Source organism: Drosophila nasuta, chromosome 4, assembly GCF_023558535.2.
Source record: "Drosophila nasuta strain 15112-1781.00 chromosome 4, ASM2355853v1, whole genome shotgun sequence".
Taxonomy (NCBI): Eukaryota; Metazoa; Arthropoda; class Insecta; order Diptera; family Drosophilidae; genus Drosophila; species Drosophila nasuta.
The window spans coordinates 1,893,328-2,037,506 of NC_083458.1; the positions used below are offsets into that span (position 1 = coordinate 1,893,328).

Here is a 144,179-nt window from a genome sequence, read left to right on the forward strand (position 1 = left end):
GCTTATTATATTTGCCTTATCTGGTCTTAAAACATTTTCTACTCCAAACAAATGTATTTTTTCCAGGATTTTAAAATTATCTGGTAGTCTGATGTAAAAAAGAAAATTAATTAATTAGAATGTAACCGCATTCATTATACGTCCTTAAATTTGACATCCTCCAACCAAACATCGCGAACTTTTTGTTTATAAATTTTAAGAATTTGTCTTAAACGACCGCACAAACCCAAAAATCTGTAAATTTCAATGTAGAGATGGTAGCATTGCGAGCGCAAAACGATGTTGAGAAAATACCAATACCCAAAAGCTACAAAAGGGTAAATAATATTTTAGTATTTAAAATACACAATTCGGTCACGCTGGGCGGTAAACGAGGTGAGTATGTATGTATCAATAGCCAGAAACAATGTCTCTATTGTAGAGCATTAAATTTTAAGGTCGACTGTTTATAGTCGACTTTAAATAAATAAATATAATAAAATTACAAATATTACAAATTATTTAAAATAGCAAATTATTTTTGTGAAATACTAGCTAATATAACAGGCTCCTGCAAAATTGAGTGGTTTCCAGTTTTAGGTCAATTAAAATCGCCAAATCTGGCTAGAAAATAGCTAAGTTGGCAACACAACCAACTTGGAATCGCAGCGCTCGGCTCGTCTGGGGTCGCAATAATACTGTTTTTAATGATACGTTTTGGTTATATGAAATGACGCATCTATGTATGTATCTATGTATGTATGGATAGTGCTGTTATATTATTTATTTATCTGTTGTCATATTTATGTTATTTAGTTTTCTTAGATTTAGAAAATTTTTTGGTGTCTCAAAAAATGTTACTAAATGTTTTGTCGTGTTTTCTTTTTATAAGTGAAGGTTTCGCTATCCGTTTTGAAAGCTTAAAATACCACTATCTATAAGTGGACCATGGTACTTGGAGATTGCAAAGCTTGGATTGCTAGAACAGCTGATCGCTTTAAGTCAAGCCCAAATGAACAAGCTATTGCCTTTTTGAGTAGGATTAAATGTCAAAAGATTTCCGAAAAGAGGGTTTTGATTTTGTTCTTGCAAGCGTGATGTTGGCAGGTTATATGTTACACCTGTAATGTCAAAGTGAAAAAATTAAATAGGACAAAATTAATAAATTAAGTGTGTTGATGCCAGATGATGGCAGGTGTGACCACTCAGACCAGCTGACAGTGTGGTCGCGATCGATTGTTAAACGCGCAGTCACACTGATCTAGTCAGACTAGAGTCAGACAGAGATTGCAGACCCAAATGATGGGGGACTTGCCCAAGGAAAGGGCGTCCTACTCGAGACCGTTTACGCACTCTGGAGTTGACTTCGCTGGCCCTTTCGAAGTCAAAAACTACACTGGCCGAGCCTGCCTCATCACCAAGGGATATTTCTGCGTCTTCGTGTGCTTCAGCACGAAGGCGATCCACTTAAAGGCGACATCGGATCTCACGACAGAGAAATTCCTGCCCACATTTTCGCGTTTCATAGCACATCGCGGATGCCCACAGAAAATGCACTCGGACAACGGGAAGACTTTCGTTGGAGCTGACAAGGTGATCCCCTCAAAGCATACTCACAAAGCCTATCCTGGCATTTCAACCCGCTGGGCGCCCCACATATGGGTGGATTTGGGAAGCCGGCGTAAAGAGTTTTAAGGCACTCTTTTACAAGGCGACCTCCACCACAAAATTTACGTTTGAAGAGTTATCCACTCTTCTGTCTAAGATCGAAGCCTGCCTGAATTCGAGGCCGACCTCTCCGATGTCCGAAGACCCTACGGACCTACTAGTCTTAACTTCTGGCCATTTCCTCATAGGTGGCCCGCTTATTTCGGTGTTGGAACCAGAAATTAACCAACCGACCACCTCCATCCTAAATCGATGGCAGCGGCTGCAGGCATTTCACCAACAATTTTGTTTCTATTGGAAGGATGAGTACCTGAAGGAGCTACATAAACGGACGAAATGGCAATCCCCCTACAAGGAACCTTCGGATCGGTGACATGGTCGTCGTAAGGGAAGACAACCTTCCCTTCAACGAATGACGCCTAGGACGGCTGCTGACGACCAACCGGAACCGGCTCGGTCTTTAACTCCAGCATGGCCTCGTTCCCGCTCGCCGTCCCCCCATCGACCGGCCTCACCTACGCCCGAGGGGCTTTTCCAACGTCGTTTACATCCTTGTTGCAGGATAAAACACCCGTTCACTGCGACCAGCCGTAGCAGCGCATCATTGGAAACGGCCTATCGGCAATCCGTCACCCGCGTTGGTACGGAGGGCGTCTGCTCGGCGATCATCCGCTCGCGGACATCCGACTTCCGTCGAGAGGTGCTGCTGCAGGTTGATTCCCAACTCTGACGCCGCAGCCCACCCTGCCCACTTTTAGTGCTTTTATCTTATTTTTATATGTTCTACTTTCATTGTGCACACTACAAGTGTTTTTTCAAGTGACAAATAAAATGTGATTCAAAGTTCAAATTTCCATCCAAAAGTACAAGTGTTTACTTATTTGAAGGCGCCCCCTGCATTCAAAGTGAAAAAATATCAGTGAACTGGTTTGTGTAGTTAACTGCATATAAAGTATCTTGCACCTTGCCCCGTCCACTTATAGATGTTTGTCCACTACAGGAGTCTAAACATTAATTATATGGAGTACCGTTTTCCATATGAGGATCCGGCACCAAGCTAAAAATTTTGCTACAATTTAATATAAAAAACCAAGTATAAAGCTTAATTAAATTAGTTATGTACTAAACAGAAAATGTGGAGGAATTTAAATTTGTTCAAACATGAATATTCCCTATATTATCTATTTATATAAAAGAAAGTCTATAAAGTTTCACCACTTATAAATCAAGAACAGCAGAACAGATTTGAGTGAAAATTAGTAGGGAGGTGGCTTAGAGCCAGGAGACTGCTATAGGATACTTTTTATCCCGTTCGACATCGCGAATTTTACTCCACGGACATGGCTGCACTTATAGTAATGAATAGCAGTAAGTAGGCTGTGAGCGTAGACTTGGGATACTTTTTTATCCCATTTGACAGCGCGAATTATACTCCACCGAAATGGCTGCACTTATTGTCATGAATAACAGTAAGTAGGCTGTGAGCGTAACGTATCATACATTTATGTACGATATTATGTATTTATACATTTATCTACAGTCAGCAATGCCGCGAGCAAGACGATCTCTTCTTTCCCGACTAAGCTGTAATGCAAGAAGAATACGAAATACTCTACTTCGTGCCACACGAGAAGCGAACAACAGAGATCAACAAATATATAATTTGCTACGCAGAACAAAATATTTATCAAGTGCTGATTTGAATCGAGCAGCGTTTCGATACGATTGCAGCAAGGATTACAGCTTGCATCCTAGCGTTTGTATTGGGCAAATTGACGTTGTGAGTATTGTGGTGCATTAAAGTTTTCCGGAGAAACGGCTGAATTATGCTGCCTTAATGGTAAAGTATTAAAGTATTCATTGTGGCGAAACACAATAATCTCGCCACTTTCTTGCAAACATTAAAAAATACAACTATGTATTTCGAAACATTATTTCTAACTACAAAAATAATGAATGGTTGAGTGACGAGCAATTTTAGCGGCTAAGAATAAAGATGTAGATGACCTGAATTACATAAATCAAAATAATATCATTGGAACAATGCATTCATTCAAATCTATTGACTGCGTCACAAATGAAGATGAAGCCACCAACTATCCAATTGAATTTTTAAACTCTTTGGATGTGCCTGGCTTACCACCGCACAATTTACGCCTAAAGGTTGGCTCCGTAGTAATCATGCTTCGAAACATAAACCAACCAAAACTGTGCAACGGTACGCGTTTGGTGGTTAGAAAATTGATGAACAATGTAATTTACGCTACGATAATGATAGGAAAATTCCAAGGTGAGGAAGTTCTTATTCTGAGGATCCCGATAATCCCAACCGATATGCCGTTTGAATTTAAAAGAATTAAATTTCCGATACGTCTTGCACTTGCCATGACCATCAACAAATCACAAGGCCAATCGTTAAAAGTTTGTGGTCTAGAACATTCATCTTTTTTCCCATGGTCAATTATACGTGGCATGTTGACGGGTCGGAAGACCATCTGCGTTGTTTGCTTTTGCGTCTAATAAATAAATAATAAATGTCGTCTATCACAAGGTACTTAGGTGAAGAGCAACCCATGTGCTAAAATATCGATACACCAAATATACAAGTTGGTATATCTTTAGTATTTTTGGTATATTTTGAGAATACCGAAATATTTTGTTTTTATTCAAAATGGTAGGGGTACAGTCGACACTCGACTGTAGCTTTCTCGTTGTTATTCATACTACTGTGGGCAAAAAAGTAAGGTGAATTTTTAATTTAAACATCGCGGGCTTTACAATTCGGCCTAAGTTTTTCTTAAGTTGGCAAGACTGTTGATGACATCTGAGCCAAATTTCATATGAATGTCATTATCAGAAATATATTTACGCTTGTGTTTTCCAAACGACCAAGAGTGCATTTTTCGATTTTGTTTGCTGAATGAAATTTTGGCTGCGGAAACGTTGAGGATGTTGCGGAAGACCTTTGGTGATTCTACCATGTCACAAAAAAAATGTTTTTAAGTGGTACAAAGACTTCAAAGAGGGTCAAGGACGTGTTGATGACTTGGAGCGCTCCGGACGACAATCGACGTCAACACATGACCAGCACGTCAATGAAGTAAAGGCAAAAATCGTCGGTTGACTATTAGAGACCTTACTGATATAATCGGAATATCAGAAAGATCTGTGAAAACCATTTTGAAAGACCATTTGGGCCTACGAAAAGTCAAATCTCGTTTGGTACCAAAAACGACCAATTTCTGTACATGTTTTTCTTGACCGTTTCGCCAAAAATTCGAGGCATATCGTTCCACAACCACCGTATTCGCCTGATTTGGCTGAAGAGACCACTTCGGGGAATGCGTTTCGAGTCGATTGAGGAGAAAAAAAGCTAAATCGAAGAAGGCACTGATGGCTATACCGAAAAGGGACTATTCGGCATATTTCGAGGAAGTGTGCATAAGTGTATTTTATCGGGAGGGGATTACTTTGAAGAGAATTATATTGATTTAGAAGAATAAATAAAGATTTTTCATTTTACAAACAAATTCACCTTACTTTTTGCCCACATTAGTATTAGGGTGCAAAAATAAAAATTGAAAAGAAGCGTCAACGAAATTTGATTTAAAAATATTTTAAAAGTTATCTTCCTTTGATATTGAGAAAATCATGCACTGCTACCGAACTTCAGAAAATGAATACACAGAATTCGCATACAACTCGAATGTTTTAGATTTTTTCATTAATACCCTCTCAATCCGCTAAATTTCGAATGGTTTCAGCCGTGTATTCCTTTCAATTCAATTCGAATACATTAATTTTAGCAAATGTTTTGAACGAACCTAAAGCGAATATTGTAGGAATATTATAGGAAAGATCTTACATTACTAATAGTTTTTAATAAGTTTTTTTGATCATTATGCTGATGACTGACAAGAAAACATATAAAATAAAATACTATCATTGAGGCTACCACATATTTAACAAGACAGTTAAATGAACTGTCAAATATGTTCAAATATGCTTCACTTACTAGTCCATAAGATTAAGACAAATTACATATGTATGTATATAGTGTATGCGTTTATTTATAACAGATTTATTGCCACATTCAATAGTATTCTGCATTTCAATTTATATTCATTATAATTAACTGCTTTTAAAATATCCAAATGTTGTGTTTCAGGGTATTTCTGGGTTATGGTCCATCAACATAATCGCGACTTCCCACATTAATACGACCTTCAGCGGCAGTTACAGAGAATCCGAGAATACGTGCATCCATTTTTGTCATCTTACTTTTCTTTATCTTCTTCTGTTTGTTCTATTTGTTGAAATAAAGCAATAATATAATTAAAATTAAAACGAGTTTAATTTATTCATTCAAAAAAGTTTTACCTTGTTATCGCTATTGTCATTGCTTGGAGTTATAGCCGGTGCCGGTTTACACATATCATCATTATGTGCATTTTGTGCACGCTGCAAGCTCTTATACTTGCTACGTCGCTCCAAAAACTGTTTCACAAAATCACTGGAATCCTTGCCTTCACCTGAATCAAATAAGAATATAATTTATATAATATATAATCTTTTGATTATATAATTTTAGTTGTAAATATAAAACTAAGAATATTTTTTAGCAAGTCTCTTCTTACATGCCATAATGCGCGCTATTGCTATGAAAAACAAAAAAAAAATTGTTATCTATTTTAGTATCGTATTATTATACATATATAGAATATACATATATTGACTTTATGGGTTCAGAGATGCCTCTTTCTGTTACATAAATTTCCTGTAGACACATGGGTAGTGGTATAGCATTGATGTTGATTTAACACAAATAATTGAAATTCCGTGAGTTAACTTTTGTATCTAGGTTTATCACAATCATACTTTAAGCAAGATTTTGCGAAAAGTTGCCATACTGTTCGCTGTCGCAAGTGCTGACTAACCAAGACTTCTGTCAAAAAGAATTTGGACATACAGTAGAATCCGGTTATAACGACTCGGCTTATAGCGTCCGTCCGGTTATTGCGACGAAAAGTCGATGGCTTGGTTGGTCCCCATACAAACTTATATAAAAGTGCCTCCGCGTAGTACGTCTCCGCTTTTAACGACTAACCGCTTATACCGACGAAATTTTTCAGAATTCAACCGGATATTGCGACGAAAAAAAAAATCAGCGAAATAATGCCAAAAAATTTAAGCATCAAATGACGCTGTTAGAAATGTATGTATTTAACAGTGATCGGCACTCTTGCTTGTGTTCGTAGGAGCGTCAGGAAGGTTCTTATATTCTCACTACTCTCTGTTAGTTTTAGCTGACGCCTTAGCTTATGCTAAGGATCATGCAGGTATACGATTTATTATGGAAAAACGATGATATTAAATGAAATTTATAAATTTTTTTGTCGTGTTTAAAAATTATTTTGTTTTATCTTAAAACCCGAACATGGCAACCATAAAAAAAAAAAACAAAAATTTGTTTTGCTCCTTTCGGGTAGTGCGTCTTCCGGGTATAACGACGTAAAATCGTCGGTCCCTTGAAAGTCGCTATAACCGGAATCTACTGTATTTCCATTTGCAAACATTCGAAATTAACCAAAACGTTTGATTTTTGCTGGAATTGCTGGAAAAGGTTTGTGATCATCATTATATTATTCAATTTATATAAAGATATAATTAGGGCGGCATCGCTAAAATTTTCGAACAGAATTTGTGGAGAAATCAATTCTGCTAGCGATTTACTGTGGCATCCCTGTATATAACCTTAATATGTCCTTGCATTTATTCCTCATTTTGTAATACCATTCAATATTTTTTTCCACTTATTTGCGATTTCAAAATATTAAAATCCTGAATATAAATGAATTAATCAAAAATTAACCAATTTTGTTTTTGCCACGGGGGTTTTTCCCCTCAAACATATTTTTCTGTCTCTCTCCATTGTCATTTTTTAAAGTAGTTGCAAGACCAGTAAAATAAATATATATATATTTCTTTTAAATTTGTAATTTTAATAATCCCCAGTAATCAAGCTAAATAAATTTCCAGTTTGGTGCTGAATGCGAAGTAATAATAAGCGCCAAGTGACAAAATAAAATGTGGTGTACATACCTAGATAAATACGAACATAATCCTTGACTTCATATGGTGCTTCAAGGTCTTGCAAAAATGTTACAAATGTAGGTACTGAAAGTTCAATTATGTTTATTTTATAAATCGCATATCACGAATCACAAGACAACTTACCATCCACTTTGGCGGACATATTGTCCAAACTCTTCATGCACCAAATAGTGAACTCGTTTTCGTAATCACTGATTATTGATTTGTTTAGAGATAAACCGCTATCACTGCTACTATTCTGTTGACTTTTGGAATTCAACTTTTTATCCTCATTTCCAGATGACGATGCTTTATTTGTTGGTTTATTTTGAATGATCTTAGTTTTTTCCATCTGATGTACTTGAGCCTTAACATTCTTTGATATTACATTATGAGGCTGCATGACTGGCAACGTTTGACTTTTGCGTAAATTACGAGGCGTGCTTGGTAAGACAGCCGAATTCTTTGACTGCGATTGGATATGCTGCGGCTTGTGAGTTGTTTGATGAGCAGTGCCGAGCGCAGAAGTGCCAGATGTACTCACACTTTTCGATGCAATTGAAGAAACTGTTATATCGTCCCACAAGGCAACGTTGCTAGTTGCCGATGAGCTTGTGTTAGTTATTACCGACCCACCGCTCCATGCTTTATTAGCACTGCCCCAGATATTAGACAAAGCTCCAGGCACACCTATGTTGTTTGTTGATAGGCCAGCCCCATGGTGATGTTGTTCGTGCTCTCGATGGCGTCGTTGCTGCTCAACTAATTCATTGGCGAGACGCTTGGCTTCCTCAGCTTGAATATCAACTAAGTTCATGACTTGTGCAGGTGCCGGTGAGGCTTGCCACTTAAGAAGTGCATCATTCGCTTCAGCTGCTGCAGCAGCGTTAGCTCGAATTTGCTTATCTAGCTGTTCTTGTTGACGCTGAAGATCAGCACGACGCTCACGCCTTTCTGCCTTTTGAATCTCGGCCAATCCTGGGGCAACCGTGTTTATACTTGATGATTGCAAAGACCAAGGAGCCATTGAACTAGTTTGTGGACGTGATGCTGAGTGATCTATTCTAGCGCCACTGCTCGATTTCTGACCTGAGCCAGTTGTATATGTGGCTGAAAGTTAAGTAATAGATACATTATTGTGAATTTTTCGATATTTTATCAGTAGAGAAGTGATTTCAAGTAAAAAAAACTGAAATATGTAATTTGCATGGGCCCAACTGTGAGATACTGCTAGCCATTTTGAATAAAATCAAAACAGTTCTTAATATATATCAAATTAATATACCTAAAAAATTAAAAATATATACGCTTGCTATTCGATTTGCGCAAGCGGAAGTGGACGTGTCAAAAATTCATAACAAATGTGATTGGCGTGCAAGTGCTGCTGAAAAATTGTTTGTTTTATATCTTATAGTCTCTGAGATCCAAGATCCAAGTATACATATGTATATACTTTATGGGGTCGGAGTTGCCTCATTCTGCCTGTAACATACATTTCATGTTACCATCTTCTACCATATGAGCACAGGATATATAAACACAAAAATATGGAAAATTATTTTAGAATTTCATGAATTGTAAAAAGAAACTGAACTCGTTTTTCCTCTATCAGCACTTAACACTTGTCTAAGAGGAGTTCAAAGACTTCTTAATTCCTTTGGAACATATATGTATGAATAAAATTATATAGAGATAGTATTATGGAAACACTATAACGATAAACAATATTTTCAGGTATGTTTCTGTTATTAATCAAGCATGTCAAATAAAATACGTCTTAAATTTCGCAATTTTTAAGTAGGTTGCGCTAATTAGTGTATATGACCAAACAAATATTAGGATGTCGCCAAGTGCTGCAGCTGCAACTTACATATGTATGTCATCAAAAGCAACAGCAAAGCAGAAAAAAAAAAAAAAACAAGTAAGAAAGCTACAGTCGAGTGTACTCGACTGTGAGATACCCGCTACCCAATTTGATTAAAAGCAATATATTTTGCAGTATTATTCTCAAAATATACCGAATATACTGTCAGTATACTAAAAAAAATACTAAGAATATACCAAATGGTATGTTTGGTATATCGATATAGTACACCATTCAAAATATACCTTAGACGGCACAATGTGCTAGATTGTCGGCCAAAGCAACTCAGACCCCTAGTAAGTAGGCGTTTTTGCCCATACAAAAGTATTTCTTTAATAACTTCCACAATGTTTATCTGATCAGGAATTATAACTACTATAGTAATTATTGTATATACCAAAATTCGTAGCTTTAGCTTTAAAATTACGCTTGTTATTTGATTTTTTTGATTTGCGGGGGCGGAAGTGGGCGTGGCAAAAATTTGAAACAAACTTGATCTGCGTGCAAACATAACAAATGCTGTCAAAAAAAATTATAGCTCTATCTCTTACAGTCTCTGAGATCTAGGTGTTCATACGGACGGACGGACAGACACACAGACGGACAGACGGACATGGCTAGATCGTCTCGGCTGTTGGCGCTGATCAAGAATATACATACTTTATAGGGTCGGAGATGCCTCCTTCTTCCTGTTACATACATTTCCTGTCGGCACAAAGTTATAATACCCTTCTACCCTATGGGTAGCGGGTATAAAAACTCCGACAGTTGATGATTTTTGATTTTGGACTTCTGATTTTTTAAGAAGCAAAAGCAATGGCTTTTTTTTATAATATCACTCGCAGTTGAGAAGTCAAAGACCAATATATTGAATATACTGCAAATTCGACTGCAATTTTTTAAACACAGAATTATATGATTACAGTTGGCATTTAACTAATGGTAGAAATACAAGAACAAGTAAGAAAGTTACAGTCAAGTGTGCTCGACTGTGAAATACCCGCTACCCATTTTAAATAAAATCAAAATATTACGGTATTATTTTCAAAATATATATATATATATATATATATATACCAAATGGTATCGATATTCAAAATATACCATAGACGGTACAAATTATCAGATTGTCAACCAAAGCAACTAAGACCCCTAGTAAGTAGGCGTTTTTGCCCATGCAAAAGTATTTCTTTAATAACTTCCACAATTTGTATCTTATCGCAACAAAATTTTCAGGAATCACAACTATTATTATTATAATTATATATACCAAATTCGCACAAAGTTATAATACCCTTCTACCCTCTGGGTAGCGGGTTTAAAAATGTTTCATTATCAAAGCTTCGATTGACTATAGCCGAAGTGTCAAAAGGCTGCCCAGTATATATTATATATTTCCTTGTTCCGATTCAACCCTCCAAAATTGTAAAGATGGCTCATATTTTTAACACCGAAGACTGATCACTAGATATAGCGACGGCTTTGACGACTACCAAGAGAAGCCTTTGGATAAGTCCAGTTAATTTGTGATTCCAAATATTTGCATACAACTGTAGTGCTGGTATTGTTGACTACATCTTAGAGCCTTTGTTCATCCAAAGGCTATCTGATCTAATGTTCAGATGTAACTTATTATCCGATATTAATATCGGTGTTATGAAAAAATCTCATATCGGTATCCAGATTTGTTCGTCTGTTTCTACTTATTCGTTTTCTATATTTTTCCTTTGTTTTACAAATAAGCATTTATTCTATTCACAAGGTATGTATTCGAAACGTCTATTTACTAAAAATTTGATATTTTCAAGATAAATTTCAAAAGAACGATCGAAGATTTAATTTTTATTTCATTTAATAGGAAACAATTTCGTTCTTACCTGGCACAATAGCTGCAGTAGCTTGAGAATTTCCAAGTAAAGCCTTGCGACGTTGAGCTTGTATTTGTTGCTGACGTTCCTTTTCTTCCTGTTGTTGTCGAATTTTCTCTTCTTCCGCTAGGATGGCACGTCGTTTGTCATCTTCTTGTTGTTGGCGCTTCCGCTCTTCCTTAAGACGTTTCTTTTCTTCGGTATGTTCCCTACGGCGATCATCTTCGTTTATCTTAACATCTGAAAGTTTTCCCTCTAGTTGTGATTTACTAACTGGCTGTTCCTGTTTACTGGAGGATTGTTTGAAATTTGATTCATTTAGCTGAAGTTGTCTTGTAGGTTCTTGATCCTTTCGATTTGGAATGTTTTCCTCTGATATGAGAGACACTGTCTTCTGTTGTGTTCGTTTTTCATTTTGATTGACAGTAACCTCAAGCTCTGCATCCAATTTTAACTGATGATTGACATGATGCGGTGGTGCTTCAAATTCTAAATTAACAGTAGTGTTTACACTGCAATCGGAAGCAGCATTTAGTTGTTGCTGTTGAAGCAATTGTTGATTTTGCTCCTCCTCTAAAGTGGCAACATCCCACAAAGTGACTTTTGTATTTTTATGCATAGCAGGCCATGGTTGATTCTGCTGTGGCCACATAGGCATGATGATGTTTTGTGATGCCAGCAATTGTGATTCATTGGACATGAAATCAACACCTGTATTAGGTTTCGCAACTGAAGAAAGTGTCTGCTGACTATTTGTAGTGCTTGCTGGACCACGTAATAGCATTCGCAAATTATATTCGTTCAACAAATCGATATCGGCACTGGGTAATTCATTTACTTTATTTGTGGACTCCTGTTGATCGGGTGTGACTTTTTGTTGTTCTTGAGTTTGTTGCTGATGCATTAATTGAGCATTCAATATAAAATCATTGGCATCCAGAAACGGACGTTGATCAACATTATTTGAGAAAATTATTTGTTGGTGCTGCTGTTGATCCTTCTTGGCTTGTTGGGCAATTGCATCATACAATTGATTGCCAGCTATAGGATTAAGAGCAGCCAGCGAATTACTTAAGCCACTGAAACTACTTAAGTACTCAGGTAGCACCAACATCTGTACCTTGCTCCGTACAATAGCTTCGCGTTGCCCAGCATCAAGGTTTTGGAAACATTCATTTTTCGATAGCTCCGAGAGGATTTGATATTCCTGATGTTGCAAATACTGATCCTGTAGCATTTGAAATCGCATAGTCAGCATGTGCGATGTATCCACACTATGTGCATTGGGACTTACATTGATGTTAAGACCCTTTATAGCAGCACTTAACGAGTTAGCAGCTGCTGTTACACTAGCCTTTAATTCGAGTTCATCACCACGGTGATGTTGCTGTTCGCCCAATGAAAATGATGGCAGATTTAAAGCCGTTGCCGGCTTTCGTGACGTCAATGCAATTTGTAGATTATCCAAGTCAATTGGAGTTGGCAGCAGATGGCTATGCGTAAAAGGCATGTTGCCTTGACATAGCTTGATGAGGTCACCCAAAGCCCTGAAACGGCTGTCTGCAAAACGACGTACGAAAAGATTTTCGTTGAAATAACCGGCGCGATACCATTCCGTCATCTCTATCGCACTAAAAGGACCCTGAACATTTGATTGGGGATCTCGGTAAAACCATAAATCATTTGGATTTACATTAATTAGATGTGGTGGTAGTACTGACGAAAGTTGATGCTGTTGAAGATGATGCTGCATCGCCAACTGTTCTACGAAAGGCAAAGGTTTATGTGATGACAAGCATTCATTAAGCATTGCTTTCGTTGCAGCTTCCGGGTGCAATTGATGCTGCAATTGTTGATGTCCTTCATCAACTGCAACATTTATCTGGTTTGGAATTTCGTATCTGGTATTAGTACTGATGGCACTGCTCGGCGTAGTCGATGGCTTTAATACGATTGAAGCAGCCTCACCACCATCATCATTGATAAGTTTCTCCACCTCGTTGGCCACTTCCTGAAAGCGTTCGGAAATATCGGCAAGATTGGAAGATACAGTTTTATGCGTTGATGTTGATTCCCGAGGTATTTCCCGTTTTGCTTCTTCTTTGTTAAAGTTGTTGGTTTTTTGTTGGATTGTAATATCACCAGTAAGAGATACTATCCTTATGCTTTCAGCTTGTACAATTGGATTTGACTCGCTGTCAGTAGCTTGGTTTTTTGACGTTAGAATTTGGCAGTTGTTTTTAGAATTGATTGCTTCATCATTCGCACCTCGCAAATTCTCAGATTCCCTTGGCAACGTTGATATGGTATCAGAATCGGTTTGTTTACTTGGAACTGTATTTTTTTTTATTTGTTCATAAAGTTCTGTACTCTCGCCGTGAAAAGCACCACTAGCATCGAAAGTTCCCCCTATTTCAGATGGGTTCTCCATTGCCCATTCCGGCAAGTTGTCATCGCCATCAACATTACTTTTTAGATTGTTCCCTGACCACTGGGACTGACAAGCCTTAGATGAGCCGACTTGACGATTTACAGCTACTACCATTGCACCAGAAACATTAGATGTAAATCCTGGTATCTTCGTATTGTTGCTTGCACGGTCAGTGCCAATAGTTCCGATTGTTGAAATAGATCGTTGAATATTAGAGGCTGTGCTCCCGACAAAACTAGACCCATCCATATTGCCACTTTGTATTGCGTCTTCTTCACGCCAACTGGTCGAACGTCCTGCAAAATTAAATAATAATAGTAAATAAACTGAAAAAACTTGCAAACAACTTTGTTCTGTAATTTTAGGTATTCAGGTGTCGCAGAAATTTCACTATTTGTAAAAGGCGTCAAGTTGAAAATTTGTTGTATTAATATATATAATATATTAATATTGCTTGTGGATTTGCGTTTAATTGGTTGACTTTTCAGGAACTTCCGTTTCCTGTCCCGTGCGAATCACTTGAGTCTTGCAATTATCTTTAAAATGTAAAATTACCCAAAATCAATCAGTGCTCCCATTAATACATTTTTTCTATGTGTACGACAGTACTGTGCTTGATTTTAGAAATGCCCATTCATTAGCTTCATTGTTGAGTCATAATGCTTTTTTTATTTGATTAAATATAAAAATGAGTGATTCATTATGTCTTCTTCTAGCACTCTTTCCCATTACCAAGGCAATTAAAAAAAATAAGTGTCTTAATGAAAATAATATGAAAAATGTTGTAAAAAGTTTATAACTTTGTAGAAACTATATCAGTGATGTCAAGTTCTCTGATACTCTAACCACCGGTCAAAATAATAATGTTATAGATTTGTAAAACATCTGAATCAAAAGTGAAAGTAGGGAGCCATGTTTATTTAACGCATACATTTTTAATGGATAAGCAATTTTGATCTGTTGAAATTAAAACATACTTGGTTTATCGAAATGGAATACAAAATATACCTGATTGTCAAGCAAAGCAATTAAGTAGCAGTCGGTTTTTGCGTATAAAATTATTTTTTGAATAACTTATAAGATGCGTTGCTGATCGCAAGAATCATCATTTTCTGTAAGCTCAAAGTTATAATACCCTTATAAAAAATTTCTTCAGATGTATCAAAGATGATTGATGTGAATTTTTATAAAGGGAAATTGTAAAATTGTAAATCTGATATATCTCGTTCAGAAATAAGCAAAATCAAGGACGAAAGAGATCAAGAAATTTGAACAACGGACACCCCGCTATGTCTTGCTAGGCCATTGCTGGCGTTCCAATATCTCAAACGGTCCCTGGTAGACTGAAAAATATACACCTTTCCGTATAACCCGGAAAGTTCCATAACTTTCATATTTGAATTTGAAGCCGACAGTTGCAAAAATTCATTTGGAATGAGCTGAGCCAGAGGACGTTTTAAAGATGAATATTTCGAGCAATGCAAAAAAACAAGAGTTTGGCAACGACTTCGGACGATATTTACAATGACTAAAAGCAAGGAATTTCAGACTTGATACTCGTACACAAAGACGACAGGCACTGAGCTGATTCCATAATTTTTTGGGATCTTTTAATCCTCAAAGCTGGTCAAGATCTGATTTACAGAGGACGAGGTAAAGCTCAAGAGTTGATATTTTAAACCCCGAATTGGCACGAATGTTTCCAAACGCTGAAGAATTGTGGAAACAAAGTATGCTTAGTGAAATACGAACAAAAACTTGATTCAAAGCTAACCAACTTTAACTTAAAATATATTTGATTAAATAATATTTGCGATGGCAGCTTCACATCCTTAGATTTTGGATACTTTGGCGCAAAGACCCCTAAAATCTTTTTTTAAAAGCCATCTTTCGATTGCAGGTGCTTTAGTATAAAGAAACTTAGTCATTTTTCAAGATAATTGACGAACTGAAACTATTGTGCATAGTCTAAGAATCTTGTTTTGTCCTTTCGTTTTTTGAACTTATTGGAAACGTTTTACATTTTGTTGCTCTTTGTCAAAAATATAGTAGGTGGTTTTTACATTCACAATGACAGCGAGAGCAATGACTTTCATTATAAAAGTGTAATTTAAAATTATTATAATTTGCTTAAACTTACCCCAACGTTGTTGGTTGGCACCACTACGCCATCCTACAACTTCCATGCCAACTAAGTTGCCAGAAGTTGGTGCATCTCCTGAGCCATCTTCATTCCGATTTCGTCGCCAATTTTCCATATTACGATTATGGCTTGAAAATTCTTTTCGTGGACTTGAAGAGGGTGTTCCGTTCCACTCTATGCCGGTCATGCCACTAGATGGATTACCAACAGCGGATGAATCTCCAATACCGTTTCGTTCACTCCAATTGCGATCCGCCTAGAGATTAACCAATGATTAAAATGCGAATCTCGGAATTTCAAAATTGTTCATACCTTTATTGCTGTAGTCGACAAGCTGCTATCATCGTATAGTGCGCTTGGTCTCTGATATATCGAATGATAGCTAGATTTACCACGCATTCGACCTCGATCGCCGATTGTGGCTCCCACCCTTATAGAAGATCCACGCGATGATATGCCGAAACCACTGGCTGAGCGCTGAAGCCAGGCAGGTCGAGTCTGTAGCATAGTTCCAATAGATGCACAATTTAAGATATGTATATTTAAGAGTAAGTACACTTACGCTGCTACCGGGCGAGTTTTGACTATTCATCATGTCCTCTTCGGAGCTGGGAGTGAGTGCCAACGGGTATTGCACTTTCTCAACGAATAGCTTCTTAAAAGATGGCAATATTTGCGGTAACAAACAATTTCGATCGAAAAGTGATAGCATTTCTTCACGACCATATCGATATTCAGGAAACAAATTACGAGACGCAGCAGTCGTATGACTTTGATTTCCTCCGCCACTGCCAGTACTATGTAATGATAGTCCTGATGTGCTGTTCATACCACCGACAACATTGTTGCCTCCAGAGTTGTTACCTACCACAGCAGACATACTGTTGCTGCTACCAACGACAACTGATGGTTCCGCTGACATATTGCGTAACCATTCCGGTCCAAATTTCATTGAATCTGTCATCTTGATCAACTCTTAAAATGTTTCCTTAATGTTTTCACGCTGAAAGCAACCAAGAACAATAAACAGTTTTGGTTATTAATCAAGTGTCAGCAAATAGCAGTCTCCATTGCGATTTTAAAATTGAGTTTACTAAGTCAAAATAGTTCATTTAAAAAATCACTACTTATATTCATTTAACAGGTGACGAGAATTTATATGTATGTACATTGAATATGAGCGTTTTGCAAAAATTGGAAAACCAAAAGTGAGCAAAAAGCAATTATACATAACCTATAAAAAGGCACCACGAAATGAAGTACACACAAGATTGGGCAGGTTACCCAAATACTATTAATTACATTTGATAAATACATGTGTTGTAAATTTATACATAGATGAACCGACACTAATTAAAAAAAAATCAGTTTATCGAAAAATGCATCTGTACGAAGTACATACGAATTTTTGTATCGAATACTGGACAAATATAGCACTTTACTGCTTTTTATGTCATTTTGAAGGTTTTCTAATTTACAAAATAGGTTGGCAGCTCATTCGAAAATATATGGTTAACACTACACGCTGCTGCACTCGCCTAAGCGTAGACTAGTAATTCAATTTTTGATTGTACAATAAAGTCGCAATTCGCATAACTTCAATTACCACACGGAGTTAGCAACACCAATTACCATAAACTTAGCAACAGAAAAATACTTATTATTGTTTTTTTTTTCTTTTTAAGGTAAATAGCCATTAGCAGCGTTGGCACTTACATATAAGGGACGTATGTATTCCAGTAACTCGAGTTTAACTTTGCGATAAATGTTACTTATGCGTTACTCTTGTGATGCACCAAAATGTTAGAAATTATCGATATATTTCATGATTACCTCAATAAACTTGCATGCATACATGTATTTTGGTATCTTCATTAAAAAAATAATAATAATTTAATGATTGGATTGGGAGAAAATACATGCTCGTATCATCATATATTTTATATGTTACATTTACCTCATGTTAAATCCTAAACCAAAAAAATCGGTTTATTTACAAGCACGAGAAATGTGAAAAATATCTGACACCATTTTTCGTACATTTTTTTCAGTTCCGCGATATTTTATCGAGGTCAAATCGAAATGAGATCATTGGAAAATATGATAACTGTAATGCGTACAAAGCTATGAAAAATACACTAGTAATTTTTATAAATCCTCCTGCTTACATTTATATATATATGTCATAGTTTGCTTAAACTCTAGACATCTGTTTTTCGTCAGTGCGGCCAAAATTAAAATACCAAAGACAATACAAAGTTAATTCATTCAATAATTTGGGTTAGGTTTTTGTAATCGATATCTAAAAATTTGCGGCAGTGATTCTGAAAAGGTGACCGTATTTTGCTAATATTTTGGAATATTTAGCGAAAAAGTGCAATATCGATAGAAATCAGCTGTTTATTTCACTTTTGACGCCTTAAGCATCTCTCAAACCAGAGTGAGTAAATCGCAGCGGCAGCGGCGCGAATATATAATTACATTGTGTCTTATTATTGTGTCTTTTCGCTTGTCGCCAAGAACGATTAAAGTAGATTGCGCAGAAATTTGCTCATGTTCTGTGCTGATGACGTCACATGTGATGCATGTGTTCAATTTTTGCCTTGTTTACATGTTAAATTACTATATTTTGGCTTTTGATAAAATATAATTATAATAATATAATATGAAAAGCAGTTTTTAACTTATAATCATTTACTTTTATTGCAAAAATATTCATTACAAATTATCACATGTGACGTTTATGCGTTAAGCTGTTTTGGGGAATGTTTTTTTTTCATGGCTGTCATTCACACGTGCAAATAAAAATTCCGCAAATAAATTCGCCGCGGTGTGTACACATTTTTGATTTTGGCGCGGAAAACATCACGCCGTTAATTCGCGTCGCTGCCGCTGCGATTTTTTCGCTCTTGTATGAGAGATGCTTTATACTCTAGTTTGACCAAGTGGTTAGGGGGGAAAAAATAAACAAATTTGCGGTATTATTAAAGTATGCCAAAATGTTAAAAATATACCAATAGGTATATACTTCATTCAAGATATACTATACGGTTCGAAATATTCCAGATTATCAGTCAAAGCAACTAAGACCCCTAGTAAAAAGGCGATTTTGCCAATACAAAAGTAGTTCTTTAATAACTTTGACAATTTTTATCTGATCGCACCCACAATTGTTATTATTGTATACACCGAAACTCGCACTCTAGCTTTAAAATAACGCTTGTTATTCGACTTTTTGATTTGCACTTGATCTGCGTGCAAACATAACAAATGCTGTCGAAAAAAAATTATAGTTCTATCTCTTATAGTCTCTGAGATCTAGGTGTTCATACGGACAGACGGACATGGCTAGATATACATATATACTTTATGGGGTTGGAGATGACTGTTACACACATTTCCTGCCGGCACAAAGTTGTAATACCCTTCTACCCTATGGGTAGCGGGTATAAAAATATAAAACAAAACAATATCACAGGCAGCAGCGACCAAATTAATATATTCTTCGACTTAGTCACACAAGATTCACACAACAACACTTCTATAACCTTAACAACATACTACCCTGCCCTAACTGCGATTCGATCTTACCATCCCACATATCCTAGCAGACTGCACCGCAATCTCTCATATCCAAAATCTATTCTTCCAAAACCTCCACCCAAATCCAACCTCCAAAACCCAAACCCAGAAAACAGAATACAAATTTCTTAAAAAAAACTAATACATATCAGCTTCTCTAATAATAATAATAAAATAAGCAACCAAATGTAAATATCTAAATACCAAGCTAAAGGCCTCTGCAGCCATAGCATTAACAATAGTGTTAATAGTATTAATTTTAATTATAGATAACCCATCTTTTTAAATAAATAAATAAATGTGTTATGTAATGTGTGTTATGTGTTATGTTTGAAAAAATTTCACAACTTTTTGTGCTTGACACACTAAACACATTTGACGCTATTATAGGTTATAATACATACTAAAATAACACTATTAAATACCAAAACAAATTAGAGAATTACCCTTTAACAATTTGGTCACTGCCACGATTCGCAATACACATATGTACATACATACATATTAACGTATGTAGATATCGGAGCAATGTCGTATAGTTTTGATACACGTGGAGTCTAGCTAATACTGAAGCGTCTATGATTTTTTACCGTTGCGGGAGATGCAAATAGAGCCGAAAATACCAGTACTTGTGCATTGCTTTTTGTGCTATTATTCTTCATATTTTATTTCACTCTTTTTCGATATCTCTTCAGATATACATACATATATAACTTTGGGCAGGAGGTTATATCCGTACCCAACTGAAGTTTCCGTAAGCAACGACATCATTAGACCATCCAAATCCACATAAAACAGCCATGCTGGGCTTCATAACAATGACAATAAAAATAAACGGTTGGTAATCAACTTTGGAAGGATAAATGAGCGATCGATACCCGATGCCAGACAAAGTTTTCCACAACCCTAGATTTAATGTCAGAGGTTTGCCGTCCACCTTTTGTATTGAAGAATGCGGCGTATTATTTAAAGCACCATTGATGACGTTTTGAAATAATATATGTATGTACATATATAATAAGATTTTAAAATGTATCGGTGCAAATCTGTCTTAAGGAGGACAACTAATTAGAAAGGATTTCGCGAACGCTAAAGCAACGCAAAACATACTATGCTACAAATGAAAAGAAGTTCTTAGCCATTGTCTGGGTTTTGTGTAAATTGCAAAATTATCTATGTATGTAATACATATATACTATGTATATAGATTCAAAGAAAAATAAAATTTTTACAGACCATAAACCGCTCACTTTTGCTGTTTCTGATTTAAAAGTTTTTTACAAACCAGGCAAATTAAATGTAGTAGCGGATGCTTTGTCCAGATATAATGTAAACAATTTTAAAAATAAAGTGCAGTCAGATGCTGCGATAATTCGCAGCGAATTATTTTTGTCGGTGTTTGAAAACCAGTTTGTTCTCCAAGAACCCAGAATCCCGTTAAATAGACACACCATTATTTTTAGTAGGAAGTCCGCCACCTAATAAATTTTACAAATAGATTACATATTCGATTTAATCAAATCGCTCATTAATACCAACTTAGTAAACGCGATTCACTGTGATCAGCCAACGTTAGCTATTTTGCAACATGTGTTGGTGTTAAATAACACAATCGCTCTCATAGAGCTGCTCAGTAAAACGATCATTATTTCCCGAATTTCACAAATTTAGCCAACGAAGTGGTAATTAAATGCCATGCATGCACAAATGCGAAACACGTTAGGCATGCAAAGAAACATTTGCTCGTATGTCTAAATGGACATTTTTTCAACAGAAAAAATTCCTTATTTGCGTTGATAAGTTCTCAAAATTTGCTATAGTATAACTCACGCAAAAATGGATGTGAAAGTCCCCATTATTAAACTTTTATATTTGTTTCCTCAAGCAAAAATTATTAATTGCGATAATGAAGTCTCTTCCAATTCGAAGACAATTACATATGTAGATCACTTCTAAAAAATGGATGTTGAACCACCACTTCACAAATGGACAAGTGGAACGCTTTCATGGAACTCTCGCGGTGTTTTTTAAAATAGTTTAGTTGTGTAAAAGAGAAAAGGCTTTATGAATGTATGTTGTATGTTGTTATATGTATGTTGTTTCCGCATAATGCATCTATGCGGCATGAAATAATCTTTATGTGAGTTCTATCCACATAGTCAATTGAATATAAAAAAGGAATATATTCTCGATATTTATAAAACACAAGTCAGCTGTTTCAGTAGTAAGAAATGAAACGTTTCGATAACAAAATTATGACCAACAAGTTGTGGATACCGGAGTAGCTAAAAACGAAAAGTACATTTTGTTCTCAAAACGAAAACGAAATTAGAATTTGATTTTAGAACTGGGTTAGAATAAGATCCAGCTTTTGTTATTTTTTTGCTTTTTGCACGTTGCCAGAATAGCAATATATTTGCAAATTTCACAAATTTTACAGTAACCGTTTTTGGAAACCTATAACCCTAAATTTGGCATGGAAATAGTAAAAACAAAATTATTAAGTAATCAAATAATTATTAATCAATAAAATAGATGAAATCGCAATCAATACCTATACTCTTGCGACTCGACATAATTAATTACTGCTATTTATCTTAACGAGAAAAACCTCAGACGCTTTCTTTTAATTATCCACTTTGATGCTTCTTTTTACTTTGGCGATATGAGTGCGAAATAAGTGGTTGTCAATTTTTTTGTGCTGGGAACTGCGGAACGAAATGTCGCCGCAAAAATTTTACAAGGCCGGCATCTTTGACCCTATAAAGTATATATATTCTTGATCAGTGTCAACAGCCGAGAAGATGCCATGTCCGTCTGTCCGTATGAAACACTCGATCTCAGAGACTATAAGAGATTGAGCTTAATAATTTTTTTGTTTCAAATATTTGTCACGCTCACGTCTGCCCCGCAAGTTAACAAAACTTGAATAAGAAGCGTAATTTTAAAGCTAGAGTCGAATTTTGGTGTAAATATTAACTAGATTCGAATATAAGATTTATAAGGTTTACTTTTTTATTCTTTAGTGAGAGCAACTGCTCTGGTTATGGGTTCGGTATAAACTAAAACTTGATAACCTTCAGATTCGCTTATATTACCCATGCTCATGCCAATGGCAACCTGCCGAATCGGGACTTCTAACTAGCTCTCTCTGAGCGGCCAGCAGCAACGGGATATGTGTCAGCAATACGTTCGGCAACGACGGAAGTTGCATCAGCTGCGGCGTCAGCCGCTTTAGATTGCCCGTGGCCTTAGTCAGCGAGAATTCGGTCCAAGGCCAGCGCAAGCATTTTAGGAGTCAATGCACTTAGGTGAACTCCTCCCTTGCTTAGCTGCGAGATGTCCTCGGATCGTTCAAGTTGTTCTGCTAGGGATGCGAGTCTGCTATCTTCTTTCCTCAACTTAGACCTCTTGCGCCAGATAGAGATCGTAATCAGTGCAGTTCTGAGCGCTAGTTCGTTGCTGGTGGAATAAGCACTTACCAGCAGACCACCACTACTTACAAACTGACACCTAGCAATGCGTTCTTTAATTTCCGTTTTTGTATGAAATGTCCGCAAATAGTGTCAATCGCCACCAGTAAGTACTGACATCGGACCCCATGGAAGGGTCAGCCATTATAAATTTAAAAAAAATGTACAATTATAATTACAATTTTTATTTAATTTTAATGTGTCTTTATTTTAATAAGTCGGATACTTTTAATTTTTTAAGGTAACTTGAGTTTTTAAAATATCGTTTTTTTTTTTTTAGCTGTAAGGCCTATCTCAACTGGTCCTCAGTTATTGAATCTGAAAATAAAAAAGATTCAAAAAGTTATAATAGATTGAAGTGAATAATGATTATTAAATACATATCTTTTAAAATACTCACCGATCATAACACCAAAGAAATTGTTTTCTTTTTTAGGGTCGCAATCCCCTGTCATTATTTCCATAACGTAGATTTTTTTTTGTCATAATTTCCACTTCCTCTTCTTTAGGCACATTGTCGTTTTCCACTGTAGAACTATACATTATGCTAACTGCTTGTCGTACTTTTATTATCTGTTTATTGAATATTTTACACATCCGCTTTGCAGTTCTCAACTCAAATGCTTGCAAAATTTCGTCAGCCAGCAAACACAGCTGCGTCTGAGCAAAAGAGTAGCACAAAATAAAACAAAGACGCGTAAACAAACAGCGATGTAAAACGTAATCGAAGTTTTGTCTTTAATCTTGTATATGCCCTTTCCACAAAATAACAAAAACAAAAGCGATTCTTGCCGTTATTTTGTACTTATGCTTTAATGCGTATACATTTATTAACTAGGTGGTTCGACGTTCGTTTACTATAGGGTCACTTTAGTAAGTACCCATGTAGTGATCGGCGAGGTAAGCACTTACCCATGGCCAATCGACACCTCCAGTTCTGCAGGGGGGTATCTCACAGTTGAGCACAATCGACTGTAGCTTTCTTACTTGTTTTATATGGAGTTGCGCGGAAAAAACTTCTAGTCATTGCGACATTCTAACAGTAATTATGTTATGTTTTTATTTAAACATTAAAGTTCTACTTATATAATGTTTACAAATGTTGCAATCCAAACTTTGCCATATTTCGCAACTTTACGAATTGATCAGTTTCGGTTTGATCTGCACAAAATTAAACAAAACATCTATTATAATGAAAAATTACATACTTTTATACCCGCTACCCCTAGGGTAGAAGGGTATTATAACAGGTAGAAGGAGGCATCTCCGACCCTATAAAGTATATATATTTTTGATCAGCATCAATAGCCGAGACGATCTAGCCATGTCCGTCTGTCTGCCTGTGTGTCTGTCCGTCTGTCCATATGAAACTCTAGATCTCAGAGACTATAGGACTATTGTTATGTTTGCACGCAGATCAAGTTTGTTTCAAATTTCGAATAACAAGCGTAACTTTAGAGCTAGAGCGAATTTTGGTATGTACAATAATATTTATAGTAATTGTGATTCCTGAAAATTCGGTTGCTATCAGATATAAATTATGAAAGTTATTAAGGAAATACTTTTGTAGTATGTGCAAAAACGTCTACTGAGTTGCTTTGGGCGACAATCGTCATCAAGATAGATAAGATAAGTATGGATTTAAATTATGTTTGTTCTATGCAGTATTTGTGTTTGACAATTTGGGATAGTAACATTTTTGCCCTTATGTTGGCCCTTAAAAGTTCTTGGCACCGCATCTGTGCCGTGGTTAGTGTGCCGTTGCTCGTACTTCTGTATAGTCTATTGTATACATATTCAAATTAAAATTTAAATTGATAACAAATTGGAAATTCAGCCTTGTTCGATTATGAATTAATATCCATTTTGAATTTATTGTATTATTTTCGCAATAAAAACATGTATTTATAGTTCTGAAAAGTTGGTGCTAATTATGCTCTAATCTCTTCCATTCTGCATAATCTCCATTTTGCAAAACGGTTCGGTAGACATTTGGTCTACAGGAAATGTTTGTAACAGGCATAAGAAGTATCTCTGACGCCATAAAGTATAACGTAAGACCAGGCATTTCAAAAACCATAGGCCTGTGCGTAGCCAGTGCAAATTCAGACGCGACGACGGCAGCAACGACAACGGCAACAGTGACAACTTAACTTATTCTAAATTGCTTAAGAATTCGAAGTGGATGCAGTAAATAAAGAGACGTATTTTATAATTTATATATATTCTTCATCAGCGTTAACAGCCGAGATGCTCCAATATGTCACTCATGAGTAGGAAGGTCATCTTCAATTCGGATCCACAGTTCGAAACATTGACGAACTCCACTTCATCGTCATCAATCGGTTTTATTTAAACCAAGGGAGAAATTCCTGCCAATCCTGCCAAGCTTAAAGATAAGATAACATATGGATTCTATCACAAATGAAGCATAACATGGGTGCATCTCCCTTCTAAAATTAATATTCACAGTTGCTTAAGTATTATTAAATATATTTAACAAATTGTTGGGACATAAATTATATTTATACAATTAGTTATTTACAAAATTAGAAATATGTGCAAATGATTTTAGTATCAGAAAAATAGTATACAAATGAATGAATGTTTTAAAGATTCAGGTTTACAAAATGTTTACATGTTTATTTTGTTAGAGAGATTTGCTTGTGTGAGTTTTTTGCCTTACAATCGATATTTGGATTGAGCCATTTATATAACCAAGAATGATAAATAATATCATTATGCACAGATTATATTTAGATGTATGTTTTTATTTATGTATTTCAAGTTCAATTAACTATTTGTATGTGAATGTTTAAAATATTGGTGATAATATGAATACCCTTTTATTTCATTAGGGTTTCGCTTTTGGATTGCATTGACATACGAATGCTTATGTGCCCATTGTGGGCTCTTGTCGAATTTCAGATTTAAGTTTAACAAATTCCTTGGCCACTTCATCATTATTGCGTTGTGATAGTATTCTTAATATTGTCCAACCAGTTTCATCCATTTCAATGCGTCTTTGTAAGGGCAACCAACAAGCCACTGATCCCTAAATAAAAAAGAATACATATTTATGAAATGCAAATTAATTTATGCTATAGTATAAAACCTTTTCAGAAATATCCTTTAAAGGTATCACAGCAACTCCCACTAGCCGATCTTCACGTGCAAAACAATAGTCCTTAACACAAATGTGAAGTTCGAAGAAATCAAGCTGCTCTTCATTGCCAATAGCACTAAATTAAAGTTACTCTATAAATTGTACATATCTGTAATATAAGATCACAATATACTTACAAGCTAAATGATTCGTTATACTTAGGAGACCAGTTATTTGACTTTGATTTGGTTGCAAATTTTCTCTTTTTATCTTGAAGGTGCGGTCCAATGAGATTTATTTCCACAAATGGTCTAAACATTCCGGACGGTATTTGCCACTTTAAGTCATTAGCAGCCACAACTAAAATAAATTTGAGAAAAATTTAAATAGAGATCAGTATTGTTATGTAATTTTTGTTTTCTAAAGCCACCAATATTAAATAGTAAATATAGGTAACATAAATAGGCGGTTACGTCCTCGTTTTCCTCTGAAATTTTGACTTATTTAATTTATGATTTATTTAAAATTGTATGCAGCTTGCTTATCTGTCTGTTCAGTCTAACATTATACCTTAACAAAAAAATCTATAAATCAATATGAATCTATCAAAACTAAATTAAACGCGACTGTACCTGGGCATACCGTTTCCTCATTCTTTTTGTTAGGACTATGCAAAAATAGCGGGTGTTTTGTGGTTTTTACTATGCGAAATGGTACAAACAAACTCTCGCAGTCGAAGTCGGACGTTTTTTTTTCTTCCCTCTTAAACTTTGTGATTTTTTTATACAATTTCATATCTATATATGTATATTACATTGTGTTTAACAACTAATTTGTGTTTAACTACTGATTGTTAAATCGCTGTGTTCTCCTGTATTAACTATATTGTTTTAATTTTTCCTAAAATATAACAACAAACTGTGTGGTCAAGCTTAGCTTTGCTTTGTTAGCAAAACAATTCTATTTTCGTTGCCGCTGCACTTTGTTTTTGTATTTTTAGTTACTTTCGCGCTCTTTATTTTCGTTTGCAATTGTTTGCGCTCAACGCTGTTACAATAGTTAACTCTCATTTGGTGTTGTAGTTAACTATCGTTCTACCTTGCGTCTCGCTCGACCTGTGCATACTCTCTGCGTTTTGTGCTCTTCGTAAGTACAGATCATATTAGTTTGCAATTAATTTACCTTTTTTGATTTATTTCTTTTTGAATTTTTTGATTGGTTTAATAATCTTTGTTTTAGCAATATGTTAGTCTGCTATAACAAGAAATGCCGGGTGCCGGTTGGTGCCAAAATGGGTTTTGTTTGTTGCTGGTTATGCGACAACGTTGCACATGAGAAATGTGCTGGCTTTAACGGCCGTATTGTTGACCTACAATAATTTCACCCAAGTCAGGATTGAGATGGACTTGTGAACACTGTAGGGACTCTGAACGCGATATTGCTGGGTTTATATGGCAGACGTGTACTGGTCTTAAAGATGTATTGGCGGGCTTAAGAAAACGCAGAATCCAAAGCGGAGAAGTTATCGGAGAGTTTTTTTAAATATGAATCTCTTTACCGAGTCTCCGAAGCGTAAAAAGGCCAATACGCGTCTGTCGATTGCCCTAATTGAGTTTTCTGTCCCTGTTGATGTCCCAAGTTTATCCGTACCACCTGCTGGCGAATTAATGTCATTTAGTTCTCCGTCCCCTCAACCCTCGGTAGCTCTGGAAGTTCCACACCATGACATTACGTCATTAAGCATGGAATCACCAGCTACTACTTCGATTTTGGTATCGGCTGAGATGGAGATGGTTAAGGAAATTCCACCACCACAATCCTCAGTCGATATCAGCAGTGGTGTAACGATTGAAGAATCGCCTCCAGCTCCTGCATTAACTGTCCGCAACACGTTAGTTGAGGTGCCACCGCTTAAGCAGATTTTCGTCTCTGATGGTGTTCGGGCTTATATTAAGTCCAAATTTCAAGCCAGTATTAAAGTGGACAAATTTAATTTCTCGTACGAACGGGAGATTTCATCTTTTAAAATAAATATACCCGCTGAACAATTTAGCATGATGTGCAGTAAACAGTTTTGGCCGGAACACCTATTAGTCAAAGAATTTGTTGCTAAAAAGAAAAATCGGTCTCCGATTTCTTTTCCTAATAGTAGCAACATCCTCTTTACTTCTTGGCTATCAGAATGTAAAAGGCATTTGCAGTAAACTTACTGACCTGCATTTAAATAGTTTATCTTTCCTTTTCAATGTCGTTGCCTTTACTGAAACATGGTTAAAGAATGACATTCTTGATACGGAAATCTTTTCTAGTAGATTTTCCTTATACAGACGTGATCGCAAGGTTCGTCGTGGTGGTGGGGTTTTAATTGCAGTAGATGCCCAATTTGCTTCAGAATTAATTGATCACACTTCTGATATTGAGCTAGTGGCTGTAAAATTATCCTTTGGTAGCTTTAACATTTTTATTTCTTACTCGTATATCCCTCCTGCTTCAGATGATGCTTTGTATTTAGCTCATTTCTAACATGCTTTCTGATCGTGGTCACTTTATAGCCCTTGGTGATTTCAATTTTGCTGGTATATCATGGCATTCCGCCAAGAATTTTAATGGACTTTGCCCCTCTATATCCCATGTTTTTATTGATAGTCTTTTCGGAGTATCATTGTCTCAGATTAATGGTATTTCAAATTGTTTACACAGGTCTCTAGACTTTATTTTTGTTTTAGACCCAGATTCGTGTTCTCTATCGTGAACATCTCTCATATCTTCGCCCGAAGATCCTTACCATCCCACTTTAGAAATTTCGTTGGAGCTCCCATATATTGCGTCAGAGTCTAATGTACGTTGTGGTGAGCGTTCTCGTTGTTTTCGGAAAACCGATTTTGAGAAACTTGCCCTGCTTATATCTCAAACTGACTGGTCGCAACTCTCTTTGTCTACGAACTTGGATATAGCGGTTGAATTTTTTTATTCTACTTTGAACTCGCTACTTCAGGTACTGCCGATCCTAGCTGAGGGCTCTGCTCCTTGTCTTTCGAGCACTTGTCTGTCTGAGGATAAGAAGCAGTCATCGGGTAGCAAATCTCTACTATGCGCCGATGTTACAGGTACTGCCGATCCTAGCTGAGGGCTCTGCTCCTTGTCTTTCGGGCACTTGTCTGTCTGAGGATAAGAAGCAGAATCCATAATACGAGGTGTCTAGCGGTCGGACTGAAAATGCTATGGGGGGCTCCCATGAATAAAATCAGCCTCGGAATGGAGCACATAAAAAATTCAACTAGGGCTGGGATGTCTGCCCAAACGTCGGTGGAACGCGTGACTGGGGGGGAGAGATCCTCTCTGCGTGTCGCCAGCGGTCACACCTCTGATACGGTGGGTGCAGGCCAAATCAGTTGCAACAATTCTATTATTCTTATTCTATTCTCCACACAGCACAGTCGTTTTATTTGTAAGTATTTCGAACATCTTCCAGAATTTTCTCGCAAATGAGACTCCCTCGGTCACTGGACTGTAACTGGAACTGTGAGTGAATAAGTGACGGGGTTTTTGTGGAAATTTTTGTAGTGAATGGTGAAAAAATAATAATACATATGGACATTTCTCCGAGTCGCGAACGTACGTTCGTACGAGATAAATTAAAAAATAAAATCGAAAACAAACGTTTCCTGAAACTTTTTTTTTACTCTTCGATAGGATTTGTTTAGCTCTTTGGTTAGTGTAAATATGGGGCTTATCGATTTTTAATTTTCATAATAAAACATGCGGTCGAACGTACGCAAAACAGAAGTCGACTTTGGCTTAATACAGTAAAATGTAAAACTCTGCGAATTGAGACGGAATATTTTAAGAAAACAACTTTACTTTTTAAATAGAATCATGTAGCTTTCTATTAAGTCTACTCCCAAGAAAATATCTCCATTTATTTATTTTTAATTTAATTAAGTTCCGGTCGCGAACGTACGATTTTTCCATGTTGCATTATTTATTAAATTTTTATTTTTACCACAACTTTTTTGATTAATAACTTCAAATTTCATAAAAAACAAACGGACTTAACTCAATTTAATGTGTCTAATAACATTTAAAGCAAAAAAATAATTTTTTATTAAATATGAAATATGTACTGGAATTTATTAATAGCAAGAAAAAAATGTAATAAGTAATAAGTAATAACTAACAAGTAATAAGTAACTGCAAACGACATAGTTATTTCAAAAACAAATACAAAAAAATTTTTTTTTTTTAAATCCATGCGACGCTAGTAAAAATCGACATAGGCTTATAGGTAAGGTCGCGAACGTACGCTACTTTGACAATCAATAAAAAAAGATTGGTTAGAGTAACCCCAACGATTTTTTATAATTAAAATATATATACCAAAATAACTTAACACATGAAGTTTCATTCACCTGCCTGCACTTAATGCGAAGCAATTACAATAAAATGATGTTTTCGGTCGCGAACGTACGATTTGAACATAGATAAGAAGCAAAATAAAAATAAACAGTTAATTGAAAATTTGTTCGCTCAATTTGCATTTTTTTATCTTATTATTCGATTGCTATTAAGAGATTTGGTAGAAAAAATACAAACATATTTTATGTTTTCCTTGTGAAATAATAAAACAAAAAAATGCATAAAAAAATAGCTAAAAGTGAAAAAATTACATTTTGTCAGTTTTCAGTCAAATTTTTTTATAAAAACAACTAAGGTATGCTATGGATCCATTGTATTATGAAAATATGGATATTTCTTTATGACATTATACAAAAAAAATACGATGAATGTGAAGATTTTTTTTTTCGGTCGTGGTTTACCATTTTCAAGAATTGCCCATATTCAAAAGACAGAAAACTGCATAAAAAACATAATGACGTGCAAGTGCAAAAGGAAGTGACAAAAAAAATATAACATGTGCAAATAAAACAAACAAAAATCAAATTCCAATTGCCACACAAGCGACCGTATATGTGTACATCAATCGCTGATAAGGCACCGGGATCTGTTGTGCGAGACAATTGTCAACAATTATACCAATAAGTTTCTGTGTGTGATGACCGTATATGTGTACATCAATCGCTGATAAGGCACCGAGATCATCAATACACAAAAAACTCATAAAAAGAAAACAACGAAAATGTGAAAGAAACAAAAATTCGCCATGTCAAACTACTGTGTGCGATGACCGTATATGTCTACATCAATCGCTGATAAGGCACAGGGATCATCAATACACAGTGGTTTACAAAAATAAATGGATGTTGTGTAATTAACGACTGTATATGTGTACAACAATCGCTGTTAAGGCATCGGGATCGTTTCCATTTATCAACTTACATTAACGCAAATTTACTATTAATTTGTGAAATACACAAAAACAAGAATATAAAAAATTATGATAAACGAATGAATAAACTCAAACTACACAAACAAAAAATTAGAAAAACAGTTAAGAAACAAGAAACCCTAACACCGACAAACTAATAATTGATAGCTCTTTAGCCATAAGTTGCTATTTAATAAATAATCAAAATGCAACGTTAACATTAAGAACACACTTTATATTACAACACATGTTTTTTTTTTTACATAATTGTAAAATTCAAAATATCGTCGGAGTTCGTGGCATACACCAACAACACGTCACCGAGCCATCCTTCTCCGATCCGGCCGGAGAGGAGGAGGGAGGAGTTAACATGCCCCTCTCTCCGGCCACATGGAAGAACGCAGATCCGGCAACTCCAAGCCTACTCCATGCAACTTTGTAATAAATTGTCACTGACAAAATAGTCAGTCTTATTCTGTTCTCCACACAGCACAGTCGTTTAATTTGTTAGTATTTCTAACATCTTCCAGGATTTTCTCGCAAATGAGACTTTCTCGGTCACTGGACTGTAACTCGCGCGGGTGCCGTTGTCTTAATCTACTCGGACCAAGAGAGCGCTGCGTCAATCTCTACGGTGGAGGAGGATCGTCGTCTTCTTCAGTCACCTCGGCCTATCGCCAGCATCAATAAGGCGACGACCCGCATTCACGCAAGGCTCAGTGGCATAGCTAACTTGTCTGTCAAGGATAAGGAGAGGCTTGCCTGGGCTAACACGTGGATGTGTGAAAACCGAATAAGCCCCCTCCCTAAAGGCAATAAGATGCAGGCCGGTTCTACCGGCCCTGCCAACAAGAAGGTGGAGTCCACGGCAAGCAAACGCCAACGGTCCGCTGAGAGTACCAAGCAAGGTACCCAGTGAGCAAGAGGCTGCGAGCACCTGGCTCCAGTCAAACGGACTCGAACAGACAAAGACAGAGAGCAACGGTTGCAGAAACTGCCGGGCGGCATCTCGCTGTTGCTCTCATAGACAGATGGGACCCTAACGGGAAAATGTCTGCAGAGCGGTGGCGGTTGACCCATAGCAAGCTGGTCGACGCACTGTTTGTCAGGATGGAAAATGCCCCAGACAATCCAATGCCTACCTTCGAAGGCACTGGCTGGATGAATGGTGTCAAGATCCTCTCATGCAAGAACGACCCAACCCGTCTATAGGAGGGGTCCAAGCTGGGCGTGGTGGACGGGAATAATATTCCGTCCATGCCGGAGGTCATGTTCCCTATAGCTGTGCAGGGCGAGCAGGTGCTTCAGCTGCTTAAAAAGCACAACCTGGCCATTCCGACGAGTGATTGGTCCGTGCTGAAGGTTGATGAACCTTTACCCATTGGTGGGCAACACGTGATCATACAGATCAATAAGGAGGCCGAGGATCTGCTGTATAGCGCAATGGGAAGATGGCGTGGGGCTTAGGGAGCGTGTACCTTCGCCTCATCCGAACGACAAGGACACTCACACGCTGAGGTCAGGGGAGGTAGAGTCAGATTTCAGGCTAGAGAGCATGACTGACGCCACTCTGCACTTCAACTTGGCGGAGGAGGTGGGGGAGGAACCGTCCATGCAGACGGCCCTGCGAGTGTGCAAACCTCTAATGAGTGTGCTGCAGCTTAACCTCCACAAATCTAAAACTGCTTCTCCTCCTCGCACTAGAGGAAGGGTCCGCCTACGCGGCTTTGGTCCAGGAACCGTGGATAGCGTCGGGCAACACGGTTGCAGGGCTGAAGTCACCCAACTACAACTTATACGTCTCGACATTGGTAAGTAGATTGAGAACTGCCATCCTTGTAAGGAAGGAGTTAAAAGCTCATCTACTACCTAATTTTAGCAATGACGATCTGACCGTGGTGGTGCTGGAGAGCTGTGTTGGATGTTTGCTGCTAGCATCCTGCTACATGGTCCGTGACGAACCTGCTCCACCAGAAGATCTGCGGTGATTGGTGGACATGGTCTGCTCCTCCAAAAAGCAACTTATAATCGGCACGGACGCCAACGCTCAATATAGCGTTTGGAGAAGTCTCGATATCAACGAAAGGGGTGAGTCATAACTTCATTTTATCCTTAACAATAAGCTAAGCCTAGCCTAGAAGTGAGGAATCTACTTATATAGGTCCCACCTCTCGTAACGTGCAGGAACTTACCATCGTGACTGAATGCACCCGTGTAGGGGAGTGGAACTGGGTGAAATTCTCCAGTCTCGTTACCAATTCCCTAGGTCCACCCAGTACAATCAACACGGCTCAGAACCTAGAAACATCAGTTAATGTCCTCTCAGAAGGGCTACTATCTGCGTTCCGCCGATCCTGTAAGCTCTCCAGACCGACGAGACGATCAAAGCCACCTTGCTGAAACCTAGATCTCTCATCGCTTCGTAGCGAGCTCACTAGTATGTTCCAACTTGCTAAAAAGACGGATAACTTCTATGTCTGCGACGAGTACAAATCTCTCCTGAACTCCTACAAGAAGATGATCCGCTCATCTAAAAAGTCCTCATGGAGATCCTTCTGCTCAGACCTAGACAACATAAAAGACACCTCCAGACTGAGGAAGCTGGTGTCCAAGCAGGCTTCCAGTCCCTGTTTGCTCAAGTCGGGCGATGGAGTGTGGACGGAGAGCAGTGCTGAAACTCTTGAAGCACTGCTCTTAGCTCATTTCCTGGGATGTATTGGAACATAGAACAATGACTGGCAGCTCTTTCCTAGTCTCCCAGTTATGAGACTCCCTGCCGGTCTAATCACTACAATCAAAATTATTTGGGGTATCGACTTCTTTGCAAAGGTAAGGTCGCCAGGTCTCGATGGACTTTTACCAGCGATGCTGCAAGCCAGCAAATTTCCGATTGTTCCATAGTTATCGGAAATTTACACGGTGTGCCTCGCGTGGTGTCATATCCTCATTTCTTGGGGGACCTCTAAAGTCATTTTCCTGCCTAAGGCCTGAAGGCCACCGGAGTCTTGTACATAGCGAAAAAAATGCTTAGTTGCACTTGGGGCCTCTCTCCTAATCTTATGCGGTGGATATACAGCTTTGTTGGTCGCCCTATCCTCACCTATAGTATTCTAGTGTGATGGCAGGCCACGGAAAAAAGGCCGTACCTATCCAACATGGAAAGGACACAGCGTCAAGCGCTACTGGCTATGGTCACAGCGCCATTGGTAGAGAGACTACTACAGACTTGGACTATACTATCCTCCTTACCAGTACTGACCACATAAACACAATATACTTGGAACCGGACTGCTGGCGAGAAGGGTTATGCATTCCCGAAGCACTCAACCTTTTCACCGACGCGTCGAAGATATATGAAGGGGTCGGTGCGGCCGTATACTGCCCAGACCCGGTCTCCAAACACACCTATAAACTCCCTGACCATTGCAGCATCTTCAAGGAAGATGCCATTGGAAAAGCTGCAGAAGTGGTTCGGGGTTCACATGACAATCACAATTCGATTAATATCTTTGTTGGCAATCAGGCTGCAATAAGATCAATGCACTCTGATGTGGTCAACTCCAACGTTGTCCTGGACAGCAGGAGAGCAATAGAGTCGCTGAACGCATCTGCGGTCGTGCGTATCTATTGGATCCAAAGCCACCAGGGCATCGATGGCAAGGAGATCGCAGGCACTCTCGCCAAAGAGGGGGTTGGGCTCGAAGTCGGTAACATGTGCAATGTTCCGATATCCCTGCGAACGCTAGGCCCTGAAATTGAAGTGCGCTCTAGACTTCAGAGGGGTGCTTCAATAAACAATAACGTAACCAAATTCGTCATGCAGCATTCAAGGAAACACTGCACGCTAATGCTAGGCATTTTAACTGGTCACTGTCTATCGGCTGTCCATGCTGTAAAGCTGGGTATCACGAACAGTGATCAGTGCAGGAAATGCACGAGTCCGGAGTTAAGGAAACACTTGAGTATCTTCTCTTTAGATGCCCAGCGTTATCCGGACTCCGGCTTAAATAGCTCAATTTGCCGTGCCACAACGATCTTCGTGACGTTTCACGGCTACCACCTAGGATGCTGCTGGTTTTTGTCATAAATGCATCCATACTGTGCGACTTCTGAGACGAAGATACGCTCCACCGGTACAGCTAGGGACCTCCACTGGTCTATGCTTTGTCCCGAACAGGGGCAGCCGGTCCTACCTATACCTATACCTTTAATTGATGAGTATGTAAATGGTTCATCCGGACCACAGTTCCCTATTTTTATTTTTATTTTTTGCAGCTTGGCGTTCTAACGTACTGCACCATCAAATGGCCCAACGACACCAAACAAAGACTTGTTCCGCGTGGACCCAAGACGCGGACCCGACTGAGGAGCGTACCACATAACCATAAATTTCCTTAACTTTAATGTTTGCTAAATCCCGTGTAAACCAAACAGGGTTCTGTAACTTGGTTTACGCGACGCAACTGTCAAAAAACCAAATTTATTTTTTTATAAAACACATTTATTGCGCTCTCTATATGCGTTCAGTACGTATTCGCTAGGAGCATGGACAGCTTAGTAAAGTTAGTTTTATTAAACTGACGCACGCGTTCTGACCTTAATGAAGGTGGACTTACCACTCTGCTTATAAAGGTTTGGAACGGAAGCCATATAAGACTGACTAACAAGAACAAAGATGAGATCAAGCATTCTACATAATTTATTTGGGATAACATTTATTTGGCATAATGATATCCCAATCAAGATATACATCATCAAGAAAATTGTGTTTATGACAGGAACTTAAAGCGCTGGAGTAAGAATATGACAGCCAAGTTGTTCCACTAATGTTAATGTCACCAATAACTTTCCCGATGAGACAACAAAGAAAGTGTAGCGAATTAATAAAGGGATCAAAAGAAGGAGAATTATAAGAACAGGGTATAACATAACAATACTAGCACTCACTAATAATTTATGGAAGCAAAATTGTCACTCACACAATCCAGAGAGAACACTATAATGTCTATAACTTAATTAGTGCGGTTTTTTCAAACTTTTAACGTCTGGGCTATAAGGCGGGGGGTAACACTTCCCACCCATTGATTTCAAATAGTTTTTAACCGGAATGGCAACATGGGGCCGCGCTTTGTCATGATGGAAAATAATTGCATCGTAACCTGTCGCATATTCCGGGCTTTTTCGGCTATTGCTCTTTTCAAATGGATTAGCTGTGTTCGGTAGCGTTCTCCGTTGATAGTTTCACCCGATTTGAGCAGCTCATAATACAGCACACCCTTCTAGTCCCAACAAATGGCTGCCCAGGACGTTCTGCTCCTTCCAAGTCAAAATCACCACTTTTAAATCCTGCGAACGACTTTTGGTACGTTCGTTCAGCTAGAGCATGTTCACCATAAAGTTCCGTAATGAAGCAGAACTCCCCGCAAAAACACTTTTCCAGGCCCAAACTTTCGACATATTTGAGTGTATCAAAAATAATGTTGTTTACGCTTCAAATGAATTACATATATTGAAACAGATGGACAATAACATTGGTTTTCCAGAGCATGTCTGGAATATTGAAACCATGATAGAATAGTCACACGGCGCCACCTCTTAGCAAACCACACGAATTGAGTTACAGACCCAATAAATATATTACGTAGAGAAAACGTGCCCAGTCCCTTACTACCGGTACTCTTTTTGTTTTCATAATTTCAAGTACACAGTACAACAATAAAAGATTTGCAACACTAGACTTCACAATTTTGATATTCAGCGGCGAATATCTATAGAACGAAGACGACTCCAAATGCTCAAGTCATAGATTTTTGCAATTTAGTGTCCAAGGACTACGTTGGTTCTGTTGATAGTTTGTTAGCCTGGCATTTTGTAAGTACGAGTTTATGTAAACACACAAATATATTCCGATACTGTGTGTTTACATGCGGCTTACATTTTTTTTAATCTTTTCTGCTTAATGAGGATTGTTATGGCTTGGGTGGAAATAATTCAGTTTTCAAAGAAACCAATATTGTGGCTGTTTGGCATATCTATGTATTCTTAGGTTAGTGGTATTATATGGCAAGTCCTTGTACGTGACAGTGTTAGAAATGTATACAACTTATTGGAATATGAAAAAAGACTGCTACCTATAAGGGTAGAAGGGTATTATAACCTTGTGGTGGTAGGAAATGCACATATGTAACAGGCAGAATGAGCCATCTCCGACCCCATAAAGTATGTATAAGTTAGCATGGAACTCAAAAAAACCGGATGCAATTCTTCAAATCAGTAGTCGCCGAGTGTTTGGGGCATGCACCAGGCACTAGGCGCTAAATCAGCGTTCCCACGCTAGTGCCGTTGACCAAAATTAATTAATTCCAACGATAATTTATCGATATCCAAACGGACTTCTAAATAATAAATATTATTAATTTAAACGCAAAATAGTCTAGTCTTCACTAATATTATTCTTCTCCGAAAATTGACAAAACTCGGAAAACAAACCGCGATTTTGAAGCTAAAGTTTTGGTACAGACCGCTGCAATAAAGTATTAGCTGCTTTGACTGATAATCGCATATATTTTGTCATCTATGGTATATTTCTAATATATAACTTCATATATACTAAATATGATATATTTCAACATATTTGCGAAATATTAATCAAAATATTTAAATAATAATGCACTGCTGTTTCAACATTCAATCAAAAATTATGAGTCTTCATATTCTAGTGGTAAGCTTCGTCTGTCTATCATCGGTATGAAAACCTACATACTATATATTTAGATCTAGCAATTTGATAGAGTTTTATGAAGATAAAGGTATGGTACATCTAATTAAAGTATAATTTAGCTTTTACACTTATTTCAGACTATTAGCTCTAATAACAGTACAGTTCGGTACTCGAGTGTTTGCAGCAATGAAGGTTTTTTACACTTAAATAATTATCAAGCTTCTCACAACGTTTGCTGTTTTTTCTGTTTTGCAGTGAATTAGCCAAACAAACAAATCGCTTTTGTAAAAAAAAATTTGTAGGTCTGAAAAAATTATCTATTATTTGTTTGTAGTTCTAAATTTCTTCAAGCTCTCAGGACTAGGGTTTGTTCATTAATTTTGCGTTTGAGTTGGCCTCTTGCTACGTAACCAAATCCAGCAGACAGGGACCATCTCTTATCAGGGTTTCTATATTGGTTAGCTTAGTTGAAATAGAAATATTAAAATTTGTAAATATACCTTTAACGTTCACTTTATGTTCGCCGGTGCCAGGATGAGAAAATAGGTCGATTTGTACAGAAATTTCACCAACACTTTCATCTGCATTTTCAGGATCAACTATATTTTTAATATAAAAAGTATACCTTAGCTGTGAAGATTGCAGTTGATACAGTTATTATTTTTAATTGTGCTTACCTTCATTCACCTGGCTTGAAATGAATGTTTTAATTAACGTATCTGTCATTTGAGTATACAAGCTAAGTGCATATCGTAAGCTTTGCAGCTCTGATGACTTTTCAAGAAACGTCTTTTTCAGTCCATTGCCCCCAGCATGGAAGTATTGTTTTATGGTGTCTAAAGCAACATCAAGAACAGCACATTGTTTTGGAGATAAATTCTTTTCAACTTCTTTTGAAATATCCATAACACCACTGAGGGCACTCTTTACGTCTGGTTTTCCAGCCATATGCGATTTAAATAGTCGGCCCATATCTTCAATTTTTGCATTTGATGCCAAATTTTTTGCATTGTCGGTCAAGTGCTTGAACATCATCTATTTGGTAATTATAAATATTAAATATTAATAGAAATAAATAAGAATACTTTGGTCGCTGGTACTCAACTAAAAAAAAATTTTAAATTTTTAAATGTTTTGGTATTATTATAATCCTCTTATGCCTACTTAGATTTTTGACACCCCCACTTGCGCTCACTTAAGTCGCAAAAATGGGAATAAAAGTGGTTACTACCCCTCAGTGAAATCTTATTATAAATAATGAAAATAATGTTTGTAGGGGACAGACGATGTGGTCCTAATCACTTGGTGATCGGCAATTAGTGACTTTTAGCTCTATGACGAACAGAACGTAACAGTTTTGGCCAACCCACATAGGACAGAACTGGTTGTGTTCATTCAGATTGAACATATTATCAATCTAAAGAGATGGGTTGAAGACAAAGGAAGACACGGGCGCGGGTAACTACTCCAGTGACCCAGTTATCCGTCATTAATGTGTTTTTTACGTGGAGATGGTATTTAGGTCGAGATGCTTACAGCTGGCTGTAAGTCTGAAAAACCTTGGACTATCTCGCGCTTCTCAGTAGCAGAAATCAATTCATTGGAAGGCCTCTCTTAGGAGACATTACCCTCCCCGAAAGGCATCTGGGTTCTCCAGTCAATTATACTGTAGAATTATTAAGTATCGTTTACACATAAATTTCCTCGTTTTAGATCTTTATATTTTAAATTATTAAAACTTACAGTTTTGTCAGTCATTGGGGGTAGTACAATTGTCTTTTCCAAAATTCGCATAACTATCTTCCATAGTTCTTTCAGTAAACGTTTAAGCACCGTCTTTTCACAGGACTGGGCATACAATGTTAACGATCCATCAAGAAGATCCATTAGTGGTCGAAGCACATCATCTGCCTCGACGGCAACAGCATTCCTTTGTGCCGCCTGATTTCCGGGAGCGATATTACCGCCACCACCCTTAATTGATAGCAACATGTCACCCAGTTCTCGAACCGACTGGGTTATGCGTGGCTCCAAGCTAAAAGTATATATGGTAATAGTGTTAGCGTTCTTATTAGTGACCTTAAGTTTGTTTTCAATTTCTTTCACTTCCATCCTACAAATTGTATTTATGATTCCTGCAAATTTGTATGCAATCAGATAACAATTGTATACATTTATTTAAGAAATACTTTTGATAAGAATACTTTTATTTATGATTTATTTAAGGAATACTTTTAGCAGAACATTACAGAAATATGCAATCATATGACAATTGTGGAAGTTTATTTAAAAAAATACTTTTGTATGGCAAAAAAATACAAAAATGTAATACAGCTGCTTTAGCTGATAATTTGGTAGGTCTAGTACTCTATGGTATATTTTGAATGTAGTGCTCTATTAATAAACCAAATAAAGTTAAATACATAATTTAATAAATATTGGTGTTAGAAATAACGCAGCGTTTCCACTAGATTTGCCCTTTTTCTGTCTTTTCAAGGTTGTCTTTACGCAATTTATTTTTGGAACATTTTTTATGTTAGTATGGGATATAGACTCTTCTTGTAATCGTTATAAGCAAATATTTAAAATTTGTGTTTTTCAAATATGTTATTATATGTGAACAATTTAATATAAATAAAGTTTTGCTATGCGACTAAGCTAAAATTTAAATTAAAAATTATCGGCTTAATATTTGTAATATTTTTTTTTTTTGAATGCGAATGATCTCAACAACTTCCAAAAGTCATTATTTTTTGATCGAATTAATAAATATTAAACATAATTTTTATTTTGTAATTAAAATAGAATTTTGTATAATATGGGTTATTATTGTTAAGATCCTTTATTTTTATTTTATATGCTAGTGAAAAATAAAATGCTGAAAAATAAGAAACGACTCTTACCTTATTGCAAATTGCGAAGCTAATTCGTCAAGTGCCAAATTTAAGTTCTGTTGCAGTTCTTTAAGAATGTTGGCGGCATCCTCTTCTAACTTATCACCGCCCATTGACTCAAACATTTTTTTCTAATTGAACTCTTAACTGTTGAATGTTGTTCATTAATATGCAGGCCTATTATAAATTATAAAAAGTTAAAATTGATTACTTAATCATATATAAATAAATATTTAATTTAATCACTACATTGTATTAAGTAAACCATTGTAGACCCGCTACCCAGAGGGTATAAGGGTATTATAACATTGTGTCAAAAATAAATATATATGTATGAATACATAAACGTCATAAGCCGAGACGATATAACCATGTTAGTCTCTCCATGCAAATGAAAACCTAGATCTAGGACTGTAATAGAACAAGTAAGAAAGCTACAGTCGAGTGTACTCGTCTGTGAGATACAAGCTACCCATTTTGAATAAAAGCAATATATTTTGCGGTATTATTCTCAAAATATACCAAATATATTGCAAAAATACCGAAAATATACCAAATGGTATATGCGGTATATCGATGTAGTACCACATTCAAAGTATACCATCGACGGTGCAATATACCAGATTGTCAGCCAAAGCAACTAAGACCCCTAGTAAGTAGGCGTTTTTGCCCATACCAAAGTATTTCTTTAATTATTTTGACAATTTTTATCTGATCGCAACTAAATTCAATCAGGGATCATAACTACTATAGTTATTATTGTATATACTAAAATTCGCTACTCTAGCTTTAAAATTACGCTTGTTATTCGATTTTTTTGATTTGCGGGGGCGGAAGTGGGCGTGGCAAAAATTTGAAACAAACTTGATCTGCGTGCAAACATAACAAATGCTGTCGGAAAATTATAGCTCTATATCTTATAGTCTCTGAGATCTTGGTGTTCATACGGACATACACACAGACGGACATGGCTAGATCGTCTCGGCTGTGTTGACGCTGATCAAGAATATATAAGAATATATGTACTTTATAGTGTCGGAGATGCCTCCTTCTAAGTGTTACATACATTTCCTGTCGGCACAAAGTTATAATACCCTTCTACCCTATGGGTAGCGGGTATAAAAAGAGAGGAAATCTATATATATAAAAGGAAGTCGTGTTATGTTAGATCACTTATAAATCAAGAACGGATTTGAGTGAAAATTGGTAAGGAGGTAGCTTAGAGCCAGGAGACGGGCATATAAGATACTTTTTATCCCGTTCGACAGCGCGAATTATACTCCACCGAAATGGCTGCGCTTATAATAATGAATAACAGTAAGTAGGCTGTGAGTGTAACGTATCATACATTTATGTCCGATATTATGTATTTATACATTTACATTTATTTTATAGTCAGCAATGCCGCGAGCAAGACGATCGAATCTTAAATAATGAAAAAAAAAAATAAAATAAAAATAAATAATTAAAATTATGAATGGTTGGGTGAGCGAGCAATTTTAGCGGCTATGAATAAAGATGTAGATGACCTGAATTACATAATTCAAAATAAGATCATTGGAACAATGCATTCATTCAAATCTATTGACTGCGTCACAAATGAAGATGAAGCCACCAACTATCCAATTGAATTTTTAAACTCTTTGGATGTGCCTAGCTTACCACCGCACAATTTACGCCTAAAGGTTGGCTCCGTAGTAATCGTGCTTCGAAACATAAACCAACCAAAACTGTGCAACGGTACGCGTTTGGTGGTTAGAAAATTGATATACAATGTAATTTACGCTACGATAATGATAGGAAAATTTCAAGGTTTCAAGTTCTTATTTCGAGGATCCCGATAATCCCAACCGATATACCATTGAATTTAAAATAATTCAATTTCCGATACGTCTTGCATTTGCCATGACCATCAACAAATCAGAAGGCCAATCGTTAAAAGTTTGTGGTTTAAATCTAGAACATTCATGTTTTTCCCATGGTCATTTACACGTGGCATGTTCACGGGTCGGAAGACCATCTGCGTTGTTTGCTTTTGCGCCTGATAATAAATAAATAATAAATGTCGTCTATCACATGGTACTTAGGTGAAGAACAACCTATGAACTAAAATACAGAAATAATAATGAATGAAATAATAAAAAAAAAACATAATCTGCTTATTTATTGTCATATGGGCGGAACAAAGTTCGCCGGGTCAACTAGTAAATAAGAAAATAAAGCGAATTTCGGATCTAAATTACCACAACAAAAACAAAAATACAACTCGAACTACGAAATATGAGTCTTTCAGCCGTGTTCCGGTTCACTTTTCGATTTCGTTTTCAAAACGAAACAACAAATTTCATTTTGGTAACCAACCGATAAATCCATCACCATGAGTTATCGCCTAAGCTGCCGTACTTTTAATGAAATGAAAAAGTCGAAATTACTTGTATAATGAAATGGATGGCATTAAATTTGTTAAAGGTGGGTAAAATATGTTTTTTTTTAAATTAATTTGCTTAATTAAATACTAAAATTTCATAAAAAGTTGTTGAAATCAAGCAAGCGCCAACGGTCCGCTGAGAGTCTCAAGCAAGGGGCCCCAGTGAGCAAGAGGCTGCGAGCACCTGGCTCCACCAACACGGACTCGAACAAGACGAGACAGAGAGCAACGGTTGCTGAAACTGCCAGGCGGCATCTCGCCGTTGCTCTCATAGACAGAGGGGACCCTAACGGGAAAATGTCTGCAGAGCGGTGGCGGTTGACCCATAGTAAGCTGGTCGACGCACTGTTTGTCAGGATGGAGAATGTCCCAGACAGTCCAATGCCTACATTCGAAGGCACTGGCTGGATGAATGGTGTCAAGATCCTGACATGCAAGGACGACCCAACATTGCAGTGGCTGCAAGCGACCGTACCCAATCTGGACGGGCTGTGGAAGGCCAAGCTGGACGTGGTGGACAGGAATAATATTCCGTCCATGCCGAAGGCGAAAGTCCTTTTCCCAATAGTTGTTCAGGGAGAGCGGGCGCTTCAGCTGCTTAAAAAGCAGAACCCGGCCATACCGACGAGTGATTGGTCCGTGCTGAAGGTTGATGAACCTTTACCCAGTGGTGGGCAGCACGTGATCAATCAGATCAATAAGGAGGCCGAGGATCTCCTATATAAACGCAATGGGAAGATGGCGTGGGGCTTAGGGGAGCGTGTACCTTCGCCTCAAAAAACGTCATCCCAACGACAAGGACACACACACGCTGAGGTCAGGGGAGGTTGAGGCAGATCTCGGTCTTGAGAGATGAGACGGAGGAGGTGGGGGAGGAACTGTCCATGAAGACGGGCCCCCCCATTAACCTCTAATGAGTGTGCTGCAACTCAACCTCCATAAGTCTAAAACGGCTTCGGCGGAGCTACTCCTTGCCCTGGAGGAAGTGTCCGCCTACGCGGCTTTGGTCCAAGAACCGTGGATAGCGTCGGGCAACACGGTTGCTGGGCTGAAGACGCCTAATTACGATCTGTACGTCCCGACATTGGTAAGTAGATCGAGAACTGCCATCCTTGTAAAAAAGGGGCTAAAAGTTCATCTACTACCTAATTACAGCAATGACGATCTTACCGTGGTGGTGCTGGAGAGCCGTGAGGGATGTTTGCTGCTGGCATCCTGCTACATGGCCCACGACATGCCAGCTCCACCTGACGAGCTGCGGAGGCTGGTGGACATGGTCTGCTCCACCAAAAAACATCTTATTATCTAAACGGACCCCAACGCCCACCATAGCGTCTGGGGAAGTCCCGACATTAATGACAGGGGTGAGTCAGTTCTTGATTTTATCCTTAACTATAAGCTTCGACTAGCCAACAGAGGTGAGTATCTACCTATGTAGGTCCCACCTCTTGTAATGTGCTGGACTTAACGATTGCGACTGAGTGTATCAATGTAGAAAAGTGGAGGGTCCTGGATAGACCCTCCTTCTCGGATCATAAGTACATTCAATTTACTATTTCTTTTAACAGGGTACCTGCGGCTCAGCCGTTCAGAAATCCCCGTAATACGAACTGGGCGAAATTCTCTAGCCTTGTTTCCAATTCTCTTGGTCCGCCGGGTAACATCAACTCGGTACAGGACCTAGAAACAACTGTCAATGTCCTCTCAGCAGGACTACTTTCCGTTTCGTCAATCTTGTAGGCTCTCAAGACCGACGAGAAGATCAAAGCCACCCTGGTGGGACCCAGATCTCTCATCGCTAAGTGGGGAGCTTACTAGCATGTTTCAACTTGTTAAGAAGGCGGACAACGAATATGTCTTGGACGAGTACAGTCCTAAAGTCCTACAAGAAGATGAACCGATCATCCAAAAGGTCTTCATGGAGAACCTTTTGCTCTGACCTGGACAACATCAAAGACACCTCCAGACTGAGGAAGCTGCTGTCCAAGCATGCTTCCAGTCCTAGTCTGCTCAAGTCGGGCGATGGAGTGTGGATGGAGAGCAGTGCTGAAACTCTTGAAGCACTGCTCTCAGCTCATTTCCCGGGATGTATTGGAATGGAGAACAGTGACTGGCGGCTCCTTCCTAGTCTCCCAGTTATGAGACCCCCTGCCGGTCCAATTACAGTTAATAAAATAATTTGGGCTATCGACTCCTTTGCGAAGGTCAGGTCGCCCGGTCTCGATGGACTTTCGCCAGCAATGCTGCAAGCCAGCAAGCTCACGATTGTTCCGTGGCTATCGGGTATCTATTCGGCGTGCCTCGCATGGGGTCATATCCCCACTCTTTGGAGGACCTCGAAAGTCATTTTCCTGCCCAAGGTGGGCAAATGCAGTCATGTGTTCCCAAATGACTTCCGGCCTATCAGCCTAACCTCTTTCCTGCTAAAAACATTGGAAAAGCTACTTGATTTGCACATCAGAAGCAACTCAATGCATCTGTTGGGCAAGTCCATTGAGACAGCTCTCCATGCTCTAGTAGCCTCCATTGAAAAAGCAGAATATAAATATAATAAGGAATAAGAAATAAGAATATGCCTTGGGTGCATTTCTTGACATTTCAGGCGCCTTCAACAACGTTACTACTGACGCTATTATGAAGGGCCTTACCTCAGTTAACACGGCACCAGCGATCCACAGGTGGGTCAACCGCCTTCTTTGCGACAGGCGGGTGGTGGCTACGTGGGACGATGCGGCCATTACAAAGGTAGTGCGATGTGGCACTCCCCAGGGTGGGGTTCTCTCGCCTCTCCTTTGGAATTTGGTCGTAAATAGCCTACTTCAAAAATTCACTAGACGGGCCCCCAAGTTAATTGCCTATGCCGACGACATAAGCATTTTGATAACTGGGAAATGCCCAACTACCCTTAGTTCCGTAATGGAACTTACTTTACGGGAAGTTAAAGCATGGGCCGAATCAGCCGGGCGGACAAAACGGACCTTATCCTCTTCACGAAGAGGTATAAGGTACCTGCGTGGTCCCCCCCAAAAATAGGCTGCACCATGCTAAAGCCGAGCCTAGCAGTAAAATACCTAGGTGTGGTTCTGGACAGCAAACTGTCATGGAAGCTTAACGTGTTAGAAAGGGTGAAGAAGGCCACCGGAGCCTTGTACATGGCGAAAAAGATGCTTAGTTGCACTTGGGGCCTCTCTCCTAATCTAATGCGGTGGATATACATCTCAGTTGTTCGCCCTATCCTCACCTATGGTGTTATAGTGTAGTGGCATGCCACGGAAAAAAGGACGTACCTATTCATCATGGAAAGGACACAGCGTCAAGCGCTACTGTGTATCACAGGCGCTATTAGGTCGACGCCAACTAAAGCCCTCGAGGTAATAACTGGCGTCGAACCGTTGAACCTATACGCGCAATCCATAGCCGCAAAATCGTCCCTAAGGATTGCCGCAACAGGCAATCTGGGTCTGCTAGGCTAATGTCACAGCGCCATTGGTAGGGAGACTAGTAGAGACTTGGACTATACTATCCCCCTTACCAGTACTGACCATATAAAATCAATATTCTTGGAACCGGACTGCTGGCGGGAAGGGTTATGCATTCCCGAAGCCCTCAACCTCTTCACCGACGGGTCGAAGATGGATGATGGTGTCGGAGCGGCCGTATACTGCCCAGACCCGGTCTCCAAACATTCCTATAAACTCCCAGACCACTGCAGCATCTTCCAGGCGGAAGTTTTTGCCATTGGCAAGGCTGCCGAATTGGCTCGGGGTTTACAGCGTAATCATAACTCAATTAACATCTTTGTTGACAGCCAGGCTGCAATAAAATCAATATACTCTGATGTGGTTAAGTCCAAAGTTTTCCTGGACAGCAGAAGAGCAATAGAGTCGCTGAACGCATCTGCGGTCGTGCGTATCTATTGGATCCCAAGCCACCAGGGCAACGAGATCGCAGACTCTCTCGCCAAAGAGGGAGTGGGGCTCGATGTCGGTAACATGTGCAATGTTCCGATATCCCTGCGAACTCTAGGCAGGGAAATTGAGGTGCGCTCTAGACTTCAGTGGGACGCTAGCCAACTCGTGCAAAACTGCAAGGCTGATGTGTGCCTCTACTAACAAAAACTTAACCAATTTCGTCATGCAGCTTTCAAGGAAAGACTGCAGGCTAATGCTAGGCATTTTAACCGGTCACTGTCTGTCGGCTGTCCATGCTGTAAAGCTGGGTATCACGAACAGTGATCAGTGCAGGAAATGCACGAGTCCGGAGTTAAGGAAACACTCGAGCATCTTCTCTGTAGATGCCCAGCGATATCCCGACTCCGGTTGAAATACCTTAATTCGCCGTGCCACAACGATCTTCGGGACGTTTCACGGATACCTCCTAGGATGCTGCTGGCTTTTGCCAAAAATGCATCCATACTGCGCGACTTCTGAGACGTAGATAAGCTACCGGTACAGCTACGGACCTCCACTGGTCTATGCTTTGCCACGTACAGAGGCAGCCGTTCCCACCTAACCTAACCTAACCTGTTGAAATCACCGGAATGAAATCGGTTAAAAAGTTGGCATGCCCTTTTTTTGTGGAAAACAGCTGATTACAGTTCCACTGTTTTTTTTAAATGTTAGTTTCAAATATATATATGCGAAGAAAACTAAAGGCAAATATATTGCTTTCAGTGCAAGCATAAATCGTCTATGCAGTGTAAAATCATCTTTATGTGAGTTCTATCCACGCAGGAGACTGGACATAGGCATTTTTTCGCATTGTTTACTTCTGACCAAAGCCCAAATCAACTGTTTCAGCAGTAAGAAGTAAAACGTTCCGATAGCAAAACGATGACCAACTAAAAGACAATACCGGCGCACGCTTGATAAACAAATTATCTAAGCTTCGCAATTGCAAACCGGATTTTTCTAGAAATCTAACGGGACTTTCTAAAAATAAAAGTTATCATTAATCTCATAAACACGTGATTATTTTTGCAACGCTGCAGCGCTCAGTAATTTTCTTCTCATATGGAAATCGCACTTCTAAGAGAAGGCTGCAGTGCTCCGAAATTAATTATATAAAATCAACTTTAAAGTTTAAGATATTTACTTTAAATCTTTATTGTAATTTTTATCTTTAATGTAAACGTTTTTTTTTTTTTGTAAAAATGATTTTAGCGACTTAATCTATTTTATGTATTTTGATTAGATTTCCGGATGTGTGTATAGTATTAAATGTACGAGTATTAACGTTGCCGAAGATGAATCTTTGCTCATTCTGCTTTTGGTGGTGTTGTTTTGTGTTCGTCTGTCGTGGTTGGATTTTGAAAAACTACATATGTATGTATGTATGTGTGTATTTGTATTTATAAGTTAAGAAGTTAATAATTTAATATTGTTTACTTTTCTCTTTAAATCATACATATTTAATTTGGTATGTGTTTGCACGCCTTATATTTTTAGTCTATGGGGCACAGCACCAATGCAGAAATATGTCGCGCATTGTATCAACCACAAACATATTCAATACACTCCTTTTACGGTCGGATCAATTATAAGTTTTGGCAGTGGAAATATGAATCTAATAATGTATGTGTCGCAGAGGGAGTAATGCAGCATATTGTGGGCACATTGACACTGCGTAATTAAGAGTGTGCATCAGTGATGCCAATTTGTCCTTTTCCGGACAAATCTGTCCTGTTTTTAACGCTTCATCCGGAAAAAATTGAAAATCATCCTCATACCTGAAATCTGTCCTTTTTTAGATTTTTCATCCGGAAATCTATCCTTTTTTTTAAATCTAATATTAATTCTTTATTTTTCTAAAATAGTTGCTTTCGCGCTCCAATTTAAATTTTTTATCAACTGTAAAATTTGAAACAGGTGGCAACTTTTTGCGGCTGCCGTACTTATATCGACAGTTTGGTAAAAAATTAATCGAAAAACTCTATTTACGGTTTACTTGTACTCTCTGTTTCGGTACTGAACACACAATTTCAAAATTTGTATTAAATTAAAAATGCCAAAAAAAAATGTATAAGCAAAAGTTTCGGGACTGTTGGCTACTGTAGCCCGATTTTAAAGATTGGATTAGCCGACATAATTCAGACATTAACAAGGCATAATTCAAATACTGTAAATGCAGTATTAACTGTAAAATTGACCAAATAAGAGTGCACATGACGACAAATAACATACGCAAAATACATCAAGTTTAGTGAAACAAAGTAAAATTTGTTTCGAGCTGGTCAACTCTTCAGAAACTTGTCGCCAAGAAGCTGCGATAGCTATGTTTATAGCCCAGCATTGTGCTATTGAGCCGGTGGGCCACCTAAGTGAATTAGTAAAAACACATTTTGACGCCAAGAAGGTTAAATTGCACAGAACCAAGTGCACTAACCTTATTAAAAATGTAGTATCTCCAAATAATTGGCTCCATGGCTACAGCAATAATGACGAAGATATAATAATCGAAGCTGCCTTTTTGTCCCTTTTTCTATCCTTTTTTATAATATCTTCATCCTATTTTTCCTGTTTATTTTTTCAATCTGTCTTTTGGCATCACTGGTGTGCATGTTAGATTGCATCATCCTTTATTTGCGCTATGATTGTTTGTCTACATTTTGTAGTTTTGACAAGTACAGTTATTGCGGGGCGAAACACAGTGGGCGATTTGGTCTCGCTAGCGGCATTTAATTAATAACTTCTAAACTAAAATAGATGTCTTCAGTCGGTTTTTTTCACTGATCAGAGAAAAATCATAGAATTTTTTAAGTTAAAAAAATTTTTTTTTAAATTTTTTTTTATTTTTTATTTTATTTAAAAAAAAAATTTTTTTTTTAATTTAAAATTTTGTTGTACTTTTATTTTATTTGAACTTCAATTAACATTTTTCATATATAAACTTTATCTAAAAAATGATGGGATGATGGAAAAAAAATGGGATGACTTCTGAGTACTAACACTGTGTCTAAAAAGTACCATAGTTTGAAGGCTAGCAAGTACTAGCATTTAATATTACACATTTTGGACGCCACTGATTCACACTTTCGGCTAATAAAAGAGTTAGACTGAATCCACTTGAATAAAGTAAGTTCGACTCCACGAAAGACAGGCGTACGCTAATCCGGACTCGTTGTTAATACACTGAATTACCTCTACGTTTTATGAGCTACACATTTATAGACCGGTCACAAACATTGATTTTTTTTAAAAATACATACCTTGAATATAATAAAAAACCAAACTTCTAACAAATTCACTAAAAATTGTAAATTTCCGAGGAACTCGAAATCAATGCGCGAAAAAAGAAAGAATTTTCTAGAGCTCTTTGCAAAATCATATCGTGTGTTTGACCGTTCACAGCTGATGATCAGTTGATCGTAGAGCTTTTTAAAAGCTTTTAAAAATCTAATCAAAGCATCTGCTATCGATATGTGAAAAAATATTAACGGTTTTTTAAATTTGAAAATTTGAATTAAATGCCGCAAGCGAGACCAAATCGCCCACTGTGCGACAGCGTCTCGTCGCTGAGTGTGGTTTGATGGCTATGCAGTGCTGCCAGTTTAGCAATTTAGTTGCTAGATCTAGCAACTTTTCAAAAAATTTGCAACTTTTTTTTTGAAAATGCTATAAGCTACAAATTTAGCAACGTTTTATTTTTTTTTTTTAGCTATTTTAGCAATTTTTCATTTATACTTCACTTAAAGCCTTTTTATTTTGTATTCCCTTTTTGCCATTCACTGCAAAAATTGCGATTAATAGTTCACAACGAAATCTGAAGTTGTATTTAACTCAACGGTTCGTACTTGAGCCAAAATTCTTTTAGTGATTTAGCAGATTTTGCGCTCAAAATCTTTTCCCTGCCATGGTCGAACGCGGAAGTTGAGCGTATATTCTCACAAATGAATATATAAAACAAGTAAGAAAGCTACAGTCGAGTGTGCTCGACTGTGAGATACCCTCTACCCATTTTGAATAAAAGCAATATATTTTGCGGTATTATTCTCAAAACATACCAATTATACTACAAAAATACTAAAAATATATTTTGGGGTGTTCTTATAAAAAAATATACCAAATATGCTGAAAATACTAAAAAAATATACCAAATGGTATATTTGGTATATCGATATAGTACTGCATTCAAAATATACCATAGACGGCAAAATATACCAGATTGTTGGCCAAAGCAAATTATACCCCTAGTAAGTAGGCGTTTTTGCCCATACAAAAATATTTCTTTAATAACTTCGACAATTTTTATCTAATCGCAACCAAATTTTCAGGAATCATAAATACTATAGTTATTATTGTATATACCAAAATTCTAGCTTTACTATTACGCTTGTTATTCGATTTTTTTGATTTGCGGGGGCGGAAGTGGCGTGGCAAAAATTTGAAACAAACTTGATCTGCGTGCAAACATAACAAATGCTGTCGAAAAAAATTATAGCTCTATCTCTTATAGTCTCTGAGATCCAGTGTTTCATACGGACAGACGGACATGGCTATATCGTCTCGGCTGTTGACGCTTATCAAGAATATATATACTTTATAGGGTCGGAGATGCCTCGTTCTACCTGTTACATTGATTTCCTGCCGGCACAAAGTTATAATATCCTTCTACCCTATGGGTAGCGGGTATAAAAATAAATTACTCAACTGTATGAGTCTTAAAACATTAAATGCGATATTGCATATAAACTTAGTTTTGAATTTAAATAATTTAAAACACGAGCCGATATAGCGACAGGTTGCTAACCCATAGAAGCAGATTCGCTAGGTGACTCCTACCAGCTAGACCATTGAGGCGATTAAAGTGTCAAGGTTTCGCCAAAACACAAAAACACATAACCCATTACCTGTGTTGTTATAGTACTATTTTCTTCCTGCTGTACTGGTTTGATACTTAATAAAGAAGCTAATTATTTGAAAAAAAAAAAAATAATAATAATTTAACAAAAAAAAAAAAAATATTAACTTTATATATGTATTGGACTACATAGGCATGACAAATGTTGCCATAATAATGTACTTCCCTACGAGTACTTAAATAAAATTTCAGGAAACGAAAAGTACACGGATAGGAAGGAAGCAGAAGAATTGGACGAAATTTTTAGTATTTTGTAATGTTAACAAAAGATATGAAATCCTCATGAGTACAAATGTATCGAAAAGGCGCATGAATAACCAATGCACCGGTTGAGTGTGTATACCCGTGCCGTTCTCTGGTGTAGAGACATAACCATGCCCGAAGTGGAGTTGAACTAACAACTGGATAGATGTTTGTGATAGAGACCAGCCTCTCCACCGATTACACTATCCAGTCTGCCATTTGATGGGAGAAAACTAACAAAACATGAAATATAGTATTTTTGATAATTTTTTATGTTGAGCTAATTTTGAATAAAGGTTTCCTGTCTGTTCTTTTGGCCTAAGAATATGTATAATAAAAAAAAAACGTTATAATATTTGATTTCATCAACCATGTAGTGTAAATAAGACACAATAGACTATTTATTACTTAAAAAGTGAATAGAAAAAAATAAATATTGTACCCACTCTCAAGCAACTCTTGTTTAAGTTCTTTGCAATAGAAAATAACAAAATTATTAAGGATGTGATATAGAGCACAGCCAAGCCCATTGTGCTCAATTTTATTTAATATAATAAGACATGACGTATTTTAAAATGGTATTGTTAATTTATGGAATTTATACTTAATGCTTTTAATTATTAATTAGAAAATAAATGTGTATTTAATGATTTTAGAAAAACTCGTTCGGTTACATGCCGGTCTGTCATACGACTACGGGAGTCTGAAACAACACTCTTTATGACAGAAGCCCACGGTTCAGATGAAACTGATCTAGGCATGATTAAGCAACTTAATGCCACCTTTGCTAGCATGGGCATAGTTGACATTTGCGAGATCCAGAATTCCAACGGATTTGTCTTCCAACTACAAAATGGCTTACTTAAGAAAACCTGCATTTCCTTTCTTTCGGAACTCTGGACTACAGAGTCTCGGATTTCTATTGTCCTTTTGTGCAGATCTAGAAAACTTTCCTGTACGCTTAATGCGACCATGTCCTGTTCTCTGCAATCAGTAGGTATTTCTGTTTGTGTATTTTCAACCATCTGCTTAATGATTTCATCGGAACTCTGGACTACAGAGTCTCGGATTTCTATTGTCCTTTTGTGCAGATCTAGAAAACTTTCCTGTGCGCTTAATGCGACCATGTCCTGTTCTCTCCAATCAGTAGGTATTTCTATTTGTGTATTTTCAACCATATGCTTAATGATTTCATCGGTGAAATTTTTTACGTGAAGAGGCATATCGAAGTACATTTTTTTAAGTCGAGGATTAAGCATATTAGCTTTAATCAGTATGTTATTCTGCAGCAACCCACACAATCGCTTTTCTGAAATTTTTAGAAGGGTATCTTTTGTTTCGATGCCCTCAGCGGTAACCACATTCGCTTCTTTTAATTTTGTATTAATCACAGAAATCATTGGAGTCACTAAGCTTACGGTCACATATGAATCTCTGCTCACATTTTCAGTGGATATATCATCTGAAAAACATCAATATCGCCTATTTTTGCCCAAAAAATATCGCGATGATAATATTTTTTTTAAAGAGGAAAAATATCGATATTTTGATATATTTCCGACATCCCTAATATTGACACGGAAGCTTATATTTACCCAAAATTTCTCAAATTGGAACACAACAAGTTAGAAAGCTCGACTGTGAGATACCCGCGACCCATTTTAAATAAAATCAAAATATTGCGGTATTATTTTCAAAATATACCGAAAATAGTACAAAAATACTAAACACATACCAAATTGTATATTTGGTATATCGATATAGTACCACATTCAAAATATTCCACAGATGGCACAATATACCAGATTGTCGGATAAAGCAAATAAGACTCCTAGTAAGTGGGCGTTTTTGCCCATACAAAAGCATTTCTTTAATAACTTCCACAAATTTTATCTGATCGCATCTGATCGTTAGGAATCATAAATACTCTTATTATTATTGTACACACCAGAACTCGAAGCTCTAGCTTTAAAATGACGCTTGTTATTCGATTTTATTTATTTTTAGGGCGGCAGTGGGCGTGGCAAAAATGTGAAACAAACTTGATCTGCGTGCAAACATAACAAATGCTGTCGAAAAAAAGTATAGCTGTATCTCTTATAGTCTCTGAGATCTACATAGGTGTTCATACGGACGGACGGGCATGGCTAGATCGTCTCGGCTGTTGACGCTGATCAAGAATATATATACTTTATAGGGTCGGAGATGCCTTCTTCTACCTGATACATACGTTTCCTGTCGGCACAAAGTCTTCTACCCTATGGGTAGCGGGTATAAAAATGCTTCTACATTGCTACCGAGAACGTATATGTCTATGAAAAATTTTTTTTTTATTTGCATTGGCAGGTTGGCATTAGGTAATTGAAGGTAATACATTTTAGAATTAATACGTACTTGCAGTATTTGCAGTACGATTGATATTCAACTTTTGGATCTCGAGTGATCCATTTGGTAAGAACTGGAAATTTTAGCTATGAATCCAATTTTGTTTATATTGCTCATTTAGCCACTTTGCTTTAATTAGTAATTACGAAAGTTAGATATACCCCATGCCTATTACATGATGATTTTAAAATCTAATCTTCGTTTTAAAATATTTGGTAGTTTTTGCGCTATTCACAGATAAAGCGCTGTTCCTAAATGCAGAAAAAATCGTAATTTTTCCGCGAAACTATATAATTTTTGAGGCGCCATCAAAAAATATTTTAAGCGTATCGATACCCTTTTTACGCTGGGAACGAAATTACGTAGGCTTTTTTTTATATGAAGTAGCGCAGAAAAAACTTGATTTATAAGGTACTATCTTCGTCTTAGAAGTCGTACAGTATGGATGCATTTTTTGGCAAAAGCCAACAGCATCTTGGGTGGATATCTACAGAGAAGATGCTCAACTGTTTTAGTAACTCCGGACTCGTTACATTTCCTGCATTGATCGTAATGCCCAGCTTTACAGCATGAACAGCCGACAAACAGAGACCATTTGGTATTGCGCCAACTCACGTCTAACTGAAGCGGGAAGCATACTTTAATTTTTCTGACTAGAGATCTCAGGGATATTGGCCCATTACTCATTTTGCTGACATCGTGCTCTCCCACTCCTTTGCAAGGGTGTCTGCGATCTTATTGCCTCTCGATGCCCTGGTGGCTTGGGATCCAATAGATGCGGACTGCAGATACAGTCTGCTCTCCAGGACAACCTTGGACTTGACCACATCTGAGTTAATAGATCTTATTGCAACTTGGCTGTCAACAAACAATAAAAGTTCATGTCTGGAAAAGGCTGAAATTGCAATAGTAGTAGCACATTTACCCTAAGTAGTACATTGAAATTTTTATTTATTGCAATGCTAGCGAGTTTAATCTATTTTATTGGCACTACTACTAATTATTATTTTTCTAAGTATACACGTAAAACAGGCATGGTTGTATGGTTATTAAAAAGTTAGGGTAAATTTATTTATTTCAATATATGAATTCTCGTCTATTTGATCAATGCATTTTATACCAAAATGCGATTGAAACATATTTTAAACTAGTAAAAAATTTTATTTTATTTTAAGTAATTAAATTAAATATATTAATTAAAAAAACATATTTCATTATAAAAATAAATATTATTAATTATTGTTATTATAAGGATTTCTTTTAGCTTGCTTTTTCATTCCACTAAAAGTACGGCAGCTAATTGACCTTCTAGCGGTTTGAAATTAAAGTAAATAAGCCAATAAGTAAACTCCTATTTTCTTTTGAAAAAAATCGCATTAGATGTAGAAAGTCATTTGCTTTTAATTTTAAAAAGACAAGCTTGCCCGATTTGCCAATCGAAAAAAACTATTGAAAGTGAAAACGGGAGCATCCTTTTTTTCTTTTCGTGAACGTGAATGTAAAAGCCAGAGCAGTAGTGCTCATTAAATAATATAACATTTATTTATTATCACGTGATTTAATAGATTAGGCGAATATGTACTTACAATTCGTTCGTCTCTCATGTGCTCAGGAAACTCCATTTTTACTATATCAGCATAGGCAATTAGGACTTTTACAATGGTTTTGGCAAAACGTCTCATGTAACGTTTCCAAATTTCTGGATCTGGGCACTCCAGCTTACTAACAACGTCAAAGCACTGAGTCAATTGAGTGAAAACGTCAACAACCGAATTTGAAAACAAAGCATGTTCGCTGCTTTTTTGAAACTGCGTTTAATAAGAAACGTAAGATTAAAAAAATTAAATAAAATCAGAAAATTGGATTTAATAAGTTGGGATCATATTGACGTTAATGTTAACCTTACCCCATCCTTTTTATCACGATTAAAAGCACCATGAAGGTACTCTAACGATACGTCATCATTTTCATTAAGCCATTGCATAACAAATGGTTCAAACCATGCTGGGTACTCTGGAACTGCTCCTTTATAGGGTGGTACTTCCTTAACATAGTTACTATATAGCCATTTGACGCGAAAATGTAAATTCATATACGCTGATGACTTGCAGAGCCGATGCTGTTCGTGCTCTTCAAGGGCATACTTCATATCAACTGCAAACAGACCCCACATGGTAGCAGCCGATAACTAAAGATAGAATAAGAAAACAAACAAATATAACAAAATTATTTATTGGGTCGAAACACAATAAGAATTCGGTTTACGATTACGATAACTTTGTGCTACATGAAATATATGTATAATAACAGGGAGAAGGAGGCATCTCCGATACAATAAATATTCGTGATTAGCATCAACAGCCGAAACACATTAAGTAATTTGTTATTATAGCACATTAGTGTCATTAGTGATGTTTATATTTTAAAGAATTTGGTGACTTGATAATAAGTATAGCAGTATAGAATTTTTAACATTTATATAAAATTTCATTGATCAATTATTAATATTTGGCGATTTTTAAAATTTTTACCGCGTTTTTCAATATACCCCAAGCCATTTGTGAACTATCCTTAATAAATTTGAATATATGTTTATTGAAATGTAAGTATGTTTATATGTATTTCATTTTCATTTAGATTATACTATAGATAGATTATAAATAAATAAAGAATATAAAAAAAATTTAGGTTTTACTAATTAAAAAGTTATAACAATTTTAATATTAAACGTAACTGACGACATCCCAAAAATTGGGCGAAATACTGTGTACATTAAAATACAAGATTTTTGAAATACAAAAAACACAACATTTTCTGCAGAAGTTAACACAGTTAACAGTTTGCAGGTTTAATTACCTGTCCAATGTTTAATTCTTGAGGAAATTGATTGAGTACAGTTCCATAACTGTTCTTGTCTTCATCAATAACTGAGACAATAAGTGCAATAAGTTTATGCCAAAAGTCCACGCTGTCTAATTTAGGTCCATGGTCATCGGTATCGCGCTTAGCTTCATTCGGGTCAACCTGCGCAAAGAATTCATACATAAGAATATATGTAAGAATGATTTATATGTATATGATATGCATTACAAACAAACCTGAAACTCTCTATTGTAAAGCTCGTAACAGTTTTCGAAAAGAAATTGATAAGTGGATCGGAGGCAAGCTTTCACACAATCCTTGACCACAGTACTTGCTCTTGGCGGACTGGACAGTTCCTGAACCTACAGATTTAAATAAAAAAAAATTTACATATATATTTATGACATTTTTTGAAAGAAGTTCTCTTTTCGAATCAAAATACACGGTTAAATATAATACATATTAAAAAATGATTTCGGTTTAGGTAGTTGAAAAATTTAAAAAATTCTTCCACAAATTCTTAAAACTACTCAAATTATAAAAGTAAATAAAATGTCTTTGATAAGCCAAGCTCAAATTAGAAAAAATATGAATTTGATTTTTAGAGGCAATAAAAACAAGTAAGAAAGCTACAGTCGAGTGTACTCGAACAGATTTGTGTGAAAATTGGTAGGGAGGTAGCTTACAGCCAGTAGACTGCTATAGGATACTTTTTATCCCGTTCGACATCGCGAATTTTACTCCACGGACATGGCTGCACTTATAGTAATGAATAACAGTAAGTAGGCTGTGAGCGTAACGTAACATACACGATATTACGATATTATGTATTTATACATATACATTTATTTTACAGTCAGCAATGCCGTAAGCAAGAAGGTCGAAAAAATAGAACAAAATAAAAATAAATAAATAATAAATAAAATAATAAAATAAAATAATGAGTGAGCGAAAAATTTCGGAAAAATTTTGGAAAATTAAAAACATGTAAAAAATCGGCAAAATTTCGGAAATTGCAAAAATTGTAAAATTGACAAAATTTTGAAAATTAAAAAAATTATAAAATCGGCCAAATTTTGAAAATAAAAAAAAAATTGTAAAATCGGCAAAATTTTGGAAATTTAAAAAAATCTAAAAATGGGAAAAAATTTGGAAAATTGAAAAAAATGTAAAAAGCGGCAAAATTTTGGAAATTGACAAAATGGTAAATTGAAAAAATTGTAAGATCAGCAAAATTTTGAAAATTGAAAAAATTTAAAAACTTGGGAATTTGAAATAATTTGTAAAATCTGCAAAATTTTGGAAATTAAAAAAAATTTAAGATCGGCAAATTATCTTAAAAGTTTTAAGATAAGAGGAAAATAAAATTGCAAGTTGTGTATAACCTCACTTACCTTCATTCGAAAAAATGTTATACTGGTCAATAGATCAACGGTAGATTTTAGGTCCATAAGTTTCTCTTGACTCGACGCTGGGAAATTATTCCTGTACATTGATAGATCTATTCTGAGAGAATTGTGCAGTTGGTCCAACAGTTTCACAAACTTTTCCTTCTGTAATAAACAAATAATTCCAAGTTTACTGGATTTTGAAGTTTGTTAAGTAAGTCAAATTAAGACTTTGTAATCGAAAAAATAGCAATTGGCTAAAATCTATAATTAATGTATTCTTTATTACCTATAAAAGTGAAAATTACAGAAAGGTTTCAGGAAATTCAACTTAACAAGTAAGAAAGCTACAGCCGAGTGTGCTCGATTGTGAGATACTCGCTACCCAATTTGGAAAAAAATGGCAAAGCAGCGCGGCATTATTCTTAAAATATACCAAAATATACGCCTACTTAGGCGTTTTTGCCCATACTAAAGTATTTCTTTAATAACTTCGGCAATCTTTATCTGATCGCAACCAAATTTTAGGGAGTCACAGAAACTATAGTTGTTATTGCATTGACCAAAAATGCTTTAAAATTACTTATTATCCGAGTTTTGACTATTTGCGGAGGTGAAAGTGGGTGTTGAAATTCTCAATCAAATTGATAGCAGCACTTAACGCCAGCGGAATGAAAACTCATTAATATCGAAATCATTCCGATCAAAATCTGTCAAATTTGTGTGTGCGCCAATAACGCGTGATGGTCGGTGTGATCTGCTTGTACTCTGTTTCCAGTGCAAGTAAATTTCGGTAAATTGTACATACGTGCATAAACAGTTTGTTTTTACTCCAAGTCACAGCCGGCAAGCTCACTTATTAACATATGTATATATATATATGAACGAATATATTTTACAGTGAACGGCGTAAGACCGCGACCACATACGTTTTATTTGCGCGCAAACCAACTTGAATTTCTATATTTAATTTTTTATTTTTATCCGACAGCAATAAGTTACTTGAAACCATTGTCGTTTTTTCCAGTACAATATACATATATACATTTTTTCCAGCTTCTTTCTTTTTTGGTATTTTTTTTTTTGTACTCTTGTTTTTTTGTTTTCGTTTTTCGGCGAACATTTCATTTTCGTAACAGGAAAAATTCTCCCGCCCCTTTTTGCGTTGTTTGTCTGCGCCCGCTACAGTCCATACTCATCTGAGTGTAAAATAACGCAGCACTGTCTTCGGTATTTTTTAAGTTTTTTTTTTGGTATTTTCCGTTATTTTGTCTACGCTCTTGTGAAATCATCTTCAGCATCTTGGTCGCTTTCAGACCAAAAATTGATCTCCCATTTTTTTTTTGGTATTTTTGTTGATTTTTCAGTTAAAAAAAAATAATTAATATACGGTGCTTGTCTTTGTCTGACTGTAATAGCGCCCAATCATTTCCCATCCTCTTTGTGTGAGCATGTAGCATGTCATCGGGCAGACCCGATAAAACTAAAGCTCGATTATCCGTGCCCTCAACTAGAACTGCCCCCCTTTACTTAGGTCCAAGAAGGAGACGGCTATTCGTGCATCTAGCACATGGCCAATTCCTTCTCAACCTAAAAGGGAGGTTTCCGCACGGTCAGCTAGCGTTTCGCCCCCTTGTGCTTGCAGCTAACTCCAAGCCGCTGATCTTGGTCACACAGTCTCCGTCCGATCCAAAGATTAAAGTTTCTAGCGATCCGATCCTTCGACTCCCGATTGTCACACTCTCGCACGGGAGAATGGCACAAGATTTAGTGGAGAAAGCCTTGACGAAGCTCATCGTCGCGACTGATCGTGTCAGTCAATTTGCGCCGAGAGTCAACAATCCTTCGGCTGACAGCCCGTCAAGTGCCAAGTCCGACAGGGCCAGAGGCGTGCCTTGTAAGAAGGGTAGAGAAGGATTACAAGGCTTGCTCTTGCCTCATGTCTGAAGAGATGGAGACAGAAGAGCTCCCTACAATCTCGGCCAAGTACGACTACTGCTACTAAGTCTACAAGCAGTGTGCAGCTTAGTTGAGTGATAAAATAGCCAACGCATCCCAGGCGCTCGATTACGTAGTTTTCGGAGGCGATTACACTCGCTGGCCCACCTTACAGGTCTTATTCCCGCATATCTGTATTCGAAATCCGAGAGTGTCGGAAGTTGAGAAGTTCTTCGATTCAACTCCAAGACCACAGGTGAAGCCCATGTCATTGTCTCAAAGTCCCCTTTGACCAATGAAGTCGGCTTGGTCCAGCTTGACAGCTGAGAATATTGTTTTTACCCGCCATTGGGTAAGAGTCGGGCTCGGCTATCCAGGAGTTGCAGAGTACCATTCAAGGGTGCCTGACAGCCTCAGAGCACTCGAAGATCAAAATCGAGAATTAGGATTGCATCCTTGTTTTCTTAAGTTGTTTGACCCTTCCTCTCTGGGAACAGTCCATCCAAAACAAGAGCGATATTCTAACGTGGGTTGACATGAAAGATTTCCTTCAAGAGCGGTATCGCACCCTAGAGGCGATAGCGGAAGGGTCATCAAGCACGAACGCTCAGACGTTTTCAAGAGCCTCCCGTCTCTAAGCAGGTCAACACATTTGAGATTAGGGTGACCATTAAGACCCAGTCCTGCAAATGGTATTACCGGGAGAATTATCCGATTCGTTTGTGCCCTCGTTTTCTTCAAATGAGTGTCAACGAAATGGTCAACCACAACAAGCAAACGAAGCTGTGTTTAAATTTTTTTTGCAATTATTCTAGCGCTTGAGGAGGCTGAATAAAGCTGTAGCAACACAGCCCCGAAAGCATTGCCAATTCCTATTTTGCGACCAGATCTGCAGATTGAGGCGTCGGCGTACGTCCTTCCCAATTAGCAGCAAATCTGCCATCCCGCACTGTCCAACCATCAATCCTCGACAATCTGCCAAGAATCCTGCTGGCCGATCCCTAGTTCTATGAGAGTTTGCAGATAGACGTGCTTTTAGGCGCAGACATCCTCCCATCCGTTCTTCTCGGCGGCTCTCGTCCGAACGTTTGTGGGACCCTCATAGGTTAAGAGACCATTATCGATTGGATCCTGACTGGCCCTGTATCGGGACCCGTTTCTTAGTCCATTTCGTCCTGCCTCGCCGGGACACCCCCCAGTGGGGTGGGTGTGTGCCTCCCAGCACATACTACTCGTTCGCTGTAGGCTGTGCCGCGGTGTCCACACACTGAGCAAGTGTACGCAGTTTATCCAGCTGACACCAGAGAAGCAGCTTCGGGCAGTACTTGTTAATAAGTACTGTCCCAACGGCCTGGCTCACCAGCTGGGGGGCACTTGCCGTAGCGGGGGACGGTGCAGGCATGGTGGCGAGGACCACCACATCATGCTGCACATGTGGGAGCCGCGTTCTAAGTGGCGGATGGCGCGCCAACCCAGGGGCCGAAGCGACTAAACGGCACTTCTTCAGTGCAAAAGAGTGAGCATACTCACCAACGCAGCGGTCTGGCTAGACATGGTTAAGACGGTTTTCGAAGCACGATTGCTGTCTGCGTTGTCCCGCATCAACGAGTCGTTGGCCGGGTCCAGTTTCTTCAGCAACCTAGTGTTGGCTGACAAGGACTGGTTCCGCTCGGCGACGGTCTCTGCGGTCTTGGGGGCTGTCGTTTATCCGGAGATAGTCCTGCCGGATATCCTACAAGTCAGGGCGGACTTCTGTCGGGCACTTGCGCCTGATCGTCTTTGCATTCCAAATAATGCAAGGGGGAGAATGTTAAGGCGAGCGCATTGTAGGTGAGTGGCATACTCTTCGCTCCGCCGATCGAAAAGCACTCAATGCTTTTCGCTCACTCATAACGCGCTCACGCACACGCAAGCACTCAAGTTTCCGTGCTCTCAACATCTCTCTCTCTCTCTTAACGCTCATCAAAATAAAACGCGTGTGTTTAAAATTCATGTGCGCTACCACATCAATGGAGTTGCGAATAAATAAAATAACGTGATTTCGCTCATCTGGGAAAAGAGCTTTACGTAATAAAATTTTTTCTTGTGCAACCTTTTCAGCTATGGCCCTCCACTGGTCTATGCTTTGCCCCTAGCTGGGGTCTCATTAACCCTAAGTTAAAATATCACATACTCTGCTGAAGGCAGTATTAATTAATGAAATACATTTTTTTATTTCCAACAAATCAAATATTAACACCAACTTAAATTAAAGTACGAAAAAAATGTATACCAAAAATGAAAAGCTTAAGTTCGTTTATTTTAGTGACAAAGAAAAATTCACCTCATTTTTAGTAGCTTTAAGATGTTTAAATAACACACCTTTTTTAAATCTGTATAATCAATTGAATGTTGTATCTAACGTATCATAAAATACCTAATCTTTTATTTTCAATCACCATTAAAATAATAATTATTAAATCAATTTTAATAAACGTGCGACTAACCTATTCCCTCAAATTGCTGTTTTATGGCTGAACCTACCATCATTTTAATGAGTCCTGGGAATAATTCCAAAATACAATATATAAATCATTCTGTGATCCATCATTTACCCATGTGAAATCTAATTAAAGATAGTACTGCGTTTGCTCAAAATACACAATACACAAGCTCCTTATTATTATAAGATAAGTACACAATACACAAGCTCCTTATTATTATAAGATAAGTTGATAAGTTTATCGAATTTTTGGAAATTAATGTTGGGAGGGCAATTTTTGACACTTTAGTATACTCATATAACATAAAAGGAATAAATTATTACATACATATGTAAAATTATAGTATCAGTTATACTTACTCCAAAGTTGCTTGCTGCAAAACGGTCGCTAGCCGAAACAGCGGAAGATGCCGTCGTATGTGCATAATATGCATTTATATTCGCTAGTAGTGTGCTCATCACAGCTGGAACTCCCGGACAAAGATATTTTGCGGAGAGACAATGAAAATGTGTCATTGCCTGATAAATATTTTCTATACCATATCGCATTGAGAATTCATCCACGATTTCTTCAGGGATATCGTCAAAATAAAGTTTCCATGCGTCATCGCCTTTTTGAGTTGGTAATTTAACCTGATATTCCAAATATATAAAATATACAACAAAATTTTCATAATCTATATTTTGCAATCCCTTGGTGTCTTAATATCAAAGAACGTAACAAAGAATGTCTTCATAAGTTTGTAAAAATAATACTTCTTATTTTTATTTTGTCAGAATTTTTTTTAAAAAGTATAAACAATATTACTTTCGATTAATACAAATTGAAAAGATACCACCAATGAAGATTTATATCTTTGTAATCAAGTATATTTCTCTAAGATAAACTTTACATTTTCTTATTCTGTTGTGAAATACTTTCAAATCTTCTAGCCTTATCGTTGGAGTTATGCATCGCAAGTTTAGTTAAAATAAGTAACTTTATAATTATATATCATTTTTACAAGTTATTGTTTTTAAAGGAATTGGTCAGGTTAAACTTTTTTTTAATTTTTTCCATAAAATATGGCAAAATGGCAAATAATAAGCTATTCTCAATTAGTTGCACATTACACTGACGCAAAAGATCCAACTGATAAAACCCGCTTTTTACATCCGTCAGTTTCTTTTTATGACTGCATCTTAAAATTGTTGTGCCACCACACGAAAATCGATTATCTGAAGCAAGCTTAACAGAACATCAATAACTTTGCAACAAATGTCATTTAATCTTTATGATAATGAATAGATATGATGCTACTAATTAAAAAGAGGACTTACCATGCCGCAATTTTCTTCACATAAATAGTGAAATAGATTTTCATGTAAACAAGTGTATTGCACGTGGTACGGGGCCACCTTTTCCTCCCCCTTAATTTCGACTGAGATATGCAGTCGAATGGCTCCAGATACGGCTGATTTATCCGTACGCTTCTCTAAATTATACCAAACATCCATTTCTCCGGATAGGGTTCGCACTTCGATTATAGTTTGTCCAAGAAAATCATCCGATTCTCGTGTCAGTTTTTGACGCAATTTTGATTTGAGATCGTTGTCCTCGTCCCATACGCGAACTTTGATGCGATCTGATGAGTTGTGACACTCGCTACATATTCCATAAAAAATATACATAAAAATATTCAAATGTCTATAAACGCATACATATTTATTCATGTGCCAATAATTATTTTATTGATCACAGATTTTTGGTGTAATATTCGGCAGATTAACTAATAAAATAATTTTGAGCCAAACACATTTCAGGTTATTAATGGTAAGGTTAAGATACGGCAACCCTGAGGACACTCGACTGTGATATGCAGTATTATTCAAAATATACCGAAAATACTACAAAAATGCTAAATATATGTCAATACCACTATTTGGCATATTGATATAGTACCACATTCAAAATATATCATAGACGACACAATATACAAGATTGTCAGCCAAAGCAACTAAGACAAAGTAGGCGTTTTGCCCATACAACAAAAATTTGTTTTATATCTTTGAAAATTTTTATCTGATCGCAACGAAATTTTCCCTAATCACAACTACTATGGTTATTATTTTATATACCAGAATTCGACTCTAGCTTTTAAATTACGCTTGTTATTCGATTTTTGTCGATTTGTGGGGCGAAAATCGGCGTGGCAAAGTTTTGAAACAAACTTGATCTCTTATAGTCTCTGAGATCCAGTGTTTCATACGGACAGACGGTCATGGCTGGATAGTCTCGACTGTTGACGCTGATCCTTCCACCTGTTGCATACATTTCCTGCCAGCACAAAGTTATAATACCCTTCTACCCTATGGGGAGCGGGTATAAAAAGGGGTTTCGGTTCACGAAGTTTTGCCGTACAAAATTACTTTGTAAATTCACTAATATAAATGTACGAAGAATAACAAATCAAATGTTTAATTTCATATTTGAAAAGAGTAACTTATAATATGTTGGAAATTATTATTATTAATTATTATTTTATAAAATAATTTAATACATTTGACAAGGGACATATATTTTAGTTTGCTTTCTATTTTTGTACAGTGTAAGGTGTTTCGATAGTTCTGCAAATTTAGCAATGACCGCTTTAAACAACATTTATGTATGTGCCCAATTTTGCCACTACTGAAACATTCGATCATAAATAAATGAAATTATTGAAAGAAACAGACGAACTCTCATGCTTTGCATATGTATATTTCGACAAGCAAATTTTATTGCGCCATTTTTTTTTATTTTAAATTTCGTCAGCAGTCCTGTACATTACAATTTTAATAATTTCTATTTCTCTTGACGAGAAAATGCCTCCACATGCTTTGTTTTTATTCATACCAGTCCTAAAAAAATGAATTGTCTATTTTTTCGATTTTGCTCATTTTGTAACAGCGCCTTAAACAGAAACAAATTATTCACGAAGTTAACTTTTTCATAATTTTACTTACTCAAACGCAATATTTACATGGTATGCTGTTTCAAAGCAACTATTGTAGTATAAATTACTTTTCAATACTAATACAATATTACTCAACAGCTATCGTTTTTATTTTCGAGATATTCGTCACGGTAAAACTAAATTGAGTTGCGCTAGCTTCTAGCCACGCTGTTGCGCACTGCTGAACATGTACTTAGATATTTAGACGCATTCATACAATCAAAATCAAAGCGGTTAGTGTTTATGGTATATAAAAAAAGCAACTCAGACCCCTAGTAAGTAGGCGTTTTTGCCCATACAAAAGTATTTCTTTGATAACTTCCACAATTTTTGAAAGTGGGCGTGGCAAAAATTTGAAACAAACTTGATCTGCGTGCAAACATAACAAATGCTGTCGAAAAAAAATTATAGCCCAAAATCTTATAGTCTCTGAGATCCAGTGTTTCATACGGACAGACGGACAGACGCACAGACGGACATGGCTATATCGTCTCGGCTGTTGACGCTGATCAAGGGTCGGAGATGCCTCCTTCTACCTGTTACATACATTTCCTGCCGGCACAAAGTTATAATACCCTTCTACCCTATGGGTAGCGGGTATAATTACAAAATGTTAAGGACCTTTTTCCCTATCTCTACGGACAGATGAATCGAAGCCAAAATAAAATGGTTAAATCTTAAGAATGGGTCTGCCTCTACTTATCAATTTATCTGCTCGAATAGAAGCTGACATAGAGAAAACAGCCGTCATCCATTGTCAAAAAACTATCATTTTCGGCAATGCACCGCCAAGAATTCATGTTTTTCTTCCATTTCACTGCACAGCTATTTTTACCACATATTTTAAATATGTTTCCAACACAAAGCTTATTGATTGTATTATCGTTAAATTATTTAGATTTTCCATTTAACTTTCAGTATGAAATTAATTAATAAGTCATTAAATTCATTCAAGTGGAAGATGAGTTGCTAATAAATTGGCGGAGATATGTCGTTTTGTGTTCGGCGGAGATACATACATATGTCATTTTAAAAGCAACATAACTCCGCGCGGAGATATGACATTTTGAAAACGACATAGCTCCGCCAAAAAAAAAACCACATAATTTCGCTCGAAAATTGTACCGAGGGGAGATATGTCGCTATGCCCCGGACAAGGCTATTTTGTCTCGGCAGTCGACACTGATCCAGAATATATTATAGGTGGAGAACAATGGTATGAGAAGCCAGCTATCGTTGGTTGGGCACTATCGAGCCAACCACTATCGATGGTGCCATCGATAGCAGGCTTCTCATACTGTTCTATGTAAAATCGCCAGAAATTAAGAAAAAAGAAACGAAAACGAAAAGTGAATACTGGAGCATGCCTGTTTAAAAAGGATTCTGTCCTAAATAGGCGAAGTACTACAAAACAGAGTAAAATATTACATGTCTGGAAGTATTTGGAAAGGTCAGACGACACAACTATCTTGACTATTGCAAGGAATGGAATTTTGACGTAGCGTTTAACGAAGAGATATAATCGGCGACAATCGATGGCACTATTGACACTATCGTTGGCTTAAAATGGACAATCGTCGAATATCGATAGCGCTCACTGTCGATAGTTCTCCGCCTCTACGCAGTATCAGATGGATTTATAAAATACGCCTTCATAATTAACTTTAAATTATTGTGTAAGAAAATCATTCTATGTAGAAGTTTTTCAATAAGCGCGATTCCCAGCCGACGCAAAATAGGCGGCAAAGTTATCGATATTTGCCATGTTGATGTAGACGTAAAGTTAGCAGGTTTATTAATGACTATCTAAACCAATAGTTAATTAACGATTAATTTCTCGGTTAAGCGCTGTTCTAAGATGATCGAAATCGCATTTTCCACGCAACTCCACTTAAAAAAACGCCGGCAGTTTTTTCAGCCGTTCCCAGCACAAAATAAAAAAAAGGTATCGATACATCCTATATTGGGAATATATGAGAATTACACAATCGGCTGTTCGACAGACGCGAAAATAGACAACCTATTTTTTCGCACTGATACTGACAAAGTGCAAAAATATGATAAATTTAAAAACATTGTGGAGGCATTTTCTCGTTTAGAGAAAAAACAGCAGAGTCGGAGGAGTCTATGTTAAATTTAAATTTAAAAAATATTGCAAACAAGTCGCAATAAACTTTGCTTAAGATAGTTATTTATTATTTGGTTACAGCAATAATATAACTTTTGTAAAACATTTTTTTTTGTATCAAAATTTAGTAACAGTTAAAGCAAAATATAACACTTTACTTGATATCCAACATTTTCACACACACGCAAATATGTAAGTATGTACATATACATACATATATGTTTACATTTTGGAAAGTTACTGATAATACTAGAATAACCTTCATGTTATCGAGAAAGATGAACGGGGATTCACACACTAAAGTCGTTAATACAAATACACATAGACATTTATTGAAAAAACGTTGATTCAATACTCACAAGTGAAACTTCTCGTTCCACACAGGGTTTAGTTCCTGTGGCATTGTGCGCGTTCGTTTTTTCACCTTGCTAACCTGCACCGTCACATATGGATCACTGGTTCCGCTTTTATCCTTCGCTATCAGGCCTTGAGCACAAATCACTGCACAGTTTGATCCGATTGTTTGACATTTGGTAATTTATTCGTTTCAATACCAAAACCACAACAAATTGTCATGTAAGTTAAGCCCAATTGATGTTTTGGGTATATCGTATTGAGGATTTGATGATTCGATTTACAAATGTCGATATTGAATAATTAAAATGAATGCGTTCCGGCATTAAACCGATGTGCACGTGCATTTGATCAAAAAATCCAAAGTGAATATAAATGATGATATGTAATCGTGAGTTTAGTAAAAAATAAAATATTTTGTTTTTGTTGATATATTTAATGCAAAAAAAAAAAATAATGAAAATTTTCGTTTTTGTTTAGGTTTGAAACGAAGGTAACCGTTATGAGATTTGTATGCGTATTTATTTTTCAATTGAATTCCAATTAGATTAGATTTAAATTCATTGTTGTTCAGTTCAGTTGTTTATCAAGGGAGAAAGAAGAATAGAAAAAAACGGAAGTTTTTTGTTTTATTAAATACCCTTTTAAATACCTGCAAATAAAAATGATCAGGGAGATACAGATACTACTGTTTATGCACTCCCTAGATGCACTTTTACTACTTGACGTTTAATAAATGCAACGGTACAAATATCGTGTGATTTTTATTATTTACAGACACATACTATATTTTCTTTATTTAGCTGGACAATAAAATGATTAAATTATAAATATAATACATACATATGTACAAAGATTAGGTCGGGAAAGTGGATTAAATTGTTTGTTTGTTGTGCAAGACATCAATCTAAGAATAGTGCATTATATTAAGACCCATTACACAGCGCTGAAAAGTTATGGCTTCGGAAAACCGAAGCATACAGCCATCACAACAAAATAAATTTAATAGTAGAATTTCCTACAGCTCCGAGATTGCACACAAAGTTCGACCTAGATTAAAAATTAATTTTTAGGAAGGCCACATTACAGTGGTGCAGTTATTCCATCAATTTAAAACTTTTCAAAGTCTTTAATTCGTTACATTTAATTAATTGTCAGCTTCAGAAAGTCAGTATTGTTATCATCAGGATTTCGTGAATTTATTTATGCAAAAACATAAAGCTTTTGCCAAAGAATACATGTCACTATATTGTTTTTTACAAAAAAATAAATAAGTATAAGAATAAATTTCAGAAATTTTTGTAATTTAAATGTGTTGCTCCGAATATTTAAAGCTCAAAGTACTAGCACCATCGGAGTTGCTTTTGAAATTTGCAAGTCTTCTGAAATCAATCTGAGTAAAATCGTAAAATGTAAAAGTAACAAAAACATTGTATTTCACTAAAAAATGTTTTAATTTCAGCTGTTTGTGCAGCATTCTATGTAGGCAAGAAATTGTAATACTTTAAATAAAGCATAAAATATTTTAATTCTCTTCCTTCATGTCCTACGAATAGTTTTCGTTTTACATTTCGTTGGATTCCTTTTTTTATTAGCACCCCCTTATTTAGCAATGAAATTGTGTAAGGTAAGCCTCCTTTCATTTGGTATCAGAGGCAACAATATATACATATAAATACATACATAAATTGCTATTTCGGACTCATTTGAAATACTACTTGGTATTCATGTGCCATCGTTCACCAGAACTACACCACCCCAATGTTTTTATTAACTTTTTTATAGAACCAATTATTCGTGCTACAATACTTTCGAGTGTTTGCAAATTGCATACTTTGTCCTATCTGTCGTATTATTTGTTATCGGCTTTTTTTAACTTATTGGTGAAACAGGGTAGTAGATGTGCCATTAAATATTGTGTATTTTTAGTGTTGTGTACTTTAGGTGCTTTACAAAAACAAGTAAAGACGTGTTTAAAAAAAATATATTTCTTGACCGTAATTGTAGGTAGAGAAATTATTTTTTTACTCTAACCTCGAACACACATTTTATAAGTCCTATATATCTATACAAAAGATTTAAGGTACCCTAAATTGATTAATTCCTATTTTTTATAAAATTCTTATAAAATATTATATGTATTTCAGCCAAAGCAAGATTTAAAATAATTGCAACTACCGGACACTAGAAAATATACTTCTCGATTAGTTGTAATTGTAAAAAAAGTTCGCAGTATATAACGAGAGCGCAACTCGTTGGGACATTAAAGTTATATTATTGAAAGTGTAATAACCAGCAATAATGCCTGATTTATTTTCAAATTGTATACCTATAAAAACCATAGAAAGTTTGTCTTTAGTTTGAATTGATTAAATTTTTTTTCTGAAAACAGTTTTCTTCTTCTAACTGTAGATCCATAAATCAAACACACATAAAATATATTCGAACGGTTGAGCAATAGGATTTACAGTCAACTTATTAGTGTCAACGGTGTTTAACATGTATTGTATACAGCGTTGCCAATTTGTGGGGAATTCCCCAAAGTGCGGGGAATTTTAAGTTGATTGGGGATTTATTGGGGATTGGCATTATGTGGGGAAAATGCGGGGATTTTTACATTTTTTGATTTCCTGTCCTTTATAATTTTGTGACAGCACAAAAATTAGACGATGAATTTCGAGCTCACGCAATGCTGGATTTTTGTCAACATGGGCTTGAAGTTCAAAATAACATTGATGCTGAATGTTACTGGGGTAAAGCGTTTCGTCTGAAAAACGCTGCGGGAGAATACCTGTTTCCAAATATAAAAATTGTTATTTCGTTGTTGCTGATACTGCCTTTTTCAAATGCATCGGTCTAGCGCAAATTTAGTGTTCTTAAGAATTAGAAAACTGAAAACCGTAATCGACTGAATACAGATACTGTTGTATAATTTATGGCTGCAAGAGAAGGAATTAAAAAACTAGGCGGCAGCGTCAAGTTCAACCCGTCAAATAAAATGCTATCCACAAAAATATGGAAAAGAATATGAATGTTAACTGTTTGAGTTTTTATTTTAATTAATTAATAATACTAATATGAGTTATACTCAGCTTTTTATTGTTTCATTAAAAAAAAACAATGTGGGGAATTTGTGGGGAATCAGCGGATTTTTGTCCCCAAATTTGGGGAATTTTATTCCGATTTTTGAGGAAATGTATAAATTTTCATTGGCAACCCTGATTGTATACGTATTTTCCAAATGGAGGAGAATATTACACATCAATTTCTAAACATTGACCTATAGTTTAATAATAGATCTATTCATAAGTGCCCTATAATTAATATGCCAATTATAATTAAAACAGGGTTTTTTTGTTCATTTTTATATGTTAGTATTTAAATAATTTAATTTAAATTGAATAATTCAAACTGATGTTTCTCAATATATTTATGTTGTTTATGTTAAACAGCCGAGTACCATGTAGATATGAAGAATGTTAAGGCAACTCCCATTTTCGTTTTAAAATGCTCTCAACTTTTAATATATTCGTTGGCAAACAATTGTTATTTTCTTTTCAGCTAATATATAGAAATTTTTTTAAAGATATTGATGGAAAATAATTATCTTAGCTAAAGCTATAGGTTGAATAAAAATATAAATGACACGCTATTTAGTTGCAAAAGCACCGTTATAAAAAAAAAAACTTGTTGAAGTTAACATAATGTTCAATGTAATTGGGAATTTAGTTTGAAAATACGATGGCGAAATTTGAAAAGATTTAATACTTTACGTTTAATATGGGTAATTCTCTGGTAAATGTCGCGTGCGACCAGCTTTACAGTGACAAAAAAACATATACTAAAACAATTTGAAAAATCAATGAAGGTTATTCTTAAAGCTTGGGATTAGCACTATTTTTAGAGCTAAGATTGATTTTCGGAAATTGTTCTGTTTTACGATAAAATATATAAATTCGTTCATTTTTTGGTTTTGCGTACGAATTTGTTAATTTTTACAATTATCAGAACAGAAAGCAGAACAGAAAAAAAATTCCAAAACCATTCGTAGCTCTAATTAAAGTACTAATCTAGAGCTATAAAAATGACCTTTTCTTATTTTTAAAATTGTTTCAGAATATGTTTTTTTTTTGTCAAGGTAAAGCTGGTTGCACGCGACATCCCTCAGAGAATCACCCATATTTTCTTTTTGAGACGAAAAATGAGAGTTCCCTTCATTCAATAAAAGTGTTACGTTCAAGTTTTATAGTACTTTATATTAATTCGAAACTATTTAAGAAACATCTCAAAGGGATGCATTGAAATTTTTAATGTAAGTATTCGCTTTTATTAATAAGTATTTTCATCTTAAGTAACATTATTTATATTCGAAAAAGGTGTGCTAGAAGAGAACTAATTTGTTTATGTAATGTTGAAAGCGAACCATTGAAAGGAATAAAATAATGGGGTTTGTAATATTCGAAATTATATACATTGTTTTGTTTTGTTTTATTGTATGCTCAGTATATTGATTGGTAACATAAAATATTTACATTAACAAAACTGGTTTGCAAGAGTTAAAAAAATGTTTTCCATATACTACGTTCATCTGTGTAATTTGAAATTAAAATAACTGTTTATGTACATATATATATATATATACATATGCCCGAATATAAAAGAAAGCTTATTTTTTTTAATTGCTGACTTATTGATGTAATTTATAATAAGTAATAATACTATAGAAAAATTATTAATTTAAATAAATAAATCAAAATATGTATGACAATATACCCTAAAACAAAATACAAAATATAAAAACAAGTTAAATCGAAAAAAATTGCCAGTGTGTACCTGTTATTGTGAGTTTGCATGACCATTTAGATGTTCCCTCAACAGTTGCGTGCTCAGCCTGTTCTAATGAATCTATGTGTGTATCTGGATCCACACCGAATGTCATCCTTGAATGAATTGAATCAATTTTCAGTTTTCAAATAAGACTTACATACATTTCAACTCTTCAATAATAAAAGTCACCGCAATAATAAATAAATTTGTAATTTAATGTTTTCCTCTATTTATAATTTGGCTGGCTAGGCTGATAAATTTATCCGTAAAATACAACTAACATTAAATGTACCTTTTAGTTTTAGAATCAAATATAGTGCAAACATAATTCATCATATTGATATCAATAAACTAGAGTACGAAATGTTTCGCACCTTACAATAAAAAAGACCTACAATCTATTTTTGTGTGCTTATTAACATTCGATAATCCATTTATTGATAATTAAAAAATTCAATAATATACATATAAGGGTGTTTTAAAATGGCATTACACTCGCTGACAACGACAATATTTCACAATATTTCCAGTTCGATCGTGGAAAAAAGTGCACTGTTTTTCTCTATCAGAACAGATCAGATTTTTCCCTTTGCTAAAATTACCGAAAGCTATATTTGGTATATCAGTATACTATTACGTTCAAAATATACCATAAAGTACAACATATGTTAGGTTGTTAACAAAAGAATGTAAGAACAGCAGCTGTCGGAAGCTGTTGATCAAGATTAAAAATTTACTTATATACTTTATGGTCGGATATGCCTGTCAGTTACATGCATTTCTTGCAGGCACAAAGTTTTAATATTTTTGTAGGACTTGTAGAGAATAATGCGGAAAGATGCAAATATAGTAATGCAAGGCATTAGAAGGCGTGTTTACAAATAACTTTTTTATAATTTATTCCACCCGAACGATGATCTTAATTTAATGATTCGATTTGAGGAATCTTCAGGAAATGCACTTAAATATGTAACTTTAAACATTTGAGTAAAGTCCCTCGCAAAACTCTAGACCATTTGATCCAATCACTATTTTACAATCTTTGTTTTCCTCTTAATTTCTTACTCTCTGGCTTTGCACTTGTTTGCGGCGAAGTTTTTATACTGAAAGACGGCGATATTTTACAATCTTTTACACTCAGATACGTTTAACAAGATTATTATTAAATATGTCGGAACTATGGTGTATAATTGTCCTATAATAACCTTACAAAAGCATTTCCTGTTTTATTAGACAACTGGCAGTTGCTTATAACAATATCTATAATAATTAATTATAAATGAAGGGAATAAAAAATATATCAGTTCTGCTATGGCTATCGCATAAGTGTGTTCACATTGGTAAATGTTTTCGAATTTATGAATATGTATTTTTACTTATGTATGCAATTACAAACATTCACACATGCTCACGTGTAATTAGTTCTACATATACAACCGACATTCACATACATACCATACATACACACATACTTTTAAAATTCATTTGTGATAATTTAATACACCATATGCAAAATAAATTAGATATCAAAACATATTTAGTACAACCAGAGCGTATATTAATATAGTAGAGTAAACAATAATTGAAAATCACGATTTCACGATATCCATTTCAGCTTTCCTTTTTACATGGGCAAATAACTTATTAATGTGCAAACCTGTGATTGCTATTTTCGCCGACCATTTACTGGTACCATCCAGAACGCTTTGCTTCACAGCTTTCATATGACCGGTGTGGCTTTTATCTTCAATGCTGAATACGGCTCTAAATCCATATACGAGTATAGTATATAATAGTATTATAGTAAAATTTACAAACTGAAACTTCAGTGCAGTACTGCACAAGAATATATTTAAAATAGTTGATTTAACGACGTATCGATATCGAATGTACGACTATGAAATTGTTGGACATATTATGTACTTATAGTATCAAATAAATTGTAGTTATTGAAAAATAATGTTTGTTATATAAATTATAAATAAGAACTTATTGATGGTCCTCACCAGCCAAAAAGCAGTGATTTAAATATAATTACACTACCTGATTAATTCAAAGATTTCGGGCTTTTCGCGTTCCCGATGCTTCATACGTTCTTTCATGGCAGTAATTATCGAATTGGCCTTATCCTCGGCTCCATGTTTCGAGCTTTTCTCAGCGGCACCTTAGTTAGAAAGGAAGCAAAATTAGCCCAACAAAATATAAATAATTCAATAACTACTTACGCTGAAGACAATCAGCGTTTAATAGATCCTTGCACTTTTCGTGACATTTAACCCCACATTCGGTACAGCGCACTCCTTGACGAGCAATACCCCAGAGTAGACCCTCACACTCGTAACAATATGTCGGTGATGTAGCCGTCCACAGAACAAAGTTATGTGGCGTTGTTGATGAGATAGGGTAGATTAGGGCCTGTAGTGCTTTCTTATATACGTGCATTTTCTGAAATATCATTCGATGCAAATCAAATTGTCATTAAATTAAATTCTTGTCAGCATTTCTCCTAACGTGCTCTTACCAATTCTTCGTCATTGAGTGTGGCTCTCGGAACTGCGGATGTCAGCCCTGCATTTCGTTTAGTGGCTGCCATGGTCTAATCATAAATAAATAACGAATTGTTTAAATTTTATTTATTTAGGTGAAAATGTATTTATTAAACTTTGGACATTCCAGAAAAATGAAAGTTAAACATCTCAGAACGAGTTTTCTATAGAGTATATGTATGTATAAAATTACTGCAATATACTCTCAATATAGAAAAGGCAATGCAGGCAATATTTATCAACGCATATCTGAACAAATTATTATTATAGAATATTAGCTTTCTATGTTACGTTCACAAAATCTGAATTCATAATACAAATTCGTGAAAACAGAAAAAAATTGTTTTATCTAAATACTGTAAAATGTGTGGATTTGTATTTTTTATTGCAATATAGCAAATTGATACTATAAAAATTTTGAACATAACAGCGAACATAATCTTTTCAGCCTCAGAGATATCCATAAAATACCAGAAACGTAAATAGAATGGATAGGAAACTCATAAATCGCTTTAAAAACAACTGTCGTTTAAGCGCTGTTCCCAGATGAACAATGTTTTTAACAAAATTGTAGGAGTGACTGTTTTTATACTCGCTACCCGTAGGGTAGAAGGGTATTATAACTTTGTGCCGACAGGAAATGTAGCAGGAGGCATCTCCGACCCCATAAAGTATATATATTCTTGATCAGCGTCAATAGCCGAGACGATCTAGCCATGTCCGTCCGTCCGTATAAACACCTTAACCGCAGAGACTAAAAGAGATAGAGTAATAATTTTTTTCCAATAGCATTGGTAGCGGGTATAAAAATATTATAAATATTATATATTGCAAATTTTACGATTTTCATAGGCGAACAAAATAACGTTTGGTACGACTGTCCCTGTGAAAACATGCCAACAAGAGGCGGCATTGTGTTTGTATATTGTCACCCATTCATTCGACAAAAAAACAGCTGCACATTGACGAAATCGACAAAATATAAATAAATTTTTTAGCTTTTTCTATAAGTTACATAAGCTTTATTATGACCTGACGAGTTGGCCTGTTTCCGTGGCAAGTCTAGGCACAGAAATGTCATACTAAAATGTACGAAAGCAATGCGAAACATTATTTAACGTGTTCATCTGGGATCAGTGCTAAAATATGTAAAATGATTGTACTGCATTTATAAATTCCTTCTATATAATATATAATAACGTAATGAATAATTTTTTTTTTTTGGTAAATTAATAATATTACTAAGTATATATCGAACAAGTTTTTTTAATTTGTTATAGGTGTGGAACATTAAAAAAATTGAGAAGTCTTAAGCAGTTTATACCTTGAGCACCTGTAGTCCATTAAATCATTTTCGATGATACAAAAGAGATTTGTTGTTTATAGTATAGTTATGGTTATAGTAATTGTAATAGTTTGAGGTTTTGGTAATAAATTAAAAATAATGATAATATTATTGAAACTTACCAATTCAGAGACAAGGGGAATAGATTTACGTCTTGGCCGAATGTCAGGCATACTGTCAATGTTGCTGTAAAATGGATTATCGCCTGGATGACCATTAGAACGTAGCCCCACATCGCCTGGCCCAGTGCCATTCTGCAAATATATGCAGAATTACATTAAAGTTTAGATAACTAGTAAAGATAAAAAAATGTTTTGACGTGCTCGTCTAATCATCTTAGTTTTATGTAACACGCATAATTCTAATTTTATTTATATTTATATTTTTGTTTTAAAGCGTAAAATGTGTCTATTCCGAAGTAATAATAAAATCATTGGTCATAAAAGTCTACAAATGTGTGTTTATAGACTTTCGCCTTTCAAAAACGAAAGATAAATAAATTCAGATTAATTTGCCTAGCATTTATGATTTGACACCATTTCAATTGACTATTCCTAAAACTTTCCAGTGACGTTACAGAAAGGTGAAATGTAATAGCAATCTGTTACATTCGGCAAAACCAGTAATAGGTCAATACATGTACTTAAAAATATTCTGAAAAGTAGTGTGTTAGCAGTTGAAAATAATTTTCTAAAGTAAGTCAAAATAATATGCTTAACTGCATGTAGATAAATTATTTATTCATAATTAACATACATATATGAAATTGAAAAAACCAGGATTTCGATTCAGTTAAAAGAAATGCAGGAATATAATAATTGCAAGTAAGAAAGCTACAGTCGAGTGTGCGCGTTTTTGCCCATACAAAAGTATAACATCGACAATTTTTTTCTGATCGCAACCAAATTTTCAGGAATCACTATACCAACAAGTAAGAAAGCTACAGTCGAGTGTGCTGGACCTGCTACCCATTTTAAATAAAAGCAATATATTGCAATATATATTCCAAACGGAATATTTGATATATCGATATAGTACCACATTCAAAATATACCATAGACGGAACAATATACCAGATTGTCGGCCAAAGCAACTAAGACCCCTAGTAAGTAGGCGTTTTTGCCCATTCAAAAGTATTTCTTTAATAACTTCGACAATTTATATCTGATCGCAAAATTTTCAGGAATAACAACTGCTATAGTTATTATTGTATATTCCAAAATTTGCAATTTTCTTTAATATACGATTGTTATTCGATTTTATTGATTTGCGGGGCGGATGTGATACTATATCGATATAACAAATATACCGTTTGGTAGATTTTAAGTATTTTTGTAGTATTTTCGGTGTATTTTTAAAATAATACCGGAATATTTTACTTTTATTCAGAATGGGTAGGGGATATCTCACAGTCGAGTACACTCGACTGTAGCATTCTTGTTTTAAATCGCGGATCAAGCTTATTAACATTTATTAGTATGTTATTCTGCAGCAAATCACTCAATCGCTTTCCTGATATTTTTGTTTCGATGCCCTAAGCGGTAACCACATTAGCTTCTTTTAATTTTGTATTAATCATAGAATATATATGTATAAAATTGAATAACGAAAAGCTATTATTATGTATGTATGTATTATGTTTGTTTTTTTATATAAAAATCCTGCAGAGCGATTATTATTCACATTTATCTCGAATTATAAAACTTAATTAAAGCGTAAAGCAAATTACCTTTTCCTTATCTTTGGCCAACTCGTCTTCTTTAATCTTATCCTGAATATTTTTGTCTTCAATTTTACGCTCTTTAAGGGTTTTAAGTAATTTCCACTTACTACTGCCTAAAGTTGACCCTGCACCATTGATAGCGTTAATGGGCATTTGAACACTTTCAATATTATTGCTCGAATCGACACTTTTTAATTTAACAGAAGATTGCACCTTGTCATTGGTAATTGGTGCGGAATCATTTAAATTGTTTTGAATGACGTTTGATACGACATCCACGACATCAGAGGCTACGTTATTGAGCCCCTGATTCGCGTCACCATCATCACTTAGATCTGCTGGCGTATCGGGTCCTGAGGTGGCACTAGATGAACACTCCTGACTTTTGAATTCATTGTTATAGCTGATGTTGTGTGATTGTATATTCTCTAGATGTGATGAGTATGAAGAGCTTGAATCAGATGATATATCCCCTGCACTTGTTTCCGTGTCCAGATCTTGAAAATTCTTCTTTCCTTTCTTATGCTTTCTTTTTTTTTTTAATCCTTTCAGCTGTTCATTGTTGATGACGACCTTATCATTTAGAGCCTGAAGTGGTGATTGAGATAACACATTCGATTTTTGATCCAAGGCTACTGGTAGCTGAAAGTCACTATTAGCATCCTGCCAAGCTCTATGCATATCACTGACTTTAGTCAATCTATCGCTGTCTCGCTGTGAATTTTGCTTTTCCTTCTTTCCAGTGGAACCATTAGTTTGAACATCAGGATGCAATCTAACTACACACTTCAGCTCCGCCAAGACCCGTGACATCTTTTCTTTAGCGCTTTCATCAGGCATCTCGGTATCAAATTGTGGAGAAGCATTACAACTGATTTGCCGTTCAGGATAATAAAGGTTATCGCATTCTACGCTGCTAGTCGCCAATTGATCAATTTGTGAAAAAAAGTACAGCATTATCAACGGCACTCCCCTTACAACTCTGTCCACCGTCATCGTCATACACATCAGAGCTTGCAACTACTATAGATTCCTCAGTCTCAGTTGTGCGCTCAAGTTCCTCAAGTTGTCGCAGCTCATAACAAAAATATTCGTCATCTGTGTCAATACTGTCCTCAGTGCTCTGGCGACGTGATGACGAAAGTGTACGTCCAGAGTGTTGACTACGATTGTCATCGTCGTCTCTACAGCCATTTCCAAGACTGCCTGGAATGTCTAACGATTGTTGTTGTTGAGATGCGCTGTTTTTTGTCACAATTGTGGAGTTTGAAGTTGTAGTAGTTGCTGAAGTTTTCTCTATAAATGTTATTGCCACTAGAAGCGGTGGTTGTGGCAATGGCATTGATGTAGACGTTTCACATTTTATAGTCGGGTCGAATGTTTGTGTAATTACTAATTCAGAACAGTTTTTACTGTCATCATCGGGTCGAAATGAAGGTGGTGTGTTCTGCATCAAATGACGACTTGTCTTTAGGTCTTCACATATTGTTTTATTGATGGAATATACTTCGTTAAGATTTACTAAATTTTCAGGTTGCTGAATATTCTCATTATCGTTTTGCTCTCCAATCGTATCGGAATCAGTTGGAAGTTGCGAGTCAGTATTTGATGATCGTTTTAAGTCCCCCACAATGGCAAAAAGATTTGATTCTGCAATTGCAGAATTCGTAGGATAATAATGTTGTGGAGTTGTTTCGCCGTAACTTTTGTTTTTATTCTGAAATTCATCATACTTATAATCTACATAACAGTTATTTATTGAGCGTTCATTATCTGAAATATTTTTTTGTTGTTTAGCTTGATTAATATTTAATTCCATTTCTATCTCGGAATTTAAATGGCTGAGGCTGTGTCGCTTATATGTTTTTGCCTTACGCATGAGGCTGTTTATTTTGATCGACAAGGTCCGTTTTTTATTTTGTTTGTTATCTTCTCTAAGTGAATCTCCATATGTATATTGATCTATGTTCTGATCACTTGTTGATATTGCACTTGTTGCTCTTTGAATAATGCGCATTGGTAATTTCTGAATGCGTTTTGAAAGCTGGGTATTCCTACGTCTACCAGTGCTGCGGCTACGGTTATTTGTTATTAGTAAGGTTTCATTATCTAATGTATTTGGAGCAGCTGGACCACAATAAATTTGAGATTCTCCAGCCTCTCGATGTGTAGAATCATCACCGGGCAGTGAATGAGAGCGGTTGTATCTAACTGAACGTTTTAATTTTAAATTATCCTGCAGTAAATGACTTATTTTGTTCCATACCTTAGGTGATTTTATCGAGGATAACTGTATGTTCTGTCCTTGATCAATTTCAATGCCCTTAGAATCAAGTTCGTCTACAAGCTCGAACGAATGAGATTGAATTATTAATGGTGTATCAGGACTTTTAATTGTTTTTAAACATGATTGACTCTGAAAACGATCACATTCTTTGATGTCAAGGTAATCCAAATTATTGGTGTCACTGTCGTCGATACCAACTGATGATGGGTAGTAAACTAGTCTATCTGTTAAGTTCGGTTTACGTGTTTGTTCGTTTTTGATATCGCTTTCCTGATGACTTATAATTCCCCTTGAATAATTTTCAAAATCCTTAAAAGGTTCTGCCATTTTGTTTAATACGTTGAACTTTTGACTTTGCATTTCATTCCTCAAAAGATCTGGTATCCGATTTGTTTCAGACATGGTGCTTATTTTTTTGGTTGCTGCTGTATTTTGAGATTTATTAGTAGCATCCTTTGATTTTGCAAAGTGACCGATTTGATGGTGACGGTAGCGTTCCCCTTCAAACATTTCATCTACTGTGCAACTGGATTTGTTCAGATTTGGTTTTGCATTAAAAATAGATTTATTTTCGTAAACCGAGCAAATGGGTATATTTTTCGAAAGCTCATGAATATAATTAAGGTTTTCTTCTGAAAATATGTAGTCATTACCAAAAGTAATCTCCTTCTGTTCTCGTTGTTGATAAGCATCTATGTTATCGGGATCGATATCTTTGGCTACATTAGTGATTAATTTGGTGGTTGACGCCGATTTGTTTTTACTGATGACTGGCAAGTTTATCATCATCTGAATCATTTCTACAGAGATATCTTTATATTTATTATGTGAAACGTTTCCATTATGTGTATTTCCTCCTATTACTGGGGAATTTGGTGACCAGCCGCTCATCGACGATAATCCTGAATCTGATTTTGCTTGTCGAGGTGAGTAGTTTATTGTTTGAATTGGCTTGTGGTGCTGCTGGTTTTGCTCGTCTGATTGTATTTCAACTAAGAATGGATTTATAGAAATATTTTCATTAGTCATATTTAAAATATCCTCGAATATATCTGTGGGAGCCGGAGGAGGTGGGCTAGTTCCATTTGGTCCCAGTAACATATCATCCAGGCTAGTTGAAATTTTGTGCTTTTCTGGATTTTGAAGATGTAGAAGGAATAGCATGCTGTTGTGGCGATCCCAAACTTCTTTTTAAAGAGCGAATATATTCATCTTGATTATAAATGTTTGTTGAACTTAAAGTTGCATCGGTGGAATTAACAGACTTGTTATGCTTATGTCTATTAAGCAACTCATCTTTTGTGGTGACATCCACCAAATTTTCATCATTTGTTTCATTATAGGTCGACTTTACTTGCTGTATATTTCTTTTGAAATTAATTTCAATCTCTTGAGTTTCAAGTAGTTTCAGTTGTTCATCCAGATCAGAGTTGTTTCGTAATAAAAGAGCACTATAATCATTTGGACTTGTCGATTGAGATAATTGATTTAAATTTTGATACTCCAATGAATGACATTTATCTGATGCTTTAATTTCCGAAACTGAAATTGGTTCAGAAATATGTTTTGATTTTTTTTTGTAGGTTTCAAAGGAATTACCAACGAGTTTCTTCAGCGTATCTATGTTTTTAGTAAACTTCTTTATTACCAGATCGAATTTTTTTCTCAATATCCACAATTCGAAGGCGTTGAAGCTCCTCTGCCATAGTGACTGGATTTAATAATAAAAGAGTCAAATTCTTGTCAACTTGATTAAGCTTCTCAAAAAATATTTGTTCTGCTCGAATGGTCTGGCGCAGTTTGAAAATCTGATCACCAGATAACGATTGTAGATCTTTTATTTTATTTATCTCTCGTATCATCACGTCAGTGATGTAATCTAATATTGCAATATTTGCATCATGAAGATATACATCATCATCGCGAGATAATATGGAGAATTTTGGAGGATAGAGATTTTCTGATACAAGTGCATCTTCGTCCTGAAGTAACGACCTGAGATTGGGCAAATGATTAGAATCAACATTTCTATCTATTGTAGTGGTTTTATTTGATGAGTCTATCGTTGCTTGAGATAGAACTGTTTTCAAGTTATTTATCATATCCATTTCATTTTTATAATGTTTTTTTTTCCTAGCCTTTCGTAGCTCTTTACTTTTGTAAGGGCTGCTCTCTGAAGTCGGCACAGAATTAGTAATTGTAGTAGATATAGTGGAGGTGAAGGTTGTCAAGTCTGGTAAACGGTTTTTACCTATTTGGAGCATTTCATCTTCATTGCCCTCATAGATCATCATTAGCGAAGATGTTAGGCGATTTCCACGTAAACAAGGTGACATAGAATGGTGTTCACTCGGAATATTTGTTGTCTGTAAAAGTTGCTCCATTTTTGATATTTCCGAAGATAAATGGTTTTCCCGATATTCTTCGTTCAAATTTTTGTAAAAGTTTTCAGTCATTTCACTATTCCGCTGTTCTATTATTTTTGACTCGGAAAGTTGACTAATGGTTGTTCCACCGGTGTCTTCAATTGGCACTACTTCATTCCCACCTTGACCAGCTTTAACTGCTGTTAATCGAAAAAACTTAACCTCTTCAATGAGTTCATCTAGTTCATTAATATTAGTTGAATCTTTTGTATCATTAGACACAATATGGGAATGATCCAATTCCGGTTCCGGTAAATTGCTCAGGTTATCTAAGCTGGCTTGAGAAGCAGAAGCTGAAGGAGTTACGGATTCAACCTGCTCAAGAACCCGCTGTCCGTTAAGGAATTTCTTTAAAAGCTCCACACGGGCATTATTTGCCATTTTTTGCTGCTGCTCATACATCATAACACTAGAGTTGTTTGAGTATAATTGCGCTTGTTCTGTTGTATTTCCTTGTACTAAACCAACTGGACTTGGAAATGAATATGACATCCATGGATCTATGTCAAGTTCCTGACAACCGTTGATGCTAATCTCTTGTGGACTTTGCACTTGGTTTTCAAATAAATGAAAGAATTCATCGTTATCGTTGTCGCCAATGCGATGTCTGCCATCGAGATCATATTCAGTAGCAGTATCCGAAAATAACTCGTCTGCATAGTTATTAACAACATATTTATCGCTGGTAACTTCCATATTTAACTCATTCAAGGAGTTTAATTCGTTTTCGGTATTCTGTTGATTAACTTTTAATAATTCCAAACGCTCAATACCAATGCTGGCATTTATATTTGATTCCATTGGAAGATTATTCATTGATAAAAATTTATCCAGCGAAGCAACGCCATCTATATCCAAACTCAAGTCTGTTTTATGTTGGCTTTGATTTGCCCCCGCGACCAATCCCATAAGATTGCCCACAACCGACTGTTGCTCCGCCGAAATATTTTCCAATTTTTCTAACCTTGTCCATATTTTACCGTACTCATTAGACAATAAATCTAGAGCACGCCAAGCAAATTTCAATTCCGTCTCCAGCAGACTAATGCGTGTTGCTATCTTATCCATATAGTCGGATATGATATAGTCCGAGTGCTTTTGTGCGTTATACAATTGGCACAGATGTTGTTCGCTTCGAATGGATGACATGCTACCATTATAAGCATGTTTTGACTCCGTTACTGACATAGTTAAGGAATCACTAGCCAGATTTAATTGCGATTTATTTGTGCCTTTGTGTTGGCTGTACGACATTGAGAGGTTTAAACCCGATGTAGAATTCAAAGCAACATCTAACAACGGCAGGGGAAACTGATGTTCTTGATTTTGTAATGCCTCATGAAGTTGGTGCTCCTGTTGAAGCTGTTCCTTTAGTTGTTGTTTAATTTTAAGCTGGCTTTCAAGCGCATTGACAGCAGCACTGTAAGACTGCTGCTGATTTTGTGTTTGATGATGGCGAGATTGTTGTTCGATAAATTTGTTATCGACTTCGTTTGTGGTTAGATTCGAAACCAAAGGCATCGCGTTACTTGAATTTGTGTTACTGTTATCTTGTTTTCGAATTGTATAACCTTGTTCTAGTATCAATTTTGCGTGGTATTCATCTTTTCATGTACATGTTGACCCCAAAGAAAGTGGTTTAAATTAGTTTCATGGTGTTGATTGCAGACTCCGATTACGCAGACAAGAGTCTTCGTTTCATTAGATGGTTTTTGATCTAAATGTATTTCAAATTAACAAATTAATTTCTAAGGCTATGATAAATTTTATACATACTGTCTGCCAAACGAGATCACACACGTTAAGTAAATTTTGAACTAATCGTCTTATATACAGCTTCCATTAAACATTTCCATATAACATATTCACTAAAAACTTGAATTCATAAACCCCGTTTCAAATATAAATCAACTTGAAAAATGTATACTCATTTAATAAATAAAAGCACAAAATAATTTAGCATATGCATATATATAGGGAGTATTCAAATATGGGTGGAAAATAATTAAACGAATTAAAATTTTGAATTGTATCTATTATCAGAAATTTTAGAATTAAAAAATTTAATTTCTGTTATTTATTAAACAATTATTTTTTTTGGAAGAACAGAAGCTATTTTGATGTGAATTGACAAACGTTTAGAAGTATACTACTTTTGATAGTTCATGTCCCAATTGTATATGCGCCTTATTTTTGTTCTCTTAAAATTGGCTTTGTATAAGCAACATGTATGGGTATATATACACGCACATAAATACATGTGCGCTAAGGAGGTTCGCTCAGAACTTTGAGTTTGCAATATATGAGAACAGAGGAGAAACGCACAACTTCAGTGGATAGAAAGCTCTAGTATACAACAGAAATTGGGACAGTATGGTGGTTAGATAAAACTGAGTTGATATGTTTCTACTGCGCATGCTGAATAAAAGAGAACGAAAAGCATATTGTTGCGCAGGAGTTGCCTCTTTAAAAAGCTCGACAAACTTGAAGAGCCATAAGTTATATTGGGGTGGTAAATAAATACTTAACTCCTATAAATATATGTATGTATATATGTATATACAATTATTAGTAATTATTTATTCACTTAAAAATGTTTACACAGTTTAGTTACAATTGATCGTGGAATTAGAAATACATAGTTTTTAAATATATTTATTTATCTTATCTTGGGGGCGATGTTCAAAATAGCAACTGTTTTTCCCTGCTACATGTAGGATAAAACAGCCGTCGACAAATAGCAATAGGTATAAAATTAAACTCATTTTTATAACGCAATTGCAAAATATAGAAATGTTAAGAGTTATTTGAATCCCTATTTTTGCATTGAGCTAACCGATAACATTTTTTTAAGTTTCCCTGCCGATTACATTTTGTTGTGTTGTCGAAAAGTCTACATTCATAGATTTCTTGCAGAATATTTAATATTGCAGAGACAAAATTGTTGTGAGCAGCAATCCAAAATGAAATTTTACTTTCTCTTAGTTGAGTTAATTACATTCCAGCAGTAACATCAATAATATATGTATGTATGTTTGCCACTTCCGCCCACGCAAATTGAAAACATGAAAGAAAGCCACCCATTTGGAATAAAAGCAAAATATTGCGGTATGTACCAAATGGTATATTTAGTATATCGATATACTACCACATTCAAAATATACCATAGTCGGTACAATATACCAGATTGTCAGCCAAAGCAACTAAGACCCCCAGTAAGTAGGCGTTTTTGGTCATAGAAAAGTATTTCTTTAATAACTTCCACAATTTTTATCTGATCGTAGCCAAATTTTATCATAATTACTTTTGTTATTACCGTATACACCAAAATTAGCAGCTATAGCTTTAAAATTACGGTTGTTATTTGATTTTATTGTTTTGCAGGGCGGAAGCGGGCGTGGCAAAAATTTGAAACAAACTTGATTTGCGTTCAAACATAAAAAATGCTGTCGACAAAAAATTATAGCTTAATCTCTTATAGTCTCTGAGATCCAGTGTTTCATACGAACAGACGAACACGGATAGATCGTCTCGGCTGCTGATGCTGATCATGAATATATATACTTTATAGGGTCGGAGATGCCTCCTTCTACCTGTTACATACATTTCCTGCCGGCACAGAGTTATAATACCCTTCTACCCTATGGGTATAAAAATTGTAAGTTAATTTTTTATCTATTTGTAGTAATTGGTACACACAATAATTACTACCATTATTATAACACTTAAACGGGAATACTGAAGTGACACTGACATCTTTTAAAAGTCGAAATGTTTTAATTAATCTGTCGCTACCAAAAGGGTTGAAGGCAGAAGGAGGCATCTATTCTTGATCAACAACCAAGATTTCTACCTAGATATCAGATACGAAAGAGATGGAGCCAACATTTTACTAAACACTTGTTAGATCAGTATTCAGTTCTTGTATGTATGTAAATTGTTTTGGTATATTTAAATGATTACCCCACTTATTTGCTTTTATTCAGAACGATGATTAGATGATATCGAGCATACTCGATAGTAGCATTTACTTTCGCATATTTGGTATATTTTGAATGTATAAGTACATATACCGAAATAGCAAGTATAGTCTTCGATATATTGAAGTACTTTTCGGTTGTAGCGGGTAACGGTAATTTTGTTACCTGTTTTTGTAGTGAAAATGCGGTGGAAACGCATACTTGGCAGAGTTATGTAATTTTAAGCACCCGGGTAGATCGGTTTCCGCCCTACTGGGAACCGGGAATGAAATGACGTCGGAAACATTTTTGACAAACTTTTTTTGTATGGAATTGTGTGGAACAAACACAATTGCGCTCAAATGGGAAAAGCGCTTAAAAAAATATATTTTCATTGCGTTCATTCATAGCTAATGAGAATAAACCTCTTGAGAAACTAAGAATGTTCGTTGCTACCCCTTTAAAACTTTAATACCACGACGGGAGCGCTTAACAGTAAGAGTGTAATTCAATCGTGCTTGTATCTATTCGGATAACGTATATGTATGGTAGGTAGAGTTGCCATAAAGATGCAACAATTGCTATATTGTCGGTATTATCGGCTGCTTCTGCGACGAAGAATTTGTATAAAATGCGTAAATATTTACAATTATTTTAATAGAAATCAAGTAAGAAAACTACAGTCGAGTATGCTCCACTGTGAGATATTCTTAACCATTTTGAATACATTTGTGAATTTTACTAATATTAAGGGCTATAAGTAAGATTGTAACATACAAGCTGCAATCGGCAGCAGTTCGCACGCTGTCCCAGAAAAGACAACCGTTGCGACTCTGGTTGCGAGTTTTATGAAAAAGACCGCTGACCTGGAAGCGCCGCTCAAAGTGGTACAGAATCAAACCATTTATGAGTGCCAATCAACCTACATATGCTTAAACGTGCAAATCAACCAGTGCTTGTAAACTGTTGCTACCTAATTTATGCGCGCTATGGGTATCATCGCCATCTTGTTTTATGACCGCCGTTAATTCGAGACATCATGGATTTGCACCATATCACAGCTTAAGAGAGACCTCTGTCACGACATCATCTACAATGGTTTTCGGATTTTCCGTGTCAGTGTGTAAGCAAATTGCCGAGTTTGGAGGCAAGTCGGAGGATTGGCGAATATTCGTTCACGCGTTCACGGAAACCTATTTCTGAGACACAGTAAACTCATTGCTAATCCACACGAGAAACTTGAAGGCAGATCAGATACGGTTCTGTTATGGACAACCTTAACAGCTCATACGAACTTAGTTGAAAAGCGTGTGAATTCTGCAGCTATTCACAAAGTTTTGGCACTTGGCAAATTGCTAGCCACGTGAGTAATCATGCAATCGCTACCAAATGGAGAAATCTATTTAAGCAGCCCGACCCTAATATTCACAAGGCTGCCACCAAGCAGAAGAGTTTAGTGGGCATGGTATGCACGCAGTCTGCAACCTTATCCGATCGTCACACATTTCAGTAAATGGCTCTCTAAATTTGCAAATGTTTTGTGGACAATAACAGACGCCGATATGAAATACACGAAGCGTCGGTAACTACAAACAGGAGCAACCTTGAACCAAGCAGTGGCCTAAGGATAGTCCAAATAAAAATAAATAAGACAGACAGCTACAGTCAAGTTTGCTCGACTGTGAGATACCCGCTACCCATTTTGAATAAAATCAAAACAGCGCACCATTATTATTAACATATACTAAAATATTATACCTCAAAAATACTGAAAACACACCAAATGGATTATTCGGTATATTTATATTCCGGATTGTTAACCAAAGCAATTAAGACCCCTAAAAAGTAGGAGTTTTTCCCCATACAAAAGTAGTTTTTTAATAACTTCGACACTTTGTATCTAATCGCAACCAAATTTTCAGGAATCGCAAAGACTAAAATTATTATTGTATAACTATAAAACTATGTTTGTTATTCGAGTTTTGTAAATTTGCGGAGACGGATTTGGGCGTGTCAAAAATTTTAAACAAAATTTTTCTGCGTTCAAACGAGTTCTATCGAAAAAAATACATTCTTTATCTCTTATAGTCTCTGAGATCAAAGAAGATCAGAAGATGATTATGTATACTTTATAGGGTCGGAGATGCCTGTTTGCTATCACACATTCGAGCAAACTCGACTGTAACTTTCATATTTGTTTTTAAACCCGCTACCCATAGGGTAGAAGGGTATTATAACTTTGTGCCGGCAGGAAATGTATGTAACAGGTAGAAGGAGGCATCTCCGACCCTATAAAGTATATATTCTTGATCAGCGTCAATAGCCGAGACGATCTAGCCATGTCCGTTTGTCCGTCTGTGTGTCTGTCCGTCTGTCCGTATGAACACATACATAGATGTCAGAGATTATAAGAGATAGATCTATAATTCGATAATTTTCGACAGCATTTGTGATGTTTGCACGCAGATCAAGTTTGTTTCAAATTGTTGCCACGCCCACTTCCGCCCCCGCACATCAATAATTACAAGAGTAATATTAAAGCTAGAATTTTGGTATATACATATACAATAATAACAATAATATTTGTGATTCCTGAAAATTTCTATGTATGTGTTGTATGTATGCGTATACGTATATACATGCTCACCTATACTAGTATCTGTATGCATAAAAGGTCCATAAGCAATGCGATAGCTCTGGTGGTAGAGTGCAAGCCGATCATGTTGTGGTGCTCGTGTTCGAGCCCACTCGGGGTACAAACTTTTTTTTTTTTAACCACCCGGTCGGTGGTGCTCGAGTTTTAAATCCCATCGAGAATACATGCATATTTTTTATTTAATATTTTAAGATTATTACCGAAATATTTTGCTTTTATTCAAAATTGGTAGCGGGTATCTCACAGCGAGCACACTCGACTGTAGCTTTCTTATACAATTATATACAATAATAACTATAGTATTTATGATTCCTGAAAATTTGGTTGCAATTAGATAAAAATTGTCGAAGTTATTAAATAAATATTTTTGTATGGGCAAAAACGCCTACTTACTAGGGGTCTAATTTGCTTTGGCCGACAATCTGGTATATTTTGCCGTCTATGGTATATTTTGAATGCGGTACTATATCGATATACCAAATATGCCATTTGGTATATTTTAAGTATTTTTAGTATATTTGGTATATTTTTCAAAATAATACCCTAAAATGTATTTTTAGTATTTTTGTAGTATAATTGGTATGTTTTGAGAATAATACCGCAAAATATATTGCTTTTATTCAAAATGGGTAGCGGGTATCTCACAGTCGAGCACACTCGACTGTAGCTTTCTTACTTGTTTTTATTTGCAGGGCCGGAAGTGGGCGTGGCAAAAATTTGAAACAAACTTGATTTGCGTGCAAACATTACAAATGCTGTCGAAAAATTATAGCTCTATCTCTTATCTCTAAGTCCCTGGTCTCTGAGATCCAGTGTTTCATACGGACAGACGGACATGGCTAGATCGTCTCGGCTGTTGATGCTGATGAAGAATATATATACTTTATAGGGTCAGAGATGCCTCCGACATGTTACATGTTACATACATTGCCTGCCGGCACAAAGTTATAATACCCTTCTACCCTATGGGTAGCGGGTATTAAAATAAGGGCAAAATCTAATACAAACATGATATGCCTGCAAAAAAAACAAGTGTTAAATTAAAATATTGTTTTTCAATTTCTATTCTCTCTTGAAAGGTGTTCATATAATAAACGGACATGGTTTAGCTTATTAGATAATTGATGCAGACTCTAGAATTTCAACTTCCTTATATGTTTTCTTTTCGTAGGAAGTTGCAATACTCTTTTTATTATTAGTGTCGGGAATATAAAGAAAGCAAAGACTTGCAAAAATCTTATAAAATGGCAATTGATATTTACAATTTGTTGATATATATTCTATAGATGTAAGTTTCAATATTAAACATACACAACAAACAATACTTCCACAGTGGTGCTTGAGAAGGCAGCTCAGCTTACGAGTGCGTTCTGCTACAGTTGGAGGAGAAGCCAATATGATTGGTATTTTAGAATTTAGCTTTAGATTGCCAAGTTCTATCATTTTACCAATTTGTGTGATGATCAAGTTTGTAGCACTACAACCAATAACCGACTGTTGTGGTCGCTGAATGTGGAAGACTTGTGCTTTGAAGATATAAATGAAAAACAAGTAAAAGAAGCTTTAGTCGAAGTGCTCAACTATGAGATACCCGCAAAACAATGCAGTATTTTTCTTGAAATATATCAAATTAATATACCTAAAAATTCTAAAACATATCAAAAGATATATTTGGTATCTTGATATACAATAGTACTACATTCAAAATATACTATCACGTACAAAATACATATATCAGATCGTCAACCAAAGCAGCTAAGACTCGATTGCATAAGGAGTTTTTGTTCATACAAAACTTTAAATAACTTCTACAATTATTATTTGGATGCAAATAAAATATCCAAATTTTCAGGAATCATTAATACTCTAGTTATTATTGTAAATCGCTTAAAAATTACAGGATTTTTAGTTCCATTTCCGTGGGCGGAGGTGGACGTGTCAATAGAGTTGCTCTGCATGTAAACATAACAAGTGCAAAAATGAGAGATCTATGTGTTCATACGGACATGGCTATATTGTTTTGGCTGTTGACACTAATCAATAATACATATACTATATGGGGTCGGAGATGACTCCTTCTGCATGTTACATACATTTCGTGCAGTCAAATAATTATAATACCCTCATACTCTATAGGTACCAGGTATACAAAATTTATGCATATCAATTTATGTGCATACACAGAGAAAAATTTGAATTCAATATCTAATTTAAACATCTTTGATCAAGTAAATTTTCAATGCTATAGAAACTTGTACATATAAAATTATTGTGCATGCTTTGATAATAATTTCGATTTAGGCAAACGGGTATTTGAAAATGGTAAGTAATATTTTAAAATATTATTTATTGAGCTCAAGTAAATATAAAATTAAAAGAATAATATATTTTAATTAATTATTTAAAATGTTGTTGATAGTTTAACTAACCTAGAATACATTAAACAAAATTTTTTTGTCTCGCAATTTCAAAACTTTGAACGCATTTCACTCGAAATACGGTTTTTGAATTTCAAACATCTGTACAAATTTACACCATATGTGCTGCGTGCCGCGGAGGTCTTCCAGCGAAACACCTTTCAGTGTGGGGGCCATATCGCCGCCATTCTTTTTACCTTTAAATATACATATGCATGTTTCACAACATATCAAAAATTCCTTTATTTGCACTTATTTTTTCTCGTTGAAAAAAATCGCAATAACAAGGGTTACAGTGATGTTGACCCTAAAGAAGTTTTTTTTCTGTGTATATAAGGGAGCTTAACGACAATATCTATATAAGTGTGTCAGCTTATCAGTTTACCAAGGAATACTAATTAATTGATATACATACATATGTTTGTACATACTCATAAAAGCGCAACAATTAAACAACTAACAAAAAAATTGACTGTAATAGACATTCACTTATACGCTGAGTCCACTTTTAATCTATGTATATTTAGAAATTTTCAACGCCAGCTTAAAAAAGTGTGACAGATTTGAGCAGTAGTTTTCGATGATCTACATATGTAGACCAACTACATTGATTTTCATTGACTACAACACAGTTCGGGGAATGCGTTTTCTACAGAAGGTTATTGATTGGAGTAAAACAAGTAACAAGTCAGAAATCTACAGTAGAGTGAGCTCGACTGTAAGATACCCGCTACCTATCTTAGTATATACATTAATAACTATAGTCTTTGTGATTCCTGAAAATTTGGTTGCGATCAGATAAAAATTGTCAAAGTTACTAAAGAAATACTTTTGTATAGGGTCTTAGTTGCTTTGGCTGACAATCTGGCATATTTTGTATTCTCTAGTGTCTTGAATGTAGTACCATATCAATTCACCAAATATACCACTTGGCATATTCTTTTTAGTATTTTGGGGTATGTTGTTTTCGTATATTTTGGGAATAATCAGGCAAGAAATTTAGTCTTGCCGAAATGAAAAGTGAATGTATTTTTCTATATTAAATCGGATCTTATTTGCAAAAGGAAAAAAAATGGACTCATTGGTTTATTGCCGTTCTTAAGAGACCGCCAGAAGATCAATTAGGCTTGTAATTATTTTTAAAACGAGTAATTTCTGACATCACCTCAAATTTGCAAATAAAATTTTGCGGGCGGCAACAACAATTTTTTCCGATAAGTCCAACACCATGAGTTCTTGCCTAAGCTGCCATACTTTTGGTGGAATAAAAAAGCATGTTTAAAATACTTGTATAATGAAACGGATGGCATTAAATTTGTTAAAGGTGGGTAAAATATGTTTTATAAAAATTAATTTATTTACATAAGTGCTAAAATTTTATAAAAAAAAAATGTTGAAATCACCGGAATGAAATCCATTAAAAAGGTGGCCATCCCCTTTTATTGTGGGAAACTGCTGATTGCCGTTCAACTGATTTTTTTTTAAAGAAAGTTTCAAATCTTTCTTTGCAAAAAAGACAAAAGGCAAATATATTTCATTCAGGGGAAGCATAAATCAACTATGCACGATAAAAATATCCTTATGTGAGTTCTACTCACGCAGGAAATTGGACATACGAAAGGCATTTTTTCGCGTTGTTGTTGCCAAAATGAAACGTTCCGATAGCAAAACGATGACCAAAAGTTTGTGAAAACCTCTCTCTGAGAGAGTTGAAGCGATTAAGCAGGTTGCAAACTGCTCTCTCGCTTGAACTCGCTTCGCTCTCACTCTGCCATCTTTCGAGTGATTGCATATAAAAAAAGTTGAAGTGGTTTATCGCTCGTTCTCGCCCAATATTATCGCATCGCTTCTCGCTCGCACTCTGACATCAGCCTAAGGCACGGGCCCGCACGAATCTTAATTTTAAGGCCCGGGCCCTCTCCGGGCATGTGTAAGCCCGCGGACCACGAAAAAAAGCCTGGCGCGTGCCCACCTTTAGTCCAAACAAAAAAAAAAAAAATCGTATGTAGTTCAGGAGTTAGTAATAAGTGCCAACATGGTGTGTCCCGACTCTAAGCTGGCTGTTTTGGACGTGTAAGAAACGGTTGCTTCACTGAGTAGGGGATGTCGCGAGGCGAATTGAATTAATTTGAAATTCGATTCAGTGTTTTATTAATTTGAAATTGATATTTATAAGATGGATATGATTGATATTTAAATAACTAATGTAATTTTTATTCTCTATTTAGACCAAGTGCATTTGCTTCAATGATGCAGTTTTATGATGCAAGTATTTACATCAAAACTGATTCACGCAAAAAGGCAGGAAAAAGAAGAATACCAAAGGCAATAGAAACAAATCAACCGAATATTAGCAATTCAATAAATTTTGCGCCACTTAATGTATTCAAAAAGTATAAGAATATATACATATATAATAGTTTATTTATTATGATTAGTTATTTCCGTTTTACATCTTAATATGTAGTATACAATGATCATATTTCTATACAAAGCGGCCAAATTGATGGTATTGGCGATTTTATTTAAACATTTTCGCACGCGTCCTTTCATTGTGTTTTTAAAGAGTTGCTAAGCAATTTGAAATAATTTTATGGCAAGTGGAAAAATCATCTATATAGCACTTTTATTTGGCAAAATCATCATTGATCAATAATGCGGTTCCATTAGCCGAACCTCTCTTACACACAGCCGCTTATAGAATGATGCGGACGAAGGTTCTACTTAACGGAAATTTCAATAATGCAATTCAGTGTAAATAGTGTTTAAAGTGTGGCTTCTTATTAAAACTGTCCAAAATTAGAGAAAGTTACTGCGGTAAGCGATTGCTATTAATCTTTCGCACAGAGTAAAACCCTAAATTTGCGGATTCTACGCAACCTCTGACGGTGGGTTCCAATTTACAGACGGCAGGAAATGTATGTAACAGGTAGAAGAAGGCATTTACGACCCTATCCGTCTGCCCGTACGAAACACTGCATCTCAGAGATTATAAGATATAGAACTATAATTTTTCGATAGCATTTATTATGTTTAAACGCAGATGAACGCCCACTTCCGACCTCGCAAATCGACAAAAATCGAGTAACAATCGTAATTTTAAGGCTAAACTCGCGTATTACAATAATAAATATAGTAACTGTCATTCCTGAAAATTTGATTGCGATCAGATAAAAATTGTCTAAGTTATTAAAGAAATACTTTTTTGTATGGGCAATAACGCACACTTACTAAGGGCCTTATATGCTTTGGCTGACAATCTGGTATATTTTGCACTCTATGGTATATTTTGAATGTAGTATTAAATAAATATACCAAAATATACAATTTTACATGTTTTTACTATTTTTTAATATTTTTGAGAATATTACCGCAATATTTTGATTTTAAAATGGGTAGCGGGTATCTCACAGTCGAGCACACTTGACTTTAGCTTTCTTACTTGTTTTTGTTTGGAAAAACTAGGGGCCTTAGTTGCTTTGGATGGCCATCTGTTATATTTTGAACTTATTTTTGGTATATTTTGATTGAAGTAATGTACTATATAAATATACTTAAAATAGTCTTGGAAAATGTTTAGTATTTTGCGGCATATTAATTTGGTATATTTCAAAATTAATATCGCACTATTTTGCTTTTATCCAAAACAAGAAGCGGGTATCTCACAGTCAAATTTGCCCGACTTACATGTTTTTATGTTGTTTTTTAATATTTGCATTTATTTAATAGGGTCATAGGTTTTTAGAGTCATAAAGGTTGCCAAAAACTGTGACTCTAAAATTTGTGGAGCTTGCAAAATATATTGGTTTTCGGCACAATCAAAATTCTCATCTTGGTACAGCGGTTAAGCAAGGGGAGGAAGGTAAATTAAAAGCATTATACTCAATATAACAGTTCATCTTGATAAATTACTAAATGCGAAGGAATTGGGTTTTTCTGAAGAAAAAGGTGTAGTCGATTGAGGTGATTATTAAGTGCAGGCTAAGCAGCGACCGATTGTTAACTTTGGGTTTGTACTCTCAGGCCAAGAAGTAGACGATCAAAAAGTTTCGAATAGTAAAGTTAACTTTGGCCAAAATTAAGGCCTTTATATCATGATGCAATTTGAGGAGCAAACTTTGAAACAAATATTTGTATCATTGATGGAACCAAAGGAACTTTGTACGCCAATAATAGGAGATTGATATTACAATATTGGCTTGAAAAATAACGATTTCATCGCCGCTATTTAAATGTCAAGAATGGGCGGAAGCTCTGAAAATTCAAATTTTCGCGTATAATCCAAGGTAGATTTGATTTGATTGTGGTGAAGCATTAATAATTGACGTTGACTTCACAATCTCAGTAGGTATAGGAACTTTCGATGTATTACTGTTGCCTATAGGCAACACATGATATCACTCACCAGATATCATAAAGAAAATTATTCATACATATATTTGATAAAGTTGCGGCTTCAATGGTTTTGCAAGCGAAGGATGCTTAGTAAATGTAAATACTTATGTAGATAAAATCAAACTTAATTAAAATGGTACTCACATTTAACTGCATAATAATTTTGTTGTAAGCCCAGTGCCATCTTTGTTTTGCCGATATTTCTGGTTTTCGCAGTATTTGCATGTGACCGCTGACGACTTCTTCAGTTTCGCCCCGCATGAGAATCTTTTTGTTTTGCGACTTGGTTCTTGTCGGCATCAGATCAGCTAATTTATCATCGTCGTCGATATCCACGTCGTGATTATAATCATGAGATGCGTTTGAGGTCACTTGACGGTCGTCAACTAAATCCATCAGTAAAGAATTATCTTCTTCAATAACAATACTGTCCTGCTTTTTGATTTGATGATGAGATGGTGTTAGCAATTGCGGAGGAATGTTTGTAACCGCGGTAATGGTGTGAATACACCCTAAAGCAGTTGGCTCGGCAGTACTGATACTGGCGTTAGTCGTTGATATAGAATGATTGTTATTACCATGAATGAACTTTCGTGCACCTATAATACCACCAACACTGCCGCTGGAGGTCTCATCTAAATAATTTCCGCAGTCTTCATCACTCGGATAGTTTTCGTCCAAGAAGTCATCGTTATCGTTATCGTTCTCATCTTCGTCTGGTTGATGATTGTCTATGTAATCTAATGACTGTTTTTGGTTTTTTGTTTGTTGCAGCTCCTGTTGTTCTTGATGCTGATGAAATTGCTCTTGCTTTAACAGCCTTTGATGTTCAAGATACTTATATTCATCCTCTTCGTTAAAGAAGTCTTCTCGATAATTATAACTTGTGTTGACATTATCATAATAATCGGTTGCTCTTCGACTAGACGGTGTCGTCAGCTGAGAATCCAAAAAAGTAATCATCCTGCTCACTATCGATCATGCAATATTTTTCCTTATGGTTCATCTCAGATTGTCGATTGGCTAGCATAAAATCATTAATGATATCGTCGTCTTCGGATTCATCATCAAAAATTTCAGTTGGCTGTTGTTTAATCAATAGTCCTGATTTACCATTAAGGGTGGGCAGTTTTTTGCCAGTGGATCCCACTGACGGCACCGTAGGTAATATTTTTTGGCCTGCTGGTGCTACAACACCATTTTGCTGATTATTTTCATCTGAATAGTGAATATTGTCATTTTTAGAGACCACTGGCGGAGCCATTGTCATTGGCATTGACATATTATATCCGAGTATACCCGGAGTATTACTATTCGTGTAATCATCACCAGTATTCGAATATTGATTGGACGATGTTTCTTCCTTTAGCAACATTTTATTATACTCATGATATTCACATTCATCAATTATTGAGGAAGTAGTGTTCGAGCTTGAAGCTATAGTAGCGGTTGTATTATTCGAATACAATATTGTTGATACACTTGCCACTGGAATGGATTTGCTATTTGCTAACGTATTTGATGTCTTTTGAGCTACAGCTGAAGCCACGGAGGAAGCACTCTGATTGACCGCCTGAGTAGCGGATTGAACAGCTGCTGCCGCTTTACCAAAAAGGCTTCCAAACACTCCTCCACCACTAGTATTGTTAGATCCACTTTTCTTGTTAATTTCATTTGTTGTTTTAGTTACCGTTACTGTTTCTTGATTTTTATTTAAAGTAATTACATCATTCAAGCCAATACTAATAATATTTGTTGGTGTTGACTTAAAAAAATCATTCTGTTGCAAGCAATCGTTCTCTCCATTATCATTGTTTCTTGTTGTTTGATATTCTAAAATATCATAATTGGCATAATCATTATCAAGAACTTGCATTTCCAAATTATCTGAGTTTATTAAATCAGTCGAGGAGAAAATAAGTTCATCCGTGCGGTTGATGTCAAAGTCTGTATTGGAATTGATGTTGCTTCTTACAATTCCCAAAATAGCAGTCCCATTGTTGTTGCGGCTTAAGTCGGATTTGTCAAGAAGCGATGCTGTATACATTTGCTTTGAATTAAGTATTTCGACCGAATTGTCTGCTAACGATATTGAAGTATTATATGTAGTTGAAGATAATTTTTCTTCCTCGTTCTGTCTGTTCGAGCTGGAAAGTAATCCACTAACACTCGGCACAAGTTTTGAGGCTAAGTTGAAACCAAAACTTTTCTTGCTATTATTGTTAAACGTATTTAGTTTCGTTGAATCCACTGTTGAACTAACACCGCTAATTACTCCGTCCAATCCACCTTTGATGCCTTTGGAAAGGCCACCCAAAACACTTGTAGCTGTATGTGTATCTGCAACTTTTCTTGTTGAATATGGATCGAGTACATTCATGGCATCAAATGGCTGAAGAGGCTTATAATCGTTTTTTCTCTTCCAGATCGGACATTTTATTCAAATCGACATCTGTCAATATTGTATTGACATTAATTTGGTTGGTTTTATCACTTTTTTGTCAACTGAACAGGTGGAATACATGTTTCTTTCTCAATTTGTGCAATGGTGGCTAATAGATCCACATTAAAACTATCATAGAAACTGTCATCGAAGCCTGAAGCACAGGCTGTTGACTCAACTTTTGGGCTTAATGAAAAATTATTAGTTAGCGAATGAGGATGAGACGATTCATTACAGAATCCTGACATCAATCCAAGGCATGAATTCGTTGAGGTTATTTCCAAACATGGCAACACCGGAACTTCCATATTATCATTCACAATATTTAAATAATCCAGTTTATGGGATTCAAAGGAAGACTCGGAAATTGTATTTGAAGTTGGCGCTGAGATCTTTGTATCATCATTTATTGGCGGGGTTGGTATTGTTTTGATATTAGAATATGGTGTATTGGATTGAAAAATAACGGTTTCATCACTGCTATTGATTTCTATGTCAAGAATAGGCGGAAGCTCTGGAAGATCAAATTTTCGCATATAATCAACGTAGGATTGTTTTGATTCTGGTGAAGCATTAATAATTGACGTTGATTTCACAATCTCAGCAGGTATTGAATCTGAATTAACTATATTTGTTGTGAGCTTGGTTTCAAAGGTATTAAGAACGGGAGGTGTATTTGAAGAAATAGTTGACGATATTGCATCAATATTACACTGAAGAGAATTTAAATTGTCAGCATTAAACGTCTGCTTACATAATAAATACGAGAGAGTGGATGAAGAATCACTTAATGGTGTTATGATCATTTCAGATTTTGAAGCCGTTGGACTTTGTTGTGGCGATGATATAGCCAAGTCAATAACTGTAGGTGGGATTGATAATGACGGATCTGCAATGTTGATTGGGCTGCTTGACCACTTAGTAATTGTATGGGTTTCCAGTGGTGGCAGTGAAAACTTTGACGAAGTAAATAAGTCATCTCGGTCGTTATCAAGTAAGGAAACGTGTGCACTAATTGTAGTTGCAATTTCAGTAGAAGGGTAATCATTTTTATCTTCAGTACGATATTCAATTGAGTCAAATGTATAAGGCTTTAGATATTGAGATATGTCAAATGATGACGCCTGTGGCTCAGATACCTTTTCTATTGAATTGATTACCTGATGATCTATAATTGGCAATCCAAGGCTAAGTGATCTTGAATCTAGTTCTATCGATGATTTTTTAGGAGATGTCGAAGCAATCCAATTCTTATCGTCCTCATATTTAACAACCTCATTTGAATCTAAGAATAGGAGAGATGAAGAATCTTTAATTTTTTCAGATGTATTAACGCTTTTGCTGACTAACTCGTTTTGAGTATCGATGTTATTTTGGCATATTTTATTCTCGGTACAATCTGCATTTGAGCTTATTAAAGATCTTGATTCAAGAGTATTGGTAGCACTGAAGATTACATGATCTGATGAAATTGGCGATGCATTTTCAGATGGCAAAACTATCGAATTATGGTGATAAATTGGTCTATGATTAGTTATACATGAATTGATAAGATCTGTGTTTGCATTCCCTACTGTGATATTAGCCTTTGATATTGGCAACTTGGGTAACTGCTTTGGGCGATAATTTTTTGTCTCTGACTGTGGCAAACTTAAGGCATCTGTGAACTCAGGTAGTTGAACTTGTAACGATGAATCTTCAGTAACAGGAAGGCTAGAAGTATTTAGTAATGTCTTGCACTGAGGTGACGGGAGTCGTTTTGGCAATTTTCGAGTTGTAGTTGCAGTTGTAGTTGTATGAGTAGTTGGTGCATCTACTAGGTCGGGTTCTTTCATTCCGATGGAAAAAACATCTGTTGTTGAAGCAGTGGATCTGTAACCAATTTGACTATTAAAGTCTGTCGAAGAATAATTATTGACACGTTGCTGTGAATGTTGCTGCTGCTGTTGCATATGAACAGCTATTCTTGTTTCGCCAGATGCTATCACAGATGCAGTTGTCATTGCCATCATAAGCGAGATTTTGCGCTGTTGTTGAAGCTTGTGTTGAACAGCGCTAATTGTCACTGGTGGTGTGTCACTGTATGTTGACAAATTATCCGAATGGCCGTAGTCGGAGTAGTAATCTTTATAGTCAAGTGGCAGCATTGAGGTGTAAGGTCGAGCATTTTGACAAAATGCTTCATCAATATTGCTGGTCTCTGCTCCTGTAGCTAAATCAGGTGTAGCCCCCCTCCAATACGATTCTGTTTGACCATCTTGAATATTTTGGATACTTGAGGCATCTGACTCTATGTTGTTGCCATCTTTAAAGAGCAGTTGTGAGGAACATTGTTGTTGTTGAAAATTTGGTAACATCCGCAAAGGCGCCGCTGCTGGCAAACTTATGAAACTGCCAATTCGTTCGTCAATCAAACCACCGTTGGGTGCATATCCAGTATGTCCATTTATATTGTATTGAGCGTTATGAACATTCTGATACGCAACCGATTGCGGCAACATCCTATATTTTGAGTTTGAGTTATTGGTAACTTCTGACGATGACGAAGCTACTGATCCTGGTGCAGCGGGCAACCGGGCACCAAAACGGTCGTCTCCTCTTTTCCCAAACGTACCTTCACGATCTCGTATGTCAAAGTTACACGTTCCATTATGTGTCAAAACGGCGGGCAAAACTTTTGGCGTTGTTGTTATTGTTGTATTGTTGTACCCAAATACGTCGCATTCATATCCGCAATTATATTCGATTGGCGCGGATATGCTCGAGTCCCAATAATCACCATGCGTATTTAATGTCACTCCGCCCGCATTGACATCAAGAGCTTCGCTGATCGCTATGTGCTCATCTGAATTGTTCTGATTTGAACATTGAGTGCCCAAAATTTCGCATTGGGTCCAATCCACATCCCCTGCATACTCTACTCCTGAAGCTAAAGTACTCGACACTACAACTGCTCTCTTGTATTCGTCTTTAGTAAATGACTCCATGTTGTGTATATTATTATCATAATTGTAAACGGTATTGTTAGTAGTAATTGGTCGATCGACTGTGGATAAGGCATTGCTTTTATATACATTATGAAAACTCTCATTCCGTCCATAGTGCTGTAAGAAACATAAATGAAACAAGTACAAGTGTTGAAAGATAATTAAATAGTTTGATATACATATTACAAAACTAACTAGTTATCATTGTAGTATTAATGACTATATTGTCGTTTTACTCGTATTCACATATACATATGTACATATGTATATGCATATATAGTAGTAGTTTACAAGAGTATACAAATCTATTTGATCTTTATTTACCGTCATATTTTTTCCGATAGCTTCACTATTATACGCTGTAGGTTGTAGCTGATGCAGATATTTGAGGTTTCGATCGCATTGAAATCGCGCGATTTATCTTCTGGTTTTGTCCTTAGACCTCGATATATACTAAGGTCGGGAAAAAGATATAGCATTTTATAGCCTAGCCTTTGTCATCAGAATATATTCTCTGCAAATATAATTTAGCTGTAAAATATTATTTGTAGTTGTTCAGCATTTGTTAAACAAATAAGTATGTATATACAAGAATATAATTTATAGAGTCGGACATGCCTTCGTCTGGCATATACATATACATATACATATACATATACATATACATATACATATACATATACATATACATATACATATACATATACATATACATATACATATACATATACATATACATATACATATACATATACATATACATATACATATACATATACATATACATATACATATACATATACATATACATATACATATACATATACATATACATATACATATACATATACATATACATATACATATACATATACATATACATATACATATACATATACATATACATATACATATACATATACATATACATATACATATACATATACATATACATATACATATACATATACATATACATATACATATACATATACATATACATATACATATACATATACATATACATATACATATACATATACATATACATATACATATACATATACATATACATATACATATACATATATATACATATACATATACATATACATATACATATACATATACATATACATATATACATATACATATATACATACACATATACATATACATGTAAGCCTAAGCCACTAGACATATGTATGTATGTATGAACACAAACAATGCAATCAACAAAAACAATCACATTTTGTTTTTTGATGTGACAAAATTCATATACTTTAATCATTAAATTTTTGTATATACTTCCATTATAAATGTATTGTACGAATATACGAATATATATGACACAGCTTCAAATAAACAAAACACAAATACTAATATGTTGATATACTTATACCTACATACGTATTTCGAAATTGAATTTTTTTATGCATAACTTACAACTATAAGTTTAATGTTTTATTCTTAATGAGAAAGCTGGATAGTTTTTAAAAACCTCTTCATCACTTTAAATTTAACCATTTGCAAAATAAGTTAAATTACTTGATTTCCACTTTATATGTGCGAATAGGATAATAAAAGGTAATTTTGTATTGTATAATTCCTGATGTGTGAATGTAAGACATTGAGCATGCGCAGATTATCAAACCAATAAACCTGGTAATTGAAAGTTTCTAAGAGTTGCCAGAATGTTACATACAAATGACACACGGACACTTTCGTTTGGGGTATTCCACTGTTTTTAAAAAATAACAACCCATTCTAAGAAAGAATATATTATATTTGTTGAGCATGAACCTATGGAGTTGAGCCCTCAATTTAATTGTATTCCGTTTTTCAAAAGAGCATTAAATCTGGCGTATTGCTTGGGTTTTTTATGGCATTGCGCAGTTGTCACCAATGGAGTGTGGAGTTATTGTCACTTGGTGCTATGAACTAATCCCCTAGGGAGTTGAAATAGTCGATTAATTAGGGTTTTAATATTGAAAATTGAATAGGAAAGTATATGGCGGTGATAATTTTGGAACATATTGTAGAACAAGTAGTCACAAGTTTGGAAGTTACACTCCTGCAACTCATCTACACATATGTATGTATGTATATACAAATATGATGATCATACATCAATATGTGCTTATTGGTAGTTTTGTTATTTATTTATTTATTATTTATTATAAGGCTTATATTATAAATTAATTTATAACCTAGCGTAAATTTACTAGCGCTGGCTCTTTGGCATTGGCTGGGTAGTTTTGATACTAATAAGATTTATGTCAACTTATTCAAAGTTGCGAAAAACGTCTGGCCGCCAGAAAATATCAGTATCTGCAAATGAAAATTAGAAGCTGGTTAATCATAAATAGGCATTGTGAATTGTGAAACTTCAAGTTGATGTTCTTGAGTAAATAAATGATGATAGGGTAGCTGACTTAATTTTAATTTACAAGTGGCGATTTAATAGCAGTGCTGGTCATTCCCGAATCAATTCGATTATTTCTTACTTGATTTATCTTAAATTTGTAAACCTAGTGATAATCATGTACTTTTGCGATCTATTGTTAGCAAATAAATTGCATGCTTTATTAAAATTATTTATTTATTTAGAGATTTCGGTTAAAATAACAAACATTATCTTAAGCCAAAGCTTTCGTTTTGTAGATGGCTTTGGAGACATACTTAGGCATTTTAAAAAAACCTTTTGATGGGTGTTAGACTTTGAGTTTAAAAATATGAAAGTTTTAAATGAATCGCTGAAGCGCAAAAGGTCCAATCCAAGATTGTCCATTGGCTTAAACTTTAAGCCTTAAAGCAGGGGTGCTCAGCTGTGCACTGAGATAGTTTTAAATATTGTTTTTGGTTTTTTTTTTCTACATTTGGTTTAAAAAAGATTCAATATTTATATTAATTTTATTTTTTTTAGTCACTTTGAAGATCGCACAATTCCAATTGAAACTCAGGACTTTGATCAATTATTTTACATGTCATTGGGAAAAAAAAATGTCAATAATTTTCTTAACGCTATCAAAATCAGTAAACCTTTTTTTTAATTTTCTTTCAATCAATTAATTTGCAGCTTAAATTCAGTGAAATCATATGTATTAATTTTAAAGAAGGAAAATGAAAAAGCTTTTCAAGTTGCAAATCAAATAAAAATAATAATATATAATATAATATAATAATAATATTTCCATTTTTTGTATAAATCCTTCTATGAAACTCATTAAATCAAAAATATTGTTGTTTTGGCCTTGTAGAGATATGTTCAGATTATTAAGGTGTGTTGTTATATCTGTCAAGAATCCCAGATTTATGTTGAAATCTTGAGTCTTAATTTCACTTAAATATTCAAACGTTGGCATCTTCTGTTCTATGAATTCAACGACCGCCTTTCTAAGTTGAAAAAATCGCTCAAGGCACATTCCGCGACTGAGCCACCTCACCTCCGTGAACATATGTAGTTAGGTCCTTGAATGAATTTTCGCACTTCTCGAGAAATAATTTTAGTTTGTGATGTTAACGAGTTATTTGCTTACCTCGTATTTTGTTTACGATTTTTTATGACAATTGTCATTGTGTTAGTGTTACCCGTCCATTTCGAGCACAAGGACTCTTGATGAATTGCACAATGAAATGACGGCACCCGTATATTATTATTATACAATTGTCCAATAAAACCATTTTTTTTTTCGTAGCATAGCAGGAGCACCATCTGAGCATACGGCGGATAGCTTCTTTACTTCTTTTTTCAACTCCAACCGTTTGCATACCGCATTAAATATATGTATCTATTCCCCTTGTATTTTCAAGAAGTGAAATAAGTGCGAAAATTTCCTCAGTGATATTGAAGTCAAAATCAACCATTCGTGTTTCTAACATTAATTGACTGATGTCACAATTATCGCATGACTCATCAAGGGCTATGGAAAAGTAAGAACAATCTTCTAAAATTGTATCCAAATAGATTTTAAAATTTTCAAGCCTACGGGTCACAGTACATCTTGACAAGGAAACTTTATCAATTATTTCAGCTGACTGAATTCCAACAGGACCAAAGCAGTTCAACATGTCTTGGCATACCATTTTAATAAAGGGGCCATCAGGAAACGGGTTGCATTGCTTGGCAATAGCTAAGCTGGCTACATATGACTCTTTAATTACCGCTTTCTCATATATTTTTGAATTTAATTTAATTTGTGCTTCTTGCTCATTTAATTCTTTTTGATTAAATTGTATAAATTTTAGAATTTCCGTTGCATCAAATATATAAAACTGTTTAAGAAGGTTTTTATAGTCCGGAACTAGACCTTGAAATAAATCTCTTTTATGGGCGGTTTGAAAATGCCTATTACGATTGTATTTTGTGTTTACCTCCAGAACTACGAAGCATATTACGCATTGTACTTCGCATTTAAACTTTTTGCTAAAAAAAAGTACTCTATAATTCTTCACTCATTTTTCTGACGCGCCAAAAAATATAACATAACACGATGGTCCACCACGAAATAAATCAAAAGCCAACGCAGACAGAAAAATAAGTTCCAGTGCATGTGCTCGAGGAAAATACAAAAACAAAATACTTTGCGGTCAGCGAAGCGTCACGATGGAAAGAGATGTAATGGAGAAACTAGCAAAATTGGTTTTGTTTCGCATGCAAATCGAAGCCCATATGCACGGTGCTTATGGACGCATTACCCATAAGCACAGAGCATCTACAAAAACAAAAGTGCACTCAGAGTATAGGGCCTATAAGCCTTATAGGAACTCTCGCCACCGCGGTTGCCACTTTTGGTGCAAATGTACCAAAACTGGTACATTTTTATGCATTTTCAATATGACTGGTCTAGTATGTATTTAAATTTTTCATAAAATTGGCTCTGTTCCACCAGACACAAATTTTGTATCAATAGTGATCCTGATTATATAGTATCCCAATGGAACCAACTCCAACTTTCTTTAAGTCAGGGAAAAGAAAAAGATATTTGTAAATTTTTGACAGACATTGAAAGTAAAAAAAACGGTGTTGACGATCCGCTGTTCAGGAGCTTAATAGAATTTGATGTCGTTGCCACACAACTGCTGCTGCAGAGCGAAAGTTTTTTAAAATTTCGTTAATGAAAACTAAATTACGAAATAAATTAAAATTTAAGACACTAAATAACATAATGTATTGCAAGGAATTGATTGATTGTAAAGACCTTCACTATGTTTGGTCTCCAAAAGACTGTTCATTTTTAAAAATGAACTAAGATAGTTTAAAATTTGATGTATTATTTTTTAAGTAAAAGTTCTGTTTATGTTTGAAAAGTATAATTGATTAAATAAAAGTTCTGTTTTTATATACTAGTATATGGCTGGCAAAAATCCTCTGCTGAACCCTCCCCGAGGGTGCTGGCTGGGTAGGATCTGTATTACCTCATTGTCAACGGGTAGCAGATCTCTACTATACGTCGATATTTCAGGAACTGCAGATCCTAGCTGAGGACTCTGTTCCTTATCTTTCGGGCATCTGCCTGAAGATAAGTAGCAGAATCCATGGTACGAGGTGTCTGGCGGTCAGACTGAAAACGCTATGGGAGGCTCCCAAGAACAAAATTAGCCAACAATGGTCTCAGAATGGACTTATTAAACAATTCAACCCGGGCTGGGATGTCAGCCCAAACGTCGGTGGAAGGCGTGACTGCTACCACCGGCGGGCACGGGGGGGAGAGATCCTCTCTGCGTGTCGCCAGCGGTCACACCTCTGAGGCGGCGGGAGCAGGCCGTATCAGTTGTAAGAACACTGCCACCAAAAATTCGAGGTTGGTGCGCGCGGGTGCTGTGGTCTTAACCGATACGGACCAAAAGAGAGCGCTGCGCCAACGTCTACGGTGGAGGGGGAACGTCTTCCTCTTCAGTCACCCCTGCCTATCGCCAGCACCTCCAAGGTTCACGCAAGGCTTAGTGGAGTAGCTAACCTGTCCGTCAAGGACCAGGAGAGGCTTGCCTGGGCCAACACGTGGATGCGGGAAAACCAACTTAGCCCCCTTCCAAAAGACACTAAAGTGCAGACCGGTTCTACCGGCCCTGCCAACAACAAGGTGGAGTCCATGACAGAGAGAGTCCCAAGCAAGGGGCCCCAGTGAGCAAGAGGCTGCGAGCACCTGGCCCCACCAACACGGACTCAAACAAGACGAGACAGAGAGCAACGGTTGCTGAAACTGCCAGGCGGCATCTCGCCGTTGCTCTCATAGACAGAGGGGACCCTAACGGGAAAATGTCTGCAGAGCTGTGGCGGTTGACCCATAGTAAGCTGGTCGACGCACTGTTTGTCAGGATGGAGAATGTCCCAGACAGTCCAATGTCTACATTCGAAGGCACTGGCTGGATGAATGGTGTCAACATCCTGACATGCAAGGACGACCCAACATTGCAGTGGCTGCAAGCGACCGTACCCAAACTGGACGGGCTGTGGAAGGGGGCCAAGCTGGACGTGGTGGACAGGAATAATATTCCTTCCATGCCGAAGGCGAAAGTCCTTTTCCCAATAGTTGTTCAGGGAGAGCGGGCGCTTCAGCTGCTTAAAAAGCAGAACCCGGCCATACCGACGAGTGATTGGTCCGTGCTGAAGGTTGATGAACCTTTACCCAGTGGTGGGCAGCACGTTATCATTCAGATCAACAAGGAGGCCGAGGATCTGCTATACAAGCGCAATGGGAAGATGGCGTGGGGCTTAGGGAGCGTGTACCTTCGCCTCAAAAAACGTCATCCCAACGACCAGGACACACACACGCTGAGGTCAGGGGAGGTTGAGGCAGATCTCGGTCTTGAGAGCGTGACCGACGCTACCCAGAACCTCAGCCTGACTGACAAGACGGAGGAGGTGGGGGAGGAACTGTCCATGCAGACGGGCCCCCCGCGAGTTTGCTAACCTCTAATGAGTGTGCTGCAACTCAACCTCCATAAATCCAAAACGGCTTCGGCGGAGGAAGTATCCGCCTACGCGGCTTTGGTCCAAGAACCGTGGATAGCGTCGGGCAACACGGTGGCTGGGCTGAAGTCGCCTAACTATGATTTATACGTCCCGACATTGGTAAGTAGATCGAGACCTGCCATCCTTGTAAAGAAGGCCTTAAAGCTCATCTACTACCTAATTACAGCAATGACGATCTAACCGTGGTGGTGCTAGAGAGCCGTGAATTATGTTTGCTGCTGGCATCCTGTTATATGGCCCACGATAAGCCGGCTCCACCTGACGAGCTGCGGAGGTTGCTGGACATGGTCTGCTCCTCCAACAAGCATATTATAATCGGAACGGACGCCAACGCCCACCATAGCGTCTGGGGAAGTCCCGACATCAACGACAGGGGTGAGTCAGTTCTTGATTTTATCCTTAACCATAAGCTTAGACTAGCCAACAGAGGTGAGGTATCTACCTATGTAGGTCCCACCTCCAGTAATGTGCTGGACTTAACGATTGCAACTGAGTGTACCAAGGTAGAAGAGTGGAGGGTCCTGGAAAGACCCTCCTTCTCGGACCATAAGTACATTCAATTTACCATTCCTTTTAACAGGGTACCTGCGGCCGTTCAGAAATCCCCGTAACACGAACTGGGCGAAATTCTCTAGTCTTGTTTCCAAGTCTCTTGGTCCGCCGGGTAACATCAACTCGGTACAAGACCTAGAAACTACTGTCAATGTCCTCTCAGCAGGACTACTTTCAGCGTTTCGCCAATCTTGTAGGCTGTTAAGACCGCAGAGAAGATCGAAGCCACCCTGGTGGAACCCAGATCTCTCATCGCTACGTGGGGAGCTTACTAGCATGTTTCAACTTGCTAAGAAGGCGGATAACGATCTGGGACGAGTATAGGTCTCTCCTGAAGTCGTACAAGAAGATGATCCGATCATCCAAAAGGTCTTCATGGAGAACCTTTTTGCTCGGACCTGGATAACATTAAAGACACCTCCAGACTGAGGAAGCTGCTGTCAAAGCAGACGTCCAGTCCTAGTCTGCTCAAGTCGGGCGCTGGAGCGTGGACGGAGAGCAGTGCTGAAACTCTTGAAGCACTGCTCTCAACTCATTTCCCGGGATGTATTGGAATAGAGAACAGTGACTGGCAGCTCTTTCCTAGTCTCCCAGTTATGAGACCCCCTGCCGGTCTAATTACAGATGACAAAATAATTTGGGCTATCGACTCCTTTGCGAAGGTCAGGTCGCCCGGTCTCGATGGACTTGCGCCAGCAATGTTGCAAGCCAGCAAGCCCACGATTGTTCCGTGGCTATCGGGTATCTATTCGGCGTGCCTCGCATGGGGTCATATCCCCACTCTTTGGAGGACCTCGAAAGTCATTTTCCTGCCCAAGGCGGGCAAATGCAGCCATGTGGTCCCAAATGACTTCCGGCCTATCAGCCTAACTTCTTTCCTGCTAAAAACATTGGGAAAAGCTACTTGATTTGCACATCAGAAGCAACTCAATGCATCTGTTGTCCCCAAATCAGCGTGCGTATACAAAGGGCAAGTCCATTGAGACTGCTCTCGATGCTCTAGTAGCCTCCATCGAAAAAGCAGACCACTATAAAGAATATGCCTTGGGTGCATTTCTTGACATTTCAGGCGCCTTCAATAACGTCACCACTGATGCTATTATGAAGGGCCTTACCTCAGTTAACACGGCACCAGCGATCCACAGGTGGGTCAACCGCCTTCTTTGTGACAGGCGGGTGGTGGCTACGTGGGGCGATGCGGCCATTACAAAGGTAGTGCGAGGTGGCACTCCCCAGGGTGGGGTTCTCTCGCCTCTCCTTTGGAATTTGGTCGTAAATAGCCTACTTCTAAAATTTACTAGTCGGGCCCCCAAGTTAATTGCCTATGCTGACGACATAAGCATTTTGATAACTGGGAAATGCCCAACCACTCTTAGTTCCGTAATGGAACTTACTTTGCGGGAAGTTAAAGCATGGGTCGAATCAGCCGGGCTCAGGATTAACGCGGACAAAACGGACCTTATCCTCTTCACGAAGAGGTATAAGATACCTGCGTGGTCCCCCCAAAAATAGGCTACACTATGCTAAAGCCGAGCCTAGCAGTAAAATACCTAGGTGTGGTCCTGGACAGCAAACTGACATGGAAGCTCAATGTGTTAGAAAGGGTGAAGAAGGCCACCGGAGCCTTGTACATGGCGAAAAAGATGCTTAGTTGCACTTGGGGCCTCTCTCCTAATCTAATGCGGTGGATATACATCTCAGTTGTTCGCCCTATCCTCACCTACGGTGTTCTAGTGTGGTGGCAGGCCACTGAAAAAAGGACGTACCTATCCATCATGGAAAGGACACAGCGTCAAGCGCTACAGTGTATCACAGGCGCTCTCAGGTCGACGCCAACTAAAGCCCTCGAGGTAATAGCTGGTGTCGAACCATTAAACCTATACGCGCAATCCATAGCCGCAAAATCGTCCCTACGGATTGCCGCAACTGGCAATCTGAGTCTGCTAGGCTATGGTCACAGCGCCATTGGTAGGGAGACTAGTAGAGACATGGACTATACTATCCCCCTTACCAGTACTGACCATATTAACACAATATTCTTGGAACCGGAGTGCTGGCGGGAAGGGTTATGCATTCCCGAAGCCCTCAACCTCTTCACCGACGGGTCGAAGATGGATGATAGTGTCGGAGCGGCCGTATACTGCCCAGACCCGGTCTCCAAACAATCCCATAAACTCCCAGACCATTGCAGCATCTTCAAGGCGGAAGTTTTTTGCCATTGGCAAGGCTGCCGAATTGGCTCGGGGTTTACAGCGTAATCACACCTCTATTAACATCTTTGTTGACAGCCAGGCTGCAATAAGATCAATGCACTCTGATGTGGTCAAGTCCAAAGTTGTCCTGGACAGCAGAAGAGCAATAGAGTCGCTGAACGCATCTGCGGTCGTGCGTATCTATTGGACCCCAAGCCACCAGGGCATCGATGGCAACGAGATCGCAGACACTCTCGCCAAAGAGGGGAGTGGGGCTCGATGTCGGTATCATGTGCAATGTTCCGATATCCCTGCGAACTCTAGGTAGTGAAATTGAGGTGCGCTCTAGACTTCAGTGGGACGCGAGCTGGCGTAATGCCAACTCGTGCAAAACTGCAAGGTTGATGTGTGCCTCTACTAACAAAAACTTAACCAAATTCGTCATGCAGCTTTCAAGGAAAGACTGCAGGCTAATGCTAGGCGTTTTAACTGGTCACTGTCTGTCAGCTGTCCATGCTGTAAAGCTGGGCATCACGAACAGTGATCAGTGCAGGAAATGCAACGAACCCGGGGTTAAGGAAACACTTGAGCATCTTCTCTGTAGATGCCCAGCGTTATCCCGACTCCGGTTGAAATACCTTAATTCGCCGTACCACAACGATCTTCGGGACGTCTCACGGCTACCTCCTAGGATGCTGCTGGCTTTTGCCAAAAATGCATCCATACTGCGCGATTTCTGAGACGTAGATAAGCTACCGGTACAGCTACGGACCTCCACTGGTCTATGCTTTGCCCCGTACAGGGGCAGCCGGTCCTACCTAAACCTAAACCTATATACTAGTATATAGTACTATAATGTAAAGAAAAAAATTAAATAAAAAAAAAAAACGTTAACAAAATGTAGTATTAAAAAATAAGGAAAAGAATTTGTGGTACTTTTTTGCTAAAATTGACATATTTTTTCAAAATTTTGGTACAAATTTTTTTGGAATGGCAACCGTGCCTGTAGTGCACTATGAGGCATTTTTCATTTTAGCTGGCAGTTAATATTACGAGTAAACCATAAGAGATTTTTAAATCTGAAAAAATTGAATATTATGGACACCTGTGGAGTTAGTATTATAAAATTTTAACACCAATATGTACTTACCATTCAGAATTCGACACGACCATTACAATTCTTCACCGCCCCCTCCGCCCTAAAAATGTTGAAAAAATTTAATATTTTGAGCAATTTTAGAGATAAAGAACCATTCTTGGTAGCCCGGATGTGCACTGCAAATTTTGTGCCGATCGGATCAAAAACATGAAAGTTATTCCCAAAACATTGTTTCGGCCCTTCTCACTATTTCCTACAGAGCACAAATTAGTGTTGGAAAACGTGAGGTTCTCTGAGAAAAATGGGAATTGCGCCAATTGTGCGGAAAAATGCAGATAAAGACAACTATTGATCGATTAAAAATTGATAACACTCCAACATACAGTTGAAGTTATTGCTAACTTATGCTAACTTCATTTTCAAAATCCTTTCCAAAGTTTATAATTGTTCTTCAAAATCCGGCTAAAAAAGCTTTTAAAAGATTAAAAAATATTAGTATAAACACACACAATTTGATTAATAATTTACATTTAACATAGTGCAAACATAGTGCAAGCATGCGAAATTATTATCCATGACTTCTATTTTTTTTATAAATAGCTTTCAACATAAATAAATGAATAACAAAGTTCACCGAAGTTTATGCCAACTTAGCGCGCGAGTTACCAATAGATTAATAACATTATTGGTGTAGATGCTTTCTTTTGGTGGTGTAAATCAAAACGCACAGTTGTTTTTTTATTCCTTTCTTTCTTTTTTATTTCGACGTCTGCTCTGTTCCTGTGTTCACACTCGACTACTAAGTCGAACCAAACGTCACTTCGCAAATTTTTCTTCTCTTCTTTGTCGTTTTTTATATAACGGTCGTTCCGATTGTGTCCAGTCGGATCGTGCCTCTTTACGGAATGGAGACACATCTGACGGTACGAACGAAGGTATCTTCCTTAAAGCGTGACCCTTCTCTAGTCTTAGGTTAATTATGGTTAGTAGTTTGTATGTATGTGATTATTGAAATATTGTTAATTCGCCTTATTAGATATAACATATTGTAACATGAGTACATTTTTCATTGCTCGCTTCTTCTATAAATACAGTGTTTATAATTATTCTTAGATATATTGTAACATGAGTACATTTTTTATTGCGTTCATCGCTTCTTCTATAAATACAGTGTTTATAACTTTTATCTTGCTTCTTATTATTATATTGTTGGGACTCATATTCTTGTTTTTGATCCGGTCTTTCCATATTCTTTTGAGCGAAAAAAGTTTCTCTTTCTTTCAACGCCCATTCAAAGGCCTCCCGAAGGTTGGTCGGCTTCATAGATCTTATTGTAGCTCCTAATGGGCCCCTAATTCCTGTTAAAAATGAGTTAAGACATATGTCTGCAAACAATTTTTTTTGTTTGTCTTAACCACACACTGCTCCGATTTTGTGGTTTCTGCTATTCTAAATAATGCCAATTTAATCTCACAGACTTTGTCATATAGTTGATGTAAAGATAAACTCTCCTGCACAGAATTGTGGAGTTCGAACATAAGAGTGCAATGCAAAATGAGGGCGTCCTTAATTTCTTCCCAATTAAGACTGGCTCCAGATTCGATGATGCCTTCGCTAGCCTTTCCTTCGATTTTATTTCGAATCGATCTTAGAAGTAGCTGACCATATGGCGTTTTACTAGTGCCGCTAATCAGTGCTAGGATTTCTTCCACATTGGTTATAAATTCATGTAAAGTTTTTGGATTCCCATCATATACAGGTAAAAACGAATTGCGTCAGGTATCTTCAGTGATGATAGGACATCAAGTTGATTAACATTTTGCTCTCCTTGATCTGAAAGGACGTTTTCTGATGAAGAAGACGTAGATGATTGATCGTCTTGTCTTGATACGTTGGCCCCTGTATTCTCGGATACACTGGTGTTGGGATACGGTCTTTTGCTCCTCTCATGGTAGCAACTATCTGTTAATTAGTATTTACTATAAGTAAAGAATATATAATTTATATTCAACTACACGTTAAAAGGTTTGACCTCATATAATTGCCCTTAGTCTGTGAGTCGCACTGAAATACAGAACTAACTGCAACTACATATCTCAAACATGTTCCAGGACACGCTCGATCGGTTGGAGCACATATTTTTGCTCTTAGTCTGTGAGTCGCACTGAAACACAAAACTAACTGTAACCATCTCAAACATGCTCCAGAACACCTTCGATCGGTTTGAGCACACATTGTTGCTCTTAGTCTGTGAGTCGCACTGAAACACAGAACTAATTGCAACTTCCTCAAACATCTTCACGACACGTTCGTTAGGTTTGAACATATACATATTGTTGTTTTGCGCGTCACAACGCATCGATTTTTGCTGTATACATACATAGTGGATCACAGCTTATTTCAATCACCACCAACCGACAACTTTGAGTCAGTATACTGGCCAAACTAAAAGAGGTATTAACTTTATTTAAACGCAGGATTTTAGTTTAATGATTTAACATACACGATATTTTTTTTATTTATCCACTAATTTTTTGTTTACTATATAAAATTATGGAAAAACAAAAAAATGCCAAAAAAAAAAAAAGTACCACAGCTTATTTCAACCAGCAACTTTGCAGCTGTGCGACGGTCAGTTTCTAGGAAAATAACGGTTCTTTGATAATCTATTGCTTTGTGCACAGTATTCGCAATGTTCAGAAGTTGCATTTTTGTCATTTTAAACTTTCGATCTCAAGACACACGCACATTTCGTAAAATGGGTCCACGAACAACTATTGAGAAGCGAGAAGACGTCATAGCTCATTTCAAGAATGGGCATTCGCGTCGAAAGATAGCTGAAATGGTGCGTCTGAGTGATTCGACGGTGCAGAGCATCATTTCACGGTTCGTTCGCGAAAATAGAGTGCATGATAAGGGAAGAAACGCACCCAATAAAATTTTTACCGAGACCGAAGAACGGAATATTGTCCGGAAAATCCGGAAAAACCCCATACTTTCGGCACCAAAAGTGGTCAGTGAGGTAGAGGAGGAACTGGCCAAGACATGTCACCCAGAAACAATTCGGAGAATTCTGCGGGAAAACAACTTTAATGGCAGAATTGCGCGCAAGAAGCCGTTCATAAGTTCAAAAAATCAAAAGGCTCGCTTGAAATTTTCCAAGGAGTACATAAACAAGGATCAAAACTTTTGGAACTCAGTAATATTTGCGGACGAGTCCAAGTTCAACATTTTTGGCTCGGATGGAGCCACATATGTCTGGCGGAAGCCAAATACCGAGCTCCAATCAAATAATTTAAAACCTACAGTCAAGCATGGCGGTGGCAGTGTCATGTTTTGGGCCTGTATGTCCGCAGCCGGAGTCGGTAGGCTGCATTTTATTGATTCAACAATGGACAAGACTCAATACCTGGAGATACTGAAGTCCAATTTGCTCCAAAGCGCGGAAAAACTGGGCATTAGAGATGATTTCCGTTTCTATCAGGATAATGACCCAAAACATAAGGCGGGAATTGTGCAGACTTGGCTGATTTGGAACTGTCCACATGTCATGCAACCACCAGCTCAGTCACCTGACATGAATGTAATTGAGAATTTGTGGGCCATTTTGGATCAGAAGATTCGAAAAAGGCCAATTCACAACAAAACAGACCTTAAAAAAGCTTTAGTGGAGGAATGGGAGAAAATTAGCCCCGATATCACAAAAACATTGGTGGGATCGATTACAAAGCGTCTTAAATTAGTTATTGACCAACATGGAGGTCATACTAAGTATTAAATACATAGATGAACATATTTAAAATTAGTTATTTCCAGCTGGTTGAAATAAGCTGTGATACTTTTTTTCGTTATTTTTTTGTTTTTCAATTATTTTATATATTAAACATAAAGTGAGATAATAAATGAAGTCATATATCTTAAGTTAAAACATAAAACTAAAATTCGGCGTTTAAATAATTTCAAAATATTGCTTAGTTTGGCTAGTATAATGATTTAAAGTTGTCGGTTAGTGCTGGTTGAAATAAGCTGTGATCCACTGTACATACGTATACACACAAAAAGAATTTGGCAACTTTTTGTACTGAAACGAACGATCCCGTTGTCTCTGTGTGCCTCTCGCATTGTTCTTAGAAAAAACATATTCTTAGAAAAAAAACGCAGAATAAGGGGACTCACACAAACAATTTATATACATTGCTTCACTGCTATGTATGTATGCATGTTCTTTTTGTCTGAATTTCACCACTATTCTCAGTATTTTACAATGTACATACATATATATATATGTGTGTAATGTGTGTTAATAATTTAAATATATAATTTAAATATTATATATTTTATAATGTTGTGTCCGGCTTAAAATGGAGTAATAGGTAAGAGTACGGCTGCGCCAGTTACCAATAGATTAATAACACTATTGGTGTAGATGCTTTCTTTTGGTGGTGTAAATCAAAACGCACAGTTGTTTTTTTATTCCTTTCTTTCTTTTTTATTTCGACGTCTGCTCTGTTCTTGTGTTCACACTCGACTACTAAGTCGAACCAAACGTCACTTCGCAAATTTGTCTTCTCTTCTTTGTCGTTTTTTATATAACGGTCGTTCCGATTGTGTCCAGTGTGATCGTGCCTCTTTACTTTGGCGTAGACTCTACATCTCTACGAATAGGGTAGAGAAGGTAACTCGTGTGCTTTCGGATGCAACAGCTGACTTTACAGCTGTTATGCTCAAAAGAGCTGTTAGATATACATGTTTTTGGTATGAGCCATAACAGTTTGATGTTCTGTTAATGTATTGACATTAACATTTTTCTAATTGGAACACTTTTCAAAAACGCCTAAATGCCAGCTAAAAAGGAAAATGCCCCATAGTGTAGTGGTCGCTTGGGCCGCACAAATTTCTTTGTTGGGTGAAAAAAAAGCGCCAGCGGTCAGGCTCTATGATGTGTTATTAAAAACTAGTTAATGTATATTTAATAAAGTTATGTTTATATATGTTAAAAATACAATTTTTGTTAAATAAATGATAGATGTACAATAATTGTTTAGTGTTAGTATAAACTTTTGGGATATTTTGTTAGCCAAAAATTTGTTAGTGCCATCTGTGTGTGTAGCTTTGCAACATCGATTAAATATTTTTAGCGATAGATGCATCTAAAGGTAGTGAGAATGAGAAGACGAGAATGCAGCGTTTGGATAAGGAGCATTGAAAGACGAGGGATCTGAGGGAGCCTGCGTTTTTAATTGATTTTAACGTTGGCTTTGCAGGATCAGACAACAGTCGTAGCGATCGCGTACGCCTTTCGTAGCGTTACACTTACACCAGCTTCGTTTAGCGAACAAGCTTCGTTACACATTACAGTTTAATTATATTATTTGGCACCCAACGTGGGGCTAGCTTAATCGTTTTATTGTATTGTTGTATAGTATGTTAGTTAGCCTGTCTTCGGAAAAAATAAAAACAATATTTGAAATTAAGTCAATACAAGCAAGGTACATAAGTACATGCATTGGCTAAAGACTTTAATACCTTACACCTATCCTATCCTATCCATTCATTTCTATTCCTGTTTCCTTGTTGTGAATATTTTGAGCTTGGATGCCTGATGGTTGCAATCGTACTTTAGGCAAATTGTCCAGAATTTTCATGACAAAAACTGCAGTGTAACTTGTTTTCAGAGATAAATACTAGCTTCAAACCGGCTGTATTGCCGAAAACAAACGAGAGAACATTGTCAGCGAATCAAAGTGTATTGGTGCTTATGTCTTAGCTGGAGCCAAGTTTCCTTGCGGATAAAACTGCAACTTGCCGCTAGACAGAAACATAGCAGTCAATACAAAGTAAACAATGGAGTCCTGCCGCTTTTTTACTCTGTGTTGATCAATTTTTAAAATTCCCTATTTTCTTTGTTTTCCACCATTAGTTCATTCTTCCTTCGATAAGTGTTGCATGGTTCCAAATTTATTCATGTTATATTGGTATATTTTCGAGTTTGGTTTCAATTACTGTTTATTTATTTAATATTGTTTTGTGGTTCATAAGTACTGCGACTGGAAATAGTTAAGTTTGCTCAATTTGTAAGACAGCGTTAAGCAAATCAACTTTGAGTCTGCCAGAAGAACTAATTTCAGCTCAGAGTTCAGGAATACAAACGCGATCAAAGTCCAAGAGCAAGAATACTGCGCAAGATCTGTTAGTCACAGGTTCTAACAATAGTACACAGACATGTACAGTACACAGACAGTACAGCAGAATTCGCATGACAATCCAGCATTGGTTTCCGGTTAAGCACCAGTTGTGTAACCAATGTTTAGCTTGCATGTATTGCAGATGCGGTGGCAGCCGCTCTAACTCAGCAGCCGCAGGTCTTATCGAAAGCGATCGAGGATGGCTTCCACAGGTTGTCATTCTGCTCCAAGGTAATCGTCTCCAGCCAGGCAACAGCAGCATCAATCATTTGAGCAGCTGTTTGGAATCGCTAACAGAGAGAGTGTGGAAAGACGAAAGACCGGAGATGGTGTCGCCTCGTCCAGAAACACAAGAAATGCACAACTTGCGGCATGATAGAAGTAGACAGATCATTTATAATTGGAAGGTACGTTTTTCTGGTAGAGGATTTTTTTTATCGCGTCGAAGCGCTAACTAATCAGATCGGTAGGCAATCAATCTCTTTGAAGGTAGTACAAGCGAGTGGTTGTGCGGTGGATTGATTTGAGTATAGCGATCAGAACGCAGTTTTCAGACGGACGAACGGACCTAGAAATAAGAATCGCTATCTCACATCGCCAGCAAAAGGCAAATGAAACATTCGACAATTTTTATGTGGCGATTGTTAATCTGGCTGATAGGCTCGAACAGCCCATGACTGAACAGTTATTCTTAGAGGTGCTGCGAGCCAATCTATTAATCAAAATCCAGCACGAGTTATTATATGTCCCAATAAATAATGTTGTTCAATTGCGGCAATTCGTACTGAAGCGAGGGAGAATCTTGCTGAGTGCGCCAAGATCAATACCAGCTACACGACGTTTTGCTCCACGTCCTCAGGACAATGAAGTCTCAGTTCAGGCGGAATTTACTATGAAGAGGATGAATAGTTCGCTGTTGAGGCGATGAATATATCCTGCTGGAATTGTCGAAAACCAGGTCACCATTACCAAGACTGCAAAGCCGCACTGTATTTTGCTACGGTTGTGGTGATGCTGATAAGTATTGGCCATCCTGCAGAAAATGTACAAGTATTGCGTCAAAAAACGGGTGGTCTCATGCACAGATGACAGGTGCACGCAAACTAGTATCGAAAGCGACCAATACAGAATAGTTGATCATGCAACGACATCTGAAAATATCCCAGACTTATCCCACATTCCAGCTATTCCCCTACATAAACATGAGCAGCACACTCCGTTGAAAGCTTACGAATATGTAAAAGCTCAGTCACGCGACCACAAGCGTAGAAAGACCTTTAGAAAGCTAGATAAAGATACTCGCAGAGCACTATTGTCATCTGTGGTAAATAGTTGTAATGATTTGCGGCCATATGCTGAGATCATCATATATGACAGATCCATGAGTGGTTTAATAGACACTGGTGCATTGGTGGCAGATTTGCACAAGAATTGGCAGAAACGCACTGAGGATTTAAAGCCGATACGTGCAGCGGTACGAACCGCAGATGGTCAAAGCCAAAACATGGTGGATCGAATTTACACGTCAATCTGTTTTCGTGGTGAATCAAAACGAATATGTGTGTATATCGTACCGTCATTAACTCAAGAGTTGTAATTAGCCATCGATATTTGGCGAAGTTTTAATCTCTTGCCATTGTTTTTAATGAATAAAGCTAGTGCACACAGGTTAGCAGCGTTAAACTTTGGTGACCCCGTACCTTTACCTTTGACCGATTTGCAGCAAAAAGATTTCCTTTCCACTATTAAAGAATTTTCGCCATTTGCTGAAAAAGGTTTAGGCAAAACGAACTGGCTTACACACGACATAGAGGTGACCGAGTCGCGACCAATTAAACAGCGCAATTATGCAGTGTCACCAGTGTTCGAAAAACTGATGTATGATGAGCTTGACAGAATGTTAGCACTTGGTGTTATAGTGCAATCCGAAAGTCCATGGTCCTCTCCAGTTGTTATTGTATTCGCCTTTGCTTTGATAGCCGCAAGGTGAATGACATAACAGTCAAAAATGCGTATCCCATGCCTCTCATTGACGGCATCTTAAGTAGGTTGCCAAAGGCGCAATTTATCTCAAGTATCGACTTGAAAGATGCGTATTGGCAGACTCCGCTTACTCCAAGAGCCCGCGAGAAAATCGCATTTACAGTGCCAGGAAGACCACTGTACCACTTTATTGTTATGCCGTTTGGGTTATCCAATGCTCCACAGACGATGTCGAAATTGATGGACAAAGTTATTCCACCAGATCTGAGAAATGAAATATTCATTTATCTAAACGATTTAGTTGTAATTTCAGAGTCATTTGATAAACACGTCTCGGTGTTGCTTTAGCCGATAGGTTAACGCAAGCCGGACTCACCATAAATGTGGAGAAAACCAAATTTTGCCTCAAAGAGGTTAAATATAAATTTAGGACATCTTATTGGTATTGGTACAATACAGACAGATCCCGATAAAGTGGCAGCCATTCGTGAGTTTCCTGTTCCACGATTGTGAAAGTAGGTGCGAAGGTTTTTAGGAGCCACGGGGTGGTACCACAAATCGCGAAAATCATTTACTTGGTCAGACGAAGCGCAAAAGGCGCTTTTGAGATACATTGTGATGCTAGTCACACAAGTGTTGGTGGAGTATTGATGTAGAAAGATAAGGATGGTAATCACGTTCCAATTGCATTTATGCCTCGTAAATTGAATCGATGTCGGAGAAACTATTCAGTCACTGAGAAGAAATGTTTGGCAATGATCATGTGCGTAAAAAAATTTCGAGCATATGTGGAAGGCCATGAATTTGCCATTCATACCGATCATGTTTCATTGAAGTCGCTCATGTCTCACACTGACTTAAGCTCCAGATTGACTCGATGGGAACTCAAGCTGCAAGGTTTTGCCAGAACATTGTCACCGACGCTTTATCACGTGTGCACACTGAAGATTTGTCATCATTAGGTGTGGATACCTTGATATTTACAGTCTGAGTATTTCAAATCAAAAGAGTATTGAGAGCTTAAGGACAAAATAAAAGCAAACCCGACTCAGCTACCTGATATTAAAGTCATCGATAAATATATTTATCGTCGTGCAGAGCACGCGTCCGGTGATCGAGTCTCGGATGATTTTAGCTGGAAGTTGTGGGTTCAAATAATCTTGTGATGTTGAAACAAAGTCATGAGCCTCCTTTAGAGTCTCATTGAAGAATTAATAAAATGTTGGAAAATATTCGGCGAAACTATTATTGGTCAAATTTAGTGTGTGATGTCAAGGCATTTATAAACGGTTGCGTGGTGTGCAAACGTACATCCCAATCGTTCATTACGTCCACCACTAGCACCAGTAAAGGAAACGTAGCGAATATTCCAAAAGATTTTCATTGATTTCTTGGGACCTTATCCTCGAAGATATTGGTATCTTCGTAGTGTTAGACCATTTGTTCAAATACCCATTTTTAAACCCCGTAAAGAAATTCACCACTGATGGTATTCTTCGCTTCATGGAAAAGGATTTATTTCATTGTTTCGGTGTACCTGAAACCATTGTGTCAGATAACGATGTGCAATTTAAGTCACATAAGTTTAAGGCATTGCTCACTAAAAATAATGTGCACCATTTTTATACTGCTGTTATCGCTCAGCAAGCTAATGCATATGAGCGCGTAAATCGATCAGTAATTGCTGCACTTAAGGCTTACGTTAGACCCGATAAAAAAAATTGGGATGAGCACCTTAGCCATATCAGTTGTGCTTTACGGTCCAGCAGATATTCAGCAATCAATGACAGTCCCTATCGTGTTGCATTTGTACAACACATGCTAGTTAATGGCAATACCTATCCTCTTCTATGAAATTTAGAACTTCTAGGAGATCGTACAGTTAGTTCTGATCGAGAAGATTCCTTTGATAATATATGGAAAGCTGCACAACAGAGTATACAACGGCAGCACGAACAAAACGAAAAACAGTACAATCTTAGAAGTCGAGAAGTAAATTTTAGAATTGGTCAAAAAAGTTTATAGGCGTAATTTTCTGTAAAGTAATTTTGCAAAAGGCTTTTATGCAAAACTGGCTCCAACTTTTGTGAAATCTCGTATTAAGCGTATGCTTGGCAATAGTAGTTACGACTTAGAAGATATACAAGGGAGATTCATTGGATAATATCATGCTAAAGATATGAAACAATAAATCGGATAGCAAGCAATTCGTCCAAGCGAGTATCACTCTTTGGCGTGATAACCCCAAAGTGTGATATTGGCAGGGGGGGGATTGTGTGGTGGCTTGGGCCGTACAAATTTCTTTGTTGGGTCTAAAAGTTTATTATTTACAAAATTATGCTTAATGTAAAATATAAACATAATCGACTCGAGTTGATAAGTAAAGTAATTTCTATATTAAATTTATTTATTTTATTTAGTGGTTTATATTTTATGGCAGAAATTCGTGGCAAACTTTTGAAATGTTATAACGCTGTTAAGGGAACAATCAGATAGGAAGGAGGAGAGGTTGGTGGTTTTAAAGTTTAGTAGTTTGTAGTTTGTGGTGGGTTAACATTCCTTTAGGATATAGTTGATGGTGTAAGGTTCGTTACAGAGATGACACGTCGGTGGTGGTTGACCTGAGAGGAGGTGCCGGTGGGTCTGTTGGTATGTCCATATCGGGTATGAGACACGGTCGCATCCGGGGGTTTGGCCTTTTGTAAATTGAAGGGCTGAATCGAGTTCGAGCATGGTCAAATTAAGATCAAGTAATTTAGCTGTACGAGACCAAGTGAGTCCCAAAGGTTCAGCAATTTCGCGCTCTGAACTTAGTACACTGTTTCCGTGATGTAAGTATTTCAGCGGAGTCGGCGGAACACCGGTAATCCTTTTTATATCGGCCCAAATTATTTGGTAAAGGATGATGGGGATATGCGGGAGGTGAAATTTCCAAGTGAGCATCTCTTAGAAGAAAGCAACGTTTTTTTGACTGCATTTGATGTCTTGTAGGCTAGTAGGTTTTTGATTGACATGCAGCTCTTATAGGTGTGCCAATAATTTTCTGTGCGGAGTTTTTGGAGATCGGGATTCCACCAGGGAACTGACTATCTAAGAGGTACGATTCTGGTTTGGGGAATGCTACAGTTGGCAGCGTTGCTTATGGATTTGGTTAGCCGAGCGACTGCATGATTCAAACTTTCGAATGTGTGGGCTCTTAGCAATAATTCGCATTTTGATGCAAAGAGGGGCCAGTTTTCGAGGTCCGTTTTGTATTTTAGAACAGGTTTGGTTTTTTCAAGACTATTTTGGGTGCGTATTTGTATTGTGATTGGGATTAAGTGGACCAGGTGCATTTGTGATATATTTAGAGAGATTAGGGATAAATCTACGTTGGTAAACGAACTATGTGTTGAACCGTTGTTAAGCAACATTAAGTTCAATGTGGATATGGCATGTTTTAATATTTTACCGCGTGAGTTTAGCTGAGGAGAGCCCCATAGGGGACTCCATGAATTAAAGTCACCAAGTTGATATTGGTAGTCAGCTGTGTAACATCGACCGATGAGAACTGTTGGTTAGGATGCTTATAAGGGTTAAAAATGGTTAAAGGAACTTGGAGTTTGAGGGTGAGGGATGTACAAAGCAAATTTGAGGGAATCGCGCTGTATTCGTGGGGGATGTGTTTATACCCGCTACCCATAGGGTAGAAGGGTATTATAACTTTGTGCCGGCAGGAAATGTATGTAACAGGTAGAAGGAGGCATCTCCGACCCTATAAAGTATATTCTTGATCAGCATCAATAGCCGAGACGATCTAGCCATGTCCGTCTGTCCGTATGAAACACTGGATCTCAGAGACTATAAGAGATAGAGCTATAATTTTTTTCGACAGCATTTGTTATATTTGCACGCAGATCAAGTTAGTTTCAAATTTTTGCCACGCCCCCTTCCGCCCACGCACATCAAAAAAATCGAATAACACACGTAATTTTAAAGCTAGAGCTAGACAATTTTGGAGTATACAATAATTACCATAGTAGTTATGATTCTTGAAAATTTGGTTGCGATCAGATAAAAATTGTGGATGTTATTAAAGAAGTAGTTTTGTATGGGCAAAAACGCCTTCGATTTACATATGTGTTGTATGTATGCGTATACGTATATATGCGCGCCTCTATATTTGTATTTGTATACATAGAGGAGCTGCGATAGCTCTTGTGATAGAGTGCAAGCCCAACAGTTGTGGTACTCGGGGTACTCGGGTTCAAGCCCGCTCGGGGTACAAACTTTTTTTTTAATCGTATTTACAACAATTATAAATAAAAATTGTGGATGTTCTTAAAGAAATACTTGAGTATGGACAAAAACACCTGCTATGTACGTATTGTATGTATGTGTATACGTATATACATGCTCGCCTATATTAGTATCTGTATGCATAGAGACACTGCGATAGCTCTTGTGGTAGAGTGCAAACCCAACATGTTGTGGTACTCTGGTTCAAGTCCGCTCGGGAAGTGGATGTGGTTAGTTTCCTGCTCGTTGGGATGTCCGCAGTGTAGATAAGGTAAAGTGTTGGTCCAAGCACGCTGCCTTGAGAAACTCCGGCTCTAATGATAAAGTCATCGGACATGGCTGAATTACATCTTACTGAGAATTTTCTGTTGTAAAGGTATGACTTCAGAAGTTTGTGAGTGTTGGTTGGGAGCATTTCTGTAATTTTGTGCATTAAACCTTCTAACCATACTCTGTCGAAAGCTTGTGATACGTCCAGAAATATCGCAGTGCAGTACTCCCTTTGTTCGAATGCATTTCGGATTTCTGATATTATGCGGTTGACTTGCTCAATGGTTCCGTGTTTTTCTCGAAAACCGAATTGATGAGTCGGGATTTTGTTGTGTGTTCTGACATATGGGATAATGTGTGCCAAGAAGCATTTTTCAAAGAGTTTTGATAGACACGTTAGTAAACTAATTGGTCTATATGATGAAGCAATTGCGCGGTTTTTTCCAGGTTTTGGTATCATAATAATGATCGACATTTTCCATCTCTCTGGGAAGTGTCCATGTCTCGTTATTGCATTGAAGAGTTGGCAAATAGCTCGAACAGCACTGAACGGAAGTTCAATAATAATTTTTGGTGATATTAGGTCGCATCCTGGAGATTTTTTTGGGTTGAGTTGTTCGTTTATGATTTTGAGTAACTCATGTGGTTCAAACGTTGATGTGTCGATATCTGATGTTGCTGGCAGTGAGATCCCGTTTGATGATGTATTGGGCTGAAATACATTTTGAAGATGCTCTGCAAATCTGTCGGCAAAGTGGGAACTTGGAGCTCATTGGGGATAACTGCTCTATGTAATGTTTTTGGGACCTTTCTTCTTCATGACGTAGTGCAGCTGAGAGCCTCCGTGTAGTGTCTTTTAACCTTTGTTTTGCGGATGGTGATCTGTTGGATTGCCATTCTCGCCGTGAGCGTCGCTTTACTAGAACGAGCTGCTTTATTTCAACGTTCGTGTATCTATTATTGTACGATGTTTTTTGCGTTTTTGCAGTTGACATGCGAGCTGCTGCGACCAAGACGGATTCAAGAGTGTTTGTGGATAAGTTGATATCAGCTTCATCATTCAAACGTAGATTCAACTCAATATGCGAACTTATATATTTTTTGTACTTAAGCCAATTGGTTTTATTCGTTGTTAGTCTGAATGGTTTATCTACCGCAACTGGATGTAGATTTAGTTGAAGAAGTACAGGCGAGTGATCAGACGATAGATCTGATAAGGAGTTGGCACTTATCAGGTTGCGAGGAATGTTTTTGTGACTGCAAAATCTATCAAGTCTGGCAGTTTTCTAGGATCTGTTGGTCAATATGTAGGTGTCCCAGGTGACACACAGTCTAGCTTGTTGCTTGCTTTTATTATTGCATTGTAAAACTGCCTTCCCTTTAGAGTCACAAGTCGAGATCCCCAGTGCGTATGCTTGGCATTGTAGTCTCCTGCTGCTATAAATTGTTTGCTCAGAGAGTTGAAATAGGCCATGAATTGGGATTCGGATATTGTAAACCGAGGAGGACAGTATACGGCGGGAAACTTTAAAGATCGGGAATCCATCTGTATATCTATAGATGTAGCTTGCATGAAGTTAGTGGCGAAGCTATTGTGAAAGCAGTGCTTGATGCGATTTCTAATCAGAATCCCAGTGCCTCCATGTGCTTTCCCGTCTGGGTGATTCGTGTTGTAGAAGAGGTAGCCTCGAATTTGGAAATTATATTTATTTGTAAGATGAGTTTCTGCTAGTAGCATTACATCGATATGGTTATTATTAAGGAATTGAGTCAGCTCAAGTTTGCGCTGTGAGACGCCGTTGGCGATCCACAGTGATATACGGAGTGGAGCCATTGATTACTTAGTCTGTTTTTGAGCAACAAGCAGCTCAATCAAAACGTTCTGGTTTCGCATAAGATCTTGCATAGTTGTCTGCATGAATGACATGAACTCCATCATACTTTGTTGAAGATTACATATCATTGTTTCAATTTTGTTCGTAGACTGTTCTTCTGGTCGATGAGGGGAAACTGATGATCGTGGCTTGGTGGGAGCGGTACTTTTAAGACCCAATTTTAGAGCAGTTGCAAAGCTTGCGGATTTGTCGGTGAACTCATTATTGGCTAAAGATTTAACAGCTGTAGGGGGGGGAAGACATCACGTGTAGATTTCATAGGTGATAGGTATGTGAGCAAGCAGTGCACAGTGGTTGCGTCCATAGGCCAAAAATAAAAAAGTCATAACAACGAAAATGCACGAAAAGTAAACAAATCGTTTCTAAATTGTCCAACCTTTTTCATGGCAAACTAGATTTTTCTGGATATCTAACGGTTCTTTCTAAAAATACAATTGAAGTTGCGAGAAGGTAGTCATTTGCACAGCACAGCTTGCGCGCATCGCGAATTTTCCACAACAAAACCGAACTTTGAAGTGGTCAGTTCATTTATTACGTGTCCAAGTTTATAATATTTGTAATGGATTTTGAAGTTGAAGGTATTTTCTAAAATTTGAGATATTATAAAAAAACGTACTTGTTAAACTCTTGTTATATAATTTGAAATAATACATGTTTTTTTGTCTATATTTTGAACGTATTTTTTATGTTTAGCTAAAGTTTTAGTAGTGACGCCACGGAACGCCACAGTTAAGTTGTATACCAATGTGTTTGCCGGCTCTAAAGGTAATAAATGTGTAAATTTTGTTTGCAGAAAATTGCAGATGTGCTTACAATCGTAAAAATTCTAACACCGTCTTAACATTTTCAGGGTCAGTTTTGCACTAAAAAAATTTGTTTTCGCTCGTGTACTTATTGTGCTGTCTTCGTCTTTTGAGTTTGTGTTTATTAATAGTTTATCATTTATTAATAGTTTTGATTTATTTTTTGTCTATTCCCTTGCTTTAAACTTTAATAGGTTCTTCTTATAAATGTGTTTTCTCACGTTTATATGTTTTTAATGTATGGTGCAGCAAAGAAGGCGAACAAAATTGATTGAAGTTATAGAAGCAAATATTATTAAAAACGGCTATATTGTTGATAAGAGTGAAGTGTCAAAGCGAATTGAATACGTTTGTAAGAGGATTATAACGTTTTGGGTTAATTACAAACGCATGAAATCTTTAATTCTCCAATATCAATCTGATTGGTTGAATGAAAAGGATGCGTCCAATCAACATCAAAAAATCTGAACCGTTTGTATGGAAGCTATATAATACGATTTTTTACATTTTTCTATTTTTATAGATTTTTGGACTTTTCACGCATGTACATCTTTGATCTTTGGTGTACAGAAGTGGGCACGAATGAAGAAAAAACTCGAAGAGTAACTAGTTTGGTAGAAGAAAGCAGCAATATAATTTAAATACTTATATATATCTTATATATATCTTGGATTCTAATATGAAATTTTAGCACTGTAACTCTACCGGAAAATTTTGGCGCACAATTGGCATATAAGCCATAATAAGGTTGTATGGGAGTTATAGGATATAGTCCTCCGATGTATCCAATTTGTTTACTATATGTACAAAATATTTTTTTAAATTTTTGGGGAAAATTTCATAACGATATCTCAACGGGAAATATTTTTGGCCGCGGCTTCATACAAGCCCAACCACTGTAGGTTGGTGCACTAGAGCGCGTGAGAAAAAATAGAATTAGGTAAGAAAAGGAATGACCGAAAACTACTCGAGAACTTTAAGAACTGACGTCTGCACTCGAAGAGAGGTAGTCGGCGTCTTAGGGAATATTTTTTTTTTGCCAAGTGAAAAAAAAGCGCACGCGCCCCGGATCTATGGTGTGTTATTAATAAGTAGTTAAAGTAATATATTAATTAAAGTTATGTTTATATATATATATATATAATACAATTTTTGTTAAATAAATGTTAGAAGTATAATAATTGTTTAGTGTCAGTATAAACACTTAGGATATTTGTATTTTGTTAGCCGAAAATTTGTTAGCGCCATCTGTGTTTGGACCTTTGCAATATCGCTTAAAGATTTTTAGCGCTAGATGCATTTAAATATAGTGAATGTCAAAGAATGAGAAAGGAGAAGTGTTCCGAGTCGAAGGTAGATCCCTATCCTGTCTTTTTTCTAGTTTTCTTCTAACTCTTTTGTTTACTGTGCTTGTATCGAAAAACTAGCTAGCCATGAATTTTGGCATATACAATAATAAGAATGGTATTTGTGATTCCTGAAAGTTTGGTTGCGATCAGATAAAAATTGTCGAAGTTATTAAAGAAATAGTTTTGTATGGGCAAAAACGCCTTCTATGTATGTGTTGTATGTATGCGTATACGTACATATATACATGTTCGCCTCTATATTTGTATCTGTGTGCATAGAGGCACTGCGATAGCTCTATTGGTAGAGTGCAAGCCCAACATGTTGTGTACAAACTACAAACTACAAACTATTTTTTTTTTTAGCCACCCGGTTTCTTTTTAATATTTTGAGATTATTACCGCAATATTTTGGATTTATTTAAAATGGGTAGCGGGTATCTCACAGTCGAGCACACTCGACTGTAGCTTTCTTACTTGTTATATTATATTATTATATTATCCCACTTGTCTAGCTAATAATCTTTGGAATTTATATTAATTTTGTTTTATGTATATATATCTGGCGATCTACATACATACATGTATGTATGTAAAGCACTTACTAAAAATATTTCAATTACACATCGTGATCAATGGTTGACGGTAAAGTCTGTAGTGCTCTAAGTGAAAAATCTACTTCAAATGATATTTATATAAATGACACAAAGCCGAGATGAACGTTTGAAAAAATTCCTAAGCAAAAATGTCATAAACAAAAAGTTAAAGTTATAAGATATACAAATCATAATATTATATATTACATTTCTGTTGTTTATTCTTTTGTGCACAAATATTTAAACAACGCTCAAAAGGGAGGTCAAATATTAAATAGAAATCTGGGAAAAAAAATTGTTTATTAAAAGTTAAGTTGTCTCATCTATTTGTATGGGACCTATAAGTTCTAGATGGCCATTTTTTTACAGTTAAATATCGCCTGCTGATAGTTTGTAAGCGTATTGTGGTGTCCTAGTTCGATTTCCGATCGATATTTGTATTCTCCTTTTCTAGCTTACTGATAGAAGTAATAACAAATTGCGCCTTGATTTTTTATGATTTAAAAAATTTAACATTAGGATGAAAAGTATTTCATAAATAAATTCTACGATTCGTATCTGATCGCCGTGCATTTCGTCTCTCACGTAAAGCACAATTTCTTCCCGTTAGACGTAGTAGCGTGATAACAAACTACTGCAGTCGACGTCGGAATAGTGTATAGTAAAATTCTGCCAGTGTGACTACACATTTCCACCCATTTTACATGCGCCGTACACCTGGTCTCTTGTCGCCCTTACCTGCAGCCGCGTTCACCATACCAAGTGCAGCGTCCCATAATTTCCCCCTGTTACGCGCTGCTCAGACAGACGACGTCGAACCCCGAAGATATGAAGATAAGCAGAAATATAAACTTCCACCGATCTATAGAAATTTGATAAACACTGATTACACAAGTGCGTCTTTCATTCCATCGACATCTCCAAAGCGGTTCCGTACCCTGATTAATCCCGAATCTAATAAAACTTAACTTGTAGAGTTTCAGTAAACTTAAATTTCTTGACCTCTGTACAGCGCTAGTTACCTTGACGTTGTAACGGTTCGCTACAAGTTGCGCTCGGGCAGAGACCCTACAAATTCAAGTGGAACTCAGTTTTCGAGTGACATAAAAACCCACTAACAAGGTGAGATCGCGCACACCGAATCGACATACACCGCGAGTGAAGAAAATTGTGTTCAAATATGAGTGGTCACGAGAGTGATAGCGACGCGTGCTTTCAGGAGATAGCTAACCCAGCATCGGTGGAAAGTCGATTTTCAACCGCGGGCGATAGGAGTTGGATGCTTTCGATCAAGAGTTAAAGTTATCGTCCGAAGGGAATGACAAGGACTTAAGGAAAGCGTTCGCACCATTAGTGACCAAAGGCAAAATTAAGAAGGTCGTTTGGACGCGATTGACAGTAATAGAAGAACACACCCTCGCAATCCACAGCCCAACACGAAAGCCTCAACGTCTGGTTTTGTCCGGCAGTTTTTGCTGCCCCGCCGTTTACCCTAGTCTGTGCCAACTCCAAACAGGGGAAATGGGGACTCCAATTCATCGGACAGGATAAACGTTCACCGCATTAGTTCCAAACAAGTGGACTTAGCGCAGTGTGCATCAATTTTTCGAAAATTTTATTACATTTTTCCTGCCCACGCGGTATTTTTAACGGTTGGAAGATAGCATCTGTGACACCAAACAGCTTGGCAACTTTTAAGGACTACGTCACTGAAATTTGGTTCCTCATGCACCATGCTGACTACAGCACGCAAGAATTGGACCGGATAACGCGTGTCCAGAATATCAATACTACATCCGCCGACACGAGGTCTCAACTTTTAACCAAAGAATCCAGTTGGCCAGAGAATTTGATTATATCCAGAATTAGATGCAGCCACGAGCCTCGGGAAATCCTTATAACAGACACCCCCGGACCCCTGTCCGTGTGTCACTCCCACAGGACAACCTTTGATTCCAGACGTAGCCAGGGTTTGCAGACGATGCGCGGAGCCAGAATCCAGTGGTGATCTTTTACTGGGACTGCCGTATGGGATGTACGCTAGTAACCCCGACTATGTTTGTAACCGGTGGGAGAGTTGTGACTCCACTGTTGACATATGTGCCACCAGGAGATTCATCAGCGAGGAAGTAGCAACGCGACTGCGTTTACCCCAAAAAGAATTCGCGATTCCGCCTCCCTGACGGCTCCGTTCGTGATATCACAAAGACGCATCCGCCTAGAAAATCGCAACCGCATCCCATTTTTGCTCACGCCACATATCCCAGAGCCCGTGATCCTGGGTCTGGATTTCTATGAAGACAATGATTTGCTGCATTACGGCTAAGATATGCTTGGGTTATAGCGCGAGCGATTGAACAAGTAGCCTTGTGCTGTCGAGTCTCGCACGCTGAGCCTATCCTGGCAACGCAACACCCTCGGTTCCACAGAAAAGAACACGTTTCTTCGCACATATTTTAGAACCCGTAATCCTGGGTCTGCATTTTCTATGAAGACAACGATTTGCTGCGTTAAGGCTAAGATACGCTTGGGTAATGTGCGAGCGTCGGTACAAGTACCCTTGAGACTCGCACGTTACTCCTATCCTGACAACGTAACACCCTCCAATTCCACAGAAAAGAACACGTTTCTTCGCAGAAGTACATCCAATGACTCCACCGGTTCCTAGACCCCGTCCACGCCATACATTGTTGGACACGTGCGGGGGTTTCCACCTGTGTTGTTTCAATTCCCCTTCCGGTCTCTTGCATACAAGAGGTGAGTGAGAAACCACAGCATTATCCGGACAACGCAATCAGGGACGGCTAACTTTTCTTAGTCATCATACATGGGTTCCATGATTTCGTTAATCTCACTTGGAAGTTATGTGTACTCCTGGCCATGCGACTCCGCGTTCTCTAAGAGTGCCATATCAGACAACTACTGGAATGCGCAAGTCGATACTCCGGATCAGCCATCGGTTTTACTGACCAGGTATATATAGGGACTTTAAAAACTACGGCCGACAATGTCTAAGCTGCCATAACACGCCGGTCCCATGCTCCCCATGTTCTTCGACCCGATTTTTAAATGGGTGCAGCTGGTACCGCTACGACGCGCCACCACTGTGAGCTCCAACGTGCTTCCTATGAGAGTATCTGCTGTATCAGCTGTAACACGCGCTAGTCCTGGTATTCATCCGGATTCGCTTCATTATAGCTGGATACCACATATCAGGTCAATCGCTCCCGAACCGGTCGCATCTGCTTTTACATCCGCCCGGCGGGAAACAGTGACGCTCCAAAGTGCGCCTCAAAATATATATTAAATACTCCGCATCAATATACCAGAGCGTTTGTTCTCACAGTAGGAGCAGTGTTGCCAACTCTTAGTGGTCGTTTATAGCAGTGAAAGCATAAAAAAATAGCCAAAAATAGCTAGATTTCTTCAAAAATAGTAATTTAAAATAGCCGTTAGTTTTCAATGACAAAATCTTATATTTTTGTACATTCAGTGTTGATTATTTAATGATTCTTCTTCGATAAGCAAATTGTTTAAAACTTACCCAATTTCCACCTCCTCGGAACCAATATATTAGAAAAATGCGGTAAACTCACCAAGTATTTTTATAAAGCTTAAATCTGTCGATTCATCGATCAATAAGCTAAATTTTGAATTTGCAATGTCGTTTTGCAGACATTCCTAGAAATGTGGCGACAGCACATTTTTTATAACTGTCATGCACTTTGTTCGGTGAATTTTTAACTGGCTTTCTTCAAAGATTTGCGCGCACAAATTATTAAGGTGGTCAACCGAACTGATTGAACAGTGTTGAGCCACAAACAAGCAGAGAGCAGATTCCTTAGAGGATGTCTCCGTAAATGTTTTGGGAAACTCTATTGTTTGGTTACCTCGCCGTACTTCAAGGTTTGCCTTGTGTTTTTTAGTTTCAACGGGCGATTTCAAGTCCCACAACTTTGCATTTAATGTGCATTTGCAATATTTGCAAAATGCTTTTGATTTGTTAGTTAAATCTTTTGCAATACAGTCCTCAAGTTTTCCAACTAAGCATCGCGAACTTTTTGTTTATACAATTTAAGAAACAACCGCACAAACACAATAATCAGTGAATTTGAATTAGAGATGGTAGCATTGCGAGCGCGAAACGATGTTGAGAAAATACCAAGTACCCAAAAGCTAAAAAGGGATAAATAATAACGCTGGGCGGTAAGCGTGGTGTGTATATATCGATAGCCACAAACAACGTCTCTATTGCCGATATACGATTTCCGAAAATTAAATTTGAAGGTCCACTTTTTTTAGTCGACTTTAAATAAATAAATATAATCAAATATTACAAATTGTTTAAAATAGCTAAGAAATAGCAAATTTTTTTTGTGAAATAGCCAACATAACAGGCTCCTGCAAAATTGAGTGGTTTCTAGTTTTAGGTCATGCAAAATAGCCAAATCTGCCTAGAAAATAGCCAAGTTGGCAACACTGAGTAGGAGTATGCGAGCACTCTAACTGGACCAGCTGTACAGCGTTAGCAGAGCCAAACGATCTAACAGTGCAAGTGCAGTGTTAGCTGAACACAGCGAGCTAACAGCGCATATGCAGTGTTATCACAACCATGTGAATTAACAACGCATATGCATTTTTTAGATGATAGAAGAATAAAACAAGCTAGCAGGGCTGATTAGTCAAGACCATGACCTCTCTCTCTCTCTTTCTTAAAAAGTGAAATCAATAGTGCACAGACAAGTTATTTTCGCGAGTGAAATCAAGAAACATACCCCGTATCACGAATGCAGTTTTCTGAGCAGGTACTTTTAAGTCTAGCGCAGATGTCTTTTGAAATTGTTTCCCATCCCCGCTGCCCCTAGATCCTATGCGTTCACGCATTATTTTATGCCCAGAAACGAAACAATTGCCAAATGTTGGGAAAATTATGTGCTTCGTGGTCCTGCTGTAGTGGCGCTACATAATAATACAACCAAGCGCAAAGTGAACTACTTCTAGTGAGAGTGCGTGTGTGCTAAAAATATACACGTAACGTATTATCCAATCGGTGAATACGACTCGTTCTTTCGCGCTATACACATTAGGGTAGAAGGGTATTATAACTTTGTGCCGGCAGGAAATGTATGTAACAGGTAGAAGGAGGCATCTCCGACCCTATAAAGTATATATATTCTTGATCAGCGTCAACAGCCGAGACGATCTAGCCATGTCCGTCTGTCCGTCTGTGTGTCTGTCTGTCTGTCCGTCTGTCCGTATGAAACACTGGATCTCAGAGACTATAAGAGATAGAGCTATAATTTTTTTTCGACAGCATTTGTTATGTTTGCACGCAGATCAAGTTTGCTTCAAATTTTGACACGCCACTTCCGCCCCCGCAAATCAAAAAAATCGAATAACAAGCGTAATTTTAAAGCTAGAGTTGCGAATTTTGGTATATAAAATATTTATTATAGTAGTTATGATTCCTGAAAATTTGGTTCCGATCAGATAAAAATTGTCGAAGTTATTAAAGAAATACTTTTGTATGGGCAAAAACGCCTACTTACTAGGGGTCTTAGTTGCTTTGGCTGACAATCTGGTATATTGTGCCGTCTATGGTATATTTTGAATGTGGTACTATGTCGATATACCAAATATACCATTTGGTATATTTTTAGTATTTTTGCAGTATATTCGGTATATTTTGAGAAAATACCGCAAAATATGTTTCTTTTATTCAAAACGGGTAGCGGGTATCTCACAGTCGAGTACACTCGATTGTAACTTTCTTACTTGTTTTCTATAGTAGTGTGAATACAAATTACTGCAGTCGACGTCGGAATAGTATGTACAGTAAAATTCTGTCAGTGTGACTACATACTACTTTCGCCCTTCAGTCGAGTCCACAATAGCAAGTGCAGCGTCTCCTCATTCCCCCCTGTTGCGCTATACTCAGGCAGACAGTAACAAAGCTACAGTCGAGTAGACACCCGCTTCCCACTTTGAATAAAACAAAAATATTGAGGTAATATTCTCAAAATAGACTATACCACAAAATACTAAAAAAATGTGAAATTGTATATTTAGTATTTTGATGTGGCACTATATTCAAGATATTCTATAGAGTGCAACATACTCGTATACCAAACTGTTAGCCAAAGTATATAAGACCCCTAGTACGTAGACATTTTTCCCATACAAAAGTATTTCTTTAATATGTACCTTCAATAATTTTTATTTGATCGCAATCAAATTTTCAGGAATCACACACAATAACAATAGTTATATAGTTATTACCAAAATTCCCAATAGCTTTAATATTACGCTTGTTATTCGATATTTGTCAATTTGCGAGGGCGGAAGTGGGCGTAGTAAAAATTTTAAACAAAAAAAAAATTATAGCTCTATCTCTCGTAGTCTGAGATCTAGGTGTTCATACGGACAGACGGACATGGCTAGATCGCTGTTGACGCTGATCAAGAATATATATACTTTATAGGGTCGGAGATGCCTCCTTCTACCTGTAACATACATTTCCTGTCGGCACAAAGTTATAATACCCTTCTACCCTATGGATAGCGGGTATAATTAACGTCAATAAACCAATTTGTCAACTATTTTTTTACTTCTGCATTTGATGTTGAAAATCACATTTTCTTTTGCGTTTTGAAAATCGCATATAAAAACGAAATCGATATGTGAAAATTAAACCAGGAGCACGGCTGTATATGTAAGTCAGTTCATACGGAAAATTCGACTTGTGGGGATTTTGAAAACTTTGTACAAGATTCCTTTATATTAGGCGTAGACACATTGCATAATTAAATTGAATTGAAATTTAGTCAGTTATTACTGACTAAAATTAAAATTACTAAATAATTTAGTTTAATTTAAATGGAAAATTATGTTTTAAATAATTATATAAAAATAAAATATATAAATATATATAATCACACATACAATTAAGATATTTTATCGCAATTTTGTTGCAATACTTTTTAAATTTTAAACTTCATATACACTCCTGTGATTCCACAGCTTTTATTAAAGTTTACGAGAAAATGTCTCAATACGATTTCTTTTGAATGTTTTTGAATTATTCATATTTTTGTTTGAGCTCGCTTTGCCGTCTGTGGAGGATTTAACATGAGATTCACATACATTTCAGTATCGGAGTACCGATACGCTGGGACTGTAAAAATGATATGCAAACTGTCGCCGACAGATTAAAAAAAGCCGTAACTTGGGAGGATTTTATTCAGTCTGAAATTTCGTTATAACTAACTAAAACTTTGTACGTCTCACTGGTTCGTCCTAGTGCTCGGTTTTGCAGAGTTTGGATGCGCTTATGGTTAGATTTAACCGGAATCCCCCAAATCTGTATGCCGTATAGCCATATTGGGGCTATGCATTCGATATACACATTTGGAGCTATTAACTCAAATTAGTTTTGCGGTTCCGGTCAGGATCACTAGGAATTTTCTTTCTCTTCTCATTCCACGTAGAACTACTAACTTAGCTTGCCATAATCCCTTCCGTATTCCGTGTGTGAATTATAATAATCTCTATAACGTTGTTCTCTCCAGTAAATCTATTCCTCTGCTTAAAACCTTATTATTAGCATATTTATCGAGTATTTAATTGTTTTTTTTATCATCTTATACATATATACTAACATATTTTGCTTTCCTCATAATTGTTTCTGCACCGACTCGTATTACTAGTGTATTTCACTAGCTGTCCAAAGTCTTTTTTATATTTATTCTCAGTTTTCGATTAATGCAGGCTGTTTACAAATCTATTTTGTTTTGTTGGCAACTCCAAGGGAGGGAGGGAATTTCAATCTGCTCCTTCTGTTAAAGATGAGAGTAAAGGAGAAAGTCAATTTGTTCACTGTAGATTGACATGTGGATTTTTGAAGTTGAATTTAGAGCAAGCTGACATTTCAGAGCGGCCATATTGAGAAATTTGCCGTTGCCCATACTTTTCGGTTCGTGGCGGTGGAAGCGCCAAAGCGGGACTGGACCAACGTAAAAGTGGCAGTGGAAACGGGACATAAGTTTGAATTTCTATAAGTAGTTTTTAGTATTTGTTAGTGATAGTATAAAGAATGATATGTGGTATTCTAATGACCACTGTCGGTCATATCCTATAGTATTTAAGCAGATAATAGAAACTGCGCGTTGTTGTACAGAATTGTAGGAACTCACTGTGGTAAGAAATAAGTCATAGGTGTAAAATATATTTATTTATTTGAACGTTGACGTATAACGGCAGTACCATCAAGTGACCCAGCGATACCAAGCACGAATTTGTTGACGCACGTACAAAACTGTTACGGACTGGTTGTCTTCCCTGGGCCGCGCCGGCTGGCTCATCGGTACTCAGATGGAGTTCAGTGGTGTCATTTTTTTCTGAGCAAAAAAAGCTGGATCAACGAAAATAAAAAAACTAAAAAAAGTGGAATACCAGAGAAAAAGTTAAGAAAAAACAATGTGCTGTATGTTTTTCATTAATAAACCCTTAGTTCAATACTTAACATAAAATATGTAATATACATTAATATACAAAAGTTAAAAATTATAGTATATTTAAGATATCGTCATTATTACCGGCATAATCCACTCCTTAAATTCCGTGCTCTGCAGCCAAACATCTCTGACTTTTGGCTTGTAAGCTTCCTTTGGCATCGTCAATTTGTTTTAGCGCAAGCGAATTTCACAATGTTGCCCCCGCAATGTTGAATTCCCGCTATCCGCTGTTTTCATATTTTCCCGCAATCACACTACAAAAAAAACCAAATCTGACGGGGAAAAAAGCGGAAATGACACCGCTGGTGGAGTTCCATCCCTGGCTCGCAGTCCACATAATCGATACTAAACAGCTGCTTCAAAAAAACAGAAAAAATCATCACTAACAATACAAAACAGCTGCCGCGCAATTGTGAAGTTGCGCTAAACAAAAGGAAATATGAAACAAACTATTGACGACGGTAAGTACAAAGAAACCGACAATAATATACAACTTACTGAACCTTCTTATGTTTGAATAGGGCCACATCTGGACCCCGGGGTACCCACCCTGACCACATCGGCGCCATTTCCCTTTCGTTGGTGCTCATCATTGGCTACTCCTCATCCGGTGTAGTGCTGTGGATTTCCCCTTCCCTCCATGGGCAACTTCTTTCATATGTCATGCATTTGGGAGATTATTTATATATTTATTTATTAATTTATATACGAATGTTGGTATGCATATATATTTATCTAAGAGCTTTTGGGGTTGGTTAAGGGACGATATGGGTGAAGTGGTATAATGCATATACATATGTAAATTTGGAAATATGAATATATAAATCTCGCCGCGAGTAAATTTTTAAGTATGTTTGTATTCATCAATTAATGTATTTAATCGTCCCTACTCTGCCATTTTTTTTTACAAAACACGTAGATTTACTTTAATTTATTTTATTTGTTTTTTTTTTTTATTTATTTTGGTTGCTTTGTTTCATTCAACAATAATTTAATGATCTTGCCATAATACAAATAATAAACTAACGATAAAGTGATTAAGCAGAACGAGAAAGACAACATACAACATACCGCTGATGATTGCGAGTATTTGAACATGTCGTACTAAAGGTCGGACAGAGAATGGGCCTGGTACTGAGTCACCAGACGGGCTCCTCCTCCTGGCTCAGCGTTGGCGGCGTCGTCTGACGCTCGCTATCCCACGCCGTTGGTATTGCTCCGGCTGATGGTGAATGGTGTTCGTTCCTCGTGGCTCGTCGCCTCGCTGCGACGGCTGTCTGCACTCGGGCCTCACTCCAACGGTGATAGTCGCCGTTGGGTGCAGTGTTGCCAACTTGGCTATTTTCTAGCCAGATTTGGCTATTTTGCTTGACCTAAAACTAGAAACCACTCAATTTTGCTAGAGCTTGTTATGTTGGCTATTTCACAAAAAAAAAATTTGCAATTTTTTAGCTATTTTAAATTATTTGTAATATTTGATTATATTTATTTATTTAAAGTCGACTAAAAAAAGTGGACCTTCAAATTTAATTTTCGGAAATCGTATATCGGCAATAGAGACGTTGTTTGTGGCTATCGATATATACACACCACGCTTACCGCCCAGCGTTATTATTTATCCCTTTTTAGCTTTTGGGTACTTGGTATTTTCTCAACATCGTTTCGCGCTCGCAATGCTACCGTCTCTAATTCAAATTCACTGATTATTGTGTTTGTGCGGTTGTTTCTTAAATTGTATAGACAAAAAGTTCGCGATGCTTAGTTGGAGGATCCCCAACTTAAGGACTGTATTGCAAAAGATTTAACTAACAAATCAAAAGCATTTTGCAAATATTGCAAATGCACATTAAATGCAAAGTTGTGGGACTTGAAATCGCCCGTTGAAACTAAAAAACACAAGGCAAACCTTGAAGTACGGCGAGGTAACCAAACAATAGAGTTTCCCAAAACATCTACAGAGACATTTTCAAAGGAATCTCTGCTTGTTTGTGGCTCAACATTGTTCAATCAGTTCGGTTGACCACCTTAATAATTTGTGCGCGCAAATCTTTGAGGAAAGCGAGATAAAAATTCATCGAACAATGTGCATGGCAGTTATAAAAAAATGTGCTGTCGCCACATTTCTAGGAATGTCTGCAAAACGACATTGCAAATTCAAAATTTAGCTTATTGATTGATGAATCGACAGATATAAGCTTTACATAAATACTTAATGAGTTTACCGCATTTTTCTAATATATTGGTTCCGAGGAGGTGGAAATTGCGCAAGTTTTAAACAATTTGCTTATCGAGGAAGAATCATTAGATTTGTACGCTGAATGTACAAAAATATAAGATTTTGTTATTGAAAACTAACGGCTATTTTAATTTACTATTTTTTAAGAAATCTTGCTATTTTTGGCTATTTTTTTATGCTTTCACTGCTATAAACGACCACTAAGAGTTGGCAACACTGGTTGGGTGTCGCGTCGTTAATTTTTCGACGTTATTTTTGGCTCCGCAATATGCGATTCCACTTTCTTTATTCTTTAGGTGGACCGTCTCCAACCTCGCTCTCAATTTCACTCCTCGATGACACAACTAAAAAACCAGCCAAGATCGTCCAGCACGATCTTCAGGGCGACCGTCTCCAACCTCGCTCTAAATTCAACTCCTCGATCGAAAAAAATCCACATGCCAATCTACAGTGAACAAATTGACTTTCTCCTTTACTCTCATCTTTAACAGAAGGAGCAGATTGAAATTCCCTCCCTCCCCTGGAGTTGCCAACAAAACAAAATAGATTTGTAAACAGCCTGCATTAATCGAAAACTGAGAATAAATATTAAAAAGACTTTGGACAGCTAGTGAAATACACTAGTAATACGAGTCGGTGCAGAAACAATTATGAGGAAAGCAAAATATGTTAGTATATATGTATAAGATGATAAAAAAACAATTAAATACTCGATAAATATGCTAATAATAAGGTTTTAAGCAGAGGAATAGATTTACTGGAGAGAACAACGTTATAGAGATTATTATAATTCACACACGGAATACGGAAGGGATTATGGCAAGCTAAGTTAGTAGTTCTACGTGGAATGAGAAGAGAAAGAAAATTCCTAGTGATCCTGACCGGAACCGTAAAACTAATTTGAGTTAATAGCTCCAAATGTGTATATCGAATGCATAGCCCCAATATGGCTATACGGCATACAGATTTGGGGGGATTCCGGTTAAATCTAACCATAAGCGCATCCAAACTCTGCAAAACCGAGCACTAGGACGAACCAGTGAGACGTACAAAGTTTTAGTTAGTTATAACGAAATTTCAGACTGAATAAAATCCTCCCAAGTTACGGCTTTTTTTAATCTGTCGGCGACAGTTTGCATATCATTTTTTACAGTCCCAGCGTATCGGTACTCCGATACTGAAATGTATGTGAATCTCATGTTAACTCCTCCACAGATGGCAAAGCGAGCTCAAACAAAAATATGAATAATTCAAAAACATTCAAAAGAAATCGTATTGAGACATTTTCTCGTAAACTTTAATAAAAGCTGTGGAATCACAGGAGTGTATATGAAGTTTAAAATTTAAAAGTATTGCAACAAAATTGCGATAAAATATCTTAATTGTATGTGTGATTATATATATTTATATATTTTATTTTTATATAATTATTTAAAACATAATTCTCCATTTAAATTAAACTAAATTATTTAGTAATTTTAATTTTAGTCAGTAATAACTGACTAAATTTCAATTCAATTTAATTATGCAATGTGTCTACGCCTAATATAAAGGAATCTTGTACAAAGTTTTCAAAATCCCCACAAGTCGAATTTTCCGTATGAACTGACTTACATATACAGCCGTGCTCCTGGTTTAATTTTCACATATCGATTTCGTTTTTATATGCGATTTTCAAAACGCAAAAGAAAATGTGATTTTCAACATCAAATGCAGAAGTAAAAAATAGTTGACAAATTGGTTTATTGACGTTAATTATACCCGCTATCCATAGGGTAGAAGGGTATTATAACTTTGTGCTCCGGTTTCCACATTCGGTTTTCGTTTTCGTTTTGAAAACGAAAACGAAAAAATTGGTGCTCCCGTTTCTCTTTCACAAGATTTTTTCGAATTGAAAACGAGAAAATTTGTCTTCCCGAAATGAAAAGTAAATGCCTTTTTCTATATTAAATCGGATCTTATTTGCAAAAGGAAAAAAAGTAGTTGACTCATTGGTTTATTGTCGTTATTTTACGACCACCAGCAGATCAATTAGGCTTGTAATTATTTTTAAA

General features: G+C 36.8%; 6 protein-coding genes across 12 annotated transcripts; all 6 read right to left on the reverse strand.

Moving 5' to 3' along the window:
- Positions 1-5,691: 5,691 nt before the first annotated feature.
- LOC132794869 (GIGYF family protein Gyf) lies at positions 5,692-17,839 on the reverse strand. 3 transcript variants are annotated; one of them, XM_060805147.1, is made up of 9 exons: positions 17,763-17,839; positions 16,609-17,049; positions 16,359-16,544; positions 16,044-16,302; positions 11,482-14,199; positions 7,885-8,850; positions 7,750-7,824; positions 6,028-6,179; positions 5,692-5,953 (listed from the first exon to the last, which is right to left on the reverse strand). In XM_060805147.1, the coding sequence occupies exons 2-9, from the start codon at positions 17,008-17,010 to the stop codon at positions 5,828-5,830; spliced, it is 4,884 nt and encodes a 1,627-aa protein (XP_060661130.1). In that variant the 5' UTR covers positions 17,011-17,049; positions 17,763-17,839; the 3' UTR covers positions 5,692-5,827. The 3 variants fall into 3 exon arrangements, with proteins under 3 accessions (XP_060661130.1, XP_060661132.1, XP_060661131.1); XM_060805149.1 differs by lacking the exon at positions 17,763-17,839 and adding an exon at positions 17,679-17,734; XM_060805148.1 differs by lacking the exon at positions 17,763-17,839 and adding an exon at positions 17,349-17,365.
- A 7,754-nt stretch (positions 17,840-25,593) lies between these two features.
- Positions 25,594-100,239, reverse strand: LOC132794972 (protein unc-13 homolog B). Its single transcript, XM_060805329.1, is given in 23 exon segments — positions 25,594-26,156; positions 26,217-26,343; positions 26,405-26,567; positions 38,755-38,853; positions 38,932-39,289; positions 39,998-40,289; positions 41,158-41,276; positions 41,278-41,325; positions 56,650-56,871; positions 56,970-57,251; positions 57,920-58,087; positions 58,162-58,287; positions 59,320-59,478; positions 64,094-64,366; positions 65,054-65,378; positions 69,196-69,337; positions 75,675-75,781; positions 76,061-76,181; positions 76,243-76,462; positions 76,539-76,613; positions 78,031-78,162; positions 97,916-98,725; positions 98,727-100,239. Coding segments are annotated over 23 exon segments (5,955 nt in total). The 5' UTR covers positions 100,152-100,239; the 3' UTR covers positions 25,594-25,994.
- LOC132794976 (uncharacterized) lies at positions 79,641-80,471 on the reverse strand. The gene is made up of 2 exons (XM_060805338.1): positions 79,739-80,471; positions 79,641-79,679 (listed from the first exon to the last, which is right to left on the reverse strand). The coding sequence occupies exons 1-2, from the start codon at positions 80,469-80,471 to the stop codon at positions 79,675-79,677; spliced, it is 738 nt and encodes a 245-aa protein (XP_060661321.1). The 3' UTR covers positions 79,641-79,674.
- LOC132794974 (uncharacterized) lies at positions 80,549-83,185 on the reverse strand. The gene has a single exon (XM_060805336.1). It carries the CDS (start codon positions 83,080-83,082, stop codon positions 80,563-80,565), a length of 2,520 nt encoding a protein of 839 aa, XP_060661319.1. The 5' UTR covers positions 83,083-83,185; the 3' UTR covers positions 80,549-80,562.
- On the reverse strand, positions 83,452-86,346 carry LOC132794975 (uncharacterized). The gene is made up of 2 exons (XM_060805337.1): positions 86,121-86,346; positions 83,452-86,061 (listed from the first exon to the last, which is right to left on the reverse strand). Exon 2 carries the CDS (start codon positions 85,863-85,865, stop codon positions 83,547-83,549), a length of 2,319 nt encoding a protein of 772 aa, XP_060661320.1. The 5' UTR covers positions 85,866-86,061; positions 86,121-86,346; the 3' UTR covers positions 83,452-83,546.
- A 22-nt stretch (positions 100,240-100,261) lies between the features above and the next one.
- LOC132794973 (uncharacterized) lies at positions 100,262-104,803 on the reverse strand. 5 transcript variants are annotated; one of them, XM_060805334.1, is made up of 3 exons: positions 104,750-104,803; positions 103,526-103,715; positions 100,262-103,318 (listed from the first exon to the last, which is right to left on the reverse strand). In XM_060805334.1, exons 2-3 carry the CDS (start codon positions 103,529-103,531, stop codon positions 100,262-100,264), a joined length of 3,063 nt encoding a protein of 1,020 aa, XP_060661317.1. In that variant the 5' UTR covers positions 103,532-103,715; positions 104,750-104,803. The 5 variants fall into 5 exon arrangements, with proteins under 5 accessions (XP_060661317.1, XP_060661318.1, XP_060661314.1 ...); XM_060805335.1 differs by having other exon boundaries at positions 103,526-103,654; positions 104,648-104,802; XM_060805331.1 differs by having other exon boundaries at positions 104,648-104,802.
- Positions 104,804-144,179: the final 39,376 nt, after the last annotated feature.

Excerpts from the sequence above, each read along its gene's own strand:
- LOC132794975 (XM_060805337.1), bottom strand. The coding sequence starts at position 85,865 with ATGCCTTTGGTTTCGAATCTAACCACAAACGAAGTCGATAACAAATTT.
- LOC132794974 (XM_060805336.1), bottom strand. The coding sequence starts at position 83,082 with ATGCTATTCCTTCTACATCTTCAAAATCCAGAAAAGCACAAAATTTCA.
- LOC132794869 (XM_060805147.1), bottom strand. The coding sequence starts at position 17,010 with ATGACAGATTCAATGAAATTTGGACCGGAATGGTTACGCAATATGTCA. Across the intron at positions 14,200-16,043 it reads TGCCAACCAACAACGTTGGG|GACGTTCGACCAGTTGGCGT; the intron begins GTAAGTTTAAGC and ends TTAATTTTGCAG. Across the intron at positions 5,954-6,027 it reads ATGACAATAGCGATAACAAG|AACAAACAGAAGAAGATAAA; the intron begins GTAAAACTTTTT and ends TTCAACAAATAG.
- LOC132794976 (XM_060805338.1), bottom strand. The coding sequence starts at position 80,471 with ATGCCTGATGAAAGCGCTAAAGAAAAGATGTCACGGGTCTTGGCGGAG.